A 122,780-nucleotide genomic window follows, 5' to 3' on the forward strand; every position below is an offset into this window, starting at 1 on the left:
GTTGCTAAACTCTTCTGGTAACCTCCAAGGATCATCCAACGAACACTTCTTCATAAACTTCCAGCCCTAGATAGTTCTCATGTGGTCGGCTGGACTAGACTCACATGAGAACCCTAGATAGGCTCTGATACCAAGTAGACGATCAAGGCAACAATCAGCCTTGAACCCTAATAGATTTCAGATTAAGAAAAGTAGAAGAAAAGTAAGAGGAAGAAAGAAAAGAGAGGAAAAGAACTGGAGAACACAAAGGTTTGAAAGAAAGAACAGATTCTAATGATCTGTCGCCGCCACTCTCTTAGTATTTATAGGTTATGTTCAGTACATAGGGGAAAGGACAAATCTGCCCTTAGTACTTACATGAAAAATAAAGCAAATAAATAACTAAAATAACAAACTGACCACCAACTGACACTACCACGACTGAAACAAATAATTACACATACTGTCCTACGAACACAGTGGGGACCACAATCGTGAAACCCACATCAGTGTTCTCTACAGAAGTCATAAAAATTTCAATCCTCACTTTAAAGTCTCTTATTTTAGGTTGTGACTGTCCATACCTATGTGCTTTTCTTGGTTGTCTGTTGTTAATTGAATGAAATGTAATCATAAAAAAATTTTATGTTTATATTTCATTGATGTGGGACATGAATGCCATGGTAAAGAACTTGCACGACCAACTCTCTGATCTTACCTAGGTTGTTGGTTTCAACCGGAAAGCTGGCATGCCTCTTTCTCACTTTTGAGATACGACGTGATATTTTGTTTTATCAGTTATCTTATACTAATGAACAAAATAATATTAAGTTGCATACAGTATTCCTACAGCTGTCTCACCTGTGAACTGGCTAAAGGGATGAGCATGTGCCATGGATCATGAAGTTGGCCTAAAAGATCAGACCTTAAATATTACTCCCTTTAATTATTTAAGTTGTCATGCTTATACAGTCCTAAAATGTTAAGAATAACTGGAAAATAATAATATTTAGTATAATAAAATAATATTTATATGAGATGTGTCCTTGGGTTCCACTTTTTTGGGCTTGCCAAGTTGGACTTTCAGACACGTCTGGCTCCGATTCCCATGACCAAGTCCATGCAATACTGGCTTTGATGAGGAAAAATGAGCGGGGGTTTTGCCAGCTCAATTTTAAATGCCAGCTCAATGATCAAGTCCAGACCCCAATCCTTTTCAGTTTTCAATGCCAGCTCAATTTTGCTATTTTTTTTTTTTTGTCTAGGGGGGTTTTGCTCTGCTCTGGCTCATTTGCCTTCACTTCGACAAGACCCTCCTCCATTCAGCTAGTGTTATGCATCTTCATTCTTCTTGGTTCTTAATATAAAATATTATTATTAAAAATAAAGAAAGATGAGATCCTCCCTTCTCTTCTTCCTATTTCCTCTACCCTTCCTCTTAAGGAGGTTTGCACCGTTTACATTCTGAACTACACCTCACGCTTCTAGGTAGAGCAATGCCTTAGCGTCATGTCTCTGTGTTTTAAAATATTTTTCTATTTAGTTATTGATTATTATTCATATTAGACCAGACTTGACTACTTCATGATATATACGTTGACATATAAATGAAGTTCAAAGTTGCACCCCAAATTTGCCAAGTGGACCAGGTAGTTGACTCTTTGCTAAGCATGAATGGTCAATGTTATTTCTTCGTGATGGAGTAGCATCCTTGGACTTTGACAGCTGGGAAAAGGTTGTTTTGCTTGTAATGCATATTCTACATTTTATATGATCCAGGAGAAATTTACTCGTTAAACCACTTTGTTGTTGCATGGATCAAAGTATCGTATCGGATAAGTCGGATACGGATACGGATACGCTTTGGAAACGCATGGATATGAACGGAAGATATAGAAATGCTTGGATACGCTAGTGAAATGCATACAAAGCACATAAATTCATTAATAATACTAAACCAAAAGCTGAATTATCTATGAATAAGATATAAAGACATGAGAAATGCATACTTCAATAGGTTATATGAAGAGAAATATTACAATAAACAATACAAGGACTCTAGAACATTCAAACATAGTACAATAATCATCATTCTTTCAATTTTCTAATTATAATTTTCAATTTTTATTAACTTTTGGGAATACTTATTAATTTAGTATTTTATTTAAACAACAACTATTTTTTAAATAGTAAATATGTTTTCATTTTTAACATATAATGTTTTATTTTACACATAATTGTAAAATAAAACAAATAAATCATTTGAGGTAGAAAAAATAAATTATATTTAATTTTCAGTTTTTATTAAATCTTTTGGGAAAATTTAATCTTAAATTATTCGTTTCAGTTTTTATAATTATAATTTTTTGTTGGGAAAATTTATTTATTTAGTATTTTTATATAATAACTATTTTTTCAAATAATAACTATGTTTTCATTTTTAACATATATTTATGTGTAAAATAAAATATATAAATCATTTAAGGTAGATGAAATATATTATTTTTATAATTTTTAGTTTTTATTAAAGTTTTTGAAAAAAATAAATCTTAAATTATTTATTTCAATTTTCATAATACTATTTTTTAACTTGTAATAAAGATGAAAAACAATTCAAAAGTACTTAATGTACAATTATGTCAAACTAGACATGGATATCCCTTCGTATTGGTGTATACCAGACCGTATCGGTGGATACGATGCGATATGGGCCGATACGGAGACATATCGAACCGATACACACAATTTATGGGATACGTATTCAGTTGTAGCATGTCCTATATCCACAATTATGGATACGGATACGATACACCCCGTATGAGGAGTATCATATCGATACCTTAATCCTTGCTTTGTTGTAGAGGCTTTGGTAATGTGTTGTCTGTTTTTATCATCTTTCTTATGTTTGCAGGCACTTACCTTGGTAATCTAATTTGAACTGATAGTTAATTAGTTTATTTGCAACACCTCTAGTTATCTCATTTGCTGGAAGCTGAAAATCTAAGTTTTCTGATCAGTGTACTGGCGGAAGATGACTGGCTTACTGATATTTGCCAAGAAGCTATAGAGAGATTGACTGGAAAAACAAGAGTGACCAATGGGGATCGGGATCCCAACAGCCCAACTGCTTCTGTCTCAGCACAATCAATATCTTCCATTAAATCCCATGGCAGTTCTTGATGCTGTGGCACTAAACATTGTAAATTAGAGGCAAAGCAAAACCAACCATGGAGTTTCTAATGAGCAAACTGGTTGTACTATTGATCAACCAGAAGATGCCCCATCTCATGGTTGCCTGCTCCTGGTGGTTGTGCTCATATCCTTGTATAAATAGTGAGCAATTTTCGCATTTTTTTTTTTCTTTGTGGTGCTAGTGATTTTGATGCATGTGTGGTCGGTCATAAGTTAAGGAGTTCTATTTTTCGTTCATCTCCCAAGTGAGAGCATTGAATTTGTAAATGATGACGAATTAGTTGTTTTTTATCCCGACTCCAAGTTGTACCATTCTTTGACTACTTTTGGTAAGGTATTCAATTGCCAAATGTTGATGAATCAGTTGTTTGGGATCCCGGTTCAAAGTAAAATCATTCTTTCACTACCTTCAGTATGGCAGTATGCTCCAAAAAGAAAGGTAGCATTTGTCTGGTTAACGTGTAGTCTATTTTATAGCCGATTGCTCTGTGATTTAAGCCCCATGAAGATTTTGTTTTAGTTTGTTTAATGGTTTGCAATGTCGATGAGATTTGGTGGAATTTTCTTTACGTCTCTCCATTTTTCTCTAGGGCGATATAAAATTTTTCATGATTTTTTTCTTTCCCAATATCTTTATATATTATTGATATATTAGCAATGTTTTAAATTTCATTTATAGACTATGCTACTAAGATAAAAAATTTTAGAATATCATAAAAATTTCCAATATTTCATTGACACCATAAAAAAAATTCAATATTTCATTTACTAACTCATTATAATTCAAAGGAAAAGTATAAAAAGGGTACAAGATTTAAAAATCTTTTCCTAAACTGAAACAAAAGAAAACCTTTTCCTAAATGAACAAATGGAATTTTTTTTTTTTTTAACTTAAGAACAAATGGGGGTTTGGTGATTGGCTTACTATTCCAAATTCCAATATGTTTCACTTAAATGGGTACAGTTCAGAAAGAAAAGTATAAATAGCACAACTACAAAAGAAGATTTTAAATTTAAAATAGAGACAATAGTCAAGATGGCAATAAATGGCATACATAATGAAAAATAAATGGCTAAAAGATTAAAAAAAGACCAAAAAAACATTTTAAACTCTTAGGGTCCATTTGGTTCATAGTTGGAATCGAAATTTGAATGGCGTATTCCAAATTTCCCATAGTCTGTTTGGTTCAGATATGAATCAGAATGGGAATTGGAATCAGTTGGAATGGGATTTCATTCCCAAGGGAGGGGGAGGGAATGGCCATTCTAGGAATGGTAACGGGAAGGGTTCGGGGCAGGGATCATATTCCCCGTCCCCGACCCCGATTCAGAAATTAACCCCCATCCCCGCTGGGCATAAAATTTGTCCTCCATCCCGATCCCCGACGGAGGCTTGAATCCCTAAAATTTTGTTAGTTAACAATATTTTTTTTGAAAAATAAATTTACTTAAAATAAATAAAAAATTTTAAATTATAAATAACGTTTTAAATATATTTTGATATATATAATATAAATAATATAATATATATATATATATATGTATGTATGTATGTATGTATATATATATACATAATCGGGGTCGGGGTCGGGGTCGGGGCGGGGTGGGGACCTCAATCCCCATCCATGATCCTGATCGGGGATTCCTATTAATCCCCATCCCCGACTCCATCAGGTTGGGGAAGTTGGGTCCCCATCGAGGATGGAAAAAATTGCCATCCCTAAGCCATTCTCTCAAGTGGGGGAGTGCCATTCCATCAGGAATGGGATTCCAATTCTGTCCAACCAGACCCCTAGTCTTCTCTTATTTGATTTATATAGTTTGCCATGGCATTTTTAGCCTTCGATGTATAATTATACTTCTATAGATCCTTAAAAGTTTATTTATTATTCCATGCTTTTAGAAAATTTCATTGATTTTCTTAGATAGCGAAATTAATGAAATATCCCCAAAATTTTGCCATCTTTCCACGGTGAAATGTCAATCAATATCAAGATTGCGAACTATGATCTGTAGTCTATGCCATTGATGGTAGCCTGAACCCACTATTTTGACGCAGCCATACCATGGAGCAGATCAATTTTTGGTAGAAACCATCCCAAACAATTAGAATACTTGGATGGAACTCCGGCCATCAGTCTTCTCCCTTTTAGGGCGTTCATCTTGTATCTCTTCAACCTTGTTGTAGATCTATAGGCTCAAAAAGTAGAAGAGCAGGATGTTACTTGTTGCATTTATTTGTAATGCACTAAGCCACTGATGCTTAGAATTCTTCATTTTCTGTTTAAAAATCTTATTTTAATCTTTAATCCATCGACATCTACTTGGTTTCTGCTCGTCTAGTATTTGGAAGCTGGTTTAAAAGGTTGAGCATCAGACACAAGAAAAGAAATGCTAGCATGTCATCAAACTAATCTTCAATGATCAATCATGGCTTAGAACCTTCTATTGTGAGAAAATACATGAATTCTATGGTTTTGAAAAGGTATTTGTTATATACCCTCCATTTTTAGACACATTTGGCTTCTACTATCTTACATAGTCGCCTGCCATCTGAAACATTCAGATACTTGATTCTACCATGTACCCAGGTTGAACACTCATATGCTATAAGTTAGGCTATTTATATGAACAAACATTGTACACATTTACCCTTTTTAAGACTTCATCTTAAACTCTTCCTAGCATCTGTTGTGGGTAAAGAGCCCATGGTCGGGTGTCCCTGGTTCTGTTGTGGAAATGCTGCTTTCTTCCTCAGTGAAGATCCCTTCTCCATGGTTGGAAATACTTGTCCTTGGACTCTGTACAGTGCTCATATTGATCCCTTCATGGGGGTTTCTTTCCTTGTGTTCTGTATGAGATGAGATGTCCTTCTTATGATCAAATTCTTTGATCATTGAACCCACCTTCTGGCGAACTGAGCCTTCAGAGTTCAGTATGTCTCTGTGCTCATAAAGGAATACAAACAAGAATATCAAGACGGCAACACCCGAAGAAACTCCAGCAATTAGGAAGAGTCCCCTAAAGCTATCTAAAGTGAGACTATCAGAAGTTGTGTTCTTCCCTTGCTCTGGGCAGTCAGTGTTCTGGTTAAACCATTTTCGTTCAATTGCTGCCATCTTCCCTTCCTCTGTAATGTTCAAGATTGCCCGTGATACATCTGGTACCAGCGGAGAGTTCTTTGGGAATACCTACAATAGAGGAAGAGATTGTTACGTTAACAAACACAAAAGCATTCATGAGAGCAATGTTGTAAGACTGGGACTGTTAATCAAACCAATGAAACCCATCAACCTGACCTAACTCGATCTGAATTGCTTAGTTTTCTACTTTTTTTAGTCGGCTTCGGTTCAGCTTGTATGTCAGCCCGAGTGGTTAGGCCGATTTTGGTTTGGCCATTTGTAAATCAATCAAAATTGACCCAACCTGATCATAAAAATTCCCCATATTTTTATATATTGTAAATTTAAATTTAGTTTTTTAATAATACTGTTACAATTTTTAAATTTAAATCTTTTGATTGACCAAACCGAAAATTGATCCAAACTGGTACAACCTAAGTTGGCCGGTTTTCAGTAAGGGTCAGTCAGTTTCAGGTGACCCACTCCCCAACCCAACCAGGTCAGTTTAGTTGACCAAATAGCGTGCAACCAAACCGAACTGATCTGTAAACATCCCTATTAAAAACCACCTTGGCCCATTCAACTTGCGAAAATTGTCATTTAACTGAGACCCAGAAAGGCCACCGTTCCCTCTTTCACAGTGTAACTGTTTGGTCCGATCAAGTCTTACAACATTGCATATGAGAGAGAGAGAGAGAGAGGGCTTACAAATCCAAAGCCAGAAGTCTTATAGGTTGGCCCCACCATTGTATACTTGGTACAATATTTGGCAAGGAAGAGTTTAATATAAGGGATCTCGTCCACAATTGCAGCAACACCACCATATCGGCTTCCCCTGGATAGGGCGTCATCGTACTCGTCAATGGTGTTATATGGCCTGAGCTTGGATGGGTCAAATTTTGCTCTCTCCATAAGACCTGCGACAAAAGACCCTCTCTGGTAACCAATAAATTGTCCATTCCTTATGATATCTTGGAGGTCTGTGATGGTGGGCTGCAGTTGTTGTACTGTCAACATCGACGTTAAACTAGCTTGATAACTTGAAGTCAGAACTAGGACAACAAATACCCATATGATCATCACGAACCTTGATAGATTGCTTAGTATCTTCTCTTCTGCAAACATCAAAATAATGTCTCTCAACTTCATTTGAATAATTCTCTTGATGATTCAGTCCTAGTTTTTCATTTAATTTTCAGCCCTGCACACATACCATACCTAACCCGAACCCATCCCAGAGTTTTCAGGTTGCATTAGGGGTTCAACTGCCCGGGTCGGGTTAAGATTGACCCTAACCCCTCCCAACAAGCACCCCTAATGGGCAAATCCTGAATAGGCTGGCTAGACCCATCAACACTTGGTGCTCAAAACTTGAATGTTAGTTGAGTTGGGCTTGCCTATAGGCCTGGCTCAAAAATCATTTTAACCTATTCTTCATTTAAGTGGGGTTTTGGTCTAAAGTAGTATTTTTCACCTCTAACATTGGGGTTCTGTTTGTTTTCCATTATTTAGTAGGGGTAAGTTGATTAATCGAGTAATTGACCATGATCCATGCCGCTATATTGGGTCCCATGGTAAGCGACAATTCCAGAGATGTAATAGATACCCTTCTGGAGGGTGGGTAAGAAACTTACCCATGCTAAATTGACGCTCCCACCATCCTGCCCTCTCCCTTTATCGGGGTGACCTGTACCATATACGAATGCTAGAACCGAACTTACCCAGGTAAACTTTACCCAGGAAACACTTGCCCGAATAAACTTACATACCCAGATAGGTGAAAACAAACAGGGCCCAGGAGTTAGCTCAGAAGGGAGGTGGGAGAAGGGGCATTATTTCTTTAAGTAGTAAAGAAGTAGAGAGGAATTACTGTGAGCAAACACAAGCGTTGAGAAGGAAAACCAGATGACCATCCCAACTTGTCTATGAGGTGGGCCCCTGAAATCAACATTAATACGGTGCTCAAGAAGCCAGATCACTAAGCCAGTGATGATGAAGAAGGCTCCAGTTGTCAGCCAAAGGTCCATCTTCAGAGGCTTCAAGAAGATCCATGCGCTCTTCCTCTCATCACCTTTAATTGGTACCACCATTGACACCCCGGACTCTGTGTAAGGCAACGTAAAATCCACGTATAGTGTTCGGTTTGCTAGAATTGTTGTATCTCCAATTACTGCATCAAAGTCCTGTGTTTTAACAACATTGACATGTTAAGATATCTCATTGTGCATAAAATTTAAACCATTTCATAAATATATACATTTAAAGAAGTTGAAAAACAGAAAAAGCAGAATGAACTAGAGGTCTAAAGAAGTAGAAAAGCCGAAAGATATGTATACCAAAGATTATTGCTTATTGTTTTTGTTTTTGGTGGTCCTTTTCTGTAACAGAGATTGGGCATTTTTAAGTTCATCAAGCAGGTTGTAACAGTAGTGGGGAGTACACCCATTGATTGATGGGAAACGGTTAACCAGAAATAATCTTATTTCAGGTGAATAATGCCTTTTGAGCCTTGATCTCTTGTCTTGGTCTTTGTTTCTGATTTGGGCACTTATGTATGGTTCCTGATCAGAGATCAAGTGTCACACCTTCTGTTAAAGAAAATTGAACAAGTAACATGATTTAATTGGAAGAGTAAAGACAATTGCCTAAATTATACCAACCTGAAGGTAGACTTGTTCGACTAGATCGTTGTAACTCCACGTTCCTGTCCGATTATTGTTGACCTTCTTAAAGGGAACAAACTTATAGGGAACTGCATATGGCAGTAAGTCAATTACAGCCTTGAACACATCTATACAAAAGCCAGTGACTATTGGAGCGTTAGTGAGAGAATCTGTCTCCACCTTTACAAACTCAAAGAGACCATCCTTAACAGGAACTCCAATCTTCAACTTCTTACCACTTGTGGACAATTCCCATCCCTTTGGCACCTCTGATGTGTCTCCAGGCCATACAATGGCTCCTAGTTCATCCTTGAAAGTTGAGTACATTTTCTTGTCATGAGGTTTATTTAGCTTCCTAGAAATCCCATGGGTAGGAGTCCAGAATCCTATTTCCTTCTCCCCCTTTCCAACCACATTTACTATCTTGAAGGCTGAATTAGATGGCTGTTCCCCATTAACTAGGTGAAATTTTCCACTTAAACCAGTAAATCTAGTCCTCCTAATGGCTTGAAGTAATTTTGGACCAACTTGGGATACTCCAATATCTAGTGGATCACTGGAGTTCTTTCTTGTGTCCAGTTTCTTGAATCCTACATTCATGTAGCCAACTTGCTCAGCTGCCATTGCAAGTGCCCAAGTGCTGTCATATGCCCATAACCCAAAAAGATCCAATTCGACTCTATCGATATCCGGGTTGTCCTGGCGGAATTTTCTTTTCCATCTGGTCTTAAAGTTCTCAAGCTGCTTGGAAACTGGAACATATGGCTGTACACCTAACACTCCTTGCATTGAGTCTATGACAGATGAATCCAATGAAGCTAAGATATTTGTAAGCTCATAACTGATGATCCAAGCAAAGCCTTTGTCCATCATCCCAGCTTCTTTTGCCTTCAAAAACAAACGAGAGGCAATAGATGAAGACATGTGCACCACAAATACTCTGGTTTGCATGGTCTTTAACTTGTAGAGCTCTTTAAGAATTTGATCATCCGTCGCTGAAGGCGAAATGACACACCGATATGGGACATTGACATTGATCACTTGTAAGGCATCAGTCAAAAAAGGTACAATCCCCCTTCCATACTCTGTATCTTCATAAATGGGTACAACCTCCCTCCATCCAAAGGCTTGGATGATTGCTGAAATAGGTTTTACTTGAGAAGAGTCACTTTGGGCTGTTCTAACAAAATAAGGAGTTTCAATGGAGGATAGGAATGGGCTTGCTGCAGAGAATGATATTATTGGGACTTGAGTTTTGTTTCCAATATCTGCTACAAATTCTGCTTGTGCAGATCTTTGTGGTCCTAAGATGGCTTGCACTTGGAAATTTTTCATCAGATCTATAGCTGCATGCAAGAGAACAAATTAAGCAAAACCTCATGAAATTGATTTGGGTCCAATTTTAACCAAGCAAGTAATTTAAAACCAAGGAATTAACGCAGGTGACCTATGATATACTTGCAGAAATCTATGGTTTGTATAAATTTTATTCCCCAATACTTCGATTACTGTAAGATGAAAAATGAACAATCTCATATTTTGTTTAGAACTAACATGAGGAATGTCACTAGGAGTTTGAATCATGTATAACCCAAAAACTGCAACATCAATATGCAAGACAGATCTTTGTTTAATGGTTTTTCCTGAAGGACACAAAAAGAACAATGGTGGGTGTTTTAGTGATCACCCAATCTCGCATTATATAACCACAACATTAATTTAATTTGGATTATTTTATTGAGAATTGCTTATGTTCATAAATAGTTAAGTACTCAAGCACTTGATAAGCTTCTGTTAAAATTTTCATTATATATCCATTAAATAATGTCAACACAGAAAATGATTTTCACCAAATAAGCTAGTTTGGTTTTTGCATTGCAGTAATTGGTTGTTGATAATTTCTTCAAGAAAACCATAAATGAAGAGCTATTCTCCTTCTTCAGGCTTTTAAAATTGACATACTGTAGAAAAATTCTCTTTGAAAGGGGGTTTAACTGCCGGTATTTGAACCCATAAAGGCTTGGAAACCATTGCTATTGACCATTTATTGATGTCTAAAATGGGATAGGTGAAGATTGATAAGGAATTGCTCGATTTCAAAGAAAAATTGGTTAGCTAATCAAAGAAAAAAAAGTCCCCGGGAATAGGGGTCTGGAATCAGAATCGAAATGAGCTATTCCAATTCTAACTGTTTGGTTGGACGGAGTCAGAACCCCATTTCCATTCCTGCTGGAATGGCATTCCCTCATTTGAGGGAATGATCATTCCCTACCTCTCCTTTGGGAATGAAATCCCATTCCTGCTAATTTCAATTCTCTTTCTTATTCCTGTTTGAACCAAACATACTATAAAAGTAGACCATTCTGATTCTGATTCCAAAGGTTTTCGATTCCAGTTCTAACTGCAAACCAAACAAACCCTCAATTACTATTTAAACTGGCTTAGATGAGGCTGAGGTCAACCCTGACCCAACTTAACCCTAACCTAACCCAACTTAATCTTCAACCTAGGACTCTCAACCCTAACCAACCTGATTATCTAATCAGAACCTTACGTACCAAATTTATAGAGCACATATCATATTCATGTTATCGCTATTACATACCAAAAAATGACAAATAAACATCATAGTACAAGAAACCACCACCATCGTCTTCTCTCCTCTCACGTAAGCACAATTATATAAATCAATACATGTATTAAGATATCGAGTTGCTCAAGCTATCAACCTTATCCCAACTACTGTATGTTGGTTAGTATTTTCCAGTTGGATTCGAACCCATTCTTCAACCCAACCCAAAACCCCAAACTGTCCAATCCATCAATACGATCGTAGTTGATCTGTATGGTTGGATTATTCGGCTTGAGAATTATTTAGGCAATCGATTCTATTTTACCTCAAAATTGGTCCCTGGTCAAAAACTGTTGAATTAGTTAATAATCCATTGATCCAGGAGACTGAATTGTCGATCTGTTTGACCCATTTAATGGCTTTCAGTTGTTTTTTATTTACGTTTTTTTTTTTAATTTTTGTCAGAAGGGTCATCCATTCATCAATCCAGAAACTGGTGCTCAGAACGATTTCGACTCTAGGTTGGTTTTTAAAACATTATACGACACAAAGGGGATAACCCATTGCCAATCCATATCCCCAATTCAAACCTTACCAATCAACCAGTTGGCATATTGCCTATTTTGACCATGTGTCAGGCGTTTTACTGAAGAAAATTGCACCATAAATATGAGAATATAAGAGGAACATGTGATTCCCTTTTGATCAGTGAAAACGTCTTGCCATGTAGGACATTGGTTCCCGAACACTTTATACGAACTAGACACTCCAATCAATTGGCAACTCAGCTCCCGTTAACCTTCATGAAGTATGGTCTTTTCACCACAATTTTAAACTGCCACTAGTTAGGCCCAGTGTAATCAATGAGTTTTGTTCAGTAAAATTGAAATAGGAGCCCTCTAATGTTTCTCAGTTTTTCATATTCTAAGAAAAGCCCTATAGGATGATATTATATATTACATTTAACTTTTATGAATTGCAACTAAATTTAATTAGTTGTGTAAATATTAAAGCTTAAGTTTACTTAACTTTAATGAAATATTTTTTTTTCTATTTTACTTATTTAACTTAATCTAGCTATTTAGATTCCCATGTTATAAGTTAATTAGGTACTAATCAAGGTTTTAAAAACTAGACCGAACATGGAACCGTTTTGGGGACTGGTTCCTGGGTCAAATGATTCGAATGGGTGGCCCTTTCTTATTTAAAAATAAAAAAAAAATAAAGAAAATAATTGAAATAAAAATGGCCAAAAGCCGTTATTCGGGTCAACAAGTCGATGGTTCGACCACCTGGGTCAATGGATTATTGACCAAATCAACAGTTTTTGACCCATGAGCAGTTTTAGGGTGAAACGAAACCAGTTCCCAAGTCAACCGGTTCGACCATCGGTCTGGTTCCATTTTCAAAACCATAGTACTAATATCTTTTTTTAATAATACACCTAATTATCCATATATTAGATATAATATTAATATATAAATTATTAGTAGTAGTAGTAATTGAAATGGTGGTAATCTCCTGACCACCAACAAGATCTACAAGACCTTCAACAAACCCTAGGATCATGGTTCTCTATGACTTTCCTATCATTCTTGCCTCTTGTGGTACCATAAGTCTCGATAGCATTGGATTTGGAGAGTTTAAAATTGAAGCCAAGAATCAAAACATTGATGAAGAAACTATTTTTTTTTTATTTTTGTAAGTAGACAAGGAAGCTGATTCCAACCTCATTGAGATATGATTTGACCGTGAGAAGAAGAGGAGCAACTTGGGCGTCCTCGGGTTGGAGTTTTGTTAAAATTTAAATGAATCTGATCTGAAGGCCTCAACCCAAAACAGTTTCAAATGCTAAGTCAATCTAAGTTGCACCCCTAGGAGGAGAGAGAGAAAATTTATTAATATCTAATCATTATTATTGGGCAATATTTCCTAGCATTTTCTCCGAATTAGAGGTGTAAATTGGGCCATGCCGCCTGTGGCCTATATATTGGCACGGCTCAGTCTACAGCCTGACCTGACATAGCCCATGACACGGCCCAATACGACCCATATATTATATATATAATATGTATATATATTATATTATATATAATTTTATTTTCAATTTATTATATTATTTCATTTTATTATTGCATATACAAACAATTATGTACATCAAAATTCATATAAAATAAAATTTTAAGAAAAATTTTAATTTTTTTGTATATACATTTTAATTTATGTTAAAAGTTTCATTACTTTTTCAAAAAAATTAAAAAACATGGCTTAGCCCAGTCTACGGCTCGGCCCACAGCACAGCACAGCCTGACATGGGCCCACAGAGGCTCAGGTTATGGGTTGTGCCAGGCCGACCCCCCAAAATATCCCAAAGGAGGAAAGCACAGACCAACTCAGCCCGTGGGCTGGCATGACACAGCCCGCACTTTGCATAGATTGCCACACATGTCTATCATCGGTCTTCCATGGAGAGAGTCTCCTCTACGTGTTGTTAGATAATTTGGAATTGGTCAAAGTCAAAGATGACCCACACGGAAGGACAAATGGACCACCTGTATTGTATTAATTGGAACCCACAGTAATATTATAGTCCCTTTGGGAATTACACCATTCACTTGTACCAAAGGTGAAAGACTATTAGAATTCTAATAAACTCCATGTCTATTATAATTCTTCCCTTTCATTTGTTACTAAAATCTAAATACAATATAATATAATATAAAATGAGTGAAATGCATATGGATTTAATATGATATAACTCATATAAGAAATCATATATGCAAAATAAATATCTAATACAGTCATTTAAAATGTTAGAAACCATAACCCCAACTAAGAAACAAAAATATATCATATATTGTTTTTTCTGAATAAAAGAACTTTTGGCTTGAAATTTTTCTCATGAATAATAGAAAATTTGAAGAGCATGGAGCCCTTTAATGTATTTTTTTTTTTAAATTAAATTATGAATGTTTTCATCAGTTTAACCACAATCTTTTAAGGTGCAAAATTCATACTAGTACATGTAAGATAAGAAAAAAAAAAGTGACTGTGCCTTAGAGAACAAATAAATGAAAGAATTGACTTGACAAGTCAACACAAACATTCAACAAAAACAAAACAAACCCAACATAACAGACGAGCTGTGCCCATCTTGACAACAAGGAAATTGTTTCATATAATTGAAAACCAATTTTGTCTCTCTCAAGCTAAAACTAGCGTCACAAATAATGGCTCAGATTTGATTGGATATACCCAATTTTGCCCTCCTCTGGCTTAATCAGACTTAATTCAAATTGATACCATTTGCAGCCGTAGCTAAAACTATACCTAGTTGTATACCTTTGAAGTTTGAACGATTATTCAGTTTCAAAGGTGGATCTTAAAATGCCCCTGGTTGTCCAAAATGTTGACTTGATCAATGTCTCCATAAATAATTGTACTAATAAGTATTAATAAATGGGGTTTTCATTGTCAGTCCAAAGCTTAAACTTCCCATAAATTTCCCTTAATATTATGCTATTTAATTTAATATTAACATCCTATCAATATCCCGAGGTCCCAACCCATGGACAGCTAAGGTTGTCCTTCTCAGTCAAGGTCATTATGTGATAAGTGACAAAGCAAAAAGTTGAAATATTTTATCCATCTAGGATTATATCCCTAACTCTAGTAGAAAGTACTTGTGATTCTGCAAGAAGTATTTTTAAGTCAGTGGGTTATGGAACAATCTTCAGGTCCTGTTAAAAGAAGTATTTCCAAAATATTTGTGTAATAAGTACTTCTTTTCCAAACCTTTTATCATAGCCTAATTTCTTCTGTTACAACTAATGGGTCGAGGTCCATTTAACAGTTTTAACCTAAGCAGCAGTCTGAGTTGTACTGTTCTCTACAAAGACCTTAACCACCCTTGATGAGATAGGTTTTGTTTGTAATTGTTTAAGATAACAAGTATCCCTTTGAATTAGACTGAACATTTGGTGGGGCCCAACTAAGATATCATCTGCACAATATGTTCTGGAACTTTGATAGGAATCATTAGATGTAGAAAATTCATGATCATCAAATGAAAAGTCAGTTTGACAGCCTAATTTCCAAGCATTGTTGATGAAATAGGGGCTGAAAGTTGAAAATTCCAAAAGAATCCAAAATTGAATATGTGCAGTTCAGCATTTCAGCAACATTAGACCTACTTAAATTATGAGTTAACAAGTACAGGCATTAGGATGATCATTTTATCCAAAAAATTTGATCATACACCAATAACAACCCTGGATTTAATCCATTAATTTTTTCTAAGTTTGGAGTCCTTCCCACATTCTGCTTTAAGCACCTGTTTCAGAAATCATCAAACTGAACCTAAAAGACAGATGAACTTATGCTATTATATGCAGGTTTTGGCTTCAATAACACCCAAATACATACAAGTTAAAACAAACCCAGCAGTTTTAAAGTTGAATAACAGCAACTGAAAGCCAATTCAATAGCTAATTAATGAAGAAGATAACATTCTAAACTTCTGTAGCATCAAACATATAAATGATCATGCATGAAAGGTGCAGTGAACCATTGACATAGAACAAAACAGTTCATTCCCAAATCAAAAGGGCTCCAGTAGCCAATTCCAACCAGTTGGAATAAGGCTTGCAGAATGGAGTTCGGATTTTAGAACCAATTTACTAAAGAAAAGAAAACCCCGGTTACATATATGTTCATGCTTCAAAATTCAAATTTCTTCAAAATGCTTGCCACCATACCTGTGGATGCAGCAGTCACTATATCATTTTTTGAGTCTCTAATGTGAATATTCAACCTTGTTGTATAATTATGAGTGGCATAGAAATCAGATAGCGCCATTGAAATACAGCTTTGGCCCATCTTCCCAACCCATGTATCCAAATCAAGAATCACTCCTACATCGATGATCTTTGTTGTGTTCTGAGCTTCAGCTGTTCCATGGTGCAGACTCAATAACAGAAAGAAAAAAGGTAGAAGGAGAGGAAGGCAGCTTGGGTGGTGTTTCTTCTTCATCCTTTTGAAGCTCTGAGACAACTAGCCCAGAGAACAAACTGCTGCTCTCTTATATAAGTGGGACAGTCATCATGGTCACACACGCAACTCACTCAAAGAATGGTTGTTCAAACTGGTGAATCAATGGACATTAATTATATACAGGGCCATTTAGTAGAATACCCCTATAGTTTCACAGATTTACTTAAATTTACCTAGAGTTTGCATTTTACTAAAACACCCCTTATACTTTGGAAATTATTTATTAATCGACCTTTCATTGAGAACTTTTTTTTTTTTTTATGCCTACCTTTCATTAAAAACTATTTGTGTTTGTCATACAAAAATAGTAACATGATCACCTAAACTAAGTAGAAAATGTTCAAGAGCCAGGGTTGTTTATTCCAAAAGAACCCCTAAACTGAGTTGAAAATGTTCAAAGGTATGGATTCATGGTTGTTTATTCCAAAATACTCCTACCACTTTTTTGTATAAAAAAAAATGACCAAATAGAGAAAAAATAGAGTGGTTGCCCAGATTCTACTAAGAGCGAAAATGGCATTTTTGTTTTTAGTTTCTTTTGAGTAAATTTATTTAAATGAATATTAGTGTTAAAACAGTCATTTTTCACTTTCACATAATAGAAGGTTAATTAAGTAAATTAATTAGAAATTATAAGAGATATTTTAATAAAATACAAACTATAGGGTAGGTTTTAATAAATTTATAAAACTATAAGGGGTATTTTAATATGTGACCCTTAACAACTTATAAATTTTACTTTATGCTGCACTGTCCACAATAATATAACATGCTACCATAGTTGATTTTGGTCTTCATCCCATCAAATACTCAACATCCTGACCGTCAAACTATTGAATTTTAAAGGATTTCTGTGAATAGAACAGTCAATCTGTTCATGAACCATGGAATGGAAGATTTGACTTGTATTGGAAAACGCGGTTTCTTGTCTGTTGGACTTGATCTTTGGCTTCTAGTTCTAGGTTTTAACTTCATAACATTTATTTATTATAAGATTCATAAATTAAATGAGATGAAGATTAATATTTTTCAATCTCTACAAAACTGTTAATTGTCTACTGATTCAAACCATGCATCAACAACCAACCCTTTACCCTTATCTAATCATTCATCCACTTGAAAACATGAAAATGAGAGAAAACAAAGAAGATGATGAACACTTCCGAGGATGGCGAGGGCAATAGTAATTATAGAAATGGGTGATTGTCCTAATAGACTGATTTATTAATTATTAAGCATTCAATTTCTGGGGACCAACATGTCCACAATCATCAGCAGTAACAAATAGATTGATTAGATAGCTTAACATGGTTATAACTTATTTATGGAGGAGAGAGGAGGGTAGAATGGAACTATGGAAGGAGTCTGACACTAGTGAAACATTCTTTTTATCATGGTTTTCAAATCCTGACCATATCGGATGGTCGGATTGGAAAAACCGGGAATCAGTCATCTAACCGGTTTTGCTTTCTCTCAAAATCGTTGATTTTGGTCAGAAAACTGCTGAACCGGTTGGTTAATCGTTCAAACGGTTTTGACCGTTTTTCAATTTTTTTTAATTTTCATTTTTTTTGTTAGAACGGGCTGACCGTTCGAACCAATAACCGGACCCCTGACCAGTTTGGTCACCGGTTCAGTTTTAAAAACCATGCTTTTTATATATGACAATATATTAAGAACAATGTAACATTACAGGTTTTCCCGTAATCATCAAGCACAAACCACTGATCTACTTGAGTTGAGGCCTTTGTGTTAGGTTGTTCTGACCATGGTTTTTGAACCACCGTTGACCCAGACGATCAGATCGTTCATTCGGGAACCGTCCAAGAAATCGGTTCCGTTTTATCTCAAACCTGGTCCTTGAGAAAAAACCGTTGAATCGATCAATGACCTGTTGACTCGGGCGACTGAACTGTCGACCCATTCAACGGTTTTTGGCCATTTTTTAATTTTAATTATTATTATTTTTTTAATTTTTTGTTGTCAGAACGAACCATCAACCCAAAAACTGGTGGCCAAAACAGTTCCATTTCCTGGATGTTTTTTAAAACCATGGTTTTGACTGACAACACAAGTGGGGCATGGGTGTCATTACGGCTGAGAGGAAATCAATGATCCAGATGTAAGAGCAATGAACAATTTCATATATCTTGATGTAGAAACAACTAATCATTTTTTTCTTCAATAATCCTGGATGAGTTGTTGGTTTGTGATCTGTGTGATTGTAACTGACTTTGGGAACTGTGGCGTTACAGGATTTGAACTCATGATGCTCAGCTAGGGAGCTTATGTATTAGGCATTAAATTTAATAATATTTTGAATTGTAGGTGAAGGATAATTGATAGTTTGTATTTTCTACTGATTTTAATCAAATAATTAGAAATTTTGATGCTTGTTCATGTTATTTTACTTGTTTTTGCTTATATATTATAAAAATAATAATAGGGAATTACATATCGGGTTTGAACCCAATCAATCAACCTACTCAACCAACCCTCAAATGCAGGAAAGGTAGGGCTGTAGGGGTTGGAAGGGTTCATTTTCATGTGTGGTGAGGGTTTGGATTCTAAAAATTCAACCCCCGTGGATTTTGACAAGGGTACATGTTGGGAGGTCTAGGGGGATGGATAGGGTTTAGAGTTTACAAAACCCTACTTGAACAAACTTTTATTCTCTATGGTGTTTGGTTCTATTTGTCACCTATTAGCTACATTTGTTGTTGAATCCCCAATAGAAATGCTCTAGCTATCCTCCAACCATATTTTACAACATGAATGTTTTTGTTTCCATTTGTTTTTCTCCTTTTCTTTTAATTCGTTGCATAAAAAAAAACATTTTCTTGAACTTTATTTTTGTTTTCAAAGAAAAAAATTGGTTTTGTTTTAAAAAACAATACATGTTTTTGGAACTTAAAACAAAATAAATTTTGTACTGATGAAAATACGATTACTAAACAATCTTGCACATTTCTACTAGGAGTTCATGGGCCTTCCTACAGCCACAGAGCGTGATAGATCCAACCAATAGGAACTAGAAGATCTGGACTATGGATGATCCCGCCCTGGCTGGAATAAGGTAATAACAACATTTAGGGCTATACTAGCCCATCCCAGATGGAACCCCATGTTTGATATTATATTTTCTTAGGATAGGGCCCAAGCTAGACATCTAGGCTTGTAATTAGAAATCAATAAAAATATTTGATATCTGACATACCTGGACCTGATTAATAGGGTTTGGGTCAACAAATTTTGGAATCAAGAATAATTGAGTCCAAAGTCCATTTGTTTAGGACACTTCAAGATTCAACGTCAACCTTAGACCCAAATACCTGATATACATTTTTGAATATATAAATCTTGAATTTATATATTCAAAGGGATTTGTTAATTTCCACATATCTGATTAGCTACATTTTCATTGATATCCAAATACATTGGTATCCCTGTTAGAAGGCCTCACTAGGATTTTAACTTGATCCTCTTTTATGGACAACATTTATACTAAATATAAGAAAAATAGAAGGCTATCAATCGGGTAAAATTGTTAGATAATGTGTGCCCTTAGTTCCAATTAGATTGATGTACAAATATATTTATTATAAATGAATAAAAATACATTATTGTTTCATGTTGTCATTGTTATGTTTCTGTGAAATTACCCCTTAAATTAGACACTTATGAGACTCGTGTTAGTTTAGAATGTTCTCAATCGTTGGATAGACTTGGGGAGTTTATTCTACAAAGGCTGACACTGATGTGCTACCAAAGAAATTGGGGCAACTTGTATCAATTGCTAGGGTTAGACCTGAAGCACATATAGTGTGTATTTGATTGAAGCACTGAACCTGGACCATTTTTCAATTATGCCATGGACCTTGGAGCCTAAGGGACAAAATTGGAAAGTTACACATAACCCCTAGACTTGATTATGGTATTACACTAGGTGTCGGATTGGGCTGTCTTTCATATGCCAATCACTCAGATCCTTTGTGGGTCAAAATTTGGGTATGTTGGGGCAGTCTAAGAATTCACTTAAGTGGGTGATCATTATGATAGGATCTGCCCCTTTGTCGGACAAAGTGAATGATCGGGACTACACTCTCTCTGATGGAAACCTAAACTGTCGGCAATGGATTTTAACCGTGTTTGAGATTTTGTTTTTGTAATATATATATATATATATATATATATATATTATGTTTTAAGAAAAGTATTTGCAAAAGGTTTTAATTCCTGTGATCCATCCGAGCAGAGAGTGTAACACTGCACCTTGCAGTCAGGGGAGAGGTCATTCCCTCCTGGACAGTGTTTGACCATTGTGGGCTGAGAGATTAAGTGTAAGAGACCATTAAAGGATGATTACCTGATGGGTTATATCTTACTTAAGTCCATTATCCTTGGATTTTCATAGGATGGCTAGATTCAAGGATTTTTTAACTGTAAATGTTGGGCCCATTAAGAGCCCATAGTGATGAGATCAGGGGTTCATTGCATTTGGCAATGATTTCAGCCAAGCCTTTTCACAGAGGTTGGGTCAAGCCCATGTGGGCTTATGTGAGGTCATTGTGGGGTCCCACGCTATACAAATCAAATCTAAATAGGCCAGCAACACTCTTGGGTCATGAGCCACTTAACTAATGGGCCTAAAGCCCATGATTAATATGATCAATCAAGATGTCACATGACTACTTAAGTTGTCATATGACATGGGCGAATATGGGTATGGAGCACCTATTCTCTTAAGAGAATAAGACCTATCTCTTGACCAGATCCAAATAAAGATTTGGATTAACATCCTAATTTGATTAGGAAAGGTTCTCCATAAAGGATAAAAGAAGAAGAGATGGAACTGCTCCAGATAACTCTACAATTCAGCCTTCTCTCTTCTCCTCTTGTCACTCAAGAGGAAAATCGTGCTCACCTCCCCAGTTCGATCAAAGGTGTAGGATTGCAGTTTTGCTGAAAACTGCATTGCTGAACCGGCTTCACTTCAAGTTGAGCCATGTTCAGTGGAAGCTGGCTTTAGTGACTGATTTGAGCGTGAATTACCACCTTGGGAGCTACATTTGTGGAATCCGTATCAGGTATACATCTCCCTCTTGTTTGGTTTCAAATCTGATTCAGTTCCAATGCAAGATCAATCCTAGAAAAATGCAATTTTTCTAAAATCGGGGAATACGATTCCTGGAAGGTTAAAATTGTTTTTTTTTTAATTTTGCCCAGCCATCTAGCATGGTTTGGCTATCCATATGATGGATCCTAACCTTCCTTCAAAAAACTTCAATAGAGGATTCAGTATAAAGCATATATATGCACCGTGTGGTTGAAAGCCTTCCTAGCAGTTCATAAGGTTCCCTTTTTGATAGATGGTTTGGGTCATCTTCAAGATCCCCCCATGTGGCTAAAATAGGTGTGGTTATGTTTGTCATGCATTCACTAGTTTTTATCAGTCTAATAAAAGCATGGAATAATAAACTAAAATAATAAAACAGATCTGACTTGATCAAATCTTGAAGACTAGTAATGCTTTGGCAAAATAAAAGAATAAAAATAAAATAAATATGCATTATACCTCAAGTTTCCATAACCACTATTCTTGACTTGTAGGGACTGATATCCTTCTTGTATCAGCCTTTGGGCATTCTCCTTAATAGTTGAATCAATACAAGTGTTTCCACTCGAATGCAATATTTTCTACCACCAAGATAGATACTTGATGACTGCAAATACTCTCATGAGTTGGAGGTTAGGTAATAGAGAGGTTGTCTCTCACGAACAGGGGATAGGGGTCTTCTCTCATATTAATTCTTTTTGGGCAAGCTCCACCCACATAATGAGCTCTATTTGGGTGGTTGGATTAGGACCAACCAATCTGGATCATGGCCACTATGATGGGCCATAATTCGGGTCCTACCTATATAGGTATTTTTCAAACAATCTCCCACTTGGCATGAATAGTGGACATAGAGAGAAATCATAAAATGAATTTAGCTTGATCAAGTTTAATGATTATGTAAGTATACACATGTGAGGACATACTGTTTAGTTCCCTATAGATATGTGAGGACATACTGTTTAGTTCCCTATAGATATCTAAGCACTTTGTTTGCGTTTTTCAATGTTTCCTATTTGGGTTACTTTAAAATCTACCCAGTATTCCCACAACAAATGCAAATGTCAGGTCTTGTGCAAACCTATGCATACATCAAACTACCAATGACTGATGCATAAGGAACTCTACTCATGTCCTCTTTCTCATATTTAGTTTGAGGATAGCTTTCGTTGCTAAGTTGATATCCTTTATAAATGGGAATTGCACTTGACATACAATTTTCCATCCCAAACCGTTCTAAGACCCTTTAGGATAATCCCAAAAATTTATAAGTTCTATCTCTTTGGATCTCAATTCTTAGAATATAGGAATCATCTCCCATATCCTTCATGTCAAATTTCTGTTTTAGAAATTCTTTGGTTTGGTACAATAGGCCCATATCTCTAATAGCTAACAAAATATCATCAACATATAACACTATCATAATGAAACTACTCCCACTGACCTTGAGGTATATACATTGATCCACAACATTTTCTTTGTATCCAAAAGATGTAATAATACTGTCAAATTTGTAGTATCACTGGCCGAAAGCATATTTCAACCCATAAATAGCCTTTTTCAGTCTACAAACCATATGTTCCTTACCCTCAATTGCAAACCCTTTCGATTGCTCCATGTGCATTTCCTCTTCTAGATCACCATTCAAAAAGGTTGTTTTCACATCCATTTGATGTAGCTCCATGTCATAATGAACTACCAAGGCCATGATTATTCTAAATGAATCTTTCTTGGGATAGGAAAAGAATATCTCATTGTAGTCAACTCCCTTCTCTGTATTGTACCCTTTGACCTCGATCCTAACTCTGTAGCTCTTAACTTCACCAGTAGGCGCCCTTTTAGTCTTGAGTATCCATTTGCATGAAATTGTCCGAGCACCTATAGGTAGTAAGTCTCAGACACCATTAGTGACCATAGAGCCAATTTCACTCTTCATGGCCTCAAGCTAGAGTGCAGAGCTGCAACTATCCATGGCTTCTCTAAACATGAGTAGGTCTATAAAAGGACCCATATCAAACTTAGTCTCCTAAAAGCATACATAATCAAAAGATGCAGTACTTATTTTAGTCGATCTCCTAGGGAGTATGGGTTCTTGTGCTCTCTACGGAAGTTGATATTTGTTCCATAGGTTCTTTTAGATGAGCAACAGTTGCTTCTATCTCAGTAGTCTGTTCTACTAATAGTTGCTCTTCTTGTACTACAAAGGAATCTATAGGCACAACAACATTGAAATGTCTCTCAATATTTTGAACTTCCCTAAAGTCAATGCTTTTGGGGTGCTCACTCCCACTTTCCAAGAGATCCTCTAAGAATTTCACATATCCTGCCTCTACAATTCTTGGAAAATTATTTGGACAATAGAACCTAAACCCTTTGGATCTTTTAGTATACCCTACAAAATGTCCGCTGGTGGAGTGACTTCGTGACTTCCGCTGAAGAACTTTTAGTGGGAGTTTTTTGTTTATACCGACAACAGAGAAAACTATCGCTAGAACTTCTAGCGACACTTTTTTTAGTGGCAGTTTTGTAGATTGCCGGTAAAACCTATAGCATCAGTTTTGGGGACTTCTAAATTACCGTTACAAGTCATTTTTCCTGTAGTGGTTGAAATTCTCATATAATGTTCTTGAGGATAGGACATAGGCTAGGGTAGGGGTGAGCATTTGGTTTATTCAGTTAAAAAACAAAATTTTAAAAACCGAACCAAAACCAAAATAATCAAAATTTTTGGTTCAGTTTTTGGTTATTTTGCTTAAAACAAGATTTTAATAATATATACTCTATTATATATATTATAACATATAATATATATTATATATTATAAAATCAAATTTTAGTATATTATATGTTATATTATATATTATATATAATAATAAAAAAGTTCGGTTAACTTTAATTCGGTTAACCGAAATTCTAATTCTAAAAACTGAAACTAAATTAACCGAACCGATTTAACGAAAAATCGAAAAAACCGAACCTAAAAACCAAAACCAAAATTTTCGGTTCGGTTTTTCCGTTTTAACCGATAGTACTCACCCCTAGGCTAAGGGAGCTGAATCTTTATAAATCTTTGGTGTTCTTGGGCTTTTCAATATTGTGTTTTGCTTGTGTTAATCTGTCATATCTTATTCTTAATCTTGCAACAACATTCACATTATTTTACACACTCATGGAAAAGAGGAAAATTGTTTTGAAGAACTCAGTTCCCCCCATCTTGGGTTTGGCCATTGGGCAATGTCATCCAGTTCAATCATTTGAAGGTACAATATAAAAGGTAGGCCTACAACCTTTTCTCTTTGGTGCTTATAATTATAAATTTTTTTTAATAAAGGTTTATAGTTTTTAATGTATTTTGGTGTGAATTAGAGGAGGTAATGAGACAAGCTTGGGGATGTTTTGTAAATTCTACACCTTCCCTGCCTCTCCAAATCTATACAGTCCGTACCCTCCCAAAAATTTGCAACAAATTGGATTTTCAGAATCCAAATCTTCCTCACACATGAAAACGCAAAACCCTTCTCAATATTACTCTCCTCGCATTTGAGGTGGAATGGGTTGAGTCCATAACTCACATCTAATTTAATATGAACAAATATCAAAATATTCAATTACTTGATTGAAAAACATAAACGATCAATTATTCTTCATATACAATTCAACACATAATAATAAGTCCATAAGCCTTATAGCACAATAAAATCAACATCCAACAAGTTGGGGAGGGTCGGGTTTAACCTTATAAGGCTACTACTGTACCCTACCTGTAATTACAGGGTTGTAAAATTCCAAAACCTATTCCCGCCCCAAAATCAAAATCTATTCTTGAAACTAAAAGATAATCCCGTTGAGGTGGATACCTAGTTATTGAATAGGGTGAAATTTGTCACCCGATTCATATTGTTAGCATCAAATATAATCCTTTAATGGTCCTCCATAACCAGTTTAATAGACCAACACAATAACGGTCTACCCTAACCACTTTAATTGTAAATTACCATCAATTATTAAATGTAACTAATAGTAATTTGACAACAACTATTAATATTAATTAATTAAATTAACAGTAAAATATTGATACTAACAATGTCAAAAACTAAATATATAGTAGACCCATTAACGGTCCACCCTAACTGGTTTATTAAATTTAATTAACAGTAATTTGACAACAATTATTAACAGTAACTAATTCAATAAAGTAAGAGTAAAATTATAATATTAGCAGAAATTTAACAATAAATTGTTCAATATTCAAAGTTAGTTATTTGAATTTACTTCAAAATGGCAAACCGAATTCGATTTCGTATTAACAATCGAATATTCGAATTCGATTTCAATTCAGCAAACTGCAATAAGGTCTAGGGTTTAGTATTCTAATCAAACTTACCTCTGTGCCATGTATCACAGATGTAAAGCCTAGAGACTCTTGCTTCTCTCAGCAGATGAAAATTTGTGCGTTTCTCTAGTGAATGTTTTGGATCTCGCTAAAATTAATGAAGCTTTCAAATTTGCGAGAGAGATTTAAAAGTGAGATGAATAGAGAAAACACGATCCCTTTCTATCTCTCTTTTTTCCGTCACCAAGGGCAGTGTTGAGTAGTAGTGGCAATTGGGCGGGTTGTGTTGGATTGAGTTTGGTTTGGGTTGAGCTTAAATCTAATTCATCTAACTCGTTAATCTATAAATGACCCAATTATATAAAATTAAATGGGTTAGGTTCAACCCAATCTAACCCGTCCAAACCCATTAGTCTTATAATACTAACTCCCACTAAACAAATAAGTTGGTCATAAATTGGTGGTAATAGTAGTTATTATTTACACAAGTTGTGAAGGTTCAAATCATATTACATGGATATTATTTCATGCAAGTGGTTAAGCCATTTGACTATGTTTGGGTTTCAGGTTTGACCAAACCACTTAATTTCAAATTGGTCAAACCAACTTGAACTATATTGGACTTGTCTTTGAGCTAATCACATCAAGAGTGGTTGAATCATTTGAATTTGGATTAGTCCGGTCAGACCAGTTCAGTCAATGGCAGATTGACTTAGATCGGCCCATATCAGGTTGTACATGAGTTTGGGCCAAATTGACTAGTCCGAAGTGGGTCAAGGGAAGTAGACCAAGTCGATCCAAATTTGGGTTGGCTCGACCGATCTGAAATGCGTCGAAGCAAGCATACATGTTGCTTTAGGTTGAGTCGTGTTGGATCTAGGTCGAACCAGTCTGTCTGGAACCACTCCGGATTCGGGTTGGTCTAGATCACCCTGATCTAGATTGGGCTGGGTTCGTACTGGGCCAACCGGCCCAAACAAATCTAATTGAGGTGATCGGGTCTGTTTATATTCAGATTGGGCTAAACTGATCCAGACTAGTCCAAGCTTGAGTCAGGTTGATTTGGATTTAATTATAAATTATTTCACTCAAATGAAGAAAATTAAAAAAATGGATAAAGTATTCGTATTTGCAACTTTAGTAGTTAACCCAATGATTATCTACAACCCAACCCATTTAAATTGACTCAATGATTTATCAACCCATTTACAACTCGCCATGAATTGGGTGATTCAGCGGGTTGGGTGGGAAATCGCCACCCCTAGTGTTGAGGTGGTGTAGGTGCCATCAACTGAGCCAATCCACTTAATGGCCCACCAGTTTAAAAACATGCAGGAAAAACCATTTCCATCATCGCTACGTATTAAAACCATCCAACAAACCTGGCGATATAAACGTGGAGTGGCAAAACAAATTCACTGCCCAATACATACCGTTTAGTCCTTGACATAGATTAGTAGGCGATAGATAAGCAGTTTATCCTACATTCTACAACCTATAAAAATGCCCATTATATCCATTTGTGTTCACTTCATTTTCTTTGTATGTAGTGTGTTGGGCAATACAACATGAGTAAACTGTAGGCAGGGTTTGTAAGTGGTCATCATATTACTGTAATTTTTCTTGTTTATAGTAAAGAAGAAAGCTCTGAGATGTTACTTGTAGATATAGATAATTTGGCTGAACAGCATTAAATTTGGTGTTTTACCTCTTCTCTTCTTTGGTTCTTTGCTATTTCCAATTCCTTTCCTCCTATGTGCATGTATAAATTGTATTGCTCACTCACCATTTCCAACAATTAGTATGACAAATTCAACTCTACCTAGTTTGATATATCAAAATTCAATGAGTCTAACTATACAATTTGGAAACTAAACATAAAGGGTGTATTAGTGAAGGAAGATTGTGTAATTCCTTTGAAAAGAAAAGAGTAGAAACCTGTTAATATGAAAGACAAAGAGTTTAAGAAGAAAAACCAAATAACCATGGCGGATATTCTTCTTACCTTAAAAGATTCTACATTATTCAATGTGTTCAATGAAACCACTACAAAGGGTTCATGGAACAAATTTTAGAATCTTTATGAAGGAAAATCGATGTCTAACAAAATTTTCCTTTGACAACAACTCTATAACATAAGAATGAAGAACTAAACCTCTTTGTAGAAACACTTGAATGAGTTCGACATTTTGATAAGAAAACTAGAAGTTGTTGAGGTGTGTATTGACAATGAAGAAAAGCTTACTATTTTGCTTCGTTCTACTATGTCTGACTCTTGGGATAGTTTGTTAATAAATTTGAGTAATACAAAATATTTGTCATTGGAATATTCTACTATATGATTCTTAGGATTAACACAAGAAATTTTATCCATGTCCTAAGCCCTGACAAATATTATTACGCTTGGGGTGTGGGTCAAGTTGGGCAAGTTGAGATCTTTTAATTTCTTTTTGTTCTGTTTTTTTTTTTTTTTTGTTCATTAAACTACAAAATGAGGGTATCCCATGCCCCAATAACTTTTTGTCTAAAAATAGTTCAAAACCCAAAAATAATGCATGCAAGGGTTGTACTCAGTTTGGCTCAATCTAATCACAAATGTCACATTGCAACATTGCTCTTAGGGGTGCATCCTGGTATGTTAGGTCATGTTGAATATCAGCCAAAGCCCAACCTAAAGTTTTAAACCTCAAGCTTGGGCTTAGATTAATTTAAGAATGACTACAACCCAATTTTATATATTTACTAATATTAAGTATTTTAAATAATTAAGTAATATATACAAAAAATTGTAACATTTAATCATTAATAAGGTAAAATAAATAAAATAGAACACTAATAGATAATACAGAAAAAACATTTTATTAAATAACTAATGTTAATTTATTTTTTTTATTAACAATTACTAATATAATTAATCCAAATTACTAAATTATTTTTGTAACAAATTACTAAAATAAAGATTAATTAGTTTAAACAACAATGCAATCCTTCCTTATAATAATTACTTGTTTTTGTTGTTTCACTTTCCCTAACAAATCTCGTGCATCACACAAGTCCAAGTCCCTGCTAATAATAAAACATTAGAGGATATGGTAACCAATCCAACTCCAGCTCTTGAATGACATTCAAAAAAAGACAAAGTAACAAACCATTTAATTCAAAGATTTTAGATATTATCAAACTGGCCCTTAATGTGGAATGTCTTAATAACTTGATAAGTATAAGCCGGGTCGGCATTTTCAGCCCAGCCCACAAAGTTATGCGATTTTATAATAATTTATACATATATATAGAGAGAGATTATGATTATTTTATGTAAGATTTTATATTTTATATAAATATTATACTATAACACCTATAACAAATAATATAAATAATATTTTATCTATACCATATCAAACAGATAGTTGCATTGGTTCCCATGCAAAATACAAAAGTTAAATCACATAATTATTAAGCATCATATATTATAAACTCTTTCTTCTATTCTGTCTCTCTCTCTTTCTTGCCCATAACGAATATTTTGGGTTTGTAAAGCTTGTTGGAGGGGAAATGAAGAGACTTCAACAATAATTGAAGGTAAAACACCTTGGTTCTTTTCCTCTCCCAGTAGAGAACCATTGGAGCTAGCACACCAAATGGAAAATCTCCCTCATTCATCAACCGCCAAAGTGGACTGAACATCGTCCAAATTGCATAGCTTTTCAAGAGCTTTGAGATTTTGAATACTATCTGTGTGTGTGGGATTCAATACTTTGATGGTTAAAGTCATACTAGATAGACAAGAAGAAGAAGTCATAAGACAGATGTCCATCGTAGAAGGAAACCCATTTTGTGTTGTGATGGCCAATGGAGAGAAGCTCCAAGGCGCTAGAAGGTGTATGCATGTTCCTATCAAATCCCACGGCACTACACTCATGGCTGATTTCTATTTGGTGCCCCTAACTGAATACGAGGTAGTTCTTGGGGTGCAATGGTTGAGAACCTTAGGGCCTATGATTTTATGATTTGGAACTTCTCTACAATACACCACTTTTATATGGAGCATGCATTTTTTCAAAAATGGACCTCAAATTTTTAGGGGTGAGCAAAAAAAACTTGAAAACCAAATTGACCGGACCGAACCAAAAAAATTGGTTAATCGAATCAATCAGTTCGGTTTTGGTTTGGTGTTTTTAAAAAAATCGAAGGTATCGGTTCGGTTTTGATTAACAAATATAGAAAATAGGCAGTTAATCGAACCAACGGGTATACATATACTTCTATATTATATATATATATATTATAAATTAATAAATATGCATTATATATACAAATAAATATATTTATATTTTTATAATATATATTGTAAAAATTAAAAAACCAAAAACTAATGAATCAGACCAATGGTTAACCAAACCGGTCAACCAGTTAACTGATTGACTTCGATTCAGTTTCAGTTACCATTTTCCAAAAACTAGTAGTACCGGTTTAATTAAAAAAAAACCCACGATTCGGTTACTGAACCGTGAGCACCCCTACAAATCTGGGTACCATCAAATCAAACTCAAGGAGGGTGATGAATACAAATCAGCTCTTAGAACTCATGAAGGACACTATAAGTACTTGGTAATGCCGTTTGGGCTTCGTAATGCACCTTTTTCTTTTTAGGTCTGATCAACCAGTTAACCAATTGACTTTGATTCGGTTTCGGTTATCAGTTTTCCAAAAACCAGTAGTACTGATTTAGTTAAAAAAAACACACACAGTTCGGTTACAAAACCGTGAACACCCCCTACAAATCTGGGTACCATCAGATCAAACTCAAGGAGGGTGATGAATACAAATCAGCTCTTAGAACACATGAGGGACACTAAGTACTTGGTAATGCCGTTTGGGCTTTGTAATGCACATTCTTCCTTTCAGGCTCTCATGCATAAATGAAATTTTGAGAGACTATTTAAGAAGAGACTATTTAAGAAAGTCTATCCTTACTGCTTTTTATTTATGATATATTTTGGTCTATTGCAAGACCTTGTAGTTGCAATCATTGATTACTTGGGCATTGTGATTTCCAAAGATGGGGTGAATGTGGACCCATGAAAGGTTCTCAGCATGTTATAATGGATCAAACCCAAATTACAGAAGGAAGTATAGGGATTCTTAGGTCTCACAAGTTACTACAAGAACTATGATACCAGTACTGGGCCTGATTGACTCCAACACAATAGAATGTGATACTAGTGGACAGGGCGTGGGTGTAATATTATCACAAAGAGGCTAGCCCAGCCCACTATCGCATGGTTTTACATTGTAGGAATGTGTAGCTTTCAACCTACGACAAGGAATTATTAGCTGTTGTGCTTGTGGTTCAGAAGTGGAGACCCTACATTTTGGATAGAAGATCTACCATAATCACGAATCATAGAAGCCTAGGGTATTTGTTGGAACAAAAGTTTCACACTCCATTCCAGCAAAAAATGATTTGCAAACTACTGGGTTATGAGTTTGAAGTCAAATACAGGAAAGGGAAGGATAATCGGCCAACTATCTACAGAAGAACTAAGGGGGGAGTTACAAGCTATCTCAAGGCCCATACCTTGCTTGATTGAGGATCTCGGAAAGAAATAGCCCAAGACCTGGAGATACAGTAGGTTATTAAGTTCATATGGGAAGGAAGGCACAAAAGCTCATTGGGCTTGAAGCGTGAACAAGTACAGACCCACCCATATCTTGTGCTGAGACTTAATTAATTATAATGGGGGTGACGAGAATTGAACACTAAACCACTTGGTCAAAGTGGCTATGATACCATCTCAGAGAACCATTGAACCTAAAAGCTTAAGCTATTAAATGAGGTTTTTAAATAGGTTTTATTCTCTAACACTCCAACAGGTGATATATGTCAAAGAAATATAACTAAGAATTTGCCAATTCTAGGATTGTTGTAACCCTTGCAGATTCCAAAGGTGTGGACAGAAATATCTATGGACTTCATAGAAGGATTACCAGTATCCAATAAGAAATCAGTCATAATGGTGATAATATAACCATTTTTTGGCTATGAGCCATCCATACATAGCCAAGGAAGTAGCACAAGTATTGTTAGAAGGAGTTTTCAATGGGGGTATTCTATAATGTGGATGAGAAATTGGTGAGTATGGACTAGTCCACACCACACTCTATAGCAGGGACCAGTCTACACCACACTACAGTTTACAGCTGTTCTAAACTATGAACCAAATTATATAGACAAAAACGGTCTACACCCACAAAGGGCGTCTACAGGTGTAATGTGGATTGGTCCGCACCACACCTATTGGTTCCATACATCTTATGTATAATTTGTGAGATAATTTTACTCAATTGATCATGTTGGATCAAATAGGGGTGATTCGAATTGGATCTGATCCAATCCAAAAATATGATGGATGGTTATCCGAATATGACAAAAACATGATCAGATTTCGGATCAGACCATGATTTGATCCATTCGCACCCATACAATCATGAATGAAAAAGAACTATAATTTAAGCCAAAAATAATTTAAAATAATAACGGATAAAATAAAACATCAATACATAATTACTAATAATTATAAAATAAATATATATGTCATTGTAATATTATCTTCAGCAATAAATAATTTAAAAAATAATTTCTATATAAATTATAGTATATTAAAAGATTAGTAATTAGACCAATATTACACAAGTGCATTACACAGTATCTTTCCCACAAACTGTTCACACCATAGTGTGACCCGTCCATGATAAAATAATGTGGACGATAAATTAGGGTGTGGCCCATTCCTATTCACGCTATTTTATGAATGGAGACCATTCACACTCAACAAAACACCCTATTCTACAATGGATAGGACCAAAACGATCATATCCACAATATTTTCTCACTACCGAACACCACCTATGTTGCATCATATGCCTATCTTAGTGGCTAGTGACTGAGACCCAATTTTCACAAGTGTCTTCTGGAGGGAGCTTTACCAATTGCAAGGGACCAAATTTAATATTGGACCCGACCCATTGTAGGTTAACCATCTTGGCTCAAAGTCTCACTCCATAACTGCCAACCTGTAGTTGTTGCAGCCTGTCGCATTAGTGTAACCGACTCATCTAATCATTACCAATCATCAGTTATCATTTCTAACACTGTAATGGCCATTATGGCTCACTTCTATTAATATCATCATATATGAAATAAAGGTATCGAGAATTTCAGGTAAGAAACCCTAATATCTTCTTCAACCTCTATGTGGTGGTGCTACCAGGCACCATTCCGCAATAACGGAAGAGACGATCCACTCGGATCAGAGAAGAGTTTGATGCCATTGAGAATTACCATGATTTCACCAACAAACGTCTTAACCAAATCTTTTTTTATTTCTTTAAAGTTGTATTGGATTCCAAAGAGCTCCTACAGATGGATATGAAATTTTGTAGACTTCTAGGGCAACGATTGTCTGAACTATTTTTCCCTTGGAATAAAGCCTAATCTTTGAATAGTAAGGACTAAGTAGAATAAAGGTCTTTGATAATGGTTTTGCAGATTAACACATTTGATTTGGGAACTACGATAGGCTAAATACTATCAAATGTTAATTCAAGTTCATCTTCCATTGATTTTGGTTATAAATCTTTTTGTCCATGTATCCCTGAAAGACAAACGATGTTAATCATGGCTTACTAAATGCGGCCAGTGATAAATCAATGGTCTCTCAATTAATTTGTGCTAAGAAAAGAGGGAGAATGGACTAAAAAGCATGAATAGAGGATTTGGATATTGTATCTTGTAGTTGGATAATCCCATTCAACCATGATTTATCACTGGCCGTATCAGCCCGTATTGGCCCGTATGAATAGTTGGATATTGTATCTTGTATCGGCCGGTATCAGCCGATACATATCATATTAGGGCCTTCCCGGTATGCCCCTACAGGGGTGTATCAGGTCAGGGCATGGTTCAGAGAGTAGTTAGGACTTAAACCGACACTTCCGAATTAATTTTGAAAAAAAAAATAAAACACCGATACAAGCCAATACGCCCTACCTGGCGTATCAGGCAACCTTGTTTGTTGATGTTGATGCATAGTCTTGGTCATAAACATTATTGGCCGTTTGGAGCAATTGGGCGACCTTGTTTGCTGTACTTAGTTTATTTGATGGCATTGATTTAAGCTTTTTCATATATGCCAAACAGAATATTAGAGAGAGAGAGAGAAGGGAGCTAAGGAACTTGGGATAATGAGAGATGGTAAACCCAATCCTGTTTGTTTTTTGGTAAATTACTTATCCAGGTAAGTGTTTCCCAAGAAAGACTTACCCGAGTAACTGCATTTACCCATGTTTTTTTATTTTTCATATAAATAAGGAAATGACCATTTTAGTAATAAAAATCCATTATTAAAATGGGTATTTTTGTCCCATTCAAATGTTGGCAATTTTCCAAGACACACATAAATTTGAAAAAGAAAAGAACATGAGATTCTTGATCAATGAGAATCAAAATCCCATTGACCAACTTTCTCCCTCTCAAAATCCGGAAAAAAAAACACTCCCTTGAGGGTATTTTGGTCTAAAAAAAACCAAAAATCCCCCGCTCATTGTTTTGGTTATTATTTTTAAAATATATTCGAATTTATCATTTAATAAAACTTGATTAATTTTTTGAAAATGTCTTATTTTATAAGAGAATAAGAGGTTTCCTTTTACTCTTTCATCTTTACCTCAACATGTGCATAAAGCATGGACCCTATTATATAATGTATGACAAATTTTATACACGTATTATATGTATTTATATTATGTGCATATAGCATGTATCCGATTTTAGGCCCTTCAGGCTTTGGGCCTAGGCCAAGGCTTTAAGAGGCTAAAAGCATAGGAGAAGCCTAATAGTCCTAAAAGGTGAATCTTAAGCCTCAAAGTGTTGCGAGACATCAAGTCTCAAAGCTTAAGAATAAAATTAATCAAAGTTTATATATTGATAAAAAATATCATATAATATACAAAGAATGTAAAATAAAAATTTATAAGCAATAAATTTTAGTATTTAAACATTAAATAAAATAATAATTAATCAATTAACAATTATAAACATTTCACATATTTCTCAAATAATTAAAATGATCAATTTAGAAGAAAGGAAACATACGAAGAATCACTCATATATATTGGAAATTAGACTTATGGTCATTCAATAGTTTAGAAGAAAGAAAACAGCTTAGTTAATTAGAAAAAATAAAATCTCACTTAACATATTCAAGAGAAAGTGAGAACTTGATAACTTGATTTCACCTACTAATTTTTCATTTTTAATCTTCTTATTCATTTGGCCCATAACTAGTGAAATGATTCTTCCATATATTTTGAATTATTAAAGATGCATAAAATATATATGTTTTTCATTAAATCACCAAGTAACTGGTAATACTTAAACTTACGCCCCAAACTACACCTCACATCTAGCATCAAGGCATGTCCCACGCTATGCCCCTTGTCACAGGCCCCAACCTTGATCACCCCTACAACAGCTAGAACCCCAATTAGTCAATTGAATAGGCTCCAAAAACAAAAATTTTGAAACAGTTCCAAACCAGATAACAGAGAAATATTTCAACAAGGATACAGGTGCTCACTTCTGGTGCCCATCTGCATCATCATCCGAACAAACTGATCCAGTGCCCGCTCTCTCCTTGAGAGCTTTCTTACGATCTCTAGTTTTGTCGTATACATACCTACCCAAATTATAAACAAATCCTCCAACCACCAAAGCAGTGGTAAAAGCCGTAAACCCAACTGCCTGCCCACTGATCAACCTCTCTGTCTTGCAGTAGACGGCGAAGTCCTCGCAGTTGTTATTGAACAGATTATAGTCCCCAAAATTGTTCCCCTCGTACAGCGTATTTGCACGTCTGATGACTTTTGAAGCCTCGTCCGAAGCATGGCTGCTGCACGTCCCCCCTCGGATTTGGGTCATGAACTTGACCACATTGACTCCATACTGGTAGCGGTAAAGCTTGCCGCCGTCGAGGAAACAGTCGAGGCAGCTCTTGATCACTCCGAAATGCGCCTTCCCATCGTAGCCGCAGTTTGGGCAGGGAGTGCCGGAGCCGGAGGAGGAGAAAAGCAGAGCTTTGTTTGAAGTGAAGTGAATGACATATTCGTTACCCACGTAGACCCCTGTTATACCAGACCAGAAACTAGCAATTACGGTAAATTAATGCGCAGGAAGATATGAAGAGAGTAAAGAAATTGAAGCAATCAATGGATACCATGGTGAGAGTAGGTGTATGCTTGTCTGTAGGAATAGATGTGATCGCCCGGCTTGAGCTCGCTCCTGTTGATGGTGTTGGAAGACATCTCTGAACTCTGATCTCTCTTTCTCTCCCCTCTTCTCTTCTCTCTGCAAAGGGAGAGAACACTGAACACCTCAATTGAAGAGGTTCTTCATCTTTATAACTTAAGTGGGAAGTAAACGCATGATGCGAAAAAAAATAGAAGTAAAAGCTCGAGAGTCGAGATAGCGTGACGTGTGGATTATTGCTGGATTCCCAATAAAAAATCAACAGGTGTCCCTTCAGCGTGCGGGGTCCATGAGCGTGCGAGTGCGATTGATCATATCTTGACTCGTCAAATAAAAAAAAAGATTTTCGGTCTTCTGCGTTTCTTCGATCTAACATCATCGAACGATGATCTGTAAATGCTAAATCCTAAGAGGAGATCAAATCAAGAGGAGAAAGAGAGCGGAAGAGAGTCCGATAACGACGAAATCAGTGAAAAGGACGCAAAATCCGAAGAGCGGGGGAAACCAAGTAGTAGAGAAGTGATGAAACCGGAGAAACTAAGGTGTGACAGCTTCAGATTTAAAACAAAGGATTACAATGACACCGGCTATACGTTTATCTATAAATGCACCATTGGATTTAAGGCAAAGAAGAGATTGAGAAAAATACATGTATCAAAACGTAGATCAGCAGGTGATCCAACAAGTTAAATGGAAAAACTTCAGAACAAGATCGAACGATGATCTGTAAATGCTAAATCCTAAGAGGAGATCAAATCAAGAGGAGAAAGAGAAGGGGAGAGAGTCCGATAACGACGAAATCAGTGAAAAGGACGCAAAATCCGAAGAGCGGGGGAAAACAGGTAGTAGAGAAGTGATGAAACCGGAGAAACTAAGGTGTGACAGCTTCAGATTTAAAACAAAGGTTTGCAATGACACCGGCTATACGTTTTATCTATAAATGCACCATTGGATTTAAGGCAAAGAATAGATTGAGAAAAATACATGTATCAAAACGTAGATCAGCAGGTGATCCAACAAGTTAAATGGAAAAACTTCAGAACAAGAAAAACAGAGAACTAGATCTAAGGTTAAACTGTTCAATAGCCATTGATTGGAGAATAGATTGGGGAACCGGAGGGCATTCATGAATACAAGAAAATCAAATACTTAAAATTACAGTAAGAACACAACAAAATCAGAAAACAATAACAAAGAGAGGGATACGAGGAAACCATACCAGAAACTCGCTCCGCTCCGACCGTATCAGGCCAATGGAGTTTGAGTAGAGACCGGAGAAAGAAGGGAAAAACAGTATATATTTTTCTCTGCAAATACAAACTCTGTTTACCAGCAGATCGGCCTGCCGAAGTAAAGTAAAAAATCACTACGAAATGGGCTCGCGAAATTTCACAGGACAATTGAAAAAGAAAAAGAAGAGGTGTAAGGAGAAAAATCTATTTCTTTGTACCTTTTTGGATAAAATATTAAAATATCTCCTAAAGTCTCGTTGGGTTTTATTTTAACAAAAACCTCCCCCGTAGCTTCCAAAGAAACCTAAAATTGGATTACCTCTCTTTTATCATTGTCCCACATGAAAAACATTATCTTAATGCATTAATTTTTTGAAAATGCAATTCATATGAACATTTACTAAACTACCTCCGAAAAACTTTTAACTTAGTCTAGAAGGGTATATTTGACATTTTAAATGTCCTAAGGAATAATAAGGGTAATTTTATAAATTTGGAGATTTGATTAAAGGGAGATAACTATAGGTTTCTTTCCGAACTATAATGGAGGTTTTTGTTAAAATGAAACTTATGGAGAGATTTTTATGATTGTCAGGAATGTTAAAGGGGTTCTTATATTTTTCCCATATTTGGGAAATTTGCTCAAACCTCCCTAGTACGTTGTGACAGTTGTGGTTCCGTTTATGATAATAGCACTTTCTCCCCTAAACTTTATACCCCCTCCATTAACTCAACCTTAGAATGTTAATCAAAACTTCTTATATCTTCTCAATATTTTTAAATGTCAAGATGAAAATATGTGGTTTTACACTAAGCAAAATACCTTGAAAAGAGTCATCCATATCTTACTTGTTTGGGGAATGATTCCGTCAATTACGTATCAAGAATATGGAACCAGGGTCCCTCTTGTTTGGGAAAGGAACAAACATAATTCTTTTAGGCTGCGTTTAGAGACGATGCAAATGGAGTATAAATCCCGGTTCAGGATAAATTTGTATTCTAGTTCATTTTTGCATGTGTTTGATAACATTACATTTATGCATTGACAAATGACAGACCAATGCATATTTACATTGATAATAAAATGTAAAAGTATATCAATGTTTTATTGGAATTCATGTTTGCATCCATTAAAGATAAAAGTCTGTTTGTTAAGAGTGTAAATTTGTCAGTGCAAAACTAACCCAATTTTACAATTTAGGCTCAGTTTGGAAGTAGTACGAATGCAAATATGTGTAGCATAAATACATACAAAATAATATAAAATATAAGGTTTTGCACTCTGAACTCTACATATTTGCATTTGTACTCCTTCCAAACTCAGCTTTATATGAACTGTTCTACATTCTACATATTTGCATTTACACTTATTTGCGTTGTTTCCAAACGCAGCCTTAGCTTTTTGTTAGGAAATATCAATGCCAAATTAAATCAATGGAAAGCTTTTGGTGAGCTTGGCCTAATTCAATTTGTTCTTCAAACAAAATCACCCAAAGCTTTTGGTGAGCTTGGCTTCTGAGTCACTAAAACGATTAACTTAGTCCTATTTAAGAAATTAATTGACATTTCATTAATGAACAACATAAACTTTGGGCTCAAGTTTGAAAGTCTAAATATTTGAAGAACAAAGCTCCTTTCCCCTATCATATCAAATTCAGTGGCTCTTTGTTTTGGAAGTCCGTTGCCCCTACTATCGATGCAAAAACTGCTTCAAGAAGTTGGTTTCCTAGGCTCAGTTTGGAAGTAGTACAAATACAAATATGTACAGTGCAAATGCGTATAAAATAATATAAAATATAAGGTTGTATTCCATCCAAACTGAGCTCTAATAACTCATCCCCCAACCCATTTCCCATCACATTCGGTACACCCCCTGATATCCTATTTCAATGCACAAAGCCAGAATGAAGTCTCACTGTAAGATCATTTTAGCCCCCATGAGATATCAAATATTTGTCAAACTCCCATCTTTATGGAGGAAACCATAGTTAGGTGGATTTGGCTAAAGCATTCTACTAGAATATTTTCATCTAAACATGTTTATATGGATCTTCAACATCATACGTTTTCAGATCTTTCTCCTACCAAAAACTTTTGTTTTAAATGGATTGGGAAGTTACCTCTTTCTCCACGATATCAGTTGTTTATGCAATGTACTAACCAGCTGGTTGATAAGGTCACTTGCTGGTTGTAGCGGAGACTTGAAACCGAATCCTGCCTGCACCTGGGGTGGGGGATGGACTATCCCCGTTGTGTAATCCTTCAGAAGATGCTATCCCGATTGTGTAGCCCTTCAGAAGAGATCAAAAAAAAGAATTCAATTATTTGTGTGGGGATTAATGAATGAGTTTATACCTATTAAAGAAAAACTTTTTGAAACTCATTTTGACACCCAATGTGTGTTGTTGTGTAATCACACAATTGATTCTATTAACCATCTATTATTTTATTGCCCCCTTGCCCAATCGGTTTTATTTGTATTCACTCTCTTATTCAAATGTTTTATCTATTTTAAGCTAATAATCTCTTGTGCATTTTTCTTGTTTTTGACCTCAATCCTTAGTCATGATCGTTTAGCAAAAGTCCCTATTAGACCACTTTGGGTCATGCTGACTGAGGTGCCTAGGAGCTCAGTGGCACCTGGTCCCATAGAGCTCATGCTCTTCAGCCAAGCCAGCCATGAACTTCAGTTGGCTCTGTTCCAACCTCAAGTCGGATAGGTGCCTAGGAGTCTTCGGCGAAGTTGACTCCGAGCACAGAGTTTGATAGATGCTCTATATCCATAAATGGTAGGGGTGTCGTGCCCGTTATGCTCAGCTAGGGCTAGGTCATTGTTGGTGGTTGGTCGTTAGCGGTCATTGTTGGTATTGTGATCGCTAGACCTTGGTCGTTAAGGGTCGATTGACTCGGCCATGCCTTTATGTGTGTTCTCTTATCTTGAACTCTCTTTGGTGGACCACGGCATCGTAGTACTTGGCCATCTTTTGCTGATGTACTGCTATCCTGATGTGTGTTTCAATCTCAGGCTTCTTCCAATAAATCGAGCTCGGTCATAGATCCTCATTGTTCATTTCTTCATTATAGAGCTCAGTTTAGATACGGGGGGATTCGATCTTTGCAAGGATCACTACCTCGGCTCCGAAAAGTCTTGAAGGCCTTGGTTAAAGATTTCCCGAGCAGCTTTGATTACAGGAAATGAAAGATTTCCAATGGATTGAAGGCCTCGGCTCCGAAACTTTCTACTTATTTATATTTTTCCATCTAGGATCTCACACGTTGGGATAGTAGTCAAATTGGGCCTCATAAGTTGGGTTGGGGATTGCAAGTAAATTACATGGTTTAATTTATAGGATTTGCTAGATCACAAGGTTGCTTAACAGGCGGGCTGCGAGGTCGTGGGATCGCGAGATTGAAAGACCAATATTTAAGAATCACGAAGAAGTTATGTGGGATCGCAAAGGCACTGTGGGACCAAGGTTGAAGAACTATGGAGTTATACGGGATTGCAACTGACCCCTAATAAGAATAAACGTCTAGTAATAAAAAATGGGTCAGTGGTTCGACCGTCTGATTTGAATGAATAATTCGTTTCAATTTAAAAAGAAATAAAAAATAATTAAAATAAAAATAGTCAAAAGCTGTTGTTTGGAGTCAAATAAGTCGATGATTTGATTGCTTGGGTAGTAGATTATTAACCAAAGTCAACCGCTTTTGGCCAAAGAACAGGTTAAGAATAAAACAGAACTAATTGTCTCGATGGTTTTTAGGTCAAACGGTCCAACCATTCGAGTCAATGACTGTTTAGAAAAACTACCCAAGTGGATTTCTACGGTTAGCATTGTCCACGTTCACAATTAATAAATACCACAAAATAACAAGAAGATCTACAAGGTTGATTTTGGGGTACTACAAGACTTAAACAAACAAACATGATGACTGGTGGAGCACCAAATGTTGTTTAGCTATTACTAATTTGGGTGTAGCACAACTATTGTGACCTAAATGATTCATGTCGTTCAGGTAGACATGCTCACACGCAAGGCATTTGTAAGAAGAAATTTGGGAGTGACCAATCAGTGATATGTAAGTATCAATGTTTTTGAATCGTCGTTGATCTGGACAGTTGGACCTGTTTAGCCTAGAAATCTCAGACAACTAGTTTCGTTTTACTTCAAACCCAATTCTTGATAAAAAATCATTGAATTGGTCAATAATTCATTGACCTGAACTATTGAACCATCAATCCGTTCAATCTATTCAACTGTTTATAACTGTTTTTTATTTTAATTGTTCTTTTATTTTTCATCAAAACGGACCATCATTTAAATCAGATAATCAAATCATTAACCCGAAAACCAATGGCCCGAACTATTCCGGTTCCGGATCGGTTTTTTGATAAACACAGTAATAGATTGCAAGGGATTTGGTGAAAGGTGGTAAGTCAACAACGTAACTATTTAATGAACTTCAGTTCTAGAAACATAATATAATGTTGTTGAGACTATTAAATTTGATAAAAGAAAGATGGTATTGTTCACCTCTTAATTTCATGTGTCATCGATTCAACCAATTGAATCAAATGCATGTCAGTTGTTTAGGGAGCCAAGAGAGAATAAGAGTTTCATAGGTATGTTGTTAATATATCTTCTTCATGGGTCTCCATGGGGTCTAAGACCCTATTTATAATGATTTTCGTCTTCTTGATTTCAAGAATTTTCTTCAAATTTTCCTTTTCTTATTATATTATAACAGAGTAGCTTTGATTAAAGGAATAATTGGTCTAGAACAGTCTAATCTGACTCGGGTTTGTGCCGGGTCAGTTGGGTTGATGTATTTATATAAATCCACTGCCTTACACATTAATCCTCGCATTATCATTCTAAATAAAATGAATATGTATGTTAATGGGCACATATAAAAATAGGGGTGGGAATGATATTTTGCAATATAATCTATCTATCTATACTATTTATAAAAGAGTGAATGCCTCTTCTTTCTAGAATTTTCATTAGATGTTTTCTGTCCTTTTTGTCTAAATATACAATGGGTATAAACAGGGCATATATGTCCTTTACTCTCATTTTAAAAACTATGCATTTATAACTGTCCACGAATTATAAATAATTTTATTTAAGAGATAGTGTATCATGTGCAAATGCACGTACATATTTACTAGTATATCAAAGCACCCTAATATTTGATTAGTTCTTATTCTCATCATCAAAATCCTGTCTAGAGTTTATTGCGCAAAAGAGTCATCATTGATTGTTCCAAAGCTATACTCACTATTATTCTTTGGTAATTCAATTATTTTCTTCTTCTTGTGTTTTTTCTTCTTCCATTATTGATTTTTATAGTGATTACATAAGATTATTTTGCAACCGAAACCCCAACAACACTTCTTGTGATATGGTTGGGGTTAGAAGAGATAGATAAATAGATAGAGAGAGAGAGAGTCTTTTCTCATTCCAGAACACTTCTTGTTATGTGGTTGGGGTTAGAAGAGATAAAGAGAGAGAGAGAGCCTTCTCATTCCAGAACACTTCTTATTATGTGATTGGGGTTGGAAGAGAGAGAGAGAGAGAGGTGGATCACCTTAGTTGAGTTGCAAAACAAACAGAAGAAGTGTGGTGGCCAAACTTCATTCTGATCCTTTTTGTAGGAAAATAATAGCTCAAGTCTCCGAGACTCTGTCAACAAGCTAGCTGGCACCTTCAATGTGTGTTTCTTTGCAAGCATGATTAAAATCGAATACTTTTGGATGACCTGCAAGTGAGTCACCCCTGGTCTGACATGGCAAAATTTATTGCCAGATGGCAAATCAAAACCATGCATTCATATTGAAGCACATTGTGTATTTGTGTGAATTGAATAGGCCAAGTGCAAAATTTGGGCTTTTGGAGCTTGGTACATTGCAAACTTCGTATGTTACTTTTTGGGAATTTTGAAGGACGAAAATTATTAAGTGGCACATGGTAAGCTAAAGGGGCGAATTTTTCTAAATAATGGGAAAATATATATTTGCCACCTGGACTTTCAAGTTTCAAGGCAATGGTTTCGATCTGCCATGTGGCCAAATGATGTCCAAATTATTAGACCATGCCTACATCCACATGTTAGTACATATCCTTTGTGCTCTTTTTGATGCTATTACATGATGATCCGCCATGTGCCATCTTTTTTATGTGAGGCGCATTGGTCATACCATGGAGAACTTTGCAGCTTTGTGGGTTTAATCCCATAAATTGCAAGTGTATTAACAAAAACTCAAGAAAACATCTATACACAGCATTTCCTTTTGTAACTATATCTCAACACCTAAACTCATCTTCTTTATGAGCAAAAACATCGTGACTAGGCGTACTGGGTTCTGCAGATGAGAAACCTTGTTCAGCATTGATCCCAAACTCATATTCTGAGAAAATTGTTCTAGGACTCATTTAATTACTCATATTAGATGTAACTTCACCATTCCTTACATCTCTTGCATGCCCTTCATCTGGAGATTTCTTCTTATGGGATTTATGAGCCGAGATGTCTTTCTTTTGATCAAATTGTTTGATCATGGATGCCACTTTTTGCCTCACTGATCCTTCAGATTTTATAATGTCTCTTTGCTCATGAAGGAATATAAAGAAGAATATGAAGAGGGCGAAACTGGAAGAGACTCCAGCAATGAGAAAGAGCCCCCTGAAGCTTTCCATAGTGAGACTATCAGAACTTACAGTGCTTTCTCTTTGCTCTAGACAATCTACTTGCTGCCCAAACGATTCATGCTCAATCTCTGACATTTTAGCCCCCTCAGTTATGTTTAAGATCGCCTGTGACATGTCAGCTACTAGTGGAGATCCCTTAGGAAAGGCCTACAAGAGGTAGTGAGGGAAAGAGATTAAAATTTATGTACAGAATTGCATTAACAGAAGCCTTTGAAATTTGTTAGTTACTAGTCTCTGAAAAGATTTTGTTTTGATGTAGATGGGAAAAATATTCTCTAAAGCAGAACTGTAATAGAATCCTTCTTCCAGCAATTCCAAGAGCAGGAGCACTGATTTTAGACCTTTCACAAGAGTCCCTCTACTACATCTTATCAAGTGCTTTAGATTAGCTATGCCACCAAATCACCATTAAACATCCCAACTCCCAACTGGGTAAGTCTGACTAGAAATAAAAGAGAACTAGATCACCTGTTTACATATCAATAATGACCCAAGAATTTTCTACCTAAAAGCTTTTCAGATATGCTATTGCTAGTTGTGATAAGTTTCAATTTTCAACAAACGAGTACTGTAAAACTAATTTGGAGGGTACCCATGTTAACTCTCTAACCAAAAGAAAGAAAAAACTCAGAGAGGGAGAGACTTACAAATCCAAAGCCAGCAATCTTATAAGTCCGTCCTGCCAGGGTGTACTTATTGCAATATTTGGCAAGGAAGAGCTTAATATAAGGCATCTCATCCACAATTGCAGAAACACCTCCACACCTGCTCCCTTTGCTGAGGGCCTCATGGTACTCTTCAATAGAGCCATAGGCCCTTAGCTTGGATTTATTAACATTCAAGCTCTCCATAAGCCCTGCAACAAAAGACCCCTCCTGGAAGCCAACATATTCTCCATTCTTTATTATATCTTTGATGTCTGTGATGGTAGGTTGCAGTTGTTCCACAGTCAACATTGATGTCAAACTGGCTGTGTAACTAGATGTCAGAACAAGAACAACAAATACCCATATGATCATCACAAACCTTGATAGATTGCTCAGAATCTTCTCTTCTGCAAATAACAAACCAGGTTAATTACCATCTATTTAAATCCAGTGTACTAAATTGGTTCTTTTGTATAAATGCATAGTTAAACTAGTTCAACTTCTACCCCATTACTCTAAATGTTCTTTTTTTTTTATTTAGGGCAAACTGCTGAGACCTCCCCTGAACTTTTGACACAGTTGCAAGTAGACCCCCTCTGTTAGAATCCTCTAACAAGAGACATGAAAATATCCAAAATACCCGTGCAGTTACTATTGAGGTTGGTTTCTACAGAAGAAACAAATCAAACCTTATAAACAACAAAAAAAAAAAAAGAGAATTTAAAACTGTAGCATTTACCTTTTGGTGATTGATATGAAAGGAAAATTTGGAAAATATAATACTTTACTGTACCTTCTCAGTAATAAAAAAAAAAATGAAGGGCAAATTTGGAAAATAAATCGATTTTGGGAAAAAGAGATTAAAAGGTTTGGAGTAGCAAAGATTAATGTGAAGAGAAAGTGTGGAAAATAAACATTTTGGTCAAAAGTAATTGCATGGGTATTTTGGACACTTTTTGTGCTTCTTGTTAGTGGATTCTAAGAGAAGGGGTCTCTTCCAAATGTGTCCAAAAGTTCAAGAGAGGCGATTACAATTACCAAACTTCAGGGGATGTTTTAGCAAACATCAGAAAGTCCAGGGACGTAATTTACCCTTTTTAATAGCTATGAGATGGTCAAAGGTCTTTTTCCAAATGTGTCCAAAAGTTCAAGGGAGGTGATTACAATACAATTACCAAACTTCATGGGATGTTTTACCAAACATCAGGAAGTCCTGGGAGGTAATTTACCCTTTTTAATAGCTATGAGATGGTCAAATTAATACTAATAAGCACTAAGTAGTCCTTCCATTAAAATGACTCATATTCAAAACTTGAATGACTTGACCTGGGATGACTCCTGAGTTGGGCCCAATGCTTTTTGGGAATAGATTGGGCTATAACCTTCCTTAAGCCCATCTGCTGCCCAAGCAAAGTTTGACTTGGCCCACAACCTAGCAAATCAGGCAACTTATGGGAAGACCTTATATTCCTATATGGCATGTTTTGTATAAAGAAGTGGAGAAGAATGTATTACTGTGAGCAAACACAAGCGTTGAGAAAGAGAACCAGAAGATCATCCCAACTTGTCTCTGAGGTGGACCCCTGAAATCTGCATTAATACGGTGCTCAAGAACCCACACAACGAAGCCCGTGAAGATGAGAAGAGCTCCAATTGTAAGCCAAAGGTCCATTTTCAGAGGCTTCAAGAAAATCCATGCGTTCTTCCTCTCATCACCTTTGATTGGCACAACCATTGACACCACAGATTCTGTATAAGGCAAGGTGAAGTCCACGTATAATGATCGGTTTCCTAGAATTGTTAGATCTCCAACTACAGCATCAATTTCCTGTGTTTCAACAACTTAATTACTATTAGTAATACAGATATTATGAGAAGAAGAAGTAGAAAGCCCCGTTTGTTTTTCTGGATTTTGAGAGGGGGGAAGTTGGTCGAAGGGATTTTGGTTCCCATTGACTAAGATATCCATGTTCTTTTTTCAGATATATGTGGCGTCCATGAAAAATTTATTTTCCCTATGTATCACTTATCCCAGGTAAGTGATCGTCATTTACATGTGGGTAAGTAATTTTCCCACCTGGGGGAAATTGCCAACACTTAGATGGGAAAAATTGTCCCTTTTAATAACAGATTTTATAACTAAAATGGTCATCGTCTTATTTACGTGAAAAATAAAAGAACATGGGTAAATGAACTTACCTGAGTAAGTGTTTCCTAGGAAATACTTGTGCGCAAGTATTTTCTGGGAAATACTTACCTGGATAAATAACTTCCCAAAAGCAAACGGGGCTGAAGAAGAAGAAGAAAACAGAAACAATGCCTGTTTTTAATTCTAAGCACTCACTAACCTTGAGATGTACTTTATAGACTAGGTCGTTGTAACTCAGTGAGCCCGGACCACAAGCCAACTCGAAGGGAACATACTCATAGTCAATGGAATATGGCAACTGCTTCATTACAGCCTCAAATACACTTATGCAGAAGCCAGTGACATTTGGTGGAGTATTGCTAGAAAGATTTTGCTTCACTTTTACAAATTCAAGGAAACCATCTTTGATGGGAACCCCAACTCTCATTTTCTTTCCACTTGTTGGTATTTCCCAACCCTTTGGCACCTCTTTTCCTTCTCCTGGCCATGTGATATCTCCAAGAATATTCTTCTTACAAGTTGAGAAATTCTTCTTCTGATCATTTGGATTTAATTCCTTAGAGAGCCCATTCCTTGGAGTCCAGAATCCTATTCTTCTCTCCCCTTTTTCTACCACATTTACTATTTCAAAGCCTGGAGATGGTTTCTCTCCATCAATTAGGTGAAATTCTCCATTTAAACCCTTAAATCTAGTCCTCTCAAGTTCTTTAATTAGTTTGTGGCCTACTTGGGAGACCCCAATAGCTGTCAAGCCACTTGAATTCTTCCTTGTGTCAAACTTCTTGAATCCTTCTGAATGAAGACTAACTTGCTCCACTGCCATTGCCAGTGCCCCAAAGCTATCATATGCCCATAAGCCAAAAGCATCTAACTGAACTCTATCTAAATGAATTTCAGGATTTTCCTTGTGGAATTTCCTTCTCCATCTTTTTCTGAAGTTCTTGAGATCCCTGGATCTTGGAACATAAGGCTTCACACCCAAAACTCCTTGCATTGAGTCAATGACAGAAGAATCAAGGGAAAACAAGAAATTTGTAAGCCCAGATGTGGTAATCCAACTATACCCTTTGCTCATCATTCCCACTTCTCTTGCCTTCAAAAATACACGAGAGGCAAGAGAGAGGCTCATATGCACCACATATACTCTGGTTTGTTTGGTCATTAGATTATGAAGTTCTCTCAGAATTTGATCATCCGAGGCCAAAGGAGAGATCACAGATTGGTATGGGACCTTTACATTGATATCTTGTAGAGCATCAGTCAGAAATGGCACAATCCCCCTTCCATAATCTGTGTCTTCATAAATGGGCACCACTTCTCTCCATCCGAAGTGTCGGATAATTGCTAAGATGGGTTGAACTTGAGAAGAGTCACTTGGGGCTGTTCTAACAAAATAAGGAGTTTGGGTGGAGGAAAGGAAAGGGCTTGTGGCAGAGAATGAGATTACTGGCACATGAGTTTTGTTTCCAATATCTGCTACAAAATCAGCCTGTGCAGATGTCTGTGGCCCTAATATAGCTTGCACTCGAACAGTTTTCAACAATTCTATAGCTGCAAAGGAATAGAAAGAGAATAAAAATGAAGTTTGCTTTCTAAGCGTGTATCATGATCAGGGAATTGAAGCATTGAAATTATAGATCATCTACCAAACAAAATGTGGTTCAAATGGACTATATCTCACTAAATCTGTTACAATCTGAAAGAGACAATAATGCCATAACTTGTTTGTAATAAACCTTAATCAATTTATCTTCAACATCAATCAGTTATAGAATTCTAAGCACTTTCATTATGCATCATCTTATTATAGTTAATTTCATAAGCAAAAAGTTTCTACCTAGATAAATTTTCAACCATTGGATATTGATCAAGAAGTTAAAACAGCCTTCCTCATGGAGGCCATAAAACTTCAAATGAACTTGGCCTTGTGGAAATATAATAATTGACATGGATGACAAGCTAGCCTGATCTAGACCCTGAGTATCTCAAGTGAGATGGGGTTGGGCTTTATCATGATCCGATTAAGCCTAGCTGGTTTTTGAACTCTAGTTTGAAAACTTATAAAAGGGTTTTGTACTCTTGAAGAGGATCTGATGTCCCAAGTTCGGGTGTTTTTTTTTTTTTTGTATTTTATGAAAATGGTGTTGTTGAATAAGACTTGCTCAAGAATGAAAAAGATATATATTTGTAGTACAGATCCACATACTTAAAAGAAAGGGTTTACTGAGGATGCTTTAATTTTTCTGCAATTTTTGGATTAGTATTTAAGGTCAAAGTATGCCGAGTTGACTGGTGGGGTCTACAATACTCGGTTTTTGATGAAATTTGGCATCGGGTGGTTTTTTGACCTCCTAAATCTGTTCATGCGGGTCCTACATCTAGTTACTACTACAACTTTTTGGCTTAAGGGGTCGATTTAGGGGTTTTCTCATCTAGTTTTTTGTTGTAGTCTTCGTAGAAAAGACGTATAGGACTCGTCATTTATTGTTCTAGTGGATATAGGGATGGCAACTTTGTGGGAATTTTTGGGTATCTGACCCGTTCCAACCCTAATAGAATTCGTTTATTAAAACCTTATAGGGGTTTGGTTTTGATTTTAGGGTATCCAATACCCGATATCCGGGATGAATAAATATGAACCTACTATATTATATAACATGTATAAATTTATAAATTCTAACTACTAAGATAATTATTCTATTATTAATATTTTATTTGTATAAATTTCTTGTGACTAAAATCATCATTTGATGTAAATTTGGATTTGATAGATTGTTTATTTCATTTAGTTATAAAATGCTAATTTTAAATATTATTCCTTCTAATTTATAGTTTGAATTGTTAATCATATACATGTATTGACTGTTTTGATGAACACAAAAGTTAATAAAATCTATTTTATTTCATTAAATAACACAAAAGGTGAGTAGTGTTAAGAGATTTAGCGCTATCATTAATTAATATGGGTTCAAGTCACATTATAAGCATTAAGAAACTCTTTTTTAGTAGAAAACGTCTGGTCAAAGGGTGGGTTTAACGGGTTTGGGACAGGATGGGCTTGGAAATTGAAGGGAAAAGTTAGACGGATTATTGTTTATTTGTCAATTGTTTTTTCAGATTTTATATCTTTTCCATATCATAGTCGAACCCTTTTAGTACTGATGGGCATACTTGACAGGAAAGGATTTATAAGCATCAAAAGCATTAATGTAATGCTTTAAGTTAGTCATAAGTTCATTCACCCAATTTATTTCAACTCTATATTCACCACAAGTAATGGATCTTTTTGCTTCATGAAAAGTTTCGTTTTTTTTTTTTTTTTTATCAATAACACTTTCATTAAATCCTCAATAGAAGATTTACAAGAGAAAGACAAACACACTTATCTTCCAATAGCAACGAAGAACCTCAAGAAAGGGAAAAAAAAAGAAGAAATTTAAAGAACAAGAATGACCATGTGGGTCAATGTTGAACACTATATTGAATAGTTACTTTATCTATCTCTCTCTCACTCTCACTATTTTAGTTTGCAATGAAAAATTCTGTATCTTATTCATTTTTTAATTTCCTTAGAGAATCAAAATGGTTTATACTTCCCTCTTAATCAAATTAAAGAGTCCTTGGCTATAGGTTCTTAGTTTGATGAACTATATTCACTGTTCTCTTATATAAACTACATAAATTGAAATAATATTGTACTACACTTGTTAGTACTTAGTACTGAAAGACTTTTGGACTTGGGACTGAAATATATTGTAGGTCGTCAATATACTAGGTTTTCTCAATTTATATTAAGATCTAGTTTGAGGTTGTACAGAGATTTATATCATGTCTATGGGTTCTTGATTGTAGAGATCCTTTTGTGAGACAAGGAAAGGATCAAAAGACTAATACAACAAGAAGACGTAAATGGGCTTTCACACAACAATACTAATACAAGGATATTCATAAATGGGTCACTAACTTCTAGTGGAGCTAAGCAATAAATCAAAGAAGAAGAAGAAGAAGAAGAAGAAGAACCTTCAGATGCAGCTTCCACTATGTCATTCTTTGAATCCCTTACATGAAGCTTTAGCCTTGTCTTATGATTATGATGAGTGGCATAGAAATCAGATATCGCCATCTCGATGCAGCTTAAGCCCACCTTCCCAGTCCATGTATCCAAATCTAGAATAACCCCTACATCGATGGTTTCCATTGTATTATTTGGAACGACAAACTCTTCTGCACACAGCTTCAGAGGGAGAATGAAGAGGAGTAGAAGATGGAGGAAGATTGTGTTTTCCTTCTCCATTCTGGAGCTCTGAGACCATTATCAATTGGGTTGATGTTAAAGAGGTCAAGCTAGCTCAAAGCTTCATGTTAACCCTTGTCTTTTATATATACGGCAGAGTAAATTAAACACCGTCTAATACGCCAAGGAGACCGATCGAACATGAATGTTGATTCAAACTTTGAACAGGCACCGTCTTTGGTGAAATGGGAAACTCCATGTCAAATCTTGACCTTTCTCTACGAATTAATTCTGATGATTTATGGAGAACCAGAGCTGGAGTCTGGGGTCTGTGTGCCCACACGTAAGACAATTCCTCTGTCAATGAAGATTGAATTCGGAAGATGTGGAATTGTCAGTGCTTATTAGCCTGCAGAAACTACAATAGAAGAAGGCATATAGATATAAGACAACACTTATTTTAATACTGATGCTATATTTTTCTTTGTTCATTTACCTGGTAAACCGTAGGAGAGTGAGCAGTATTTGGTGGGTTTTCCATTTCTCCCATAGACCGTGGAGGGTGATCTGACTTTTACCGATGAAATCTAGATATACGCGGGATCTATTTGGTTGGACTGATTCTTGTTTTCTTTTCTACATCTTAATACTGTAACTTGTCTAGCTAGTTTACCTTTTGTTGGCTCTTGAAAACTTATTACATGATGATCTAAGGTTAAAAAGTTGAAAGTTGTTATATATGTAGGATTTCAAAAACTGTGTTCATCTTCTTATAGATATCTATCCATTGTTTTTAAAACCGGATTGGACCAAACGGTCCGTTTTACCCTAAAACTACTTTTTGACCAAAAACCGTTTGCTGATTAAGGTGGTTGACCTGAAAACCGGACCCCTGAATGGTTAATAATTTGCCCTTAGCGGCGTTTTAAACCACTATAGAATTTAGAGTCTGTTTGGTTTTAAGGAATAGGTGCTTCGAATCGAAATTGAACTGGCCCATTCCGATTCCTACTATTTCTATAGAAACGAGATTTCTCCATATGGGGTGGTCATGTCCAGAGTTTGTCAAGAAATAAAGAACTCATAACAAAAACAATCTCCTGGTTATACAAAACAGAATCTGTTGTAATCACTTGGCAAAGGCAGTTGTCCACTTGTAAATCTATAAATACTCTCAGGAGAATAGAATAATTTATCAGTTTTTTCCCATTCTTCAATGTCAATTTTCATGGTATCAGAGCCTGACAGACTCTGACCTGTCTCTTTCTGCTTCCTACGTCGTCTCTTTCTTTCTTCTATTTTCTATTCAAACAGCTGTTCTGTTCTGATCTGTATCAATGACGGAAGAACGGATTTCCAGTTCGCTGCGTGCAAACTCCACTATGGATATCAGCTCTGATCCAACGGATTCGCCATTTTACCTTCATCCTTTAGACAATCCAGGGCTGGTTCTCGTTTCTTGCCTTCTCAATGGTGATAGCTTCATCACTTGGCAACGCGCATCTGGATCAAATGTAATTCAACGGTGGTTGCTTGGATTTTTAATTTGCTGGCAAAGGAGCTTCATCACAGTATTTCTTTCACTGAATATGCCTCCGAGATTTGGTATGATCTCCAAGAAAGGTTTGGACAAGGCGATATTCCATGTATATACCAAATCAAGCGTGATCTCGCCCTGCTTCAACAAGGAAACCTATCTATAGCAGTGTATTTCACACGACTGAAAAGCCTTTGGGATGAGCTTGCCTCTGTCACCTAACTGCAATTGTGGCGGTGCGATGAAACACTTTCTGGTTGAACGAGAGAAAGAAAAAATCCACCGGTTCCTCATGGGACTAGGAGATTCTTTCAAGATGATCCGTTCCAACATTTTTGAAAGAACTGATCCTCTTCTAAGTTTCAACAGGATCTATGCTCTAGTTGTTCAAGAAGAGCGCCATCAAATCTCAATCTCTTTGAGAGCTTTGCCCAATCTTGATGCTGCAACCCTCAGTAGTTCTTCCAGACTGTAAAATCTTATATTTTGTATGTATTTACGTTATACATATTTGCATTTATATTCTTCCAAACTGAGCCTAAGGATAATAATCTATTCCTGGAATTTCATTGTAGCAATGGTTTTATGAAGAACTAATCCTACTATGAGGGATCAGTATGATTGAGGGCTATATTGTTTCACTTCAACAGCTAAAGCGATGCAAGCATCTTCTTGTAGTCCTGCACATGTCGGAGAAAGAAGAACAATTGAAGCATGTCATCAACGATTAGGTCATGCAATTAATTGTACGTTTCAGCAAGTAATTTTCAGATTTGGTTTACCATATAGGAGTGGGTCATTTAATTCTAGTGTTTGTGAAGCATGTCAAATGGACAAGATTCGTAGGTTGACTTTGCAGTCTTCTATTAAAGAGTCCATTTGAATTAGTCTTTTCCGATGCTTGGGGAACTTCTCTTGTTAAGTCATTGAATTAGTCTTTTCCGATGCTTGGGGAACTTCTCTTGTTAAGTCATTGAATTAGTCTTTTCCGATGTTCGGGGAACTTCTCTTTTTAAGTCAAACAAAGGATATAGTTATTATGTCCAATTTATTGATGATCATTTTAAGTTTTCTTGAATTTTTTTCATGGCCCACAAATCCTATGTTTTTGATATTTTTTCTTTGCTTCAAGCCATCATCTTGAAGTTTTGTTTAATGCTAAGTTTTTTATATTAAATATATTTATTTATTTATTAGGGTAAAATACAAAAACCTCCCCCTTAAGTTTTTGACAATAATAAAAACCTCCTTTATAGCTTCGTTTTAATAAATACCTCGCTTGAACTTTTGAGAAATTCAACAAAAGTCTCCCTTCCATCACCTTTTCAGACGGAAAACATTACACTAATGCACCAAATTTTTTTCAAATACTCATTTTACCCTTTTATAAATTATTTTACATACAAAATTACTGAAATGACCATGTTTTAACTTGATAGAAACCTCCTTTAACAGTCATCTTTTAATGTTTTTGTCGAGTTAAAACAAGGTTATTTCAGTAATTTTGTATGAAAAATAATTTATAAAAGGGTACAATACTACAATGGGTATTTAGAAATAACCGGTGCACCAATTTAATGTTTTCAATCTGGGAAGATGACAGAAGGGAGGTTTTTGTCGAGTTTCTCAAAAGTTCAGGGGAGGAATATGTTAAAATGAAATTATAGGGGAGGTTTTTATGATTGTTAGAAACATTAGGAGAGGTTTTTATATTTTACCCTATTTATTATAGTCAAGTCCATTGGGTCAGACCCGATTATCCCAAGAACCGATCGGTTCAGTTCTAGGTCTGAAAATTACAAACTCTATAAGGTCCAGTTCGGTTCCAGGTCCTCAATATTTCCTATCGGATCGTTTCCGGTTCTAGCTAGTCCCGGCCCAGACCCCATTGGTTGACAGCCCTAATTATTTTTAATGATGTATTTTTGGCATTCATTTAAGTTTTCATAGTGTATGCATGCAAATCTTAATTTTTCCACTTTATCCAAAGGCTATGTTTGGTTTAGATGAAAAGATAGGGAAAAGAAGGAAAGGTTTGTACAGGCTTTTTCCTCTGTATCCAACAATTATGCTTCTCACGCTTATTTGGATATGAATATAATATCAAGGGCCAATTTCTTAAATTGTCCCTACTGTTTAGCTAATTGATAAATTGTATCTTTACTGTTTAACTATTATCTTAAACCATTCCTACTATTTCTGACAATTGACTAGTTGTACCCCTACCGTTAGCATTGTTAATGTTCCATCAAAATCCATACACACTTGACACCATATAACATATGCCTTTTCTTAAAACCAAATATTACCCTTCATCCCTCTTCATATTTCATGGCTCATCTTACCCCCAAACCCAACATAATGGGAACGAAAACAGCAAGGGTAATGTCGTTGTTGTATCTCATATGGCTTATCTACTCTTTGCTGGCAGATCCAAACCCCAATATTACCATCCATCATCTCTTTAATTTGAAGACAAAAGCACCCCCAAACCTAGCAGGGACCTCCTGCTTGTGCAGACTCTCAAAAGGATGTCTGGAGTTTTGAGTAAGGCACAAACTTATCTTAATTGAAGTAATTCGAAGTCCACAGGCCTTTTAGAACCACTCCAATGCTACCGGCGGTTACTCCTTTTCCAAGACCGCTAACGACCCGCCGATCATCAAAACGTATTGCATTTTCTTCCCGATAGGCGATTAATAACAAATTAACAAGCACACAAACAAATAGGCCCCCCTCCACTGTTTCACCAATAATAACTACTGCCATCAACAAGACTAATTCTAACAAACACATGAAATAACAAGAAGAAAAGACTAAGCACAACTCCGTAAGCATGCACTACACTAAAACCAGAGACCTTGTTACTTTTTTATTCTGTATGCTTAAAGGACACGACATTAGGTCAAAAGGACTGGTCGGGACGCTGGTTAAGCTACCCAACTTACTGGAATGTTGATGCTTGCTTTTTGTCTGAAAGACATGAAAGAGAGAAATAAATAAGACAGGGTGGTGGCAGAGATGAAATTGAAACAGGAGAGTGAGGATGAAAGGAGGATTGGATGAGTTTATATAATATATTATGAAATTGAAACGCCAGGGACCTCCTGGCAACACTGCTTGTGCAGACTCCAAATCTTCTCCCCAAGTAGATCGATGGCATCATCAGTCACATAATCGTAGGTCAAGCAACATGCCAACATCCATGCTCACGAGTTCTGGTGAGCATTGTTGAGTGGGCCGACTTGTGTTTAGTTTATTTCCTTTTAAATTAAGATGTTGTTGGGCCTTGGGCCCATTAGTCTTTATTTTCTAAAGAGTTGTAATTACTTAGGTTGAGTTGCCGCCCTACTTAGGGCATCTTTGTAATATCTCATACTTAAGTTAATTATAAATAGAATGAGGGGCTGGCGGCTAGGGTTAAGTCAATCTATCCTAGTCGACCTTCTTCTCCTTTCTTCCCTTTTCTTTGTCTCTTGCTGAAATCCCCAACTTTCTACTCTTCCTTTCACAAGAAGCTTGGCCGAAATCAGCACATAAGGTTTTCTACTTGGTACCAGAGCGGGTTGAAGGTTCTTGAAGAGATTCGTTCCTGCAGCCCTAGATCGGCCAACTGCATGGAGATTTAAGAGGCTGATCAAAGCTTTCAGGTAAGCCCAGTTTTTGGATTTTCTTGGTGGATCTATATGCCCTATAGCTGGTCTAGGGTTTCTCATCAGAATCAGGAAAAACTAGAGAAAGGGGAAGAGTCCTGATTTTGTTGGACTCTTCAATTTTGACCTAGGTAGTGGCGCCCTATTTTTTTTAGGGTTCCTCTGGGTTTTTTGTAAGGGGCGATTCAAGTTCCATGTGGTTTGGAGGCCTCTAGAGAGGGCGGTTACTTCTTCTCTCTCTTCTCCCCGTCCCACCGAAAAGGAATCTTTCGTGGGAAGAAAGTCTAGGACACCAAAGGAGTGTCGTTGGTTCCAGAAGGTATTCTGTTTATTCTTGATGCATTTTTTAGCTGTTTTCTGTACCTCTTTGAGACACATGAAGGGACACAGAGTTGAATATAAGCCCGGGAATGAAATGAAACCAGTGGAATGAAGTGCTGGAGACCCCTTCGAAGCCGGAACCATTACTACAGTTAGATTGGATGATACAAATTACTTGGAATGGTCCCAATCTGCAAAGATGGCCATTGGGGCTCATGGAAAACTGGGGTATATTATTGGTGAAGAGGTAAAACCCGAAACTGGCAACTCCCGGTGGATGCAAGAAAATTATATGATAATGACATGGTTATGTAATTCTATGTTGCCACATATAACTAAAAACTTTTTATGGGCAAACACTGCTAAGGAGATATGGGATGGGGTGGTAGAGACCTATTCACAGAAGGAGAATGTTGATAGGGCTTATCAACTAAGAAATCAGATTATTGCTACTAGGTAGGGAGATAGATCTGTTGCAGCTTATTTTTCAGTCCTTAAAACCCTATGGCAGGAGATTGATCATCTAGAGACCTTTGCTTGGGAAACCACCAAGGATGCAGCTACCTATCAAAGACACTTAGAGAAGTATAGGGTGTTCGAATTCCTTGCTGGCCTTAACCCTGAGTATGACATTGCACGACAGCATCTTCTTTCCAGGGACAGTGTCACTCTCTCCCAAGCATATGCATTCGTGTCAGGGGAGGAGTGCAGGAGGGATGTAATGATGAAGAATCTCATGACTGATCAATCTGCTATGGTAAGTGCTGTGAAACCTAAACAAAACGGCAATAAGAACAAGAAGGAAGACAAAAGGGACTTAGTCTGTGACTACTGTAAGAAACCGAAGCATACAAGAGATACTTGCTGGAAGCTTCACCCACATCTTGTGCCAACCAGATTGAAGAATAAGAAAGGAAATGCACATATGGCAGTTACTGGTGACACTCCGGCCCCTCCTACTACAGCTGCCTTGGAGTCTGTTGCAGCTGGTGCAGTAAGGGCCGAGCTTGAGAGGTTTGGGTTACTTCTGAATCAGAGGGATACAACTAGTTTCAATTCAGCCGCAACCGAACAACAAGGTATAGGTAACACAAGTCGGCCCACTCAACACTCCCCCTTCATAAGGAGGTTGATTCCACTACAGCAGAACTCACACCACTTCCCGTCGATCCCTTGGAGACTCCAGATTCGACTGATACAGATCCAGGTATTCCTCTTGATCCCTCTACTATTTCAGTTCCCATTGGTCCCACTAACACTGTTACAGATAACCTTGATCTCTCTATTGCTCTTAGAAAAGGGAAGAGGAAGTGCACTGCTCATTGCATATCACAATACTTATCCTACAGTAGACTTTCTCCTTCCTACCGTGCTTTTCTCTCTTCTCTTGATTCCGTGTCTATACCCAAGGGTGTTAGTGAGGCTCTCTCCAAACCTGAGTGGAAGGCAACTATGCAAGAAGAGATTGAGGCTTTGATTAAGAATCAGACATGGGAGATTGTGGACCTACCAGAAGGCAATGAGATAGTTGGATGCAAATGGGTTTACACAGTAAAGTATAAGGCAGATGGAAGCATAGAGAGGTACAAGGCAAGACTTGTTGCAAAAGGATACACACAGACCTATGGCATTGATTATCTAGAGACTTTTGCACCAGTTGCAAAGATGACCTCTGTTCGGATACTCCTTTCTCTTGTTGCCTCATACTCTTGGCCCTTGTTTCAACTGGATGTGAAGAATGCTTTCCTAAATGGGGATCTGCAAGAAGAGGTGTATATGGATCTTCCAGCTGGTTTTTATGATAATGCTAAAGAGGGAAAGGTATGCAAGCTGAAGAAGTCACTATATGGCTTGAAACAATCCCCTAGAGCATGGTTCGACAGATTCAGAAAGGCCCTGATTGTTTTTGGCTACACTCAAACTCAATATGATCACACCTTGTCTGTGAAGCGTAGGGGATCCTTGGTGTCAATCCTAATTGTTTATGTGGATGATATTGTTGTCACTGGGAATGATATGAGTGAGATTGATAGTCTGAAGAGGAACCTGCATAAGGAATTTGAGATTAAGGACCTTGGAGAACTGAGATACTTCTTAGGCATTGAAGTTGCAAGATCGAAACATGGAATTTTTATCTCTCAAAGGAAGTATGTCTTGGACATTCTCCAAGAAACAGGGAAACTTGGAACAAATGCAGCTAGCACCCCCATTGATCAGAACCACAGAATCAGTGCATCAGAAGGTGAACCAGTAAAGGACCTTGGGAGGTACCAAAGACTTGTGGGCCGGCTACTATACTTGTGCATGACAAGACCGGACATCTCCTATGCAGTAAGTGTAGTGAGCCAATACATGCATGCTCCACGAGACCAGCACTGGAAGGCAATTGACAGGATCCTTGCTTATCTGAAGGGACATCCAGGCAGAGGCATGTTGTTTACTGATCATGGACAGCTCAAGCTAGAGACCTATACAGATGCGGACTGGGCAGGATGCCTCGATGACAGAAGATCAACTTCAGGAGTGCACCCTAGTTGGGGGCAACCTAGTCTCATGGAAGAGTAAAAAACAAACAGTTGTGGCAAGATCAAGTGCAGAAGCCGATATAGGGCCATGGCACATAGAGTTTCAGAACTTCTCTGGATCCGTTCTCTATTGGAAGAAATCGGTGTTCAGGCAGAAGAACCTATAATGCTATACTGCGATAACCAGGCAGCAATTAATATTGCTCATAATCCAGTCCAGCATGACCGAACTAAGCACATTGAAGTAGATAGACATTTTATCAGAGAAAGGGTAACTTCTGGAAAAGTTTGTCTTCCATACATTTCTTCTGATCTGCAGCTTACTGATGTCCTCACAAAAGGCGTTGCAAAGAATAAGCTGGAGCATGATCTACGCAAGTTGGGGATGTATGACATCTACTCCGACTTGTGTTTAGTGGGTCGACTTGTGTTTAGTTTATTTCCTTTTAAATTAAGATGTTGTTGGGCCTTGGGCCCATTAGTCTTTATTTTTTAAAGAGTTGTAATTACTTAGGTTGAGTTGCCGCCCTACTTAGGGCATTTTTGTAATATCTCATACTTAAGTTAATTATAAATAGAATGAGGGGCTAGCAACTAGGGTTAAGTCAATCTATCCTAATCGACCTTCTTCTCCTTTCTTCCCTTTCCTTTGTCTCTTACTGAAATCCCCAACTTTCTACTCTTCCTTTCACAAGAAGCTTGGCCAAAATCAGCACATAAGGTTTTCTACTTACAACCATGATAAAGCATTTGAAAAAAAAAAACAAAGAATAAGAATAGGCTGCCTAACCATCATCTTGAATCTTGATCATATACAAATATACAATGCCGTGTTAACATTTCTCAATTCTAATAATACCAAGTTAACTAACAAAATTGAGCTCTAGCCACTAGTCTTTGGAGGTAATATTTCTCTGAAATATCTCACTGTAATGTAAGAAAATAGGATTATTATCAGCGAAGCAATACTTGCTGCTCTTGTGCCATTGACAAAATTTGATCCGAACTGTTTTCATTCCTGAGAGGGTTAAAATATTGATAAAATATTGTCAATACATATTACATTTTTGGCAGAGGGACATGTTACACCACTGATAAATTATTATACCCCAATTTGACATCAAAGAGCATCGCAAGGTAAGTAACAAGTTATCCTCAAACGAAATTCAGGAGCCTAAGCAAAGAGAATAAAGCATGCAACCGCTAAGAGAGTCATTAATGGTTCTTGAGCCCGAGGTCAATACTGAGGTAAATTGATGGAGAATCCTATGCGCTGGGAATTTAAAAACCAGTTAGAGTAGCATGATGATGAAGTTTACAGCTGCCTTGTCAGAAATCACCTTGGGCTCAAGAAATTGTTGTTTCAAAAAGAATTCAAAAATGTCAAGCCAAATAAATTTCTGGGTCCCATCCACCATATTTTACTGAACAAGGAATAGAACACCATTTCATAGATTGAGTCTATGCTGGTCTATGGCATACAAATAAGAAAAACCTAACTGGCAATTTGTGCCACATTTGGACTAGAGATCCATCGATCTGGCATTACAAGTACATTGTTGCAATAATTAAATCAATTTTAATTATGAAAGTAATATCAAATCATTACATTTGCAGGACGGACTCAAGCTCCTTAGATGATGAAAGATTATCTGCCCCGGCGGTATTCCAGTTGCTTGGTATTCTCCAGCAGTATCTGTCAAGAACAAAGGTAAATATCAATAGCACCCACTGGACTTGTGGAATGTATCAATTTATATTTCCTCAAGAATCGCAGTTTTATTAAACATATTAAAAGAAAATGTAATTTAACTGCAATGAAATATAAAGCTTATGGAAGCAAATACATTCAAATAGCAAAGAGCATGTATGTAAATCTTGCACATGGTCAACCTAGCAAAAACCTCACCTCTCGAATGTAGTTTGCAACTGCTTTGCACCCTTCTATTGCAAGTTGCATGACATTTTCAAAGATGTCCATGGGTAGTTTAGCATCCATCTGTAATAGATTGTTCTAGAAGTTAAAATTCTATGCAAAATTCAAAAAAGCAATAGTCAAATTCAAAACAGAAAATCTTGATTTAATCAAGGACAGAGTGCATGATAAAAGTTGGCAACTTCAAAATGTTGACGCATCCAAAAACATTCCAGATCTGATGTGTTGGTTAAGTCAAAATAAGACCACAGTGAATTAAATCTAATAAGCAAACCTGCATACAAATCTGGGGTCCTTTTAACTGAAAATTTCAGAATAAAAAGTATAACCATCTCTTACCAGTAACCAAAATGACAGTACACATACTATGTCATTTTCAAAAGGAATTATACCGTAGTCAAATATCATGTTTGAAAATTAAGGACAGAAGACCAATCAAAGAAATGAAATATCAGATTGGAACCTGAAGGAGTGTCACTTTATCTGACTTTGATAGAATTCCTACAGTGACATCAGGGCCCCCAGCACTATCTTCTACATAGTTCAGATCTGCCCATATCACAAAAAATAAATAAACAAATAAATGAGAAGTCTAAGAGCTCAAATATATGAACTATGAAATACTTCTGAATAACAAATATAAGGAAAAATACCCAGCAAAGGAGTACTGTTGAGATATCCAGCACTACAGGAAGTGATGAGGTCACACATTGGAATCCCAGCATCTGCAAGAGCCAGAGTTGCAGCATTGATGCATGCAGATCTTGTTCCTACATACAAAGATGACTACTGCAACAGTTTATCAACAAATACAGAAATCGGAATCAAGAAAAAGGAATTAATTGAATCATAGTTAATTAGAAGTTTTTGTTTTGAAGATTATAATTAATTAGAAGTTCAAAATGATAAAAGAAAATATTGTAAAAAGCCATCAACCTCTTACGGTATTTTCTTAGAATTCTCAGGAAGAATTGAAAATAAAAAAAATGTTTGAAATCTAATACTTATTAAACTTAAAGAAATATATTTGATCTGTTTACTCTGCCCGTGTACTGTATATTAATGTCAGCATCCAAAAGGGTTAGACATGCCATCCATTAGGGTGGTTCCCCATGGCTGACAAAAGTGAAAAGAGTTGGGTCACTCTGAACTTAGCCTTTTTTTGTCATTTGAACTTTTCCTTCTTTTTCCTATTTGCATGTGTTTGATAAAGATAGAATGAGTCTTGTCATAAGCTAGACCCAAGATAATTTAGGTATCACCCAAGCTTTTACTTTCCACTTTTTCCTATTGGGCTACATTGTTATTGTTGCTTCCGTAGTTTCCTTTGTTGCAAATTTGCAAAAGAGAGCTTCTGCTTACCTCCATCAGCTTGTAGAACTTGGACAAATATGTCTATCTGAGATGTAAATATAAACAAGCATTAGAAGAAAGAGAAAATATATCTTACAAGCATACAGAAAGGAGCTTTAGAAAATTGAGACCCCAAATAAATGTGGAGAATGTCCCCATGCAGAACAGACAGCTAGGCATACAGAGATGTAAAAAAACCTGAGAACGAGGCATTAGGTGTGTCAATATGCATGCTTCCATGGTTTGGCAAATGACAAGGGATATCTCCATTGATCGCCTATACATGATAAAAGAATCATTTGTGAAACAACAAGAAAAAGAGCCTTTTGTTTATGGAGTAAATCTATTTACAAGATAACAAGCAATAGATCCACCTTTGATCTGGTAAACTATTGCAACATTGGCTTTCTAACAATATGACAAATTTCATCTTGTAAGAAACATCATATAGTACAAATAGTGCAAAATAGTATACTAAATTTCAAAACTAGTGCCAAAGATACCTGTTCCAAAAGAAAGTGGTTAAGCATCCAGCCAGAGCAAGAATATTTTATCATGATAGTTTCTAGACAAAACATCCAAGGGATTTTGGTGATTATAGAAAATTATAGAATAAAGATATTTTTCAGGTTGTGTATATACTCTTATTACTTTGTGAAGATCATTAGCATATTGCTTCTACCCCAGGACATAGATTTGAAAAGGGGTCTAGAAAAAATAATGGCATCTCCAGATTTCTTTTTCTTTGATCAATAACAGAAATTGTATTCATTGAAAGCATTAAGAAAGATGGATGGTCAACTCTTGTATCTCTCCCAAAAGATGAACAGGTTATGAACAAGCCTAAAGTAATTGATTTCTTCCCACCCCTTGTTTTGCCAAAGAATTAGCATCTCTTTTCACACAATGCAAAGTGACCTCTAGCCCTTGGAGCAGCCTTCTAATCCTCCTCTTCTCGTGAATATATTCCCACCATCCCTCATCCTCTTCCTTTTGCAGCCATCTAATCACCAACTTTGAATCACCCTCAATTGAAAGCTTGTGGATATTCAAGTCCTTTGCTTTCTGTATTCCTTCCATGATAGTAAGTATTTCAGCTCTTAGAGAATCACCTATCCATATTGGACCGGAGAATAGAGCAATAATTTTTCCATCCTCAGTTCTGAACACACCTCCAATACCAGATGGTCCTGGGTTGCCTTCACTGCTACCATCAAAGTTCGACTTAATGAGACCTCTTAAAGGTGGGGACAATTGAATCCTATAAGTCACCTTAAGAGAAGAAGAAACAGCAATTTCCTTCCACTTCGTTATCAACTCACCTGCTGGAATGTCCTCAAACAGCTTCAAGGTTTTCACCCAATGAACCACTCTGATGGATATGGCTTCTATCATCGCTTCCCTACTCCTTTCTTTTTCCATCATTATTCTTTGATTCCTTTCTTCCCAAAAAGTCCAACAAACTGCCACCCTTGTGCATTGCCATAGAATTCTACCTCTCTTCTTCAGCCATCTAACAAAGGTAGAGGAGAATAGACTTTGAACAGTAGGTGGGGGATTCCATCTGCACCCAAACAAAGAGAAACCATTCCCAAATTGAAGAATAAAAAGGGCAGGAGATTAATAAATAATAGCAGGACTCACTGTTAGCCTTACAAAGAGGGGCACCAGGAGGGTGAAAGACACCAGCCAAGTCTTTTTCTTTGAAGCAAGTCAATTGTGTTGATTCTTTCCAAATACACTTCCGGCAAAAACCACCAATCCTAGGTGGAATAGGTGTGATCCATACCGCTTTAACAGGAAAGAGCTCCCCAAACTAACCCTAGATTGTATCAAATTCAAGAAAAAGAAGGCACAGGTAAAGGAACCATAGGGAGAAAGGGTCCAAATTCTGCAGTCACTTTTTGAATGATCTGACACTACTTTCTCAAGATTTTGAAAAACAAGTATGAGACACTGCAAAATTCATTCTCCCGAAAACCTCTAAAACCTAAATCCCAGCCAAATGTAACAGTAGAGCTAGAAGGAATCAAATAAGATGAGATGGACTCCCCCCACCAAGTAGAAAGGGCAAGAAGGATGGCATGAATGGATTTCCACAAAGAGGCTCTTGTAGCTCTAGCCAAGATTCCATATTCCCACCCGCTTGCCGCAAGCCCATGGATACTAACAACTTACTTTTGCCCACAATTTATCTCTTTCCAAAGGCAAACTGCAAAGCCATTTCCCTAACAAGGCAGTGTTTCTTTCTTGAATGCTCCCAAGATTTAAGCCAATATGTTTCTTGCTTCTACACAACACTTCCCATTTAACTCTATACTCCCTTTCCTCCCCTGGTTCCCACAGGAAATCCCTCACTAGTTTCTCAACCCTTTTAGTTACTACCACTGGAATCCAGAACATAGATAGAAAGTACACAGGCAAATTAGCTAATGTGGATCTAACTAAAGTAATTCTCCACCAAAGACAAATAGCACTTCTTCCAAGGAAGCCAATATTTTCACAAGTCTTTCAATCACAGGCCTCCAAAAATTACTCCCTCTCGGGCTCCCCCCCCCCCCAAGGGTAAACCCAAGTAGTTCATTGGCAATCGTGTGACTGAACAACCCAGAATTTCTGATCTCTCTCTAAAATCACCCTCTCCTCCATATTTAAACCCAAAAATTTCACAATCCATTTTATATTTCTCACCCATCTAATGTCACCCCCTTCGCAAAAAGGATTGTATCATCAACAAATTATAGGTGAGTAAGTGGTATCTCATTTCTTCCTATCCTCGAACCCCTAGTCAAAGATCTGCCATCTGCTCTAGCAATCAATCTACCCAGAACATCTACTATAATAGTGAAGAGAAAGGGAGATAGTGGGTCTACTTATCTAAGCCCTCTTAATGCAGGAAAGTGGTCCATAAATGCTCCATTCACCAAAATTGAATAATGGAAAGTCCTAACAAACCCTACGATCCATTTACACCATCTAACCTCGAATCCACAGTTCTTCATAACCTCCAATAGGGGGCGATGCCTAGGTGACTAGGTGCTTTTCAAAGAGCACCTCACCCAAACACCAAGAAAATATATGTTAGGCACATGCTTAGGGGACTGAAACACATACATAATATATAATATTTATTAAATGAAAATAGATATAAAATATATAAAATTTTATTGGTTCGTTTTAGTTTTTATAATAGAATTCGTTGCATGTTATCATGTTTTTGTTGTGAGGAAAGTAAAAGCAAAATAATCTTCGAGGGTTTAACTTTGACAAAAGAATCGAACCGAGGAAGAGGAGAGAACAACATCACACCATCATTCCCAGACAGTCCTCTAAGTCAAGGTGAGTTAATCAGTTTCCTGATTAACTCAGCCCCTCTTCATTCTGCTCTCTGTTTCCCGGATTAAAATAATGGTTACACCCCATTTTTCTCTTCCTTTTTGTATCTTTTCCCCAAGTTTTTTTAATCATTTTATTGGACTAAAACAGGGGCTCCACCCCCTTCTTTTGTTCTTAAATTTTTTGCATGTTTCAAGTTTTCATTATCGGTGTCTGAAACATGAGCTCCGCCCTCTTTTATTCTTCATATTCTTCTTTTATTTTAGTATTTTTTTCACCATCTTTTCTAGGTCTAGAATAGGGGCTCCACCCCTTCTTTTCTTCTTCATATTTCTTCTTTTGTTTTAATATCTTTTTACCAGCTTTTCTAGGTCTAGAACAGGGGCTCTGCCCCTTACTTTTCTTCTTCATTTCCTTCTTTTATTTTAGCACTTGTTCTCATCAAGCAACACTGCAATAAATTTAAGCACAAAAGTAAGTGCATAATACATAAAACCAAAAAAACTAGTTCATAAGAGGTAGAAATTCATCGGCTTCTTATTTTTAAATTCCATTGCCTAGGCAAGGGCTAAGCGCCCGCCTAGATGCCTAGGTGCCTAGCTGCCTGGGCGCCCCATGGTCGCCTAGCCTCACCTTGGCACCTTGAAAACTATGGAATCCCCAATCCACCAAAGCATAGTTCTTTTCCAGTTCCAATTTATAAACAAACCCTTTCCTTCCGACCCTCTTCAGCTCCTAGACACTCTCATTTGCAATTAAAATTTGATTAATGATTTGCCTGTTTTGAACAAAGGCCCCTTGTTCATGAGAAATTATAGTTGGAAGGACCTCCCTCACGCTCAAAGAAAGCACCTTAACAATGATCTTGTATAGACTATTAATCAAGTTGATTGGTCTAAACTCTTTCGGGTGCACATCATTCTTTTTTGGTGCCAACACAATGAATGTAGAATTAAGCCTCAAATTGATCACTCCCCTATCAAAAAATTCAAAGAACGCATTTTGAATATCAGCTTTCAAAATCTCCCAACAATCTTGGTAAAAAAGCCATTGCAAAACCATCAAGACCAAGAACTTTAGATTTATCCATAGAGAATATTGCATCCTTTATCTCCTCCAAATCAAAGCTTCTTCCCAACCAGTTTTTATGTTCTTCAAAAAGGGTAAGCCATTCTAAACCATCAAGCCAGATTCTCCCTTCTAATGGATTTCTAAAGATTGATTTGAAATGGTTCACAAAAGCTCTAGCAATATTAGAATGTTGAGTGATTATGTTACCATTCACCGCCAATTTTGATATAAAGTTTTTCCTTCTCCCATTTTTCAGTGCATGAAAGAATTTAGTGTTCCTATCCGCCTCTTCTAACCATTTGCTCCTAGATTTCTCTCTCCAGCTAATCTCTTCCTTGAGGAATATATCCTCTAGTTGCTTCCTCAAAGCCCACCTCTCAGCCTTATCTCCTTCCTCAAAAGAGTCTATACCTTCTTTTGCATCCAAGTCCTCAATTTTATTGATTAATTCTTAATTATTTTCTTCTAGTCTTCCAAAATGTTGGATATTCCACTCTTTAATCTTGCTTTTACTTCCTTCAACTTCCAGTGGAATTTCATGCCTTCACAATTCACCCTTGGGCTACTTGTTAGAAGGGTTAGAAGTCATATTAGACATGGGCGAACCAGATCTAGTGGCTGGCCAAATTTTAAAAATTTTCTAACACATCCCAATAACCAGTTTTCCGGTGATTTTGAAATCTGAAATGTCGAGATCAATCTCGTACTGAACCAGACCAGATTTGAAACCCAAGTTAATTTCTGATCGTACCTGATACAGAGTCCACAAATGCAGCTCCCAAAATGGTAGTCCATGCCCAATGTCAAACCCGAACTGGCATCCCGCTGAAGATGGTGCAATAGTGAAGTGAAGCCGATTCAACAACGCAGTTTCTGCACTTCAAACCTCCGATATTCTTGGGATCGATGCAATAATGTGAGCCTTCTTAGGACTGATGATTTTCCCAAAACACATAGTTAGTAATTGAAGGAAAAACGTCCCTACTAGGGCTGAACTAGGGATTTTATGGGAGCAAGGGAGGTGAGAGAGAGAGCTTAGGATAGAATGGTTTTCCCATCCCTCTCTTCCCTTATATAAAGCACTCTCATAGTCTACTAGGAACATTAAATTCAAATCAAATTTGGATTAGGGTTCATCCTTATAGATAAACTCTATCTTATTCTTATTAGAAGAATGAATGCTCCATACCCATATCCATAACCCAAATTCACCCCATGTCACATGATAACTTAAGTTGGCATTTGCCTACTTAACTAATCATATAGTAATGAGCCTTAGGCCCATTTTGTTTAATGGCTTACTTTGCTATGTGTTGCAATTTGCAAGGCGATGTCCTGAACATTGTATGGTGTGGGACCCACAAATGTCTCACACAAGTTCATAAGGATTCGGCCCCACCTCTGGAAGAGGTTAGGCTGAATTCACTACCCAAGGGCAATGAACCCCTAGCCAATCAGCTTGGGTTCAATTAATCCCGACATTTACATTTAAATGATCCTTGGATTCAACCACCCTATGAAGACCCAAGGACAATGAACTTATATAAGATGAAGCCCATTAAGTAATCAGCCTTGTAATGGTCTCTTACACCTAACCTATCGACCCATAATCATCAAAACACTACTCAGAGGGAAGAACCTCTTCCCCTTACAACAAAATGCAGCGTCACAATCTCTAATTACATGGATCTCGGATTGAAACCTTTTGCAAACCTTTTTCATAAAATAGAAATATAACATATAAATACATTTTGCATATCATATTTCAAATATAGTGGAAATCCACTTTTGGCAATTTAGGTTTCCATCAGAGAGAGTGTAAACCTTGATATTCACTCTGTCTGGCAAAGGGGTCAATCCTATCACTATGATCACCCATTTATGTAATTCCTAAACTGTCTCAACATGCTCAGATATTTGACCCTTAATAGATCTCACTGATTGGCACATCAAAGATAATTCAGTCCAAAACCTAGTGTAGTATCATAATCAAGTTTGGGGTTAAGTGCAACTTTCCAGTTTTTCCCATCCATCTCTAAGGTCCGAGGCATAACTAGAAATTGGTCTGGGTTCAGTGCTTTTTCGAAACACCCATTGGTTGTGCTTAGGGTCTAACCTTGTCAGTTGAGACAAGCCGCTCCACCAATTCGACAACACAACAATACTAGCATTGTCAGGATAAGCCCCCCAAGTTTATCCAATGGCTGAGAACATTCTAAACTAATGTGAGTCTCATAATTGCCCAGTTTAAGGAGCAAATCATGGAAACATACCAAATGTGAACATGAAACAAAAATGTACTTATATTATTCATAAATGTTTGTGTACATCAATCCGATTGGAACTAGGGGCATACACCGTCTAACATTACTTCCCTCCCACCATTCCTTGACTTTCTCAATAAATCCATTAGAACTTAACCACATATTCTCAAATCTGAAAGGAGTTGGACCGTTGGACCTCTACCTCTCACATCAACCTTACATAAAGAAAAATGAGATGCTCCTCTTCTTCCTCCTCCTTCCTCCTCCTTCCTCCTCATCCCCCTCCTCTTAAGGAGGCTTACACCTCCTTGTGTTCAGGAGGCTTACGCTCCTTATGCTCTGAACTATGCCTCACACCTCTAGGTAGTGGAACGCTTCACATCATTATGTTGATGTAGAGATTTTCTTGGCATAAAACTCATTACTTGACGTAAATGGTTAGGATGATCATCAAGCGTATGGTTATATATAATAATGTCATTAAAATAAACAACCAAGAAATGACCAATAAAAGGACGAAGTACCAGAGTCATAACTCTCATGAATTAGTTAAGCGAAAAGTCATAACCAGCCACTCACAGAGGCCATCCTTCTCTTAAAAGTAGCTTTCCATTCATCTCTAAGTCAAATCCTAATTTGGTGATATCCACTTCTAAGATCAATCTTGGAGAAAATTGTAGCTCCAATCATCATATCCAACATGTCATCTAATTAAGTGTGGAATAGGGAATTGGTACTTGACGGTAATCTTGTCGATTGCTCAGCTATCAACACATCCTCCATGAGTCATCCTTCTTGGGAGTGAGTAGAACTGGTACAGCACATGGGTTGAGACTTTCTCTAATGAAGCCTTCTTAAATAGATCATCCACTTGCCTCTTCAACTCAGCATGTTCTATGGGATTCATTCGATATGAAGGCAAATTAGGTAGTTGGGACCCGAGAATCAAGTCTATTGCATGTTGGACATCACGTAAAGGTGGTAATTCGGCAAGCAACTCTTCTGGGATCAAATCTGAAAAATCAGCCAGCAAGTCTCCAACTTTCTTAGGCACCTCTGAAATAGGGGCATGTGCTGGTTTATTTACTTCTTTCACAATTAGGGCATAAACAAGGCCCGACTCTTTTCTCTCCTCACATTGCTTCTTGGAAAAAAGAGAAGTTGCTTCTTTTGTTCAACTACTTGTTTTTGGGGTAGAGCTGCCTGTTGAGGGGTCTTAGCACACTTCTTGATTTCATCAGGTGACATAGGTTTCATAACAACTCTCTTTCCATTAAATAGAATGTAATATGTATTTTCTTTCCCACAATGGTTTACTATCATAAAGCCATGGTCAGCCTAACAGAATATGTGTAACATTCATAGGAACAACATTACACCAAATATCATCAACATAAGACCCATAGGAAATAGAAACAACAGCTCTTTCTTCTACCTGAAGAGTCATCTTGTTTTACCAGGCAATCTTGTATGGATGAGGATGAGGTTGCACAACTAGATTGAGCCTTTCAACAATTGCTGCAAAAAAACCACATTCATGCTACTACCACCATCAATTATTAGCTTGCAAAGTTTGTCTCCACTCTTAACAAAGGTGAGGAAAATCACTATACGAAGACAATCTTCGTTCTTTTCTTCTTTAGAGGATGCTAAAATATGTCTAACAACTCCAACAAGATTGTTGTCATCTTCTTCATGTTCAAATCCAATGCACTCTTCTTCACCAGGCTGCCTTCATCATCTTCCACTTGTCCCTCCTCACACCCTGTGTAGATTTTTATTAGGGTATTGAAATGCATAGTGGCCCTTTCCACAACACTTGAAACAAGTATTTTTTGTCATTCCCCTTTTATTAGCATCAATCATGATATTCTTCCCCTTATTGTTAGTTCCCTGGTACTTGAAACCATTAGACCATATTGGAACAAAATTATGAGATGTAGGCCTAGTGGCTTTATCCTCATCTAAACTCTTATGTGCTGCTGCCTCCCCATCTTGAATGCCAAACCTCCTACTATTAACTTGCTTCAAGCTCTTCTCTATTTTAAGAGCCATCTGAAAAGCATCATCTATATCATAAACTCGTGTAGTCATCATTTCCCTTTGAATATCAGCCTCTAAACCATTCCAAAATTGGGTTAATTTTTGCTTCTCACTTTCTATAGACTGACATCTAATAGTAAGCTTGTCAAACTTTTAAATGTACTCAGACACAGATAAGTTGTCATGCCTCAATGTCATCATCTCATCATGAAGAGCATCTTGGAAGTCATTAGGCAAATATTTCTCCTCTAATTAATGCTTCATACCTTCCTAACGAGTGATAGGATGCTTACCCATATTCTGTAATCTTTTCTCTACACTCCACCATACTTTTGCATTTTCTACATTTTAAGTTTAGCAAATCTAACTTGTCTCTTATCTAACATGTCGAATCAATCAAAGTATTCCTTTAGTCTTAGAAGGCTCCACCAATTTGTCATATAAATCATTTAAAGTACCTTGAGTTTGTAGAGTTCGAGCCCTTAGGGGCTTGATGGCAGTCCTTGGTGGTTCACTTGTGGACAAGCAAGTATATTGGTGTTAGAACACTCTACTTCAGCTCCTCCATGTGGAACACCAGTGCTGTTTTTCTTCGATTGGTCTTCCATCAACAATTTAACTTGAACTTCTAGGATGTCTACTCCATTAATAAGTGCAAGCAACAACTCTTCTTTAGCTTGTTCACTTAATCTTCCTCTCATGTTTCTATTATGGTAATGAGCCATTTGAAACCTGATGCTCTAATACCAAAACTGATGTAGTAGGGCCAGAACAAACCATCACAACATAGAAAGAGAGAGGAAGAGAGAGAGAGAGAGAGGAGGAGGAGGCGGAGAAAGGATAGAGGAAGAGAAAAGAGAGAGAAATCCCAAGGAACCACTACGAGGGTCCTAGAATCACTCTAGGGTTTAAAGGAATCACTCCATACAGAAAAGTTCCAAAGAGATCTAAAGAAAACTTTATTACCTTCAAAAGGAAGAGAATATATCTATTTATAGAGTGACTTGTGTGGCCCAGAATACTGTTCACCATAATTACAAAAAAACCATTCTTTGTCTTGTGCATCAAGCAGCATAATAATTGTCTACCTAGTACTGCAAATAAACTAAAAAATTGAAAGAGAAGCGCTACTAAACTAGAGGAACAAGGTGCTATAGCCCAAGCCCACATGGGACTGGTCAAAATAACAAAAATGCCCCTGATCAGATCAGTCCAAGTCCCAAGAGTCTTCCCCATGCCAAATCAGAACCTGTTTGTTCATCGCCTTCTAATGAGAACAGGTCTTATAATGCCTGAACCAATCTCCATCATCTATCATACCTGCACTCCCCCTGCCTGTCTTCAGGTTTTGAAGTTACATTAGAGTCTCCCCTAATTGGCCAAGGTCCAGACCATCTGCTTCTTAGCTCATTTAATTCCTCCCACAACAAAGGTTTCAGAGAGGACTCAGTGGGCCCATACACAGTGGTAACCAAAATAGAAACATCCATTTGCAGTCATAAAAGCTTCACTGTAATTGAGAAAACCAAAATACAAACATCCATTTCCTAGGTTAACAAACAAATATTAACTAATAATGGATCTCTCCTACTTGCCTATTGATTTTCCTCCTCTCTGGTTATAGAAGGTCTATGGTGAGAACCTACTTACCTAGGGTTACTTTGAGGAAAACCAACCTCCTAAAGATGGAAGAAGAGAGGGCAAGAGAGTGGAGAGAAGTTGGGAGGAAAAAGCAGATCTCTCCTTTTGCTCATTTGAACTTGCTTATATATGGTTTACATCATGGAACACACAATACAAGCAGGAGGTCATAACTACTTGGCCTACATGTCTTCCTATTAGGAATGGCAATTTCTACCCTACCCGATGGGTAACTGCCGCAATGGAGAGAGGGTTTTTTCCCTTGGAAATGGATTTTGGGGTGTGGATGGGTTTTAGGATTTCACAACCCGTACAAGTACGAGTAGGGTATGGTATTAGGCTAAACCTGACCCTCCCCAACCTGCATATTATTGGAAGGCACTTATGTATTAGGTGTTCAATGTAATAATATTTCGAATTTTATGTGAAGGATAATTGATAGTTTATGTGTTTAACATGTTTTAATAAAGTAATTGGAAATTCTCATGTTTCTTCACTATTTTACTTGTTTATTGCTTATCCATATACCTATAATAAAAATAACAGTTTCACGCTCTTACGCTTTTCGTCCATGATCGATTTTTTCTTTTCCATTCTTTACCCCTATTAATGGTATAATGACAGTTCTCCCAAATAAGTCTTTTAAATTTCAAAAAGCACCAGAGAAGAAATGAAACGATGTACATTAAATAGGGAACTGCCACGTATCTATCTCGGTGTTTTCATCTCCAATTATTTATTTATTTACCAAAAAAAAAACTTTCTATTAGTATTTTATTTGGATTCAGATATCCGTAGAGTGAAATACAAAAGAACTGTAAATTTCTATGTGCATGCCCAAAGATGTTTGATTAGTTTATAATTATGGATGATGAATGTATCAAAATCAGTGGATACAACAGCTCTATGTACGAACACCACGAAAAGTGAGGATCACCTCTCATACAAAGAGATGTTTGATTGGTATTCTATCAAATTAGATGGATCGGGTGGTCATTTATCAAAAAAAAATTAGATAGATCGGGTGGTTGAACCAGTTAAATGACACCATGACTCCAGACTCCTCTAGGTGAATCAGTCGACTTTTCTGGTGCATGAGTTAGAGGTGGACAGAACCGATAAATGCAGATTGAGCAAACCCGTATTTGAAACTGATGATTTGACTGCTGTCGATCTATTGAATCATGTGGGCCCCAGTTTTTTTACCAAAATTTGGGAGACTGGAGCCATATGCATCGGTGTGGGTAGCAAATCCTGAGTGCCTCGGAATTTCCCAAAAACAAAGTCATCAGAATTTCAGATGTGTCCATGAACTCGCCATGTGAATCATGATGAAAAAGTTGTGTATTCCTTATATCCATATCTATGTTCAGTAAATCCAAATCCAATCCGATTATTGGTTTCAAATTCGGATCCTAACAGACTAGGATCAGATTCCGATTTAATCCAACCCTGCTTTAATTCTTACTTTAAAAAAAAAAGATCCGGATTTTATCCAACCTTGCTTTAATTTTTAAAAATACAAAAAAAAAATTAAATTGCTTTCTCTTCTTCGGATTTAATTATCCATATCTATCTCTTATTTTCTTTCTATTCTTCTCTTCTCACTAAGAACTCTCTCTTTCTCTCTTCTTTCTCATTGTTATCAAATCAGACTAGTTTTTTTTTCTTTTCTACTTCATATCGGAGCAGTTTTTTTGGAACTTTTTGTGTCTTCCATCATGCAGCCCTAAACCAGCCAACTACATGGTGAGTTAGAGAACTGATCAAAGACTCCAAAAGTGCCCAGTTCTTGAATTTTTTGGTGGATCCAGAACCCTTTATGTCAGATCTTGGGTTGATCATCAAAATTAGGAACTAGAGGAAAAGTATTGATTGCAGTAGGACTCTTCAATTTTGACCTAGGAAGGGGTGCTCTAGATTTTTTGGATTTCTTGGTGACTTCTGAAGAGGACAGTTCAAATTCTAGAGTTTTCTGAGGTCTTCAAAGGGAGCAGAAGCCTTTTCTCCTTTTTCTACCTACTCCACAGAGAAAGGAATCTTTGTAGGTGAAGTTTTTGGGTACCAGAAGGATGGTTGAACCTCTAAATGGGGTAAATCTATTTTCCCTCATCTACAGTTGATTTCCTAAGCCATTCTGGGAATTATGGAGGGCAGTGGAGTTGAATACAAGTCCACAGGTGAAATGGGACTAGGTGGAGTAGGTGCTAGTGACCCTTTTGGGGCAGGAACCATAACTACAGTCACTTTCTTTGAGTCCACACCTTTCTTTTCAGGGAGTCTTTCTCAAGGGAAGTGTTTTGGGGGAGGAAATGAGCAATCCATACCACTTCTTGTTCCAACTCCATTGCCTACTCAAGTGTCTAACCGACTTGTTCCACCTACTTTGCCTGCTCGATTATGTCCTGCTTCTCAATTTTTTACATGACAGTGCCTAGGGCAGCAGAGAGAGGTTGATTCCACAATAGTGTCAATAGTTAAACCCTAAACCCCAACTAACTACCATTTACCACAAGGACTGAAAATGGGTCAAGTAGTAAAACCCTCAACTCTAGCTGTTTGAACCATCAACTTGGCAATGAAATTTAAAGTACTCCCACTATCTACCAAAATAGAAACTGGGTAACTTTTTGTATACCTTCGATTCTCGTTGTTTGAAGGGTGGGCAGACCAGTGAAGACCTATAATGAGATCTCTGGCACCTCCTCTTGTCGCTCCAATTCATGGCACTCTTTTGGAGTCATTCCCTTGACATCATCCTCAATTTCCAACAAGAACAGTTGATGCTTCTTACATCTATGACCAAGGGAGAACTTGTCACAGTTGTAGCAAAACCTACATTCTCGTCAGACCTACATCTCTCACCAGTTAAGATTTTTGAGGGAACCCTACCTCTAGAAGATTGAAGAAGAGAGAAGTGAGGGGAAAGAAATTGTGAGGGAAGAAGAGATTTCTCCTTTTCTTCATTTGAACTTGCTTATATATGGTTTTCATCATGAAACACACAATACAAGCATGAGGCCAAACTAACTTGGCCTACATGTCTTCTGAATATAAATGTATTTGATGGGTGGGGAAAATCTCTAGTCTATGCAGGCTGAGAAGTATGGGCTTGGGCCTGCTTGCTAGACTCCATATCATTAATCTTGACCCTCCGAAGCATCTTAAGTCAATTAAAAGAGTTGTTGGAACATACAAACAAATATTCTTCTAACAAGGAATGGAGGACATATTGAATACTCTAACTATACAAAGAGAGGGGTTGACCTGTCACCCTTTGGTTTCCTCATGCGATCTCCAGTGCTGAAGTTAGCCATGCTATATTCACAGCGAACCTGTACAAAATTAGCATGCCTAATAAGTTCCAAGGCATGAATACTGAACAAATGAAATGATAAAAGGCAGGGGAAAAAATATTACAAGTGCTTGATCACTAATTTGTTGGCTCCTGTTTTGAACCTGGTGAGCAGAATAGGTGTTTGATTTAATATGGTACAAGTTTTTTAATACATAGATATGATACAATTAGGAAAAGAAAGACCCAAAATATTTTATGGCTGTTGTAAAACAAGTGGAAAAAAGAATGTATCATTGTATAAACATGTATTCTGTAAAGATACTATAGTCTACAACCTTCACCCCCACCCCAACAAATACATATATAATTATCTATACCACATTCTATAAAAGTAGCAAGTCATTAATTCCAACTTTGACTTATTTGTCAACTTATTAGATGACTTGTTCCTAAAAAACCCTCATATACCTTTCATTCACATACCTTAGTTCTTAATTGACACTCTTCCTGTACCTGAAGTGATCTATAATCTAACCTTCATGATATTTTCTCAATAATTCTGATGCAGGATTGAGTATAACCCAAGCATTATTCCAAGAAGGTATTGATTGGTTAGCATAGGGTTTATGGATGACTTCAAGAAAAATATATAGGGAACTGTTATAGTTAAAAAGGTTCTAAGCTAAATTATCAAGGACTGCAAAAATTTGAAAATTAAGCATAAGAAAAGAATCTCCCCAACTATCAGCATTGGGGACATTTGTCATAAATGAATAAAAATATCCCTAATAAGGAAAATGTTATGGATGCATTCGTGGGAAGGACATACCGCCGCCGGCAGCAGCAGTGAGGGGGGCCCACACAGCAGCTTATCTTGCCACGTCAGCTCATCTTGCCAGCTCGCCATTAGTTTACTTTATCCAGTTCTGTTCTTACTTATCTATTATCCAGTTCTGTTCTTACTTATCTATTAGAGATAGGAACTAAGTTCTGTTAGAAGTCTGTTAGAAGTAGGAGTTTGATTTAAAGTTCGATTGTCCTAGCTTAGTCGAATGGAATAAGGAATCTCCTCTTGTAATTTCCTATTTAAGGAGCTGTGAATTGGGAATAAAGCATCAGTTTCCAGTTAAGAGAAGAGTGAGGAGAGTTCGGGTGGTCTCTTGGACAAATCACCCATTCAGTTTTTCCACAATAGGGTCTACACGCAAGGGAAGGCGCAAGGGGAAGCAAGAGGTTCTCCCCGTTGACCGACCCGTGACGAGATCCTACGCCCGGGCCCATAACATTCTGGTATCAGAGCCTACCGTCATGGGGGAACAGGAGTTGTTGTCTTCCAGGGTCCACGAACTGGAGCATAGGCTCGCAGAAACCGGCATGGAGGTTCGTGAAGTCAAGGATGATGTCCGGGAGCTGCGACGCCTGCTAGAAGCGTTCTTCTCCAACAAAGAAAGAAGTTCTGAGGGAACCGCCACCACCAACAGTCGTCGTCCGGACTGGGCAGAGACGTCCAGCGAACAGCAGATCGCTACCCCGACAGCCGCAGTTATTCCCAAGTATAGCTGGCTGGAATTCCCGTCTTACAACGGCACCGGAGACCCGTTAGGATGGTTGTATCGCTGCGAACAGTTCTTCCGTAATCAACGCACTGATGACAAAGATAAGGTCAGTCTGGCCGCCTTCCACCTATCGGAAGAGGCACAGCTCTGGTTCTACCGACTGGAGCAGGAAGAACCCGGGCTCAGTTGGGAGCAATTTAAATCATATTGCCTCCTCAGGTTTGGACCCCCGTTGACAAGCAACCCGTTGGGCGAGTTAATCAACCTCAAGCAAACTGGAACCGTGGCAGAATACCAACGTCAGTTCCAAACCCTTCTCGCCAAAGCAACCTCGGTTTGCGCAGATCAGCAAGTCGATATGTTCACCGCGGGGCTAGCAGAACCCCTAAGGGTGGATGTGGAGATGCAACACCCTCCCAACCTGGTCACAGCAATGAACCTCGCACGCACCTTCGAACGGAAGCTGCAGCTCACACACGGAACCCTCAGTGCAGGTCGGCCAACAACGACCTGGACTCCTTCAAAGGCAGCAGGAGTGCCTCCTTCTTCAACCGCCAGTAGGGAACCGAGGCTTCCTACCGGTAATCCTTCTAGATCGGCATCAAGTATAGGGAGTAGCAGGACAGCACCCCCTATTAGACGACTATCCCGAGTCAAGATGGCAGAACGGCGCGCAAGGGGCAGTGTTTCAACTGCGATGATCTGTACTCCTCCGAGCACAGGTGCAAGAAGCTATTCTGTCTTCTAGTAGACGAACCCGAAGAGGACGAGGAGGAACCTGCAGCATCAGACCCCGAGATCTCCCTCCATGCAATCACGGGGATCAAAACCTCACAAACCATGCAACTAAGGGCGCTGGTAGCAGGGAAACCAGTACGCATTCTTGTAGACTCCAGCAGCACCCACAACTTTGTCAATGAACAGGCTGCCCGCCAGTTAGAACTACCGATGGAAATCAGGCCGCAGTTACAAGTAGCCGTGGCAAACGGGGAAAGAGTTCACAGCCCTAGAATCTGCAAGGACACCAAGATTCAGGTCGGATCAGAATCTTTCCTTGCTGATTTATTCGTGCTCTCCTTGGATGAATTCGACATCGTCCTGGGAGTCAAATGGCTGATCACTCTTGGGCCCATCCTATGGGATTTCAGCGCCCTGACAATGACATTCCAGCTGAACAGAAAACCAATTACATGGCAGGGAACCAGGATAAGAGCAAAGACGCGGTTGAATACACTTCAAGGTGAGAACTTGTGCACCACAGATATGCAGAGGCTCCTCACGGATTTTTCTGCAGTATTCCATGAACCCAAGGGGCTTCCACCTTCCAAAGCCTGCGATCATCGGATCCCTCTGATTGCCGGATCGGATCCCGTCGTCGTCCGACCCTACCGCTACCCACACCGACAAAAGGATGAAATAGAGAGGTAGTGTGTGGATATGTTACAGCAAGGGATCATCCGTCCCAGCCGCTCCCCTTTTTCCTCTCCGGTTCTATTGGTACCCAAGCAGGACGGGACTTAGAGGTTTTGTGTGGACTACAGAGAGCTTAACAGCAAGACGGTCAAGGATAAATTTCCGATCCCCATCGTAGATGAGCTATTGGACGAACTCCATGGCGCCCAACACTTCTCAAAACTAGACCTCCGGTCAGGTTACTTCCAGGTCCGGATGACTCCAGAAGATATAGAGAAAACGGCCTTCAGAACACACCATGGCCATTTCAAATTCCTAGTTATGCCATTCGGCCTCAGCAACGCTCCTTCCACGTTCCAGTCCCTGATGAACGAGGTGTTCCACGCCCACCTCCGCAGATTTGTCTTGGTATTCTTTGACGACATCCTAGTCTATAGCAAGTCGTGGGTGGAACATGTGCAGCATCTACGGATCGTTTTTGAACTCCTGCAACAACACCAACTCTTCCTTAAGCAATCCAAATGCTCCTTTGGGGAACGTCGGGTCCTTTACTTAGGACATGTGATCAGCGGGCAAGGGGTCACTGTGGATGAGTCCAAGATTCAGGCGATCAAAGAATGGCCCAAGCCGCAATCCGCCAAAGCTCTTCGCGGATTCCTAGGGTTGACGGGTTACTAACGCAAGTTCGTACAAAATTACGGACTTTTGGCGGCACCACTAACCAATCTGCTCAAGAAGAATGCCTTCCACTGGGATCATACAGCCGATGCAGCCTTTGCAAGTTTAAGAGAAGCCCTCTCCTCCACCCCGGTTCTACAGTTGCCAAACTTTGAGCTCGAGTTCACAGTCGAATGCGATGCATCCGACACTGGCATCGGCGCCATACTACAGCAGCAAGGACATCCGGTCGCCTTCTTCAGCCGCAAGCTAGCTAACCGCCACCTTAAATTACCTGCCTACGAACGGGAACTGATTGGGCTGGCTAAGGCAATACAGCACTGGAGGCCATACTTATGGGGGAGGTCCTTCGTCGTCAAGACGAACCACTACAGCCTCAAACATCTGTTGGAACAACGGCTTACCACTTCGCCGCAACAGCATTGGGTCAGCAAACTACTGGGTTTCGATTTCCGGGTAGAATGCAAGGCAGGAACCTTGAACCGTGCAGCAGATGCCTTGTCTCACCAAGCAGAAGAAGACAGTATGCTCCTCCATGCGATCTCCCAACCCCGAGCCACCCTGCTGGAAGACATCCGGAACACGCTACCTCAATCACCAGAATGGAATGATCTTGTCCAGAAGATACAGTCCAGCACGACCAACCCAAACTGGTCCATGCACGACAGGTTAGCACTCTACAAGGGACGGATATATCTCCCAGCCGACTGTCCCTTAATTCCCTTTGTCATCTCCAGCATACACAACTCCACGCATGAAGGTGTCCAGAAAACATTACACCGCATCCACGTCGATTTCCACTGGCAGGGCATGAGGGCTTCGGTGCGGGACTTCATTCAGAATTGCTCGATGTGCCAGCAACAAAAGTGGGAAAACTTGCACCCAGCAGGCCTTCTCCAACCGCTTTCACTTCCAACTCAGATCTGGGTCGATATTTCCATGGATTTCATTGAGGGCCTACCCAAGGTTGGTGGGAAATCGGTCTTATTCGTGGTGGTGGACCACTTTTCCAAGTATGCTTATTTCCTTCCCTTATCCCACCCATATAGCGCAGTCTCAGTCGCCCACGCCTTCTTCACCCATATTTTCCGATTGCATGGTGTTAGCGTAGGGGCATTTCTGTCTTTATACCTTGATTGATGTTGTTGATCTGTAATGTTGTGTTGAAACATGTGCTCTTAACTTAAGTAAGGGCACATAGGTCTTTTCAGTCATGTTTTAATAATAATATAAATACTTACTGGCCGACTGGGAGAAGCTAAGTTGACTCTTTCAGTTCGAACCAGAATTCTCTCTTCTCTCTTTCTCTATCACTTTTTCTTCTTCTACAGAACTGAACTCAGTCAAGCCGAACTCTAAGGCAGACCTGAATTATAACATGGTATTAGAGCTAGGTTAAATCTGCCTAGATTTCTGCTTGCCTAGGGTTCATTCTCTGCGCACCCTATCTAGGGTTTTCCTCTTTTTTCTGTGTTCGATTGGAGATAAGGGAAAGGGCTGAAAAGGAGTGACCGCCCTCTTCCCTTGGGGGTCTCTATGCCTCTAGTCAGGTCGTATGTGGTCAGTTGCTGTGATTTCTGAGATCGCCCTCTCCTACTAGAGGAAGAATAGAGGGCCGAACTGTGTGGGCAGTGGCTGTTGTGTGTGAAGTGGCTATTGTGTGTGGACTGCTCTCCTGCTCGCATGGGTGTTACTTCAGTGATAAGGTAAGAGATTTCAGTGCATGATATCTGTTATGGATTAAATAGGAGGTGTGTTTCAGACCATTTGCTACATCTCCGTCACCAGACCCCCACTTAGCATCTGAGATTGATCTACCCATTGCTTTGCGGAAAGGTAAACGTACTTGCACCCTTCATCCCATTTCTAATTATGTTTCTCTTTCTCACCTTTCCGCTTCCCATCGCCAGTTTGTTACCTTATTATCATCAGTTATTGTTCCTAAAGATGTCCAGGAAGCCCTTGCCTCTCTAGGGTGGTGTCGTGCCATGGAAGAAGAACTCTCAGCCCTTCATCATAATCATACTTGGGACCTCACTACTCTTCCTCCTGGGAAGCAAGCTGTTGGTTGTAAGTGGGTTTATACGGTTAAGTATCTGCCTGATGGTAGTGTTGAACGCCTGAAAGTGCGATTAGTTGCAAAAGGGTACTCCCAAACCTATGGCATTGACTACACAGAGACCTTCTCACCGGTTGCTAAGATAGGGTCAGTTCGTGTTGTGATCTCTCTTGTAGCCATGTATGAGTGGCCACTATATCAGCTTGATATCAAGAATGCCTTTTTGCATGGTGACTTACTCGAGGAGGTCTACATGGAGCAACCTCCAGGGTTTGTTGCTCAGGGGGAGGATGGTAAGGTGTGTAGACTAAGGAAGGCTATATATTGGCTTAAACAGTCTCCTCGAGCATGGTTTGGTAGGTTCAGTGAGGTGGTAAAGAAGTTTGGCATGAAACAGTGCAAAGTTGACCATTCTGTATTTAGTCATGACTCTCCGGGAGGAAAAATACTGTTGGTGGTGTATGTAGATGATATTGTTATTACTGGGAATGATAACATTGGTATTGGCAGGCTGAAGACTTATCTACAGGATCACTTTCAGACAAAGGATCTGGGTAAACTGAAATACTTCTTGGGGATAGAGGTAGCGAGATCCAAGTATGGGATTAACCTGTGCTAGAGGAAGTATGTGCTTGATTTGCTAGAAGAAATAGGCTTGTTGGGTGTCAAACCAGCTGAAACACCCATGGACACAAATACCAAGCTAAGCAGTGATATGGGTGAAGTGTCTGAAGACCCTAGCAGATACCGACGACTTGTGGGCAAACTGAACTACCTAACCATTACCAGACCAGACATCTCATTTGCAGTTAGTGTGGTAAGCCAGTTCATGCAAAAACCTCTGATTCCTCATTGAAATGCGGTTCTGAGAATTGTGAAGTATCTAAAAGGGGCCCCGGGTCGCGGTCTGATATACAAGAGTGGGGGAAAACTTGAAATAGAAGGGTATTCTGATGCTGATTGGGCCGGTTCTATGTCTAATAGGCGGTCTACTACAGGCTATCGCACGTTTCTGGGAGGTAACCTGGTGACATTGGAAAAATAAGAAGCAGACGGTTGTGGCAAGAAGCAGTGCAGAAGCAGAATATAGGGCTATGGCGCATACCGCTTGTGAATTAGTGTGGCTAAGGAACCTTCTACAGGAAGTAGGGTACAACATTAACACTCCAATGAAGCTCTATTGTGATAATCAGGCTGCAGTTCATATCTCCTCTAATCCAGTGTTTCATGAAAGAACCAAGCACATTGAGGTTGACTGTCACTTTGTGAGGGAGAAGGTGCTGAATGGAGAGCTAGACACTACACATGTTAATACAGGAAATCAGTGGGCTGACTTATTTACAAAAGGCTTGAGTCGGGGAAGAGTGGACTACATATGTAACAAGCTGGTGAGTATATATCATATACTCCCAGCTTGAGGGGGAGTGTTAGCGTAGGGGTATTTCTCTCTTTATACCTTGATTGATGTTGTTGATCTGTAATGTTGTGTTGAAACATGTGCTCTTAACTTAAGTAAGGGCACATAGGTCTTTTCAGTCATGTTTTAATAATAATATAAATACTTACTGGTCGACTGGGAGAAGCTAAGTTGACTCTTCCAGTTCGAACCAGAATTCTCTCTTCTCTCTTTCTCTATCACTTTTTCTTCTTCTACAGAACTGAACTCAGTCAGGCCGAACTCTAAGGCAGACCTGAATTATAACACATGGGTTACCCGAATCCATCGTCAATGACAAGGACTCGGTTTTTACCAGCACCTTCTGGAAGGAGCTATTTCGACTGCAGGGAACGGCCCTAGCCTTCTCCTCCACCTACCATCCGTAGACTGACGGCCAAACGGAGGTGGTGAATCGAACAATAGAGATGTACCTCCATTGTTTTGTGGGAGACCAGCCACGGCGTTGGGTGGAGTACCTCCCGTGGGCTGAATACTGTTACAACACATCTTATCACTCCTCTCTTGGCATGACTCCCTTCCGGGTTGTTTATGGTCGGGACCCTCCCCATCTATTGTCTTATGAACTGGGTTCAACACGGTTGGAAGAAGTGGATCGAGGCCTGCAGGACCACGATGCTCTCCTCGCCGAAGTCTCCCTACGCCTACAGCAAGCCCAGGCACGCATGAAGAACACCTACGATCAGCACCACAGAGAAGTAACCTTTGAACCCGGACAATTCGTATGGCTGAAGCTCCAACCCTATCGGCAGCACTCCCTCAGGAACAGAGCTTTCCCTAAACTGGCCCCCAAATTCTACGGGCCCTTCAAGATTTTACGGCGGATTGGGAAGGTTGCATATCAACTCGAGCTACCAGACCACAGCAAACTCCATGACACCTTCCATGTTTCCTTACTCAAGCCATTTACAGGGACTCCTCCGGAGAAGATACCTCCCCTGCCACCCTTAAAGGACGGCAGACCCATTCTCCAACCTCGGGCTCTTGTCCGGTCCCGCGTCAATCGGGGAACCTTAGAAGTGCTAGTGGAGTGGGACGAACTACCATCAGTTGAGGCCACCTGGATTCCCTGGTCTGATCTTCACAACGCCTATCCAGATCTCGAGCTTGAGGACAAGCTCGTTGCCCAGGAGGGGTGCGATGTTATGGATGCATTCGTGAGAAGGACATACCGCCGCCGGCAGCAGCAGTGAGGGGGGCCCACACAGCAGCTTATCTTGCCACGTCAGCTCATCTTGCCAGCTCGCCATTAGTTTACTTTATCCAGTTCTGTTCTTACTTATCTATTATCCAGTTCTGTTCTTACTTATCTATTAGAGATAGGAACTCAGTTCTGTTAGAAGTCTGTTAGAAGTAGGAGTTTGATTTAAAGTTGGATTGTCCTAGCTTAGTCGAATGGAATAAGGAGTCTCCTCTTGTAATCTCCTATTAAGGAGCTATGAATTGGGAATAAAGCATTCAGTTTCCAGTTAAGAGAAGAATGAGGAGAGTTCGGGTGGTCTCTTGGACAAATCACCCATTCGGTTTTTCCACAATAGGGTTTGCACGCAAGGGAAGGCGCAAGGGGAAGCAAGAGGTTCTCCCCGTGGACTGACCCGTGACGAGATCCTACGCCCGGGCCCATAACAGAAAATGCCCAAATTCTGGAAACTAAGGCTTTAAATGGAGTTTTGGCAATAAATTTAGTAAGATCAAAAGCAATAATGATCTACTGGGGGCTTTTGGCAAATTTTCAGTTTCAAATGTAAACTAAAGAAAAATGTAATATGGATCAACTTCAGTCCTTTAATGATGTAGAATGTTAGAGGAAGAATTTTTATAAGCTGTTGATAGTTGCAATACTGTTTCCAGAACCAGGGAGAAGATGATGAGAAAGAAGAGAGAAAACACATGACTAGACAAAATCCCTCCTATATTAAGAAAACCCAAAATTATGATTTTGCCTCTCATACTCTAATACAAAGAAAACTAAATAACTACTAAAGCGCTTAACCAATGACTTTGACATTTTAAATATAACTGAACTATTACAACATACAAAATCATAGAAATACCCTATCAACTAAAAAAAATACATAAAAATTCAAAAACAAAATCCAACTTTTACTATTTGACTCCATTATTCTTTGTCAGTTTATAGAAGTTCTTGAAGTTGCAGGAACACACTTGGACTATATAATAGGCTCATAGCGTGTAACAAGAAAAAGTTCATCAAAGCAGCATATTTGAAATATTTTTGAGAAGAGACAAAGTATGATTTCATTAGAAAATAAAAAAATAAAAAAAACTACAACCAGAGGATGTACAGCGGAGAGAAAACAAAAAGAAAATCAGACCACTATCCCTTCTGTGTTTACAAAAGGATTTTCAAAATCAAAAATGAGAGTAATAGTTTTATCTATCCAAAAGAAATTGAGCCATTGACCAAGAGAACAGATTGCTCAATACTTTCTGCCACACTGTCTCAGATTGACAAACTTCGTTCTGAAAAACCCTTGAGTTCCTTTCCTGCCATACAACCCAGAACACTGTTCCTGGAATCATTTGCCAAATTCCTTTTCCTTTCTTACTCAGACCTTTGGTCTGCAACCTTTCAAAAAGTCTTCAATAGATGCTGGAAAGGATCCCTTAAGATCAAAGATCTTAAAAACTCTCACCCAAGTGTATTAAGTGAAATTACAATGCTATAGAAAATGATTGACAGACCCTTCCACCCTGGTGCATAGGACACATTCTGCCTGAATCAAATGCCATTCCTATAATTAACAGGTTGTCCTTAGTCAGGAACTTATTCAGATAGGAAGACCAGTCAAAGAAAGCCACCTTTGAGGGAATATATTTGCACCAGATTATGACCATAGGAAAATCCTGCTCCTTTTCCTAGGTTAATTTGTTGTATAAGGATTTTACAGTAAATTGCCCAGATTTTTCCTCCAGCCAGTCTTCTATCTTCTAATGTTGTGTCAATTTGCAAGCTCTAGAATCTCTGAAGCAGACCTCTGAAAGGTTCTAACTCCCAATCATTCAAATCTTTTCTAAAAAGGGGAATCCATACACACTCACCATTTGAGGACTGCAGATAGTGGCTACTTCTGCATCTTTATCAGCTGCAATTGCAAAAAGCTCTGGGAAATCACCCATTAGGCAATGATGGCCACACCACATATCTTTCCAGAACTTGACTTTGGCTCCCCTTCCCATTTCAATCTTAACTCCTTTGCTAAAAAAATCTGTAGCTTTTTTCAATTCCCTTCCACACCAAGCAGCCATAAGATTGATTTGCTTCTTCAAGATCCCAGTCCTCATTTCTTATGATATAATTTGCTTGAATGACTCTCTTCCACAGGCTACTCCCTTGGTGCCAAACTCCTAAAACCATTTGCCTAAAAGACCAAGGCATGCCTTTGAGAAATAGTTCGCTTAAAACCTTGTCGACTTATGGACCAGGTTAAGGGTCTCCTTTTTGCCCTAATCACCAGCTAATGAAATGTATTCTCATGCTCATCAAATGGTATACAAGTCATACCATTTCTTTTACACAACAGAAATACTAAGTTGAGCAATATCATGTTGAATTATATGTAATTCAAACAGTTAAAACATAGTTTATGGATCAAGCACTGTAACAGTGCAAATAGAATTGTATCAAAGATGGAAAGCTTCACTTCACTATGTGAAACTCAACAAAATTGAAAAGTAATATTCCTTAGTCAAGTTGCTGCTGAGTTTCAATAAAGGTTACTACTTACTACCAACTGCAAACAATTAAAATTCATGGAAATGACTTAACCAAAACATTAAAACTCATTTTTCTACTTCATATGGTATTGGGAATTATGATAGCTTCGTTAAGTTATTTTACTTTTAAATATTTCTCTTCTATGCTCTGCCATATGAATAACATCTAGCAAGTGATAATTAAATGTCATTTTTCAAATTCCTTCCCTTGCATCCGTGGGGCATGGACAATTCATAAAATCTTGATAAAATTCGAACAAGAGAACATAACATAAATCCTCAACAGTTCCCACATCATTTACAAAGAAAATTAAAGAAAAAATAAAGAGTTGTACCTCTCTAGGGCCATATACTGCAGCTATAACTTTAGTATTCCCCATCTCAAATGAAGCAGAACTGCAAAAAAAGACAGGCATTATTCACACCTACTTAGTTTCTCAACTCTCAGAATAGATAAACAATATATATATGTTTATATATATATATATAATATACATCTTAAATTATATTTAATAGTTTAAATGCACAGTAGATTCAAGAGAAAAGATCTGTATCTTCCAAAGAAAAGAATAATTAGGTAATGACAAAATACCCATCTGCCTTAGCCACAACACCAATCTGTGCACGGATCTGCCTCATCTGCAATTTCAAATTGAAGCTTAAATTTTGAACAGAGAAACAAGAAAAACTATATTTATCTACAAACACACACACACACACACACATAGAAGCTTACTTCCATAGGACGACGGCCATCTAAGCGAAGACCTTCAGGGCTTACGAATTCCATTATCAAAAATGTGTTAGAGAGAGAAAGCAGGAGGGGGTTGTTTACAAAAGTATTCAAGTCCTTTTTTCAAATTGGCTTCCTCACTTGCTCAATGTTTTAGCATGAAACAGAGAAGAGACCAAGCAGCAAATACACCAAGCCACCCAGAAATAATTAGTGGAGCACCTGTCAATAAGAAAACCCTAACTAGTAACACAGGTTTCCTGAAAACAGAAAATAAGATAAAGATCAATTCAACAGAGATTATATTTTGGGCAAAAACCAAACCCTGACAACAAGCATATTTGGTCTTGTTCACTCTTGCTCTGGAAAAGAATGAAATTATAGAATAAGCAAGAAGTGGTAGAATGAACAAAGTTTGCTGCAAACCAATCACTTTGCCAAAAACCAAGACAAGAATTGAGTGAGAATGAGCAAGAATGGAGATAAACCGGTGTTTTCCTCTATGTGTGCTTCCTTCCCAACAGTAAATTAAAGAATAGAGTAGATCACTGATGGTAAAGCAAAGAATGGAGATAACGTGGATGTTCTAGTATGCCTCCCTCTATCTTGTGCTCTTCTGGTTCTCTAATGATTGCAGTGATGCGGCACCACTAATGGTCGGATGAGGGTTTCATGCAGCAATGGTCAAATTAGGGGTGGCAAATGGGTGGGTTGGGTTGGGTTGGGTGTGGGTGTGCACCCATATTGACCCACCCTCACCCTCACCCTCACCCACCAGTATTCACCCTCATCGAATATAAATGCTTGTTTATTTTTAATATGCTTCTCCATCAAATGCCACAACCAGGTCAGGTCAACCCATATACCCAAAAATGAATTATTCATTCTTTTTCATGACTACCATGTGGCAGATACAGGTCAGGTCAAACCATATGCCCAGAAGTTGCAGAAATCTTGTAGAAAATGCAGTAATTTTGCAGAAAGATGCGGAAAATTTATAGAAAAAATTGCAAAGTTTCTGAAAAATTTGCAAATTTTCTGAAAAATGCAGAAATTTTGTAGAAAACTGCAAAAATGCAGAAAATTACACAAAATTAAAGAATGATTGGAGAAAATACAGAAATTTTAAACAAAATATGACCTTCATCTTTTCCTTAATATAGAGTTTCAAGGTAGTAGTTCACCACATTGCCTAACTGTCAATACCACTTTAAATCAAGCATTATTAGTAGATAATATTATATCCTAGGGTTGTGTTCTGTGATATAACACCTACTTATCAAAAACAAAAATGAGATGTTTTCTGTTACACCTAGGTGATTGTAGAATAGCAGAGGAGAATCAGGAAGATTCAGCGGAAACCTATAAGGGGATGACAAAGAAAGCATCAACAAGCTTTGAGTCTTTTAACTGACTTTTGATGCATCAACAATTTAAAATGCATGTATAAGTTCAATTCAAATTGCATTTACATCAAAATAGGTTAGCAGAAAATTAAATAAGGTAATCAGAAATTCCGATACTAGAAGGCCCTAGTGCATCACAATTGGTAAAACCAATTAAAGGTTCCCTAGGATTAACACTACATATTTCGGAAGGAATCGACAAGTTACAGTAATTACGCAAAGAACAATTACCTTTCTTTTACCTGGATGATGTTACATCCCTTTGCCATCTATTTACAGAGAAGAGCTCAAAGTTCAGACCAAATGATACTGTTTTCCTTATTTTTTATGCAAATAAAAACATATTTGAATAAATATAAAACAGAGCACAGTGAATAACAAAAAATTAAATTCAGAAAAAACAGAAGAAATTGGAAAAGTTTAACAACAAAATAGGGACAATTTTTGCTTATCTTGATAAGTTATGGAACATGAATCCATCTTTTGAAGTGGAATACGAATATATGAAACTCCAGTGGAAAAGGAAAAGAAATAAGGAATCACCAGTAGAAACAATCTACAGTATAATGTCTGAGGTTCTTAATTTTAAAAAAGAATAGATTAAAGAATCTGAACCAGACAGAAGAACTCTGGATTACCTCTTCTGTTGATCCAAAAGGGAGAATGAACAGAGCAACATCAAACGACATCTGAAGCGACGGAGAGGCGAAGCGATGTCTGACACGACGGAGCAACGTCTGGGATGAAACCTTCTAATAGAGAAACACCAAACGTTTGCAGAGAATAACCTTCGGCTTTGAGCAGCTACCTTCGCTAAGAACGGCGGAGGTGAAAGATTGGAGAGAAACCTTCAAACCCTACGTCTAACTTACTGTCACTGAGTATGGCGGGGAAACCTTCGAAGTTCGAAGTTCCGACTTCCGACTTTCGAAACTACGGGTGGATTCGAGCCGAGCCGACCGAGGTTGTATAAGGCTCGAGCTCGAGCTCAGTTCGAGGTAGAATATTGAGTTCGAGCTCGGTTCGAGTCAAAAACTCGTAAGCTCGATTTCGGCTCGGCTCGAGTTCGATTTAAGAAAAAATATTTTATAAAAATAAAAATTATATATAAGAAATATTTTTTATTTGATATTTAAAAAATTAAGAATTATAATATTTTTATTATATATATTATTTTCTATAATTTTATTTTATTAATCAAGCCTTTAAATTGGGCTTGAGCTCGCTTAAAAGTTTGGTTGAAACTGAGCCGAGCCGAGCTAGAGCAGCTCGTGAAGAGCTCGACTCGTTGCCACCCCTATTCAAAAGCAAAACAAACCTTTGAACCTTCAACCTAATTGACCATCCCAACCCCACCTTGACCCTTCTCCCTGGAACGGGATCTACTTCACACACATGGGCACTTCACAGGAACTTCCCATGCATTGGGAACATCTCTCATGAATATTAATTTATAAGTACGGGAGATGTTCCCAATGCATGGTAGGATGTGCGTGTGAGGTTGGTGTGAAACGCCCTATGTGAGTAGCATATTCGGTCTCCTTTTCCCTACCCTTAAATGGGTCACTTGATTCATATTGACGTGCCACTAAAATTGATGGGTGGATAGAGGTGTAAAGTGGGTGGTGCCTGGCCCGCGGACCATTACGGGTCGTGCTGCCCTTTCCGGTGAAATTTTGGGGGTTGGCCTGGCACGGCCCACAGCCTAGGCCCGTGCGGGCCCCGTGCCATGCCGCAGGGTAGGCTAGCCCATGGGCCGAGCATTAGGCTAGGTCGGGCCATGCATCGGGCCACAACTATTTATTTAAAAAAATTGACAAAAAATTAAATTTTAATTTTGAATATACAATTGCTTATATATACAATAATAAAATTAAAAAAAATATATTATATACTATATATTATTATATAATTATAATTTATATAATATTATATATATATATATATAATATGTATAACTGGATATATAATATATACGGACCATGTTAGGCCGTGCTAGGCCATGGGTGGCATGGCCCGCTCGGTCGTGTTGTGTCATGTCGGCCCATGGACCTAAAACTCTAGGCCCAGCATGGCCCGCATGATTGTGTCGGATCGTGCCGGCATGGCCCGATTTACACCTCTAGGTATGAATGGGTTTTCAAGTGGGTGGGTCGATTGAATATGGATATCTTGCCAACAAAACACATTCCAACACCTTAGCCTCCGCTTGGTTTGTGGAATGAGGATGCAGAAAAGGTGGGATGTGAGATTCCAAAATTGTAGAATCGAGGTCGCACCAAAACAGTGCGACCCTAGTAGAAAAAATCGGGAAACCATTATTCATTGCCTTCCAGCGATGAAGGCAAACGACAACAAATAGTGTGACCCGATCTATTGTCCACGGTTTTCTTCTCCAAATACTGGCAAGGAACCACTATTCATTGCCTTCCCCGTTCGAAAAGAGGAGGTGACGGTGGCAAGAGAACCGGGTAGCGACGGTCTGCTACTATCGAACAGAAGAGGCAGCGACAAAGGAGGTGGTGGTGGCAAGAGAACCAGGCAACGACGATATGCTATCATCGAACAAAAGAGGCAGTGACAATGAAGGTGGCGGTGGAAAGAGAACCAGACAGCAACGATCTACTACCTTCCCTATTCTCTATCTCTCCCTCCATCTTCCTCTTCTCTCTTCTTCTTCCTATTCTTCCTGTCTTCCTCCCTCACCTTCTTCTTCTTCTTCTTCCGGCGAAAAACTAGGTTGTGATAGTGCTTTTCCTATTATTTTACCATATATAAAACCAAACAACGGAAAGTTAAATTTTTACACTTTCCCATCCCATCCCATTCAAATCTCCCACAAACCAAACAGAGCCTTATATTATATGATGTGACATCACACATTTCATATATAATGGGTCCCATTTTTATGCGGGTCACTTTTCATGGTGAGATGTGTGCTATCATATCATGTTAGTAGGTATTGAAACGTGTTTTGTTGGCATGAGATCCAATTCAGGTGGGTTGGGATCAAAATTACCAATTTTATCCTCATATGTTAGGTTTAGCTGTTTAGGTTCATGAATAGCTAAGGTCAGGATGATCCGATCTTATTGTAAACTAGCGGGGACCTATGTGTTGCACGGGATTTATCAAGGAAAAGTAAACCAATGGAAACTAATAATTATATTAATAATTTTAGTAATAAATAATTATTTTTTCATATTATTCATTAGTGTTTTATTTTATTTATTTTATTTTATCAATCATTAAATGTTCTAATTAATGTAATCTATAGATTAACATTTTTAGTCATAATTAAATTAATCTAAGTCCAAGCTTAAGGTTTAAGACATAAGTCCAAATCTCCTACCCACAAGAACTCTTTTGCCCATGTATTCCCACATAACTCTCAAGCCACACATGGAGAACATCTCATCCTCCTACATAATATTATGCATGGAGAGATGTTCCCAATGCATATGTATTGTGGGTGGATATGGGCAAGAGATCCAGAGTCTTAACTATGAAAGAAATCCTTGTTCCCATCCTTAGTTGGGCATCATCATCAATCTCCATCCCTACCAAGGCAATTTTCATCCCCAGCCCCATTGGGTCAGGGAAATTGAGTACCCAATGGAATGGGGAACATTGCCATACCTATTCACATTTGAATCATATTACTTGGTTAATTGTCATAAAAATGTAATTTGAGACCTAATAAATAAGATTAAATTTTAGCAAGTTTTTATCTAGAAACTATTAAAAATTAAGAAAATAATAAAAATTAGTAGTTCATAAAATAATAACAGTAATAATAATAACAACAACAACAACAACAACAACAACAACAACAACAACAATAATAATAATAATAATAATCATCATCATCATCACCACCACCATCATCATCATATAAACCACTTGCGTACCATGTAAAAACTATAAAATTTAATTAAAATATTAAACCTAATAATGACCTAACTATAAATGTCTTAAGACTACTACTTAGGGATGCTCATTTATAACTTAGCATAAACTTGATTAAACCAACAAATTTTCAGACTCAAGCAACTATTTTCTTATGAGTTAGGTCTAACTCAGATTTACACCAACCCCACACAATGTAGATAGAAAGGATTGTAAATGGTTTGGATTTAGATCAAAACCAATTGAATCTGTGTCTGCATTCAATTATGAAATCTAGATCTACATTCACATATGAGTATTATGTTGGGTTTTGGATCATCTTCGCATTTAATCTGCAACCATTTTATTGTGTTTAAAATGACAAAAATTTAATAAAGTTAAAAAAAACCAATTTTTTTTAAAGTATATATGTATAATAAACATATATAAATATAGAATATTAAATTTATCAACTATAAACTTTATATAGTTATACATAATATATATGTATACATAATTATTGGATTTTGATTGCGATTGTTTGGTTCATTTTACATATAATATATATACATAATATATATGTATACATAATTATTTTATTGGTCTTTAATAATTAGTGTCTTAGTATTTATAATGAATATTTTATATTAATTTTTTAGTTATACTTAATATTATTTAATTGTTAATATTGATATTTTATTTTATTATGTATTTAACACTTAGTAAGTAGAAATATTATTATAACTAAAATTATTTTTTCCTACCCTAAAATATGTTACATAATTATTTTACTTATACATTATTATTATTATTATTATATTTAATAATTAATATCTTTGTTCAGTATTATTATTTTAGAAATATTTTATTATTATCTTATTATTAATTTAATAATATTTATTATTTTATTATTATTAGGGCTTTGGTATCATGAGTTCTTTAGTCCTTAATGGGGACCTAAAATACCCAAACGTCCTAACATCACCCCCTCTCTCTCTCTTTAATAATACAAATGCTCTCTCTAATAATATAATATATTGGTAATAGTGTGCAACTTTAAATATTAATGATATATAACTTTGTTAATGACAATAATTATTATTTTATATTTTTAAAACAAAAGAAAATAAGAAGAATATAAAAAATGAGAAAATGGATAAATGCTTATGTTGATTTTTATAACCATAAATATAACTATCATTTTATATTTATAATAAATGGTTATTTTATTATTATTTTTTAATTTTTTTACTTTTTATTATCAATTTTAATTATCCTATTAATATTACTTATACTAATTTTTATAAATGGTCATCCCTAACTACAAATTAATACTAATTTTTATTAATTTATTTACTTATAATAGTTGCTAGATAAAAACTTGCTAAATTTTAATATTTGTGTTGTTGTTGTTGTTGTTGTTGTTGTTGTTGTATGTCATGTACCACACGTAACGGGTTTTTAGACAAACCGGAACCATTTTCAGAAATGGGTAAACACAAATCTGTTTAGCTTGTCTTCTTTGTATAAGTGATAAAATGGATTCTACACTTAAAATTCCATTAATTTTTTATTTTTATATAATTTTTAATGGGTCTTATATTTTATATAAGTCTCTTATGTAATATGGGTACTATGCACAATATTATATCAAACCCATATTTAAATCATAATATTATTAAAACTATCAATTAAAATTTTTTGTATTTAAACTTCTTCTTTTTACTAGTGTTTATTAAGTTTGATTTTAAAGTGGAATTGAAATGTTTTTTTTATTTTATTAGTGGAATTTTATTTAAATTTTTATTATTAAGTTTTATTTTTATTATTTTTTAATTTTTACTAAGTTTTGTTAATATTTATTAGTTTGAAGTGGAAGTTTAGTCGATTTTTAAATTAATAATTTTTAAAATAATATTTTTATTTTTGTTATTTTATGTTTGATTGTTTAACTTCAACCTATTTATATTATTTGATTTATTAATATTTTACTTTATTATGTTGTATTACTCCCTCCCTCCTGACCTTCTCTCTCTCTCTTAAATGTCTTTTCTTCATATGTATTAATAACATACATTAAAATAAGAGGCTTTGAAAAACCCAAAAGTCTCTCTCTCTCTCTCTCTCTCTCTAATAGTATGTAGTTTTATCAATCTAATCAAAATAGATAATGATTATTTTTTTTTTTCTATTTAAAAAAAAAGAAATGCAAAAAAATTGAGAAAATAGATAAACAACTTCTCTCAAAGGAGAGACATGCTGATGTGGACCGTCTATAAATTAATAATTTTAAAATAATATTTTTATTTTTGTTATTTTATGTTTGATTATTTAACCACAACCTCTTTATATTATTTGATTTATTAATATTTTACTTTATTATATTGTATTACTACTCCCTCTCTCTCTCTCTATTAAATGTCTTTTTTTAAATGTAATAATAACATGCATTAGAATAAAAGGCCTTGAAAAACCTTGAAAAACCCAAAGGTCTCTCTCTTTAATAGTGTGTAGTTTTATTAATCTAATCAAAATTGGCAATGATTACTTTTTTCTATTTAAAAAATAAGAAAAAATGCAAAAATTTAAAGAAAAAAATAGATAAATAACTTCTCTCAAAGGAGAGACATACTGACATGGGCCGTCCAATTTTATTATATTGACCCAATTATTTATTGGGACTATGGGTCTTACACAATTATAATTAATAACTTTTTTTTATAAAGCCAAGAGGGGCTATACAAGATAAGGTAGCTCGACCCCATAAATCAGCAAAACAGATAAAAGAAAGAGATCAAGGCAAAAAAGTCAAGGAAAAACTCAAGAGCTCTAAATCTGATGAGAGAGCCTAGTGTGTTAGTCAGCCCGCTGCTTGATTTGCTTCGCGATAGGTGTGGCAGTAAGCAACTTCTCCTTGTAGGTGATCCTTCATTTATAGACAATTGTGAATGATGCTTGATTTGGGAACTCTTTGAAATTCAATGCCAAATTGTGGGGTTCCCAAGCTACCCTCACTTCCACTAGATTAATGGAGGAATTTCCTAATTTGTAGGCTTTGTAGTCCAACACTCTCTTGGTACAATCTCTAGAAATGGCAGCAATCGAGCACGTTTTATATGAGTTATAGGAGGCATCCAAATTTCATATCATTTGTTTCCACTCCTTTGAAGTAGGATCACTCTTTGTCTATTGGAGGCTTTCCGAGAATAAGTTGAGTGTTCTCTCGAGAATAATAAGAGGGGGGCTCCTCTATTATCAAAAACCTTTCTGTTTCTATTTTTTCAAATTGTCCAGCAAAGGTACACGATTTTTTTCCTTGTGGAGCGGATCATTTACCCTTCTAATTTTGCTAATTCTTGCCCACCAATCTAATAACGATTCGATTGGTCATTATCGTTAGGACATTCAATGTTTGAGTTGACCAAAAGCCATATTTGCTCTGTAAAAGGACAATCTCTAACAAAAAGCCACTAGTCTAATAAGTTTTCTGGAGAATGACAGTTCAGCCCAGGGTCAGAATTTTTAGACCCAAAGCACAGTTGGGGTGGGTGCCAGCTCGAAATTGATGCCAAATCATGGACGGCCATTGGTGTATAAGTGTGGGTTTTTGACATTTTAAATGTTTATAGCTCTGTAGTAGAAATCAGAAATCTACATTGGGCATGTCCATGCTTTTCTGTAAGTTTTCTTTTTTTGAGAAGAAGCATTTAATTGAATAATTATGTGTGTGCGCCTATGGGTGTAAATTCTTTTCAAAATTGTGAGTTCAAATTCGAGAATTGACGTAATCGAACTCAATTCAAATTATTCAAATACCATAAATGGTCAAATATGAATAAGATATTTTTACTGATTAATTTATTAGATAGAATTCAAATAGGACTTGATTCGATTTAATTATTTATTCTTTATATATTATATATATAAAAATGAGGGTGGTGACAATGTTTCGTTAAAAAGTCTAATTTTCACTTTCTATTTTTATCCTTTATTATGTTTTTTATCTTTTACAATTTTATTTAATTAACAGTTAACACTTGTAATTGGATAAAGCAAATAAAATAATAATGAAACCGTTGTGGAACCTACTCCTCCCTCCCCTTAGGCCTTATATGATCTTCTCCCGAAGCACCTACTTGACAAACCTCTTCACTAATTAGAGCCAACACGCGTCAAGTATCAGATTGTTTGCCCAAACCACGAATTCAAATTGAAGGGAGGAGTGGATTTTTCGACCTCCCTGTTTTCATCATCAAACAATCAATTAGATGATTAGATGAAGCTTTGTTTTGTTTCCTCCTTATTTTGGTAGGTATTTTTCCCATTTCCCCTCTATTTCAATTGTCTCCATTAATGTAATAAGTTGTATTTGATCAAGAAATGCATTTAGTTCATTATGTTGATTTGTTTTAGGGTGTTTTTTCTCTGCTGAGCTATCACTTATGCCGAGTCATGTCCACGTGTCTCCTGATTATGAGGTCGGGCCAAATTCCCCTTCATCAATTGCCCCCCACTCCCCGAGCTAGGGGTCTTGACCTAGTACGGGGAGTTCACGATGTGACAAGTGGATTTGGCTCGAAGTCTAGGCCACCCTGTCAGATAGGTTGTGTGCAGTTTATGCGCGGACGTCACACGATCTATGAATTCCGCGGACGCCAAAAAACGCGCTAAACTGTTTTCGATCTCGAGGGTCGTGTAATCGGTTTTCTTAGGAGCCGTCGCATTGCTCTGATCTTGACCGTTGCTTCTTTAGTACAGTGGCTATAAATAGGAGGGCCCGTGACTTGTTCTTCTCGCTTTATACTCTGAGATTGAGCTCTCTCGAGGTCGCGTTAGATCCTTAGCTCGGTCTTCCCTTTGTTTCCAGAGTCGTCTTTTCCTTTGGTGAGTCTTCGTTCTTTAGTCTTTTTTCTGTTCTTTAATTATGTCTAGCTCTAGCGTAGGGAGATTGTTAGATATCTCTAGTGAGGTGGAGGGTGCCGCTATCCCTACTGAGGAAGTCAGCTCTCGGTAGGGTGCCTCCCCTCTTCGGTCTTTAGAGGGAACCTCTAACCTTGAAGTCGAGCCATCTCGGCTCGGGGAGACCGAAGCTCAGGAAGAGGGTCCGTCCTCTAGGTCGGAGGCCCCATCTTCTTCTCGAGGTTGGGATCCCGATGACTTCGGTCCTTCTAAACTGTCTTCGGACAGATTGCTGTACTTAGTGTCCCGTTACCGCCTTCCCGACAACTTAGTTTTTAGTCTGCCTTTAGGTCAATTCCCTTGGGCTCGTGATCACCATGAGCTCGCCATCTTTGAGGAGCAGCTCGCGGTGGGGCTGTGCTTCCCTCTTCACCCCTTTCTGATAGAACTAGTTAGGTTCTACAACATTACTACTGACTAGCTTCATCTGAACTCTATTCGGAACATCGTTGGTACTATTTCTTTGTTCCATGCCTATAACTGACCTCTAACCCTTAACATCTTCAGCTCGATCTACTCGATCAAGCAAAACCCAGCCTGTCTGCGCGGGGACGTAAGACAAAGCTAATACATCTCTTCCAGGCCCGGATTAAAAATCCTGTTCGGCTGCCCGAACAAGGTTTCGGCCTGGAAAAGAAGGTATCTCATCGTTCGTAACCTGGAAGGGTGGTCTTTTCCAACCCACTAGAGGGTGTCTACTCAGGACCCCGGGGTGAGCTTGGATGCAGATACCAGGGCAGTGATTAACTCTTGGAGGGACCTCGGCCTCAAGATGAAAAGGGGTAGGCTTCTTTTCAAGTATTTATTTGAAAAAGTATTTTAAGTTCTTTGACTGACCTTTTTATTTGTGCAGTTACGATGCCGGTCAATGTAGAAAGTCTCTTGAGAAGTTCCTAGAACGGGAAGAAGTGGAGGGCTGCAAAGAAACTCCATTCAGCCCCCTAGGGAGAAGGCACGATCAGCACCTCCCGAAGTGGTAGTGGGTGAGGACCGCGAGGGGGGAGCTCGTCGCCAGGAGCTGGGAGGCTCGTTTGTGCCTGAGGAGGCGGACACTGATCCGGGGAGCGCTCCCGCAAGCGTGCAAGAAAGTATACTAGACCACATGCTTGCGGTGCGTAAGAGCCGGGACGCCGTCTTCCAAGACGAGGTCACGAAATGGGCGGAAATGCCTACAACTCGGCTTTTGGGACTTGCCACTAGCCATGGTGTGGTGGTAAGTATCCCGCCTTCAATTCTGTTTTTTTTTTTTTTTTGACCTCGGTCTTCTTTTGCTAGGCCAACTCTACTGTTCATGCACTAGCCTGCCAAACTGTGATTCATTCGAAGGAAGCTCAGGATGCCAAGGCAGAGGTGCGGAAGCTTCACCGCGAGCTGGACCTGGCTCGGGGTGAAGTACTTCAAGCCAAAAAGGGAGCTGAGGGCCAAAGGCAGCTGATCCTGGCCCAGGAAGGGCAGATCTTTGAGGTGACTGAGGAGAAGGCCCGACTTCAGCGAGAGGTCAGAAACCTCGAGGCCACGGTCAAAGAACACACCGAAATCTTTGTAGCCGCCATTGCAGAAGGAAGTAAAAAGGCCATCGAGAGCTTCAAAGAATCCCCGGAGTTCGAGGCCCTGCAGGTTGAATATAGCTCGAGCTCCTACCGCTCTGAGTTCAAGTTGTGCAGGTACCTAGTCCGATAGAAATTCCCCGATCTCGACCTTGGTGGCATCACGATGTCAGGCTTAGCCTCCGGAGTGGCCCAGGCAGCGGACGAGGAGCCCGACTCGTCAGGGGAGGAGAGCGATGACGAGGTTGATGTGGTGGACCCCTCCGCGTGATAGCTTATTGTTCTTTCTCTTCTTTTTGAATTGTGGATGTACACCCCGAAGCCATTGAGCTCGGGTCATAGTAAAATTCTTGTACTTGAACTTTTTTATTAATGAAATATACTGTTTATGAGTAACCTGAGTGCAAAATAATTCTAAGTGTGAGTGAGCCTCGAATTGGGCAATTTAATGTATAGGTTACACGAATTGTCGAGCTACCGAATAGGATAACCAGTAAGGATAACCAAAATAAAATTTGCCCAAGTGTTTGTTACTCCAATCTGTGTGGGTTACCCCGAACTGTCGACTTACCGAGCTTGGTAACAAGTAAGGGCAACCAAAGTGGAATTTTTCCAAGTGTTTGTCACCCCGAGCTGCCTGCTATGGCTATTAGTAGGGGTAACATCACGCAATGCACTTTGCGCATGGGCTACTTGCTTGAATGCTGGTTTGTCCTTTTCAGGCCCGACCTGCCGAGGTCTTCGTCAGTTCGGTGTTTTTAGCCCTTAGGCTCTGGGAGCGACTTAAAGTCCACTCTCCTTGGGTTTGCCCATGCTGAAGAGGCGACTAGGTCTTGTAGTATTTTAGCCCTTAGGCTCTAGGAGCGACTTAAGGTCCACTCTTGGGTTTGCCCATGCCGAAGAGGCGACTGGGTCTTGTAGTATTTTAGCCCTTAGGCTCTGGGAGCGACTTAAGGTCCACTCCTGGGTTTTGCCCATGCCGAAGAGGCGACTAGGTCTTAAGCAGTAACTTAGCCCTTAGGCCTTTGGGAGTGACTCGAAGTCCACTCTTCTTGATTTTTTTGGAGTGACTCTCAGTCCGCTCCCCTAGTTTGACGATTATGGGTAGTATCATCTTAAATTGCTGATGTTCCAAGCTCGAGGTACCTGCTTTCCTTCTAACATTTCGAGCTTGTACGTACCTTCCCCGAGTACCCTCTTTACTCGGTAGGGACCTTCCCAGTTTGGTCCTAGCTTACCTACGCTGAGCTTAGGCACCATAACTTTCCGAAGGACCAGGTCGCCGACAAGGAAGTGCCGCTTCCTGACTTGGGCGTTATAGTACCGAGCTACTCTTTGCTGGTAGGCTATGGTCCGGATGTATGCGAGGTCTCGTACTTCTTCCACCAGGTCGAGGTTGGTACAGAGCTTGTTACCATTTTCTTCATCGTCGTAAGCCTCAAGGCGCAGTGTAGGTACCTCGATCTCGGCTGGGATTACTGCTTCCGTGCTGTAGGTGAGGTTAAAGGGGGTTTCACCTATGGCGATCTTGACGGTAGTTCGATAGGCCCATAGTACGCTAGACAGTTCGTCCACCCATAGTCCTTTAGCTCGGGCTAAGCGGGCTTTTAGTCCACGGAGTATAGCTCTGTTCGTGACTTCTGCTTGCCCATTTGCTTGAGGGTGTGCCACCGAAGTGAAATTCTGCTGTATCCCCACCTCGACACACCAATTTTGAAACTTGATATCTTTGAACTGCTTGCCGTTGTCAGAGATAAGTACTCGGGGTAGTCCAAAGCGGCATACTATGCTTTTCCAGAAGAAGTTTTGTACAGTTCGAGCTGTGATTATTGCTAGGGGTTCCGCTTCTACCCATTTTGTAAAGTAGTCCACTACTACCACCAGGAATTTCCTCTGTCTTGTCGCTGGCGGGAATGGTCCAAGAATGTCTATCCCCCATTGTGCGAAGGGCCATGGTTGGTGAGGTACTTCAGGTCGGCAGCGGGTTGATGATGAATGTTGGCGTGCCTTTGGCATTTATCGCATTTCTTGACGAGCTCGAGTGCGTCTGCCTTCATCGTGGACCAATAATATCCTTGCCGTAGTGCTTTCTAGGCGAGAGCCCTACCCCCTAAGTGTCCGTCGCACAACCCTTCATGAGTGTCGCGAAGAACGAGCTCAACCTCTGAGGGTCGCAAGCAGCGCAAGTAGGGGAGCGTGTAGGATCTTCAGTACAGTCGTCCGTCTATAATGACGTACTTGGCTGCCTGTCGCTCTACCCTTCTGGCTGCGTTGCGGTCTGCAGGGAGGGTCCTGTGAAGCAGGTATCTTGCGAGTGGGTCAATCAAGCTCGGCTTTGCTTGTGCAACAGGAGTGACCTCTTCTGCCCCCCCGAGAATGCTAGGCCGAGTAGGCTTTCTATAAACATGGCCCTCATGGAGTTACTACTTGTGCTAGCTAATCGGGATAGTGCATCGGCCTCAGCGTTCTCGGACCTTGGAATCTGCTTGATGAAGTATGACTGGAAGCCGCGTAGAACTTCCCTGCCCTTGGCTAGATAAGCAGCCGTGGTGGGGTCACGAGCTTCGTAATCACCGGTTACCTGGTTGACCACGAGCTGGGAGTTGCTGCAGATGACGAGGTGCTTCGCTTGTACTTTGTCGCTGGCATGAGCCCGACTATTAGTGCTTCGTATTCCGCTTCGTTGTTAGATGTTGCGAACTCGAACCAAAGTGCGTATTCCAGTTTTGCCCCACTTGGCCCATACAGAATGACTCCGGCTCCGCTTCCTTGCTGATCTGATGAACCGTCTACATGAAGGATCCAGGGCTCCTCGTCCCAGGTTGACTTCGTCCTAATCGGGACTGGTTCCGCACTAGTTGAAACTTTCTCCCCGTGCTCGGTCTCTGATTCGGGGACTGAAGTGCTGAAAGTGCATTCTGCTACGAAGTCGACCAAGGCTTGGGCCTTAATTGCTGTTCGGATCTCGTATCGGATGTCGTATTCACTGAGCTCTATAGCCCACTTCGTCAATCTTCCAGATACCTCAGACTTGAGTAAGACTTGCCTCAAAGGTTGGTTGGTAAGAACGACGATTGTGTGGGCTTGAAAGTACGGTCGAAGCTTTCGAGCTGCTGCGACCAGCGCGTACTCCAACTTCTCGATCTCCGAGTACCTGGTTTTGGTGCCCTACAAAACTCTACTCACATAGTAGATAGGTCGTTGGGCCCGATCTACTTCCTTTATTAGTACCGAGCTGACCACCTCATCACTCGTAGAGAGGTACAACTTTAAAACATCTCCCTCCTCGGGTCGGGTCAAAACCGGGATGCTTATCAGGTAATTCTTCAGCTCGTCGAAGGCGAGCTGGCCTTCTTCAGTCCATTCAAAGTCTTTATTTTTCTTAATTGCCTTGATAAAAGGCAGGAAACGATCTACTGAATAGGACGTGAATCGGCTTAGAGCAGCCATACGGCCATTCAGCCTCTAAACCTCTTTCAACTTGCAAGGTGGCTTCATATCCAGGATAGCCTTTATCTTCTTGGGGTTTGCTTCGATGCCACGTCGGCTAACTATGTAGCCCAGGAATTTACCTGAGGTGACACCAAAGACACATTTGTTAGGATTCAATTTCATACTATACTTGCGCAGAATTTCAAAAACACATTGCAAGTCACTTATTAAATAGTTCGAAAATTGGGTTTTGACAACCATGTCGTCTACATAGCATTCAACCTTGTCGCTGATCAATGACTTAAAAATTCGGTTCACAAGTCTTTGGTAGGTTGCCCTTGCATTTTTCAGCCCAAAAGGCATGACCTTGTAACAGTACAGGCCCAGTTCGGTAATAAAAGCCATTTTTTCTTTGTCAGCGGGGTCCATCTTGATTTGATTGTAGCCCGAGTACGCATCCAAAAAACTCAGCAACTCGTGCCCTGAGGTCACATCCACTAGACGATCGATCTTGGGGAGCAGGAAACAATCCTTTGGGCAGTTTCGATTCAAGTCGGTATAGTCGACGCACATGCGTCATTTTACCGTTGGCCTTCTTTACCAGAAAAGGGTTGGCTACCCAGCTCGGGTAATGGACCTCCCTGATGAAATCAACTGCAAGAAGTTTCCTGACCTCCTCATCGACTATCCTCCAGCGTTCCGGGGCGAGGTTGCGTTTTTTTTGTCTAACTGGCCTGACTATGGGATCAATATTTAATTTGTGAGTTATTATCTTTGAGTCTATGCCGGGCATTTCTACCGTGGACCATGCAAATACATCTAAATTTTTTAGTAGAAAACTTACCAGTTGAGCTCGAAGAGGTTCTTTGATTGCTGCCCCGATCTGGAGAGTCCTGGCCAAATCTTCTTCTGAGGTTGGGATGAGGACTGTTCCTTCGGTTGGTGTAGCTCGCTCCTCAGGATATTCTATGGGTCGTTCGAGCTTGACGCCTTCCGCCAACTTGGCTTTCCCCTTGAGTGCCACAACGTAACACTTCCGGGACTCGAGCTGGTCGCCTCGAGCTACCCCTACCCCGAAGTCCGTGGGGAACTTCATGGTCAGGTAGTAGGTAGATACCACCGCGTGAAGTGCATGGGTGATGGGTCATCCTATAATGGCATTGTACAGGGAAGGTGTTGCGACTACTAGGAAGGCATGCTCAAACCTCACGATGTTGGGCCATGTCCCGACCTATACGGGCAATGAAATTCGCCCGAGGGGCTTGACTTCTTCTCCGCTGAAGCCCACTAAAGGAGTACTTGCAGGCCGGATGTCGCTTTCCTAGAGCTATAGCTTGTCGAAGGTGCCTTTGAACAGGATATCGACCGAACTCCCCGAATCTACCAGGATGCGCCTAATTCCGAAGTTGTTGATCTTCATTCTTATGACCAGTGCGTAGTCGTGGGGGTATTGAATCCCGCGCGCGTCGTCCTCGGTAAAGAATATAGGGTCCTCAGGCCACGACCTCTTTGGAGGGTTCTGCTCTTCGCACTCTAGTTCACGGACTGAAGTCTTTCCTGCTGTTGTGGAACAGCCCGCGACAACTGACCTGCCGGTAATCGTATTGATTATCCCGTGGACTGGTCTTTCTTCAGGCAGCAACCTCTGTTCGCTCGGCCTGTTGCTGGGCTCGGGAGCATCTCTCTTTTGCTCCCCTTGTTGATATGTCTGGCCTTTATTATTCTTTTGTACAAAGTTTCTCAGGTATCCACGACGGATGAGCTCTTCAATCTCGTCGCGGAGGTTTTTATAGTTTTCGGTGCTCTGACCGTGGTCTCTATGAAAGTGACAATATACATTTTTATTTCTAGTGGTTGGGTTCCCTTTCAACCGGGGTGGTCACTTTACAAAAGGGGCGTCTCTAATTGCCATAAGAATTTCCCTTCGCTTTGCATTGAGGGGGGTGAAGTTTGTTCTTTCAACCGGGGGAGCTCGGGGATGAAAATCTGACATGTTCCCTCCCCTGGTTGGGGACTTGCTTTTCTTTCTTTTGCCGCCACCATTGTGCGACCTGTCGTCTTCCCTCCTCCTTTTCTCCGCTGGAGCTTTGGTTTTTTGGTTCATTTCTTCTTCAGTCTCGATGAATTGATCAATGAGCTTGAGGAATGCAGTGATGTCATTGGGCTTGTTCGCCTCCACATGCCACTTGAACTCTCTGTGAGTGATTCCTTTCTTCACAGCCACGAGTCTTACAACGGGGTCTAAGTCCGGGATCAGCAAACATGTGTCATTAAAGCACTTGATATAGCTCTGAATGGATTCTTCCTCCCTTTGGACTATGCTAAGGAGGCTCTCTTGTGACCTTGGGCACTTCTTACTGGTGATGAAGTGTGAGGTGAACATTTGCACGAACTACACCCAACTCTTGACAACTTCGGGTGGGAGGTTTCTGTACCATGTGCATGCTACTCCCCCGAAGGTCATAGAAAAGGCCACGCACATACAAGCTTCGTCAGCCCCAGCGAGGTGCATCTGGGACTGGAAAGAGTCCACATGATCATTCAGATCGAAACACCCGTCATATTTGTCCAGCGAGGGCACTTTGAAGTCCTTCGGCATTGGAGTAGCCAAGAGCTCGGAGGACAGAGGAGACGGCACAGAGAGGAGCGGGGCGGCTTTTACGACTTCCGAGCTCGCCCCTACCTTACCTTTGTGCTGCACGGGTCGGCTGGGTTCTGCGAGCTAATCTGGAACTATTGCCTGACACACCTTTGGACGCCGTCTTCGTTGCTTCTTGACCGGGTCTGTGTTGGTGCTGCTTGCTTCGGTGCTGTCAAGCCGTGTCTTGGCTTGAAGAGAATCAAACTGTTGATACTGGCTTTCTCGAGCGGAGGGGTCTCGCGTAGAGTCCGTGGCCAAGGCTTCGAACTGGTTTCTTGTGAGTGAAGCTTCCAGTTTTGCGTGCTAGGGCGGATTGGCTTTGGTGGGCCGAGTATCTCTCAACCTGTCTTGTTGCTGCAAGGTGGGACGGGCTACTTGTTTTCCCCTTTTGCTGCGGGATGAGACCTGGGAAGTCTCTCCTTGGCGAGGAGGGTGGTTGCTCTGACGGTGGTTGAGCTGCTGTTGGTTCTGTGGCGTCACCGGACACCGGGGTGGAGCTATCTGCTGGTTCTGTTGTAGTGGTGGGCTTGAATAGCCCGCACACAATGCACCAGGTCGCTTAGTTGGTTCTGCCCGACTCCGGGGGGAACCACGGAGGGTTCAATGGAATTTGCACCCTTGATAGGAGGAAGTGGGGCGTTCATGGGCACAGTTGGCTGGGGCATAGTCAGTGCTGGGATCCCACCCGCGGAGAGCGGAATGGTAAACTGACCTATGCAAACAGACGAATACTGGGGTTGCCCCTGGAGACGTTCACTTCGTTGTGTTGTCCGGCGTTGCTGGAGGCAGCCATGGATGAACTTGAGGTTTTTGAAATGAAGATAAGAGGCTTTTAGTAACAGTTTCCCACAGACGACGCCAATTGATGTGGCGTAATCCGGCTACTCCCTGCTGGACACAATCTGGCTGCCAGCAACGACGAGGACTGAGGTTTTTGAAAGAGGTGAGTCAGAGATCCCGGGGATGCTTACCCGACGGGGACACTCCGATGGCTAAGTTAGCACTTTGGTAGTAGAGAGCTTGAAGATGATGACAGTGAATTAGAGAGCTAGAGAGCAAGATTACGCATTACCTTTGCCCCTGGGGGGTGAGATCTTTATATACTAGGGTCCTGACGGGTTTGGTGGAATAGGTCCCTGAATTTCCGTTGCGTCAGGTCCGTTACCGTGTTAGTTGGGAGTAACGTCTCCCGCTGTGAGGTTGGCCATCCCCGTTTGAATCGGGGAGTGGGTGAACTAATGTAGCCGTTACAAAGTACGGTCCCGTGGGATGCAGAGTACGGAGGTGTTTTCCTCAAGGTTGCCATGCGGAGGTCTAGGCAGCGGGCTGTTTGTGAAGTGTTGGGCTGCTTGGTGGCGAGCTACCTATTGGCGAGCTGCTTGAGCTCGCATTCCACAGACTTGATCTGCCCTGAATGTCGAAATGCTTTAGTACCGAGGTGATCTTGCACTGAGGTGGGCCTGTTCCGAGGTGGCTCGTCTGTCCGAGCTCGACCTGTAGTGGACTTGGCACTGCTATCCTGGTCGCGAACTGGTACTGGGACGATCTTAGCCCGAAGTAACTTTAGTTCGGGGTACTATCATACCCGAGGTCGCTTTGTAGCGAGTTGATTTATGCTGAGCTATCACATATGCCGAGTCACATCCACGTGTCTCCTGATTATGAGGTCGGGCCAAATTCCCCTTCATCACCCTCTTTGTATGGTATATATCTTATCCATTCTCCCTACTTCATAGTAGGAAAGAGAAAGTAGAAATGACATTTCTCTTATCCTAGCACCTTTCTCCTCAAAATGAAGAAAACAATAGAAATTACAAGAAAACCAAGAAATACAAAGAAAATTTACAAAAAAAATATAGAAAATCATAAAAATTTCTATATACCATACTAAAAGAATGAGAGTGTTGCAATTGGTATGGTCAAAACACCTTGATTTTACTTTTCAACTTTATCCTCAACTTTCTATTTTTTCTCACTATATATATGTCATTGCAAAATAATTATGAAAAAACACATAAAATGGAGAAAATAATATAAATTACAAGAAACAAAGAAATACATAAAAAGTTTACAAAAAAATATAGAAAATCATAAAAATTGAAGAAAAATAACATAAATTACCATTTTGTACCATATTTAAAAATGAGAATGCTGCAATTGGTTTGGCTAGAAGACCCCAATTTTACTTTCCAACTTTACCTTCAACTTTCTATTTTTTTTCCATTGTATATATTTTCATTGCAAAATAATTGTGAAGAAACACATAAAATGAATAAAATAATATAAATTACAAAAAACAAAGAAATACAAGGAAAATTTACAAAAAAAATAAAAAATCATAAAAATTAAAGAAAAAACAAGAAAAAACATAAATTACAAAAAAAATGAACAAAAATTGTAGAATAAAATAAAAATTTACATTTACTACCATATATAAAAAGGGAAAATTCCTGATTAATTCCATATACTTTGGGCTTAGTGTCACTTTGGTCCCTAAACTTTAAAATGCAACAATTTAGTACCTCAACTTTTAAATTGTGTCAATCCAGTACCTTTTGTTAACCAACCGTTAGGTGGTTTTTGAAAAGGACACAAATGCCCTTCTATTGTCATCTAATTTTTTTTATCAACCATCGAAACATTAACAAAAAATTAATAGTTCCAAATCCTTGCCTCTTCTATTCAAGAAAGTTGCAGACACTAGAAGGGCATTTGTGTCTTTTTCAAATACCACTTAACGGTTGGTTAACGAAAGGTACTAGATTGACACATTTTAAAAGTTTAGGGGACCAAAGTGGCACTAGGCCCAAAGTACAGGGTAGGGGTGCATTTGAGCTGAACTTTGGCATGTCTTGGCTCGACTCGACTAAAATACTATTGGGTTCGAGTTCGAGCTCGAGTTCTACTCGAACTATATATTCGAGCTTGAGCTTGATTTCATTAAATATTCAATGAGCTCGAGTTCGGCTTGAAAGCTTGAAAATAAATATATTTGTGTATTTTATAAATGATATTTTTTATAATATATAATATATTCTTATATTATATAGAATATAAAAATATATTTTATAATAGGGGTTTCTTCAATTAGCTCCCCTTCAGAAATTGAAATCTCGATTGGGGACGTACGAAAATTGAAACCCATGCCACCCCCACCCAACAAATTCAAAATTTGTTTCGGCTCCTCCCCCCTCGTCAGCATAACTTTAGTGTTATACCCATTATACCCCTTTATGAATAGATACAACATGTTCTCATCGTCTCAAGAGCGGGGAGAAGTCTCCTGGACGTCTCAAGAGGAGGCGAAGATGCCTTGGGCCTAAAAGGAGGCTTGACGGTGGGAAATGATGCTTTTGCAGAACCACCTTTTTCCATCATTGGCCTGGGTCGTCGGGCCTATGGGCAATCGAAAAGGTGCCGAGATGCTTGGTGGGTGAGTGGTAGTAGGAGGGAGTGGTTTTGCTGGCCATCGATCCCCTCCACACCCGCTAGAGTGGCCTCGGGGTGATTCTGGAATTGTTGAGAAGTGGTCCTGAAGGGGGTGCGGGGGTAGATGGGGGGCAGAACCATCTCCATGGAGTGAGGAGAGGTCTCCTACACGTCCCAAGAGGAGGTGGAGATGCCCCATTTCAATGGGGAAGGCCAATAGTGGGAACAATGCCTTTGTAGAACTACTATTTCCCACCATCAACTTGGGCTGTTGGGCCGATGGGTGATCGGAATGTATCAGATGCTCGATGGGTGAGTGGTAGTAGGTGGGAGTGGGATTAGTGGCCATCAAACCCCTCCGCACCCATTGGGGTGGCTTCTAGGTGATTCTGCCATTTTTGAGAAGCGATCTCATAAGAACCATCCCCACCCCCAAGGTTGTTGGCGGTCCACATATCATTTGGCTAAAACACAATATTGTGTTCTTTCTTCTAATTTTTTTCTTCCCCCATTTAATCTTCGTGTCAATAGTTATGACTGATGATATCTATATTTTTTTTGTAGGTGTGCCTTCCATTAACAAACACATATGGACCCCAGGGTGGATAAGTCAATCTTATGCATTTGCAACTTTAATGGCGAATCAATTGGCATTGTTATAAACCAGAGTACAGAATTAGATTCATTCGTGTAGAACATCTATCTACGTTTTGTGGTCGACCCACTCGTTGTGAAGATAGATTATACAATCCAGTGCGAGGAGAGACGTACCCTAAGACTTCAGCACCAAAGCGACATACAGACACTTATTTAATAAAACACCATATCCTCGGACATCACAACCTCATTGAATGAACCAACGAGGGATGTGGATTGCTTGAATGATTGCGGAGAACCTGATTTCGACGATGACCAAAGCATGCATACGTGTGTTGGCTCAAATGGTATATTTGAAAGCGGTAGCACGACATCAACAATGTGGCATGGCCTCATAACCAGAGTCAACCAAGTATTCGAAGACGCAACTGCATTTTGAATTGCCCTATCTAAATACTCCGTAGCCCATAGATTTTTCTATACATATAACTGGAACGACAATACACACATTCATGCACAATGTAGTATGGACAATTGTTGGTGGGAAATTCGAGCTAGTGCACTGGGAGGAGGGCCTATGGATCGAGTGCATAAATACCAACCTAAACACTCCCACACTGCAGGTGCATCATCCTCTGTAAGTCTTCCCAGGTCGAATAAGTTTGTAGGAAATCTTCTTGTTGAGAAGGTATGAGACAATCCATCAAACGTAACTACACCTTGCAGTTAACATATCAACGGGTATCTTGTTGGGGGAAAGAGGCCGCAAAGGTTCTAATTAACGGAAGCGATGATGACTCTTACTCATGTATTCCATGGTTCTATGAGAAGATTGTCGAGTCCAATCTAGGTGCGTACATCACTTATAGTATCGAGGAAGATGGCCATTTCAAGTGGCTCTTCTTAGCATTCCATGCATATCTCCATGGATTTCTCTATGGGTGTCGGCCACTGCTATTTGTAGATGGGGCACACTTAAATGGGAAATACCAAGGGAAGCTACTAACCGCCACAGTGATAGATGCCAATAATGGGATGTTCCCCGTGGCATTTGCCATTGTCCCCGCATAGTGCCTTAAGGATTGCACTTGGTTTATGGGGCATCTTACAACAACAATCAGTGATGATAGAGATGTTGTGATTGTTTCAGATAGGGGTAATAGCTTGGTGGATGTAATCCAGCGGATTTTTCGACCATATCTGCATGCCTTCTGTTATTGACACCTTGTGGAAAATCTAAAATCGTACATGACATGGTTTCATTTATTGAAAGAGTTGCGTGATGCAATAAAGACTATAATGTTTAAAATCATGCATGCGAGATCTACTAATAAGTATGAGTCACTAATGGGGAGGCTTTTCATAATGAATGAATGTGTTGGCAGTTGGGTAAAGACCATTAAACCTGAGCATTGGGCGAACTCCAAGTTCCCAAAATGCAGTATGACCAAATGTCATCCAATATTGCAGAGACGTTCAATGGATGGGTGTCAGACATTCATGATCAGCCTATAATGACCATACTGAACACATTTCGGTTGAAATTGATGGAAGTCCTTTGGAAGTGACATTGCAAATCCCAAATTGCACAACACCAGTCGAGAGAAGGATCAAAGAGAAGTTGCATGTGACAATTTGCAATAGCATCTAGTTCTACGTTGTCAAAGCGAAGTTGCAAGTGACAATTCGCAATAGCATCTAGTTTTAGGTTGTCCATGCGTCTGTTCATGAGTTTGAGGTCAGGAAGGGGGAAAGGCAGAATACCGTCCGATTGGACCAGCAGATGTGCTAGTGCAAGGAGTAGCAAATGAATGGCCTCCCATGTGCACATCCATGCACGGCCATATCGTATGCGCGGTGGAATGTGTATGAATTTGTTGACCCTTACTACATGACTGAAAAATAGAGGGTCATATACTCTCAGCTGATACACCCTATGTCATTCAATGAGTTGCCTTCAACAACCATGTTATCGTCTATGAATGTGGACATAAATACTTCATCATCTGCTACACTTTGCCCACCGAAGACCAAATGACCACTGGACCGACCCTAGACCAAATGGATTGAATCCCAGCCTATTGAGAGAAGGGAGGTTCATTGTGGGTGATGTGGTAACATGGGACACTATAGAAGCACGTGCAAGGAATCCATTGAGTAGGGGTAGGTCCAACAAAGTTGAAAGGTTAATCATTTCTTGCCTCCTGTCGGAAGGTATCTTCGATGAATTTACAAATATTTCTTAGTCAACAAAAAAAATTATCTTCTAAGCAATTTATGCTTATATACTTATATTTAAAAGTCGAATATAACTACAATAAGATGTCAAAATGTTCACCAACGTGAAAACGAAAGGGGGGGGGGGGAGTCTTTCAATACAATCATAAAATTACTGAACCTACATATTCACCAATAATGATAAACTATTTCCACAAGACTAGTATAAGGGGAATAATAACAAAAAGAAAAAAAACAAGTCTCTTAACTATAGCCATCCCTTTAGTAGCTAACTCATGGGCTCAATATGTCTTATGCAAACATCGAATGCTCTCTTCACATTTCCAATGCGTTCTAGAATATCACCATGACTATTTCTAGATGTAACCTCATCCAACCAACCTCAAAGAATTGCCCACTCAAAAAATTTTCAACCGCCAACTAAATCACTTTCAATCGTCGGGCTATCCAACACTTGCTCCTGCAAGTGTAACACATGTCACTAGCAATATAATGCCTTATATCAATGCTAATGAATAGTATCATCCAACTAAAAATATTACCTCAGATTTTAATCGATAGCTATAAAACAACTTCTACGGGTTATTCTAAGTTGAAATTCAAAGGATGCATTTATGTTTGCAATAGCAATACTTAGTATCATACTGCAAACTACTCGGAGATTGATTTTCGATACTCCGTTGGCTATTCATACCAACAAATGTTTAATAACACACAATAATGTCATCCATATCTTAATCAACATTAAACACTTCATTTTCATTAGCACTGAACTAAGCAACATTCAAATCTTCATTTACAGATGTCCTTATGGTAATCGACCAAGTAAAAACATGTAACAAAGTAAATTGCTTGTGATTGAGCACCGTCATCAAATGCACAGGTGGCCAACAGAATGCTAAACCACTAGAATGAACCAGAAACACAGGGGGCGCGTGTCAGAAACACGGGGGAACCACCTCCACGGTGGTTGAATGCAGGGGCCTAAGAAACCTTCCAACCGCCGCTAAAACTAGCTTCAAGCATCCTTTCAATGGTCAACGCAGGGTGCCTTCAATGGATGGTGAACAGTAAACCGATGCTCCATCTTCCTCCGAATGGTGAATGTTGAGTGCCATCCACGGCCGATGACCGGTGAACATAAGGTCAACATTCGAAATAAGGAAGACTGGTGATGAAACGAAGAACATAGGAAGAGATGAAGCTTCAGTGATGAAACGACGAACACAAGTAAAGATGAAGCTCCGATGATGAGTAAGAGATGAAGCTCCAATGATAAATGACTGAGAAATTTCGAAATGGGGAAAACGTTGTAGATCTAGTGATGAGAGATTAAGATCCAACAATGAAATGGCTTTGAGAAATTAGCTCTGATGATGAGAGATGAAGCTCCGGTACAACTTAAAAAATGGAGAAGACACTGTAGCTTCAAAATGGGGAAGATGTTGTAGCTCCGGTGGTGAGAGATGAAGCTCTAGCGATGAAACGACTCTGAGAAATTAGCTCCAGTGATCTGGTGATTAACGACTCTGAAAAAATGGAGAAGACATTGTAGCTTTGAAATGGGGAAGAAGACAATTAACGTTTAACATTTCATAGAGGGGTATAACAGGTGTAGCACTAAAGTTACACTGACGTGGGGGGGGGGGAGCCGAAACAAATTTCGAATTTGTTGGGTGGGGGTGGCATGGGTTTTGATTTCCATATGTCCCCAATCGAGATTTCGATTTCTGAGGGGGAGCTGACTGAAGATTCCCCTTTATAATATGTATGTATGTATGTATGTATGTATGTATGCATGTATGACCCCAATCGAGATTTCGATTTATGAGGGGGAGCTGACTGAAGATTCCCCTTTATAATATGTATGTATGTATGTATGTATGTATGTATGTATGTATGTATGTATGTATGTATGTGTGTATATATGTATGTATGTGTGCATGTGTGTATGTATGTGTTAATCGAACCAAGATTGCGAGCTTTCAAGCCAAACTTTTTATTGGTTGAGCTTGAGCTTGAATAAGTAATTGAGCTTACCTCAAGGTTCGAACTTGACTCGAGCTCAGTTATAATCAAACTCAAATCGAGCTTAATCGAATTTGAGCCTAGACTATTTGATAAGGGCTCGATTTGATTGCTACCCTAGTACAGGGCACTAATCGGGAATTTTTCCTATAAAGATGAGAATGATTCAGTTAGTGTGGTTGAAAGACCTTGATTTTTCATACTAATTCTACCCCTTAGCGTTTTGGTTATTTGGGTTGAGCTTCAACCCAACCCACCTGACCCATCAACCCGCTAATGACCCATTTTGGGTTCAACCCAAACCCACCATAACCTAACCCAACTTGTCCAACCCATTATTTTTTTATATAATACAAATTCTAGAAAAATATAACTATAAAAAAAATACATAACATGTAAATAAAGATAGAAAATGTAGAAAATAACATAAACTAAAGAAAAAAATAAAAATCATAAAATAATTATGAAAAAAAATAGAAAGTGAAGAAGATAATATAAATTACAACTTGTGAGATCCATCAAGGGTCAAATACATGGGCATGTTGGGGTAGTTTTGGAAAGTACGTGAGTGGGTGATCATAGTAATAAGATCAACTCCTTTATTAGACAAAGTGAATATCAGGCTTTACACTCTCTTTGATGGAAACCTAAACTACCAATAGAGAATTTCAACTATATGTAAAATTTGATTTGCAAAATGTAATTTATATGTTATATTACTATTATAAAAAATGTTTGCAAAAGATTTTATTCCTTGGATCGATTCAAGCAAAGAGTGTGACATTGTGTTTTGCACTTAGGGAAGAGGTCCTTCCCAATGGGTAGTATTTAATGATTTTGGGCCAAGAGGTTAAGTGTAAAAGACCATTAAAGGGCTGATTACCTCATGAGCTTTATCTTACATAAGTCCATTATCCTTGGTTTCTTCATAGAGTGGCTGAATCCAAGAATCACTTACGGGTAGACCTATTCATGGGCCAGTCCGGGTCGGGCTTTTACTCCTCATTAATAGGATTTTTTCAGGCCTGAGCCCAGCCCGACCAACGGGCCAACAACTTGGGCTTGAGCCCAACCCTCTTAAAAAGCCCGAAGCCCGACCTAACAATGATTTTTTTCACTTTTATTAAAGATCGCATCGTGAGTTTGCTAGTGAGAATGAGTTCACCTAAGTTTTCCAGAGTTCACTAGTGGCACGGGTGTTCACTAGTGAGAATGAGTTTGCTGGAGTTCACTAGTGGTGCCGGTGTTCACCGGCGAGAATGGGAACATTGAGAAGTGAGAAGATGGAAAACACACACACACACACACACACACACACACACAGAGTGAGTGAACTCACCACTGCAGTTCACTGGTAGCGCCAGTGATGAGTTCACCTCTGAGAGGGTTCACCAATCACCAGTTCCTGAGAGTTAAGACATAAGGGGCTGAAACTTGAGGGTGTGAATGAGATCAATGAGAACTGAAAAGGGTTAGTCGATTTAGGATTATTAGGGTTTAAAGGGGATATAAAAGTCAGGTCAGGCTTTTGTGACAAATCTCAAGCCCGGCCCATAAAATAGTTAAGCTCGAAATTATAGGCCCGAGGTCAAGCCCGTAGGCTAAAGTCCATGCACAACCTGTCCGGGGGCTGGGCCGGCCCGTCAGGCTACCCGACCCATGAACAGGTCTACTTAGGTGTATATGTTGGGCCCAAATTGAGCCCAAGTTGATTGTGTCAGGGGTTCATTGCCTTGAGTAGTGAATTTTGGCCTAACCACTTCCAAAAGTGGGCCAAACCCTTATGGACTTGTGTGAGACCTTTGTGGGTCCCACACCATACAATATTGAGGCCTAATGTGGCCATGCAACACCTTGGGATGTGAGCCAATAGAGAAAATGGGCTTAAGGTCCATTACAAATATGATTAGTTAAGTGATCACATGACAATGACTTGGCTTGAAAATGAAGTTCAAATCTGTGCCCCACTGCCTTTTGCCCCAGAGACGCCCCACACATCGAGCGTTTGCCACCTGTCCATTCGCACACGGGTGCGGGGCTAACGGGATGACCATTAACTTGTCCTATTAGCCCTAAGACTAGTATGAAATCCTCGTTTCAACATTCTCGCCCCCTTAACCGATCCAACTACATTCCCGCCCCCTCGTTTCTACATTCGCACATGGCTTTTGGTTGGATTTTTTGACCATCCTTCAAAAAAATGAAGATCCTTTGTAGTTTATAACATGCTATCTCATTTAGATCTCTACATATTTCTGCCCTAAAGGATGGAGCTGTGTATTTTATTGGCATGCATGAACATTTGATTCATGTGCTTCAATTGCTATTGCTCATCTTTGTATCTGGCCATCTGGTAACATGCATCCCTATTTGCCATTACCTCTGGTAATCGAACTTTCTGGTAACAAGCATCCTCTTGAGTTCTAGCAATATTGTGGAAAATTCTCCTAAGACTAAAATTATCAAAAGAAGATTTTGTTATCTGTTACTTCGTTGGAAGATCGCCGGTGGCAGTGAAATGGCCGGTGTTTTCTCTGATTTGAAATAAAAGAAACAAAATATTAGAAAAAAAGAAAATAAGAAAAATGTGTGAAAGAGTGATGATATGAGAGATGGAGAGTATTTGTGACAGTGAAATGGCTGGATGATCGCTGATGGTTTCTCTAATCTGAAATGAGAAAACAAAATATCAAAGAACAGAAGTTTAGCTGATTTGAAATGAAAAAACAAAATAGCAAAACAAAATATGAGTGTTGGAGAATACTTGGTCAAGGTGAACTCACTGGAGCAGTCGCCAACGTCAGAGAAGGAGAGCTCGGGTGGAGGGGAGAAGAATAGGGGTCAGGGGATGACCAGTTCAAGCACAAGTATTGGTTGAGGGGGTGGGAATGTAGAAACAAGGGTTTTGGGCTAGTTTTGGGGCTAACGGGACAGGCTAATTGCCATCCTGTTAGCCCCGCACGCAGGAAGCATTCTCACATGCAAATGGACAAGTGGCGGACACTCGGTGTGTGGGGCAAGAGGTGGTGGGGTGCAGATTTAAACTCTTAAAAATGAGTGTGGATCTAGGTATGGAGAACCTATTCTCTTAAGAGGATAATGCTTATCAATTAAAGATAGAGTCCTGATCCAAATATTATTTGGATCAACTCCTAATTGGATTAGGAGAGTGTTCTATATAAAGGAGAAAAAGGGGAGAGTCCAATTCAGCTTATTCTCTCCACTCTCTTGTTCTCTCCTTTTCTCCCTTGTCACTTAGAAACCTTAATTCAACCTAGCATTGTTAGGGACTGATTTTTATCATTCATCCATTATCATTTTGCAAGAAAAACATCAGGGTACATTGGTTCACATACCCACTTTGATCCAAGCAAGTTGGAGACCGGTTTTTACTGAAGTTGTGTTACTAAATTGGCTTCACATACACATTGTTCTATCTTTAGTTGGAGGCCGATTTTGAGACTAATATTGAGCATGAACTACCACTTTGGGAGTTGTATTTTGTGGATTCTATATCAGGTATGATTAGTTTTAATTTGGGTTTCAATATCTGGGTAAGATTGATAAAAAAATTTTGTAAATTCGACGAACCACTAAACTTGATTCGACCATATCAAACCTTATTTCTAACCCTTCAACAAGGGTAGACTCCCCAAGTGAAGAACTTTCTAAACTAACATAAGCCTTATAATGTCTAGCTTAAGGAGTACTACACAAGATACATACTAAGCACACAAACATGAAATAATAATGATCTAAATTTATTAATTCATAGAATTTAGTATAGATCAATCTGATTGGAGTTAAGGGAATACACTAATTAACAACTCTCACTTGCACTTAGGTCCAATTAGGTAAAATTTGTAGTCTCATACTATCCACATGTCCCTCAAACATTTTTTTGTGTTAGCACCTTAATTAATGGGTTTGCCACATTTTTCACTGATAGAATATGATACTTCTTCTTGATGTATTTAAACTTCAAGTTGGCCCTTGGCTCCTTAGATTGAAGAATGACCCTAGTACTATCACACAACAGTGGAATGGGTGACTTGTTGGAAGGTTCAACTCATAATTCTTGGACAAATTTCTTCCTCTAAGCCGCTTTCTTGTCAATTTTACCAAACAATGTACTTATCTTTGATCATGGAATCTATTGTGGACCCCTATTTACTATTTCTCCAACTAATAACATAAGATTCCAATAAAAAATTATACCCAAATGTAAGCTTTTTATCATCTGAATCTAACTAAAAATTTACATTTATATATCCGAAAATGTATAATGAAATATGTGCTTTTAAGTATTTTGCCTCCAAAATTCTTGCCTAAAGAGAAAACCTATTATTGAGAAACCACCCTTATTAATTTAGCAATGAAAGGCCAGATTTTTCATCCTAGAAGCACAAAAATACAAACCGCCACTCTCTCTAGCATTAAGCATAGCTGTCCATGCAAAGAGACGAACCTTATTGTTTTTTTGTGTATGGCCCCACCAAAAGTCACGACATGCCAAGTTGATGTCCTTGGGCAAGACAAGTTTGATCTTTCCCCTTACCCATGCATCTCCACTTGTTGACTAATCAGTGTTACATACGCCACAGTGATATCTGGCTACAAGTCGGCTTTGGAAGGAAACCAAGTTATGGAAGATTAAAAGTCCAACAAAGATAAAACATTTTCTGTGTAGAGTTGGGGTAGGGGCTCTAGCCACTCATCAAAATCTTTACGACTCCTCTATGTGTCCGATCTACGAGAAAGAGGAAGAAAGCATCGACCACACGCTTCTTAGATGTGATGTGGTCCGTGCTACGTGGTTCCTCTGTCCGTTAGGAATTAGGACAGAGGAAATTGCAGAGGATTCAGCACTCAACTGGATAAACTCTTGGTTTCTATCCTCTCACCCTGCAGCACGAAACCAAATTGTCTACCAAGGCATCTGTCCCGACCCCAGAGTTACATATCTCAACGATGCAATCGCCTCCTAAAGGAAGTTTGGTCAACTGAGCCTAGAGAGTTCCCTACAACTACTCTGACACAGGATGACTTGCACATTCTGCCCTCCACAACATTCGAAAACTACATTCTTTGTGATGCAGCTTTCTGTAAAACTTCTCTGAGAGCGGGCGTTGCCTGTGTGATCATCACTGGCTTGTGGCTCGGGATCTTTCTTATCTGCCTCTGGTGAGGTTTTACATTGTGGTTCGGCTCATGAAGCTGAATTAAGGGCCATCAATCTGGCCAGATGAGCAAACTTGAGTTCTGAAATTCAGTCATCATTTCGAATGCAAAAGCGGTGATGCAGCATCTCCAAGAGCAACAGCAAAGCTTCGATCCTTTACTTCCAGTCATCAGGGACATCAGAACTAAGACCCAGAATTCACCAAAAGCCAACCCTTCGATTCTGGAAAAGACACCACAATGTAGTGATGCAAGTCATAGCTGGATTGCTCCTTTCTTATCGGCCACGTATGAGGCCCTCTTTTCACCGTGATTTTCGTTATGTTTGTATTTGCCTAATGGGGGCTTTTTCCTTAGGCTTAATACATACAAAATATAAGGTTTTTGCACTTTATATATTTGCATTTTTAATCTTTCCAAATTCGCCTTAATAAAAGCATTCTTAGTTTTTTAGCAAATAAAAAAAAAAAAAAAAAGAAAGAGATATGATTAAGGGTGACAATGAACCCGTTTATTAGCGGGTTGGGTTGTATTTGTTAATCATGGGTCTTTAGCGGGTGGGTCACCTAACAAAATTATTGGGTTGGGTGGGTTTGGTCATGGACATCAAACGGGTACCCAATAAGTTAATTTCTTTTTTATTTGGAAACATCTTTACTCGTGTTTTCTACAATTCTTTCTCTCTCTATATGCCAAGAGCTACATTTCTTCGTAATTACTGCAATTGTTAGAGAACATTCCTTTCGACATTAGAGTGCATCGTGGATTCTTATGGTGATGTAAACAGTATTGGTGTTGTTGCCTTAGGTCGTGGAAGACGGAGGTTCTACTAATATATTGGTGAAATTCTATAAGGAGTTCGAGACTAACGTGATGTCATTGTTTTTTGAAGTCGTTGTTCATGCTAGAAATTTGATAGTTGTGCGGAAACTACTGGTAGAGGTGTAAAATGGGCTGTGTCGCTTTCCTCTGAGATAAGGCTTATGTGGGCTCATGCCATGCCATGTTGTGTCATGGGCCAGACTGACCGGCGGGCCAAGCTTTGGATTAGGTCAGGTCGTACATTGAGCCAAAGCTATTTATTTAAAAAATTTGACAAAAAATTAGTTACACTTTTATAAAAAATTCAACGAGTGACATTTTTTCTGACCTTGGCTCAATTGTTGTTGATAACCTTAGTTGTTTGTCCTTGGCACATGTTTAATTTGCAGGTGATAAATTATTTGTAATTTATTTTAAATTCATTTTAAGGATAGGCTGAAGGTTTTTCAAAATTATCTTTAATTTTTTTCAAGATTAGACCGAAGGTATTTTAAAAGACAGGTGTCAACATTTTATAAGTGCTTACGTTTACCATGTGTGCCTACCTGATCCGGACGAACAGCAAAAACCAAAGCCCATGTTCTGTGTTTTGTGAATCTCAGGAGATGGATTTTTATTCCTACAGTCTTACTCTTAATACCAGACCAACCATGATATAACTGTTAAGCATTGTTCCATTTTTAGTAAACGGGGGTGGTTAAGTTGGCCAGCGCAGGAGTTCATCAATTTATCCATGTTAGTGTTTCAGTATTAGTAGGTATCCCATTGCTTTCCTTTTTGGTTGAAATCGATTAAGGCTGCATTTGACATTTCTTATGATAATAAGCTTAGTATTCATCACATTTCAATTGAAGCATCCCATTTACCAACTGATTAGGTTCTGACTTGTTAGAGTAGAGACCTGGGATCAAATCCTGCTGCCACCAAAGGTTGAAAGGAAGAGTTGAGTGAGGGAGATGGACTACCCGTGTTGTATAGTCCGTTTAGATCAGGTAAGCACAATGTTACAAGTACGGTGAATGAATATAAAGAAATTTTTTTGACACCTGTCACTTAAAATACCCCCAACCTATCTTTAAAAAAAATTAATATCCACTTTTGACAGTTGTCAAAATATTTATCAAGTATTCATTTAATATATTTATTTTATTGTGCCTATTAGATCCAATCCCATTTTGAACAGGATTGTCTTTATTGTGTTAAATTCTTTTGGCCTAATCCGTTTGCGGTCCAATTTCACTTACATAGATTGGTGCAAACGTATGAAAATGCAAATGATTTTGTATGTAAATTCTGTTTTAGTTTTGTTTTGCCTTTTGTATGATTTTATTTGTTTGCATTGCAGAATTAAAATAAAACCTAAAGTCAAATAAATAAATAAAACCCAAAATAAATATAAACTGGAGATTGACAAAATATCTCATGCATTTCGTTTCATTTCCACTCTCATGCATTTATCACAAATGTCGCCTGTGCTTGACAAAATATCGCATTAATGGCGTAAAAGCATGGAGTGAAAATGATTTTGTATGCAAATTTTTATTTAATTTTGATTTTGCTGTTGTCTTGATGGAGTCAAATAAAATCTAAAGTAAAATAATAATAATAATAATACAGAAAAGAAAACATGTTAATGGTTATTCGTGTTTTTTGTTTTCAAAAATGAAATCAAATTAAAACATCTTGACCGTTCAGCTCAGAAAAAAAACATGTTTTTATTTGATTATTTAATATCATATTTCATAAATTATAAGATTTTTATGCTACAAGATTTGTTTTTGTATTTTTGGTAATAAAATAAAAAAAAATTATGACAAAACAAAGAGACGAGAGAAAAATAGAGATCAAATCAGACCCCCACAAGACTGCCCCCCACAACGTCCCACAACACATCCCTGCCGTGTATTGAAGATATCTCCCGATCATAGTACCAGAAATGATGATGTCATCATCGAAGGATGTTTCCAATACACAACTTATGATAATCATAAAACAAAAAAAAAAAAAAACAACCACAACCCACCAAAATTCTATCCACCCCTACCACGAGAGACCTGTCATCACATAACCTATTTTACCTTCCCATCCAAGGATTGAAATTTAGATATATACATATCATATCAGGGGCTTTCCGATGCGCCCCTATAGAGAATATTTCGGGGTTTAACCCCAATTCAAAAAATAAACAAGCCTTAAACCGATCCCTCTAAACCAAATTAAATAAACAACTAAAGAAACAAAGGAAATCAACTTTGATACAAGCTGATACACCTTTACCGACGTATCAGCCATATCGATATTATCAATATTTTGAACTTTACTCCCACCAATATCAATAAAAAGGTCCCTTTCATTCCTTTGATTTCCTAGAACCCAGGATACCTCCCATGCCATCAAATAGACAAGCTCGTCATCACTATTGACAGAACTAGCAAACAATCCATACCAAGAATCAATAGAGACAGTTGGAGAAGGGAAACGCCTGAAAAATTTTGCTGCCCAACTCCTCCCCACTACGAAACTCCAAGCTCAGACAATTACCAACCTACAAACCTGATTCCAAGTCTGCTACAAACTCAAGATATACCCCTGCTAAAAGAAAAAAGAAGAAAAAAGATCCATCTATATACCCATAACCAGGAGTAGCTAACCTATCCCATATATCCTGACCCAATTTGATTTGTTCAA

At 38.5% G+C, this 122,780-nt stretch overlaps 4 protein-coding genes across 10 annotated transcripts; all 4 read right to left on the minus strand.

Annotated features, from left to right (window-relative positions):
- Window positions 1–5,576: 5,576 nt before the first annotated feature.
- On the minus strand, window positions 5,577–16,668 carry LOC104586709 (glutamate receptor 2.7-like). The gene is made up of 5 exons (XM_088893095.1): window positions 16,286–16,668; window positions 8,954–10,302; window positions 8,164–8,476; window positions 7,002–7,408; window positions 5,577–6,362 (listed from the first exon to the last, which is right to left on the minus strand). The coding sequence occupies exons 1-5, from the start codon at window positions 16,557–16,559 to the stop codon at window positions 5,853–5,855; spliced, it is 2,853 nt and encodes a 950-aa protein (XP_088749221.1). The 5' UTR covers window positions 16,560–16,668; the 3' UTR covers window positions 5,577–5,852.
- Window positions 16,669–35,411: 18,743 nt separating this feature from the next.
- LOC104586691 (protein LEAD-SENSITIVE 1-like) lies at window positions 35,412–37,739 on the minus strand. Of its 2 annotated transcripts, none has more exons than XM_010244000.3 (4): window positions 37,555–37,739; window positions 36,304–36,452; window positions 35,668–36,211; window positions 35,412–35,553 (listed from the first exon to the last, which is right to left on the minus strand). In XM_010244000.3, the coding sequence occupies exons 2-4, from the start codon at window positions 36,389–36,391 to the stop codon at window positions 35,529–35,531; spliced, it is 657 nt and encodes a 218-aa protein (XP_010242302.1). In that variant the 5' UTR covers window positions 36,392–36,452; window positions 37,555–37,739; the 3' UTR covers window positions 35,412–35,528. The 2 variants fall into 2 exon arrangements, with proteins under 2 accessions (XP_010242302.1, XP_010242301.1); XM_010243999.3 differs by having other exon boundaries at window positions 36,304–36,434; window positions 37,555–37,738.
- Window positions 37,740–43,642: 5,903 nt separating this feature from the next.
- Window positions 43,643–51,710, minus strand: LOC104586708 (glutamate receptor 2.8-like). The gene is made up of 5 exons (XM_010244020.2): window positions 51,100–51,710; window positions 47,279–48,630; window positions 46,446–46,758; window positions 44,931–45,337; window positions 43,643–44,430 (listed from the first exon to the last, which is right to left on the minus strand). The coding sequence occupies exons 1-5, from the start codon at window positions 51,371–51,373 to the stop codon at window positions 44,008–44,010; spliced, it is 2,769 nt and encodes a 922-aa protein (XP_010242322.1). The 5' UTR covers window positions 51,374–51,710; the 3' UTR covers window positions 43,643–44,007.
- Window positions 51,711–60,768: 9,058 nt separating this feature from the next.
- Window positions 60,769–90,291, minus strand: LOC104586690 (exosome complex component RRP41 homolog). Of its 6 annotated transcripts, none has more exons than XM_088893392.1 (13): window positions 89,969–90,287; window positions 88,066–88,146; window positions 87,928–87,967; window positions 87,784–87,830; window positions 87,527–87,587; window positions 76,414–76,452; window positions 76,261–76,328; window positions 62,837–62,915; window positions 62,648–62,684; window positions 61,939–62,055; window positions 61,749–61,834; window positions 61,259–61,348; window positions 60,769–61,045 (listed from the first exon to the last, which is right to left on the minus strand). In XM_088893392.1, the coding sequence occupies exons 1-13, from the start codon at window positions 90,007–90,009 to the stop codon at window positions 60,998–61,000; spliced, it is 834 nt and encodes a 277-aa protein (XP_088749518.1). In that variant the 5' UTR covers window positions 90,010–90,287; the 3' UTR covers window positions 60,769–60,997. The 6 variants fall into 6 exon arrangements, with proteins under 6 accessions (XP_088749518.1, XP_088749520.1, XP_088749519.1 ...); XM_088893394.1 differs by having other exon boundaries at window positions 88,066–88,184; window positions 89,969–90,285; XM_088893393.1 differs by lacking the exon at window positions 76,414–76,452 and having other exon boundaries at window positions 89,969–90,288.
- Window positions 90,292–122,780: the final 32,489 nt, after the last annotated feature.

Source organism: Nelumbo nucifera, chromosome 8, assembly GCF_055504915.1.
Source record: "Nelumbo nucifera cultivar China Antique chromosome 8, China Antique-T2T, whole genome shotgun sequence".
Classification (NCBI taxonomy): Eukaryota; Viridiplantae; Streptophyta; class Magnoliopsida; order Proteales; family Nelumbonaceae; genus Nelumbo; species Nelumbo nucifera.

Excerpts from the sequence above, each read along its gene's own strand:
- LOC104586709 (XM_088893095.1), bottom strand. The coding sequence starts at position 16,559 with ATGAAGAAGAAACACCACCCAAGCTGCCTTCCTCTCCTTCTACCTTTT. Across the intron at positions 7,409-8,163 it reads AACGCTTGTGTTTGCTCACA|AAGAGAAGATACTAAGCAAT; the intron begins GTAATTCCTCTC and ends TGATGTTTGCAG. Across the intron at positions 6,363-7,001 it reads AGACTTCTGGCTTTGGATTT|GTATTCCCAAAGAACTCTCC; the intron begins GTAAGCCCTCTC and ends CCTCTATTGTAG.
- LOC104586691 (XM_010244000.3), bottom strand. The coding sequence starts at position 36,391 with ATGTCTTCCAACACCATCAACAGGAGCGAGCTCAAGCCGGGCGATCAC. Across the intron at positions 36,212-36,303 it reads ATACACCTACTCTCACCATG|GGGTCTACGTGGGTAACGAA; the intron begins GTATCCATTGAT and ends CTGGTATAACAG. Across the intron at positions 35,554-35,667 it reads GATGCAGATGGGCACCAGAA|GGGTGATCAAGGTTGGGGCC; the intron begins GTGAGCACCTGT and ends TAGCTGTTGTAG.
- LOC104586708 (XM_010244020.2), bottom strand. The coding sequence starts at position 51,373 with ATGGAGAAGGAAAACACAATCTTCCTCCATCTTCTACTCCTCTTCATT. Across the intron at positions 48,631-51,099 it reads AGTGGAAGCTGCATCTGAAG|CTATAGAATTGTTGAAAACT; the intron begins GTTCTTCTTCTT and ends ATTCCTTTGCAG. Across the intron at positions 45,338-46,445 it reads AACGCTTGTGTTTGCTCACA|AAGAGAAGATTCTGAGCAAT; the intron begins GTAATACATTCT and ends TGTTATTTGCAG.
- LOC104586690 (XM_088893392.1), bottom strand. The coding sequence starts at position 90,009 with ATGTTGCTCTGTTCATTCTCCCTTTTGGATCAACAGAAGAG. Across the intron at positions 62,916-76,260 it reads AGGAAACCAAAGGGTGACAG|GCGATCAATGGAGATATCCC; the intron begins GTCAACCCCTCT and ends TATCATGTATAG. Across the intron at positions 61,046-61,258 it reads TTGCAAACTACATTCGAGAG|ATACTGCTGGAGAATACCAA; the intron begins GTGAGGTTTTTG and ends TGTTCTTGACAG.